Source organism: Glycine max, chromosome 7, assembly GCF_000004515.6.
Source record: "Glycine max cultivar Williams 82 chromosome 7, Glycine_max_v4.0, whole genome shotgun sequence".
Classification (NCBI taxonomy): domain Eukaryota; kingdom Viridiplantae; phylum Streptophyta; class Magnoliopsida; order Fabales; family Fabaceae; genus Glycine; species Glycine max.
Genome location: NC_038243.2, coordinates 9,675,399 through 9,789,848, shown reverse-complemented (window position 1 = coordinate 9,789,848; position 114,450 = coordinate 9,675,399). Strand labels below are relative to the sequence as shown.

The following is a 114,450-nucleotide window of genomic DNA, read 5'->3' as shown; positions in this document are numbered from 1 at the left end:
AAAAAATATTATATGTTAAGCATTACATATTTTAGAAGGAAAGTGATCATTTTATCAAAGCATAGGTTTGCACAATAATAATACCAAGATGGAAAACAAGAGCAATAACGGTGCTTAAAAAAGTTAGTGAGTCACTGAATTTATATGAAAATAAAAAAATAAGTCAATAACATAATTGAGATAATATATATTTAAAAATAACTAAATATCGAAAATAAAAACACATATATACTAGTGAAGATAAATCGTGCAAATATGAAAAACAAGTCTATTGATATTGTTGAAACTAAGTTACATATTAAGTGTTCAGAGAATAAAAAATGAAAAAGAAAGAAAAGCAATTAATCTGAAAGTTTGTGTTAAGAAAAAAGTATCAGAAATCCTTGAAAATGTTAAAACTATAATTGACCAAAAGAGAAACAACAGATGATGGACTTTCAATTTTCGTTAAAGAAAGAACTTTTGTCCAAAATACTAAGTTAATTGAGTTAAGGTAAAAGAAACTAGGTATTAGAAATAATTAAATTTTTATTAATCATATTATTATAGAAATATATGTTTATAATTTTAAAAAACTTTGGAGGGACCATGGCTCCCCTGTCCCTGCAGTATAGCTCCGCGAATGCCAAGAAGCCAACACTTTGTTTTCTAGTCATTAAATCACACCCTTTCCCATAATAGGAGGCAATAACAGTGCAAGTGTTAGTTTACTTCTTTTACAATCTACATATCCTACTTAACATCCACCAAATTCAATTATATATTGTTTCAAAATCCTACAAATAGCAATAAATCTTTGAGTGATTAAGAAGACATTCATTAATGCTTTCTTATGATCAACCACCATATCCATTTACGGGCATTCTTAGCAAAATTAGCTGACATATAGAAGAAACTTCTATTTATATAGCACAAGAAACATAGGAGTTGTAAAAGTAGGTCTAGGTGAATTGCGTTGGTCATCACATGGGTAACCAAATTGGAAGGTTGTTATCTCTCTGTCTAAAGTGTACGTAGAAAAGCAACCTAATTGACTAGCTTTCCAACTAGAAGAGGCCCTTGAAAACAGCTAAGTTTGTGTTGATGGTCCTTGTGTGTACTGTGGTTGTGGACACTAATTAAGGTGTGATATCAAACCTTCATGAAAAGTGTACCCAAAAATCCCACCAACACTTTCCATTCTATTATATTTTGATTTTGGTTAGATTGTAGTGTAGCTAAGTTAGATTGTTTTCCTTTTTCTATTCTCATTGTTCGTTTACTTTCTAAACTTGAAGTTATTATTAATATTGTGAGATGGTAGTTTTACCAGTTGGGTGGTCCTACTCCTACATATCTATCTTTTTTATAATGACTTATCAGTTATTTACTATGTTTAAAACCTCACCAACTATGTGTGTTAACGTTTGTGCATGTATATATCTCTAATTATCAAGTGTGTCTTAATGTAAAATTTTCACTAACGTACCAAAAATATTGGGATTGAAGAAAGAATTATAACGTTACGTGGGGCTCATAAGTCACAACCAACATTAGACCAAAGTTCGTTTTTTGATGGAAAATAATTTATTAGTAAGGATTAGTGCATAAAGTATGTTGTCGTCCAACAATCCGAATTGGTGATATCAAGAGTGGGAATGTTACAATACATTGGCATCGGGCATAGCTATAACTTTTAGAAACATCAACAGAATTTTTAATGATATTCTTTGTCTTATCGGTTTGCCCATTTCGCATACCAATTCTAATAAGATGCATTGTTTCTTATCCCCAAGAGCAACTGTGTATACTGGATATATATTGTTGCGATTATACTTCTTTTTTTTTCTGGTTAAATTGTAAACTAATATATGTTGTAGTATCCCATTATTTATTATATATTTCCCCATGTATATTTTTCATCTTCCCACTATGGTTCTCTTCTATACAAATTAAACTTCGTTTTTTTTTTCATATTTGATTCTTAATTAAGATGTCGTTTTATTTATTTATTGGTTTCTTTTATGATCCGATTATGCATGTAGTGATTTTGCTTTGCATGGCCCAAAAAAGAATGAGACATGTTATGGAAATAAGTCATGATTATATTCTCTGTTATAGTATTCTTGAATGCTAAGAATGCATTTGAAACCAATGTTCGAACCAACTTTTATTTATTTTTTTTTATTTTTTTTTTTACTTTACTCAGTTCATTTTCTCTTAAAATCCCTTTTGAATGTATATATTTAAAGTAGTCTAGACTGAAAAGGCTTTTAACTTCTTCATATTTCTACTTTAGAGTTTAGACTATCTTCGTGAATATTGAGATTGGTAAATTAGTTGAGAAGTGGCCCTTGTGACTTGTGAGATTTTAATGGAAATTTGTGAATTTTTTATATGAGGAATTTTTACATAATGCGAAATGAAGTTAAATTATAATTACTTTTTAACAACTTAATTATCAACATGAATAAAAACACAGAATATATGATTTTGCTAATTATTTATGTTCTACGTTTAATTAATAGTTTATTATGTAGGAAGAATTGTTTATTTTATAACTAATTTCATAATTAATAGTGCAATTATACACACTCAAATTTGTATAATTTGTGTCTCTGTTTGTGTATCACTATATTTTTATTATTTTATTAGCAAAATTATTATTACTCCAATAAAATAATTCAACCTCTATATAAACTAATAAAGAAATTATTTCACTGTGTATTATATTTTCATTTAATTACGTATTATCATATAAATGTTTAGTTAACGTAGTGAATATAATAAATAAAAATTTAGAGAAATTTCCATTTGATCATTGTTGTGTAAGATCTTTAATTCATGTGTTTTTATTAAATTTAACCCATCAACTAATTTTACCATAATTAATAATCTCAACCTATCTAACTAATAATACACTCAGGTAACATACCAGGACAATGGCTGTTGCCTGTTGGTATGACATTATTACCTTTTGTAAATCAACGTGCACTTGTCCCTTCTTGACAGAATAAGTCAATAAACTATATTAATATTTTAATATTATAGGTCATATTGATTTACAAAATATATTATGTTGTGTTTGATAAAAATGATACTCTGACGAACGATAAACACAATACCTCATATACGAGAATACGTGGTTCAGAATTTGTATTTAGTGCCTTTTCAAAGTTATCATTTAATCACATGTTGTTATTAATGGAAAATTTTGATTCTTATAATAATTATTTTAAAAATTATAATTAACATAATTCTGGGTTAATTAATAATATTTTTTATATGGATAGTAAATAAAAATTAAACACATTATACATTTTTTATTATTTGATTTATATATATATATATATATATATATATATATATATATATATATATATATATATATATATATATATATTTCATCTAACTAAAAAAAGACAAACTTGATCCTAAGCATTAAAAAAATACTATATACACGTAGTTTTAAGAAAAACACCTGCACTCATTATTTCTAAATCTGGGAAAGATTACACTAAGAAATTTTACATAAATATATTTATTTGTATATAAAAAATAAATGATGATTATTTTCAGACGTCAAAACAGGCATCCTTATTATTTTTAAACAATGAAACTACTGACATTTATTAATTTAAAAGAAAAATTACCATGCAAACCCGATTGCCAATTTTGCTGTGAATAATAGACAGTCTTTTTGATGGAGAAATGTCCCCTCTTTTTATTTACATCTTTTTGCCCGTTATTTTAGAGGGCAGCCTCAGGATAGGTTCTCATTTTGTTCAATCTTTTGCTTTAATAAACTTAGGATGCCTTTAATTTGCATGGGATCAATAGGCGGCAAATTGATCTCACGTGGTTTCTTTTAGAAAATAATTTCTAATCAGAGTCTATTTTGAAACATTTTGCAAAGGAGGTCTATTTTGTGTGAGCATTTTACGGAGGGAAATGGCGAAACACATATTTCGCCAAGAGGAACAGCAAAATAGGTGCATATTTCGCCAACAGGAACAGCGAAATAGGTGTGGGTTAGATAATGGATTTCGCCATCCTCATTGGCGAAATAGGTGCAGCATGCAGAGTGGATTTTGTCATCCTCATTGGTGAAATAGGTGGTACTTTGTGGATTTCGCCATTTCGTCATCCTCATTGACAAAATAGGTGCAGCATGCAGAGTGGATTTTGCCATCCTCATTGGCGAAATAGGTGGTATTTTGTGGATTTCGCCATCCTCATTGGCGAGGATGGCAAAATTCACTCTGTCTGCACCTGACTTGACTTACACCTATTTCGTTGTTCCTATTGGCGAAATATGCACCTATTTCGCTTTTCCTCTTGGCGAAATATGTGTTTCGCCATTTCCCTCCGCAAAATGCTCACACAAAACAGACCCGGCCCCTTCACAAAATGTTTCAAAATAGATCCTGATTGGAAATTAATTTCTAAAAGAAACCACCTGAGATCAATTTGCCTCGATAGGCTAGAGGATGGGTTCAACATAATTAGGATATGATCATCTCCTTGATGCATTTGTCAGCATCTTTAAAGAAAAACTTAATTTAAGAGAAAAATTTAAATACCAAAAGTTTCCAATAAAAAAATTTTCAACATTAACTTTACTATACATTTACATATAGGTAGGGTTTCTTTTTGGCCGTGTATCTCCATGATTCTCTCTCTCTCTCTCTCTCTCTCTCTCTCTCTCTCTCTCTCTCTATATATATATATATATATATATATATATATATATATATATATTCAATAAATAAAATAAAAAACTCTCTTTATAAAAGAGATACAAAAAAAATACAGGTTATCCAGAACCTTTTCTCAAGAATATCTCTCACACTTACATGCAAACTTCTATATTTATACACTTTTTTTATATATTTTTTCATTTGAAACATGTAATTATATATTTAACAGGTATGGAGACCATCACATATATATAAGTACCCATAAATTTTAACAGGTATGGATACCTTAATATCAAATTACATTCATACTCAGACATGAAACAATGACGACCACGATAATCAGTGGTGGACCTACAACCATGTGAGGGTGTGCACTTGCACCCCCTCATTTTTTAAAATTCATCAAATTTATAAATAAAATCTTATATTTTTATATTTTATTTCATCTATATTTATATAATTGAACCCACTAATTTTATTTTTTATAATTTATACCCACTGACTTAGGGTCTTGCATTCGCCATTGACGATAATAATAATATCTAAATTCTAAAGAGATAGATTATACATATATTTTAATTCACCAAAAAAATATAAATTTTCTTAATTCTTAGTTGCTAAAAGATAGATTACATTCTTTAATTAAAAACATGTTTCTTACAAAGATAAATCATGTTTCTTAATTCACCAAAAAAAAATTATAATGTTCCTTATTTGCTAAAAGGTCATGATTTTTATGATTGAGAAGCATGCTTTTTTTTTTATATTAACATAATCATAATCATAAAAATTAAAATCCTATTCAATGTTTACACAATATCTTTTAATGAGATTTTAATTTAATTATTATTGTATTTTTAATCAATATTGTTTATTTTTAATTTTTCATATTAATTAAAATTAGGATAACAAGTATGAACATTTAGTTACCCTAAAAATAGTCACAAGTTACCATCTATGCAAATATTGTTTCAATGAAATATGAGGATTTTTTAAAAAGTGTGGGCATAAGGACGTATATTTAGCATCATGTCCAAATCATACTCATTGTCATAATGATAAAAAAATATTATACTCAATGTGGATATTTCTTTCAACATAAACTCAAATCTTTACTCACCGTGTTATAAGTTTATTTAATATATTAAGAAATTAATTTTGATAAATTATTAATATAAGTTTTTATATTATTGATTAATTAAAAATTATCTTAAATATAATTTTTTAATAATCTTTTTTACATATTGATTCAATATATAGGATGACTATATAAAAAATATATTTTAAATATAATTACATTAATAATCTTATCTTATATATTAATTTGATTGATTGATAATATAAAAAAATCTAATTAAATTTTAAACATAAATTAATATATTTCTAATACCCATAATATAATTCATGTTTTGAATCCTAATAAAATTTTATTTTATAGTTTTAGTTTTTATCTATATTTATTGATGATGTGTCAATCAATCATCTAATTAAAAAATGATAGTGTCTAAGGTGGACTACTTTTGTAAGTGGTCCACCAAGCACCATTATTATAAGCCTCGAGATTAATCAAGGTTCACAATTATATGATGCACCCTATCGCATCATAACTTTCTTCTCCTTTCTCTTTTATGTACTCTCCATTCCTGGCGACCTTCACGATGCCTTTGACATAGCAATGGAGAGATCCACAAGGGATTCCCACCTTCAAATCGAATAGGAACCACCGCAAGAGATCCACGTTTGACACTCCAAAATCTGCACCTCACCAGATCCACAACGTTGTCAACTTCGTTGGAGTCGCACCAAATCCACAAGTTGGTGCATTCTTTCGAACTGGAGCACCGACTTCGCCGCCTGCATGATTTGAAAAACCATCGTGAGGGGTTCGCACCACACCGCTCCGCATCACATCCATGATGTTGTCAACTTGGTTAGAGCTAGACCAGATAATTAAACAATACTAAAGCATGACGTTCTTGGTGAAGGTACCTATGGAGTCATGTATAAAGTCATTTATACCCATGCAATCCCCTAAAAATTTATTCTTCAAATTATGCGAATTTGAGACTTAAAAATCAATTTTTCCCTATTCTCTTTAATGGGTTCCTGTATTTGATTTAGGGGGTTAGGTTCAACAATTTTTTTTTGGGGTTTATTACTTTATCATCTTTGCTTCAGACAACTAAATATATTTCACTCTAAGGCCATATAAGGATATATATTTTACTCAGATTCAACAATTTTCTTTGCATCAATTGAACGTAAAGACCCAAATTCTCACAACCCATTAAAGAGAATAGGGAAAAATCTATTTTTAGTCTCGAATTCTCATAATTTGAAGAATAAAGTTTGGGGGGATTGCGTGGGTATAAATGACTTTATACATGACTCCATAGGTACCTTCACAAAGAACTTCATGCTTTAGTACTGTTTAATTAATTTAAGAATGAATCTGATTTGGCTCCGACCAAGTTGGTGGCATCATGGATCTGATGCGGAGCAGTGTGAACCCTCACGGTGGTTTTTCAAATCTCACAAGTTGCAAAGTCGGTGCTCCAGTTCGGAAGAATACAACAACTTGTGGATCCGGTGCGACTCCAGTGAAGTCAACATCGTCATGGATCTAGTGAGTTGCAAATTTTGGAGCATCAGATGTGGATCTCTTGCGGTGGTTCACGCTAGATTTGAAGGTGATAATCCCTTGCGGATCTCTCCATTGCTACATCAGAAGCACCGTCGGAGGCTACCAGAGAGGAATGAGGAGTACAAAAAAGAGAAAGGAAAAGAAAGTTACGATGGAGAAGGGTTTATATATAATTGTGAACCTTGATTAATTTGAAGACTTATAATAATGGTGTTTAGTGGACCACTTACACCTTAGATACCGTCTTAAAAAAATAGGTTTGATATTTTTTAAATAATTGAAAGACTAAAATAAATATTTTTTTAATTTAAAAGGGATATATATCCAAAGTTTATAATCTTAGAATGATTAATAAATTATTTTCAAATAAAAAAAAAAGGAAATGTCATATTTTAAAACAAAATTTTATAGAAACAAAAAATTATAATAAAAAAGGTTATATAGATTACAAGAATAAAACAAATATACTGTATTACATAAAGATTATAAATATATTTAAGGCTGTATTTTATTTTTAATAAGTTATAATACTGGTTGTTAAAGATAAAGAAAATATATTACTACCTTGATAGGTGAGCTAGCCGAAAATTGACGTGTATCGATCTATCTATCTATTCTATTCATAATAACGTGTTTCTTCTTCTTCTTACCAACTCAACTCTCTCTCTCTCTCACACTCTCTCACTCCACTTTACTACTCACTGCATCAATTCGTCATCAATCTCACAACGCAAAATCGTTGTTCCTTCCTTCCTTCCACGCTGTTTGTTTTTAATACTATCTCTTCTCTTTTCTCAAGTCTCACACACAGAGCACAAAAACAACAAAAGTAACTAGTGAGTATCATCGTGTCTCGATTCTGAAACCAAAACACATTACAATGCAACAACATTCTCAGACCCTCTTCGCCACCTTCACCATAATCTTCTTTGCCTTCTTCTTCCCTTCAACATTCTCCGACATCTCATCGGAGCGCGCGGCGCTGCTCGCCCTGCGCTCCGCCGTGCGCGGCCGCACCCTCCTCTGGAACGCCACCGCCCCCTCGCCGTGCGCCTGGCCCGGCGTCCAATGCGACGTCGCTAACGCCAGCGTCGTCGAGCTCCACCTCCCCGCCGTCGCACTCTCCGGCGAGCTCCCCGCCGGCGTGTTCCCGGCGCTCAAGAACCTCCACACGCTCAGCCTCCGCGTGAACTCCCTCTCCGGCACCCTCCCCGCCGACCTCTCCGCCTGCACCGCCCTCCGCAACCTCTTCCTCCAGCAGAACCACTTCTCCGGCGAGGTTCCGGCGTTCCTTTCCGGCATGACCGGCCTCGTCCGCCTCAATTTGGCCTCCAACAACTTTTCCGGTCCAATTCCGGCCCGGTTCGGGAACCTCACGCGGTTGAGGACCCTCTTCCTTGAGAACAACCGGTTCAACGGTTCGCTTCCAAGTTTTGAAGAACTCAATGAATTAGCTCAGTTCAATGTCTCTTACAACATGTTAAACGGTACTGTGCCCAAAAAGTTGCAAACTTTTGATGAAGATTCGTTTTTGGGGAATACCCTTTGTGGGAAACCTCTAGCAATTTGTCCCTGGGATGATGGGGGTGGTGAGAGTGGTGTAAATGGGAGTTCAAATTCAAGTGGGGTTGGAGGGGGTGAAGGGAGTGTGATTGGAGGGGAGAAGAAGAAGAAGGGAAAGCTTTCTGGGGGTGCAATTGCTGGGATTGTTGTTGGGAGTGTGGTGATTCTTTTGTTGGTTGTCTTTGCTTTGATTCTCTTGTGTAGAAGTGGGGACAAGACTAGGAGTGTTGATAATGTTAATAACATTGTGGGGTTGAAGGAGGAGCAGCAACTGCATGGAGAGGTAGGAATTGAGAGAGGCAATGTGGAGAATGGTGGTGGAGGGGGAGGTGGGAATTCGGTGGTGGCGGCAGCAACAGCGGTGGCAGCAGTGAGTGGCAGCAGGGGTGGTGGTGGTGGTGGTGGAGGAAGAGGAGATAAGAAGTTGGTGTTTTATGGTAATAAAGTGAAGGTGTTTGATTTGGAGGATTTGCTGAGGGCTTCTGCTGAGGTGTTGGGGAAAGGAACTTTTGGGACTACCTATAAGGCGGTTATGGAGGATGGGCCCGTGGTGGCTGTGAAGAGGTTGAAGGATGTGACTGTTTCGGAGAAGGAGTTTAAGGAGAAGATTGATGTGGTGGGAGTGATGGATCATGAGAATTTGGTGCCTCTCAGGGCTTACTACTATAGCAGGGATGAGAAGCTTCTTGTTCATGATTACATGCCAATGGGAAGCCTATCTGCAATTTTGCATGGTGAGTTGAGCCTCAATTTGGTTTTGGATAATAGTATCATGCTTCTTTTTTTAATTACCTGCACATGGTTTTGTTATGTCTTTATGCTTTTGTGGTTATGACTTCAGATTTTCTTTACTGGTTTTGGTATAAGTTTTTTCTATAGAATGATTGCTGCAATTTGCACTCTTTTGGATTTTTTCTATACTGTTTATTACTTTGCAATTGACAATAGATGGGGGAAGAGAGTGTTTAGCATCATTTAAGAATCATAATTTGTCTGGCATTGCATCTCCACTCACAGTTCACTTGTTTCATCTTGCATCCATTTGACTTTGTTACTTTGTTAAGATGTAATTTGGCGTCAGCTTTTTATTGTAACTTTGTAACATGAAGTAGAGTCTAGCATCTCTCATCCATTGGCAGAACAATGGTAAAATGAAGTTTATATCATGATTCTTTGTCATCACAGGAAACAAAGGAGCTGGTAGGACACCATTGAATTGGGAAATGAGATCAAGCATTGCACTAGGAGCTGCTCGCGGCATCGAGTACCTACATTCACAAGGGCCTAGTGTTTCTCATGGAAACATAAAGTCCTCCAACATCCTCCTAACCAAGTCCTATGATGCTAGGGTATCTGATTTTGGCCTCACACACCTTGTTGGCTCTTCATCCACGCCCAACAGGGTTGCCGGTTACCGTGCTCCCGAAGTAACCGATCCGCGCAAAGTTTCTCAGAAGGCTGATGTATACAGCTTTGGGGTGTTGCTCTTGGAACTTCTCACAGGAAAGGCTCCTACACATGCCCTCTTGAATGAGGAAGGAGTGGACCTTCCAAGATGGGTGCAATCAGTTGTTAGAGAAGAGTGGAGTTCTGAGGTGTTTGATATTGAACTCCTTAGGTATCAGAATTCAGAAGAGGAGATGGTTCAGTTGTTGCAACTTGCAGTGGATTGTGTAGTTCCATACCCTGATAACCGCCCTTCAATGTCTCAAGTGAGACAACGCATAGAAGAGTTACGTAGGCCTAGCATGAAAGAGGGTACTCAAGACCAAATCCAACAACCTGATTTGATCAATGATATAGATGATGTGTCTTCTAGATGAGTTTGCTATTGGTTTGTGTACAAGGATAAATTACTGCATGGTCATTGTCTAGGACAATCTCTACGTGACACATAATCACATTTATGAAAGAAAAAAAAAAGTTAATATTGTGTTACATGAAGAAGAGTCAAAATCATATGATTCCAGACCATGTAATAATTTCTCCAAACACATGAATGTTGGCTTTGTCAAGAGCCCCATCATTTGCTTCCTAAATCCTGTGGTTATGTTTTATTTTGTTTTTAAGCTTGGGCCATAATTTGCTTCAGCACCCAACTCTGAATTTTCCTTCAATCTCAATTGTACTGGTTCACATTTTTTTCTTCTGTATCAATACCTTGAGGGAGTGGATATCTACTCCATTAGTTATTGCCGGTGGATTCTGGTTGATGTAATTATTACTTTTGCTTCAACATTGACTTTTGCTTTTTGGTGACACTTTTCTCTGTAGATACTGTGATGAGAATAGTCGCTTTCATGGTTGGTTGTAATGTCCTATAGGTGGCATGTAGCATGTCTTCAATTGTTGTGAACCCCACCTTGGTAAAGACAATATGGATGATTTATACCCAGAACCAACTTCGATTAACTATTCCTTCACTAGATAGGTGAATTAAGATTTGGATGTGAAGGTGGTTCCCCGGTAGTAAAAATATCAATTTCATGTCTGACCAATTCCTTAACCATAATGTTTTTTTAGTGTCTAATCAATCTTTTACTAAACTTGAAATGCATTTTTTTTCCGTAATTTAAAGATAACTTCAGAGTATCATTATCATAAGATTTAGTACTCTTCCATCAATAAGAAATATTAGCAAAAACAACTTTTAGCACAAACTTGAGGTTGAAGCATGGATAAATTGTCAAAAAAGTGTCATATGATGAGGAAAATGCCAAGTCAAACAGGTGCGGGCATGTGTAAAAAGCTTGATATGATATGATGCCTTTAGATTTTGATATAATTCAATTATTTCAAAAACGAAGAAATGAGCCTTTAAGCATTGATGCCTAGTTTGAATAATTCAACATTTAATCTGACATGTTTTTCAACCATAGTATACTATTGTAAAGCGTAGCTTATGTTGATGTTGATTATTATAAAAAAAAAATAATGTGAACATTAGTGTACATATGGTATTGTGTGACTTACGAAGAGTTAAGCAACTGCTTTCTTATCCATAATGTAAAGATTTTAAAATTTAAACATCAAATCAAAACATGAAAATGGATGGCATTTGATACAGTTTCTTTCAGGTGAGTACAAACCGAACTGAAAAAAGTTCATGACACAAAGGTGATGTGTTTATGGATGTGATTATAATTGTAACTTTATGGTGGACCAAAAAGAGTACACACATAGAGAGGGGCAGAGAAGTTTAAAGTGAACGTTCCTGACATAGTGGTCCTACTGCTACTTCATTGTGGTTCATGGTCATTGTTTGGTGGCATCTAGTAATCTATACCCTCTTTTTGATATTTTAATTTTGGTAATAGTTGGAGACTGCATTTAAGGTTAAAATGAATGTATATAATTACCCTCTTTTTGATATTTTAATTTTGTTAATAGTTCGAGACTGCATTTAAGGTTAAAATGAATGTATATAATTGAGTTGACAATACACGTTAATTTAAATTTAATTTTTGCAACACACGTCATTGGAAAGAAAACGAGAAACTTTTAGTGTTCAAATCTGAGATCAAGAATTAGTCCTATAATTAACCTAAATGGCTAAAGTTTGTGGAAATATATCAAGATTTCACTGTAAAGTCAAAAATCATAATTGTAATAGTTAAAAACAATGAATGATAAAGTGAAGAGGAAGAAGCAAAGATTGCCATCCTACCATTTTACTACATGGGATCCTCTTGCCTCTTTGGTCATTGTTGTCTTATTCTCTGCAGTCTTATTTCAAAATTAGTGGCAGTTATAGTAAACGCACAGACATAAACATTGGACTATTGTCGCTTCCTTTCTGACAGATTGGCATTGTTGGATTATATTTGGGGCAAGCTAATTCCTCGTTGATAATGGTTGTAACATGTTTTTTACACAAGATGTCAACTCGTGAAAGTAAACACAATGTTTAAGATTAAATCTACTTTGTATAAGAGCTGAAAGATTTTGGATAGGTGAAAATATTATCTCTTGCAGAAGAAAAGTGAGTACTTTATACTTGAAAAGTGAAAAAGATTTAACTTATAATTTTGCCTAGAAAGGAGGTTGATACAAATCGGAATCAAATTTTAAAGGACAACAGTGAATTTTACTCATTGAAGTTTGGGCACAATTAAATAGGTAGGTACATATCTTAATTTGGATATTTCTATATGAATTTATCTGGGTATGATTTCGCATCTGGGTAAATATTATCCAACCTTACATCTTACTATATAGTAATATATTTTGTATAGCTAAAAAATGTGTTATTGAATTATTATATTAAAATGTAATAAAAAATCTAACGGAAGAATACTCATTTTCTGTTCTTCGTAAAAAATCATATAAATTTAACAATTTAATTTGATATAAATAAATTTGTGTAAATGCGTATTTAAGTAGTAAATTGGCATGTGAATTTAATAAAGTAACAACAATTTCATATATTATATGAATATTATTTAAGTATAAAAAATAGAAAGATTGAAAATTTATTTAAGAGAATGTTAATTTAATTGAGAGAATATATTTTACTGGTGATAAAAAAAAAGTTACGTGTAACTAACTGCAAAGCAAAATATGTAAAAGTGTTATCTTACCTTTAAGAACTTGAATTATTATTATTATTATTATTATGCTTTAGAAAGAAAAGAACAGAAAAGAAAACACAGATTAGAATGGGATGTATTTCACACCCACCCAGAGCATCATAAGTGCTCATCTCTTGGGACAAGATTTCGATATCTTATAGGCATCTTCATTAGCAAGTCAATCCACACATGAATTTGCTTTTCCGAAGGTGTGCTCCAAGGTAATGCTCCAATGCTTTGAAAACATGTTTCGGACGGTATTCACAAGGCCAGAATCTGAAAGACAAATCACCCTTCTAAGGCCTCTATAAGAACGAACTTTTTTCTTCTAGTTTCAACGTGTATTTAATGTTTTAGTACATTGAGAAGGTTAATGCTCATTATACTTGAACACTGGTTGTTTTAAAAAATTACATTCCTCTTATTTTATACTCTCTCTAAATTCATATATAAATAAAAATAACAAATTTTACACTAATTAAGAAAATTAGTTTATATCATTTAATTTTCTTAATCTCGAGTAAAAAATAAAATTATTTTTAAAATATTCTTCATTAAAATTTACTATAATGAATAAAAATGAATCACTGAAAATAAAATTAGAATTAAATAAAAGACATTTTAAAAATGATAACATTAAAATAAAATTAGATAGATTTACTTATATTTAAATCCAACGTATAAGATCACTTTTTTGTTTCTGAGTCCAAAGAGTACCATTATTCCTTTAGTTAACAAGCAATTTTATATAATTACACATACTTTTCCTACTTTTATCTACAAACTAGAGGTATTCTTAAAAATAACAATCCATGGTAAGTAGGTGCAGTTTTATAAACACGAAAAACGTAAATGTAATAACATTTACTATCCCTAATGTATGATTAAACTCTTTGACATCCACAAAAAAGGAAGAAAGGATAAACTTCCACCTCCCTTTTTTATTTACATTCTGTACTTCCATTTTTGAGATGAGCCTTTAATATAATGTAAGAAATCGAAATCGACTTGTTTTTACCTTTTGAGAAAAGGTACAGATTACAAAATGTTACTTCATAGTATTTTCTACCATTATTTCTAATACAATCGAATGAAATCAACATTTTTAGCACTAACTCGGGAAATCAAATTGCTTTTGTCCAATCAGCATTACGTTCTACACTACGCTGCCAGAAAAAAAGGAGTGGGTTAAAAGTGATGTTTCCTTAGCTAAGTTAACAAAACCAATATTTCCTATTTTCCTTAGCTAAATTAATAAAACCAAAAGAACTCACGGGGAACAAGTCAATAACATCAGCTAATATATCGTTTAGTGATCATTAAGGACGCATGGTGTTAAAAAAAATCTCGAAAAAGCTTGAAGGGATGTGTTCAGAAAAAGACTTCACAGCAGCATCTCAATTGTGCAAGTAAATAATATTACAGTGGCCTGAACAAAAAGGGATGTGTTCTCATTGCCAGAATAATAAAGAGGACACCACAGAACAATGTGAGCAACAGTGAATATGCTATTTAAAATTTACAGTTCTCAATTCATACACAATAAACCGAAGATTTAAACCCCCACTGTTGCCCTGTAACCTAACAAGCAAAGAGTACATCCTGAACCACTTTGAACCTCTAAATCTGCAATATCCAGTAATACAATTTAGGTGAGCAAGAAAACAAGTAAATAAAAAAATGACGAATTGACAAGTAACGAAGAATCATACATGTACAAGGTATACAAACCCAAAAGGTGCTTATGCCCCCAAAATTGCTTGGATCATAGGTCGAAAACCAAATTCTGGACTTTGACATAGGTTAATACATACAGCTATGCACTAGAATTCGTTGGCGGGTCATCTTTCCATCCCTTGGTGAGATCATAGTTGATTGATGCAAGCTGGGAGAGATTCTGAAAACCCAAAGGAAACATTAAGCCCAAGAAGAAAACCTTACAAAAAGTTATCAATCTAAATATCAACAGAACATATGTTGCACAGGCAGGCGAAAAATATTAGGTTACTCATGAATAATAGTAGTATAGTAATCTCAGAGAAAAAAGCCATTCTTCCTATTCAACATGTTAAAATTCGAGTGTAGGTGACAAAAAAAACATGGGCATTAGATCATGCATAAATCATTAAAGTTAATTTAAATTGTTCAGTTAAATTATAATGAAATTTAATATGATTTGAGAGAATTACCTTAAAGGAGAAATTACTAAAAGAGTAATTGACAGATGTGCCAGAATCAAACTCGGTAAGACCCCAACATTCATCTCCCTGTTAACAAGACGAAGAGTCAGCCCTTAACACTTAAAATTGATTTTAGTTAGTATTTTATGTTTAGCAATGCCTATAACTGCAATACCACTTCATCTTGTCGATTGCTCAAACAACTACTGCTGCCACTTAAGCTATCAGCATCACTAGAATCCTCATCATCACTTGCTGGATATACAAGACCATCAGAAGTATTCCACGAGTAGCGACTAGTGAAGTAACTGGTATCTAGAGCACTCTCAGAAGCAGGAACAAATGCAGCCTGCAAAACCAACAGAAGCATTATGTGGTTCAGGATATCACGAGAGTGGCAGTAAAATTAACAATAACATCCATCGCTCAAGTAAACTATTACATACTTTCTGCCTGGCAAGTGTATCCCAGTTTATGTCCTTGAAGAAAACATGTTGCTTTACCTGCATCATTAAGAGTTTATTAGTTTAACATTTGAAAGGAAGAAAATACAGAAAAAACAAATCATAAAAATGGATAACAAGGATCTGTATGATTATTAGAAACTAGATCACCTCTGACGCCCCTTTGGATCCTAGTCTTTGATTAGGATCTTCTGTCAATAATCTGAAAATTGAAAGGTCAGGCACTACATGAAAAACACTCAGCTAATAGTTTAGTACTTAAACAAGAATAATACCCAACGACAAGACTGTTATAACAAAAAGTGTTAAAAACAACATATACAAGGAATCAATATTATAAAGTATTTTGTTCAAAAAAAATATATTTTAATACATATAATAAGAACAATGATGTACAATTAGAACATAACACTATTACCGATCAATAAGATCCTGTGCTTGAGGACTCATCTCTTCAGGAACTGCTGGCCAAGGTATCTTACGATTAAGAATATTATCAAATATAGTCTACAGAGTACAAACACAAAAATAACATCATATGTCAGAGAGAACCCAACCATACAAAGGCAAAACTAACAGGAAAAAAAAACTTAAAAACCATTTATAAAATTCATCACAATGAAGCAGGGTATATAAACCTGAGGGTGCTCTGCATTGAAGGGTGGAATACCAACAAGCAACTCAAATAAAATGACCCCAACAGACCACCAATCAGCAGTAAACCCTGTAAAATTAGAACAAATGTTTTGCTTGTTGTTTCCAATAATAAATACATGAGTATTCACCATATATAAAGTCGAATCATTAAATCAGTAGGCTACAATGATCAAAACATTTCCATTTGACTTAATCATTTCACTATAAAGAATAAAGATCCTACAAGATGTTTTCAGTATTGTTAAGAATTTAATTATAAACAGAAGGAAAATCATGTTTTCTGTAATTATTTATTTAAAAAAAACTGCCCAAATGACAAAAGTCAAATCTATATTTTAAGAGATGGGAGAAAACCAGAAATCAAACCACCTTAAACATAAAAATGGGACTATACGAACCATGTCCAGTTCCCAAAAGTATCTCTGGGGCTAAGTAATCAGGTGTACCCACTGCAGAACGTTTCTTCCTCCTTTCCCTTTGATCCTCGGATGTAAATACATCAGTTTCATCTTCTTCCAGTAGTGATGTCCCATTCACAGCTGGACCAGACAGATCATCTGTGCTGTTGATGAGACCAACTTTAGAAAGCCCAAAGTCTGTTAACTGCCAAAGTAGACAAAAAAAATCAAGTTGACTAGCAGAGTATAAAACAGGATTACATGAATGTTGAAGTTGAAACTCAAATGGATGCAACGTACACCTAAGAGGTGCAAAAAAATTGGCCTGGTTTCAATGAGCTTTCAAAAACGAAATCTATTTTATGTGAGCTTTCTAGAAAATCAAAACAAAATTTATATGTTTGGATGTAATATTGAGTAGTACTTTTAAATGTTTAAATAGCTCCTCTATCACATATAACTATATAAGAAAGTCTTTTTAGAAGGATTAAAAATTAGCTAGGGGAAAAAAAAACCCCTCAAAAATAGCACAATTTTGTTTGTGCTTCAATTTGAGACCTCATCCAAATAAACTAAAATATAATAAAAGTAATATATGTATACACACAAGATTGCAGAAAGATTTTTTTACCATTTTTTCCTGAGAAAAATAAATACTCTACATTGTGATATTAAATATATGTTTGGGAGCAATTTTTTTATGAAATAATCATTTTTTCTTTCAAAAGCTCTCTCAGAAAGCTAGTAAAAAAAATTCTCTAAAATAATTGAACCAAATACATGGAATCACAACCTACAGGGATGGGATTGGTAGAGCTATTGAAAGAAGCTAATAATAGAAAAGATGTAAAACTCAATGATTCATCATATAGACAGGCCCCAAAAAAAATTCAAAATCACCACCAGACCACCCAAACAGTCTAACCCAACCAAACACCATAAAATTACTAGAACAAATTACACTCGCACTCCCTGAGTTTTTTTCAAATTACACATAACACCACTCTTTTTCAATTACTAAACTAACTTTCCTATATGTTTGAAAACATTACATTGACACTCCCTTAATGCTTGAAAATATTACATTGATGCCCCCTTATATATTACACTAACACCCCCTACAAGGGATGTTATTGCAATGGTTAAAAAAACAGGGGGTGTTTGTGTAATGTCATGAAACATCAGGAGTGGTTAGTGTAATTTACTCAAATTAATACTTAACTATTATTTTAAAATACAAAACTGTTGATATTAATCCTACGAAGAAGAAAAAAAAGACTAACCATATTGCGTTGGGATTTCCATTACAAATTTCCAAATCATGGTTTGGGCAAAAATTACAAGAGGCAACCTTTTCCCATGACCATGGTTTGGAGGTATGTAAAAAGAAACCTAAACACACTCAATAGTTTACCTTGATATGACCATCATGTGCTATCAACAAATTGTCAGGCTTCAAGTCACGATGAACCACATGCAGAGAATGCAAATACTCTAACGCAAGCACCTAACATTGGACAAACACTGTTTTAGACAAATGTAATAAAGATCATTTTTTTCAGATAACCAGAGAGAGAGACAGTAATGAGACAGAACAAATAATTACCACTTCAGCAATATATACACGGGCGACTTCCTCATCTAGGCAACCTAAATTCCTTAATAGTGAATACAGGTCACCTCCATTAAGATATTCCATGACAAGATATAAGTTCTCACGACATGTAAAAGAATAGAAGAATCGAACCTGATTAAGTTAAAGCTAACATTAGAATAAGACAGCATTTCTCAAAGCAGCATGGAATAATAAACTAGTTAGACCTGCTCACCACAAAAGGGTTGCGTACTGTAATTAAGATATCACGTTCTGCTAATATACTTTCCACAGCATTCTTCCGGATCATATCTGCCTTCTTGAGAACCTATTAGAAAATAGCTCAATAGGGTAAAGAACTAAAGTGTAAAACAAGAAATAGAAACAAATTTACAACAGAGTGAATTGAAGACATTACCACAAAGCTGTTACCAAAATCAACTGCATAACCTTGGAACCGTAGAACCATTGAAAGATGTAAATAGTACAAAGTAATAAACAATACATGGAAAGAGTTTAAAGAATAATTCAATGCAGATTTTATTTTCCAGTAAAAAAAAGAAAAGTTGTTAAAGAAAATGATAGAAATATAAGGTCAGATATTAAATTACATATGTAGCCCTCCATGGAGCATGTTGAGCTACAACAATTAGTGAAATATATAAAGATAAATAGTTATATGTGAAATTGATAGCATGTTCAGAAACAACTATTTTTGGTAAAATTATCCTTTTTTTCAGAAAGCTCTCAAGATGCTCTGTCAAAAGGGTGGCTTTTGCCCAACAAGCATTCCAAACACTCAATCGTAAGCTTCAATAAAACTCCAACACAGATCATTCAACCTTGGTAACCCAATTTTATTAAACAACTCTTCTACAAAACAAGCCACAAAAAAGAACAATCAAGCATAAAACTGTTGTGCAACCAAGAGGGATAAACACCAGGGAGATTTATACCAATGAACCATGAGCAACAACATAAGTGAACTTGACACCACACTTTTAATCCAAAACCTTAAGGCTTAGGTTTATGAGTTTTTTCTTCACTTAAATGGTGTTCAATCTTTTACATTTCTACCAAATGTGAGACTTCATCTCACACTTGTACTCCAACAGAAACAAAGACAAGGATATGAATCTTCAATTTAAGAGATATACAACAAATGACATAACCATGAAAAATGAGAAGGGGAGGAATAAGGGTTTAAACAGTAACCACTGAATCAGAAGCATAAAGTATATATACCTTTATTGCAAAAAGATCACCAGTTGTTCTCTTTTTAGCCAAGAAAACCCTTCCAAATGCCCCACGACTGATAGGTTTTATAATCTCAAAGTCATCAATGGAGGTACGATCCCTTGAAGAATGGATTGGGCTTGTTCTCAAGCTGCGAACCACATCATCTTCCAATAGATCATCATCAACAGTGCTCTCTGTATCTATCTTTTCCACATCCACCATCTCAGTGAGCTGCAGATACTTCTCTCTACCAACCCAAATTACAACTTATCAAGAATAATCACCAAATAATTACAAAAGAAAATAGCAAAGTCCATGTTATTAAACAGCATCAATTGAACTGCAATGGAGGATTGAACTTTGAAGTGGCCAGTTTTGGAGAAAAAGGCACATGAAAGGCTTGCCATTGTGATCTTGCAATCGGGGTGGGGCAGTGTTTTTTATTCCATGCTATGTTTTAGGTAAAGCCTCCTTCTTGATTCAGGTAAGGCCACTTTTAGTCCATGCTCTGTTTTCTTTCTTTTTATTATTTTATTTGAAACCTTATCCTCCTTTTTCTCACTTTATTAGTCAGGTACCTACCTCCTGTCTATCATTCTCTATTATGCTGTTTTTCCTTCATCAAAAACAGAACATTCTTTTTTCATCTCTTTATTTTATTTATTAAATCCATAGCAGCAGTTATAGAACAGAATCACCACATGCTCCTGCCTTTTTCATTCACCATAAGTTCATAACAAATTCTAGACATCAACACAACAGCAACATGCATACATAGAATCATAGACAAATTAGTGTTCCTTAGATGTGAGATTGATTATGATATGTTTGAGTTTGTCTCTTTTCTTTCCGTTGAATTGCTGTTAAATTATATTTTGTAAAGTTTGATATGCTAGAACAGTATAAAAGTTTATTGCATGATTTTTAAACCTATCAAGAGGAGAGGGCGGACTAAAGCATATGATGGAGTTGTCAAGAGGGATCTCATGGTAAATAACAACTCTGAAACTTTGGTCTTTAATTAAGCCGAATGATGTCATTTGATCCATGTAGCTGCCTGCAAACCTCACCTAGTATGATAAGGATTTGTTGTTTTTCTTGATATACTAGAACATGTTTGAATTGTTTATTATTTTAATATAATTTGATAGACTTTTATTTTTATATATCTTGCACTGGGGTACGTTAGTTTTTTTAATATATCTTGCAGATATTTTGTGGTTCTTTTAACAAGGTCACCATGTGTCCACAATTAGCCACTATGATGTCCACCGAAATTCTATCTTGGATTTTAGCTTGCCGTGATTACTAACAATGTGATCGTCACAACAAGTACAGGGAAAAAAAGGGGTATATTGTGAACTTCAATAAAAGTCTGTCTAGCCATAAAATTATAATTGGACAGATAATCAGGCGACTCCTCTAAAGAGACACGTGTAAAGTGAGAAAGTAAGAGTATATCCAACATTAAATTAAATAAGTTTATGACATACTTTAATGCAAATCAACAGATACACCCATACTTTCTCACTTTACACATTTACTCATTGTAAAGGAGTCAAATAACAGATAATTGGACACAAACGTATATGTAGAAATATTATTATGGCATATAATATTCTGGGTTCAGTTATAAACTTATGACTATCGGTAAAAAAAAAAAGTGTCTAACAAGAATTTACCCTAAAATTTATCCATTAAGAATCCATCTACTCAGGTGTTTACTTCGAGTACTTCCCATATTATGCTACATCATGTATAGCAGAAAAGTACTAACCGAATCAGCTTCTCAATACGCGTTCCAAAGGTCTCCACAGTAAGTGCATCAAATTTCCTTCTATCTACAACAACCCGCAAATCATCAAGACAAGATAATAAATATGACGTCGTGCGATCATCGTCCAAAGGAGCATTTGCCACACAGCGCGCTATGTCAGCAAGTTCATTCATCTACAATAAAACAGGAATTTTGTGACAGAAATGCCAAAGATAAGATTTTTCTGACAAGAATATTATGAAACAAGAGTATTTGATATTTCTTTATGCAAATGTAAGGCATGCCTCATTTTTAAAAAATTCAGAACAGATACAGGCATAAGCAATTTGATATTTCAGCACAAACAATTAGATATAAACTAAACATCATATTTAAACACATGGGGAGGACCATTTGATACAACATGCTGAATTTAAGTGACAATGTCAGCCATGACATAACTAGTATATAAATTAGAAATAAAAGCATCTTAGAAAGAGAATTAAAAAGTGGCATGCCTGCGGCAGATCATCATGTTCAGAATAAGCACCCTTCCCTGCCAAGAGCAAGTCAATCTGACTTGTCCGTGGTGTCATCAACGGAGACCTGGGAGTCATGCTCCCTGCAGATGATGTTGTCATACCTTGGTCAGACTTTGGACCAAAACGAGTTTTACATGACATAAGTGGTAATCCTTTTAGGTCATCCATAAAAACAGAATTGTCGGCTTCAGGGAAACAGTCTAGCATGTCCTCCGAGCCTCTGCGAGACCAATCACTAAGTTTAGGTGAAGGAACATCAGATTCTTCAGTCATACTAGAATTTGACACTTTTGCAACATCGGGACTTCCCACCATTTGTTGGGTATCCTTTTGTGTACATGATTCCATCATCTTTTCTAGTGTTTCAGCAATTCTGCCAAGACGCTCATTGACACTCAGTCCCTTCTGATCACATCTATCAGCAAGTGCACAAATCCTTGAATGATCTTCAACATGTGAAGTAGGAACATCCTCTTCACATATACGACAAATTATTGAATTCTCCTCACTATTATTATTCTGCTGATCTCCCCAGTGTCCCCAGGAAACTTTGTGCTGGTGTTTGGAAGCATGATCCAAGGAATCTTTGACAGGATGAAGCTCAGATGGCTTAGCAGTATCCACATCAGAACTGAATCTCTTATTATTTGATGCCTTTGAAGACTCAATCCTCCCATAATTTTGGTCCTTCAACTGAACAGCTTCTTTAGGGCTTCTTCCTGTTGGAGAAGGGAATTTCTTCCAAGAAGCCATTCGATTCCTGCCTGAAGAAGAGTTAAAGTGTTTTGCATTGTCATCATCAGCAGGAATAGATAGATTTTCTGGTTGCATAACATCTTTCTTCCAACCCATCATACTCTGCTCTTGACTAAAAGCTTTTTTCGATGAAGGCTTTAAGACCTTTGTAGCACTTGAACTTTTAGTATCCCTTCCCACACTAGGAGGAATACATTTTCCAGCAGAATGCAAGACTCTGGATTGACGGAGATTGAAAACAGGTTCATCCTCAGCCAAACCACTTTCCTTATGGAATTGCAATAATCGGGTACACCTTGTGAGAATGAAAAGCATTCGAGTGTGAAGCTGCTTTAACATCCCTGGAGGATGTTCTTGACGCCTGTCATCCAACTCCTGAACTATACTTTCACACTGAAGCCAAAACTCACCAGATGAAGTCATAGCACAGCTCCTGGCCAAAACTAGCAAGTCCTCAATGGTTTCTTGCCATTCAGGATGAGTATCTGCATTTTTTTCAAGAATTCCAACCAGGTCTGCCGCAAAAATAGCCAGATCAGAGTTCACATCTTCCTTTGCTTTATCAAATTTTGCCCTAATAACAACCAAAATCTCCTGCACAACAAAGTAAAGCAATTCTGATGTAATGCCTCTTATGACACAAATCATCAACACAACAATACAATGTGAAATGGAAACTAAAGTACCTCAAGGTTATTTAACCGTCGAGGCTTCGAAAATGGAAAAGGCCAGACACCTTTCGAATTCAATTCGTGGGAAAAACTTTTGATGTCCGAAGGAAACCTCTTTCTGGGTGCACTAGTGACACGTAATATAGCTTGAAAACGAGGAGATTCAGACTCCTTAGGGTTTTCAAAATCATATGCTGTCTGAAAATGAAGCAATTAAGTTTCTTTCTTCCATTATAGATGAATAAACAGAATAAACAACTAATTTAGATAAAATTTAAGTTAATCGAAGTAATAAAAAAAGATACCAAAGACCAACACACACACACCCCAAACCCAGGGGTACCTCTGGAGTACAAACATCTGCACTTTTTAAGCCTCCAGACTGAGCCCGTGATGATACCTGTTTGCCTGTTTAAAGTGATATCATAAGCAAAAGTAACATTTCAAGAAAAAAACTAACAGTTTTTTCAGATACTTCGGTATAAAATAAACACAAACAAAAAACAAATCTGTTGATCAGCGGTGGGTATATAAAACTAAACAAATAATAACATCAACCCAAAACCGACTCATAACACATCCTGATTGGAATTTGTGAGCAGGCCCCTGTCCAAGTTTGATGTGTGAGGGAGTGAACTTAGTTGATCTTGAGCTTAAGCTTGAGTGTGTCCTATTTTGAAAATTGCTTTGGCAGTTTGGCTATTTGTACTTGTCCACCTCTAACTTATACTGCCTTAAACTTTGCTTAACCCACCAATTTGGGACTATTAACAACACCCTTGCACTCATAATTTGCGCACATTACATATACAATATTTACGTCACCTATACAATCATTCCGTTAACTACAGAAACCAACAATAGATGAGCTTGCCAGGCAGAGATACAGAAAGGTGAAAACTGGTGAAATAACTATACTACAACCAGCCACTTTCACAGTGTAAAGCTGCAACCAATATGATGTAGCAGCAGTAAAGCTATAAGAAATCATAAGTTTAAAGATCCACAAACCTCAATTGTTTAGTTTAATGTGTTGGTCTGGTTAATTGTAATGTTTAGCATATGGATATGTCAGTACTCAGTACCTTAAGTAGGATTTGTGAATCAAGATAGTTAGTTGTGCATTTGTACATGCTACAGCTTTAGTTGCATATTTTCCTTCAGTAATTATTGTTATTTATATAATTATATATTTAATTATGTTTCTTAGAAGCCAGTTATCTTACTAGGGTGTTTACTACATAACTTGAATAATGAATAGTCCTAAATAAATAATGTAACCAGCTAATAATATAGACAGTGCGTGAATAAATTATTTTAGGGCAAATACTAGTCTCCCTAATTTGACATGCCTCTTTCTCCCTGGGGTGTGATGCCTAGTTCAAAATTCAAATTGATTTTCAGTTAAATATGGTCAATGCTCAGACCTCAGGGAACCAGGTAAATCCAGGAAGACTGGCCAGTTTAAATCAAGGTAGAAACTGGTATGCCCAGTTGAATTTTATCAAATCAGAAAAACTGGCTGATTTTTGTGATTTTCTTTTTTATTTTTATGCCTCACCAGTTTTTCCTAGGAGACTGGTGAATGAATCACTGAATCAATAAGGTCCCAAACATTTAGAAAGTAGTTCCAAAATTCAGTCCCAGTGGTTTCAGTTATTGTAGCTGGCCCTATCTGGTGCGAAAAGACTTCTGTTGTTGTAGTTCTAGTTTTAAAAAAATGTAATATCTTCAGTTATTGTGTGTATTTTCCCAAATACTTCACCAAGCAATGCGCCAATGCATTTAGTTAAATGAAATAATTAAATAAAAGACATAGCAATATTGTCCCCTTTGATATGATTTAAAGAAAGATTGTGATACGTAGAATATATGAAAATACTAGTTAACTTCATCAATTGAACCATGCAATTTTCTCTTTACTCAAGGAAGTCTGGTTATAATATATGGTTAATTAATCATTTTAATCTGCCAATTGAGCTATATAAAATGTCACCCAAGTATGGGGGATTATTTCAATGAATGCTAATCATATTTGAGGCTGTGTATACAAAATTCATTCATCAACATATATATAAAGAAAATTCATTCATCAACACATATATAAAATCCAGATAATCACAGTGAAGTAGGGAGGCACGCAGCCTTATTTATGATACTGCCACTGTCCCTGCTCTTTTGAAAACATTACTAATAATAGTTTTGAATTCTTAATACATATAAATTAAAATTCAATTACAATTTTATCCCTCAGTTCTTTACTCATGCCAAACACGAGAATAAAAGTTTAGTCAACTCCATTTCTGACAGTACTAAAACTGAAATAAGAACTACAATCTTTAGTTCCACTGTTGTCATCCAAACAAATCTAAAAGAACATGGAGCAACTGATCTACACCAAAAACACAAAAGGAAAATAAACAAACCACGTCCTTCCAACTCATAGAATCATAGTACCAGAACATGACCAAGCAAGATACTCACAAATAGAGATACCGATGCAATAGACATTCTCCCCAGTCCACTCAGCAGAACCCCCCATCCTCCTTCTTTATACTTCTTATTAAAACAAAATGACATCAAGCCATTCTTCTAAAGCATATAAATATAATCTAAGTATAGCACTGGCCTTATGGGCACTTAATAACACTTCTCCACCAAAATCCTAATAAAACAATCCAAACAATAATCCTTTACTTACCTAATTAGAAAACCAATCAACACCACACAATCAGAGTCATTACAAAATCCACACATGCACACAGAGTTACAGTGATACCTGCAGCTTCCGATGATGACTCTCCATTCTGCAACCGCGACCGCGGCAACACCACCGGACTCTGCTCCCTCGATGGCAAGCTCCCCGACGTTGACACATTATCGGAATTGCCCCCGTTATCGCCCCAACCTCCGGCGGCGGCACTGCCGACGGAACCCTCGTGAAATCCCACCCTGCTCTGGCTAGCCACCTCCTTCTTCTTCCCATCGCCGGCGCGGGCACTAACACCCGGCCGCGAGAGGTTGCTGCCGCCGAGCGCCGCCGTCCCTTTCTCGCCCCTGAATCCGAAGAAGCTCTCCTGCGGCAGCGGCCCCGATCTCGTCTTGATCCTGTTAAGCCCCAGCGACGACGCCAGAATCGGAGACACCGATGACGACGACGGCGATTCCCGTCCCTCCGCCGCCGTCAGCTTCTTCGCCGGAGAATCCTTCCGAGACTCCGGCGGCGGCGTTTGACTTTCCTTCCCCTTGACCGTATCCTTCTTCTTGGTTCCATCCTTGACCTGCGTCTGCCGGCACGAAGCGAGACCGCCGCCGCCGCTGCCGCCGGCGGCAGCGGCGACTAGGGTTTGACTAGCGGCGGATTTAGATTTTTTCTTGTCGGATCTGGAAGGAGAATTGGAGGAGAAAGATCGAGGACTATTGGAGGATGCATCGGGGCTAGAAGAATCGGATTTCTTGGAAGAGAAGAATCTTCCCTTGAAGACCATGTTTGGAGGATAACCAAACGAACCCTAGCACCATGCTGCTGAGAAGTGCCACATTGATTTTGAAGCTGAACTTAGAGAGAGAAAGAGTGAATAGAGAGCGTTGGGATTGTAGGGAGAGAAAGAAAAGAAAAAAGGAGGGGTTGGTGTGATAGTGGTGATGTTCAATTCAAAGGGGTTGATTGTGGACTCTGGAAAATGTGTATAACTTTTTACAGAACAAACACTAGACATTATTGAAAATTTGAAATCACCTTGCTTAACTTCATTTTTCGGATTTGAAGATTTTCTATGACCCAGACCTTAGCTTTTTTATTTTAATTTAATTTCTTTAAATGTCTTTTATTTTATTTTGTTTCTTTTGGGTTCTTTGACCAGAATAATGTATTTTCCTTAAGTGTTTGTTGAAAATAGGAAAATAGAAATCAGATAATTACCATTTTGGCACCATTTTGGTCAAGTGGGAATGTGGATTTGGTGTAGTTGAGAAATTTTGTAGGTTTTGTGGTGAATTTTTATCTTACGGTTTTGAATTGAATTGCGTTATTTTTTTTTCTTTGATGCAAAATACACGTGATTTTCATCTATAAATTGGACATATCTTAGTTTAAAGCATTGGATAAAGATCAAATGACACACAATTCAAATATATCAATGATGACAAGTTTAAATATATTATAGGGCACCAATTCAAAATTCTTTTCATAACTCGTGTATAATATTATTAGTCAACATAATGTTATTGTATTATACCATTAATGTTAACATTTAAAAAATTTGCAACTAATAAATGCGTGTCACATGGCGTGATCCTATATTTAAATTTTATTTTTCTTTTATAAGTTAGTTTGAGCAAAATACACTTAATCGGTGTAAAAGTTTATTCTAGTAGTTTTTAACAATTTTAGAAAAATCTTTAAGAAACTACTGCAAGTAGCTTTTAGTTTATAAGTTACTATTTTTCTTCTTTTTCCATTTTTATTCTCATTGATTATGCAAAACTTTTTTCTACTTTTTTATTTTAAAAATATTTTACCTACCATGTTACTTTTAGCAGTTTTGTAAAACTTGAACTAGATTGTTTATACCGGTTTAAATAGTCTTTTAATATGGGGGAATCGAATACACCATATTAAAAAATTTATAATAAAGCATATATTTTTTTAATGAATTGAATTAGATCTTTTTAACTCAATTTAACTAGTTAATCGTATCTATAATCAGTTTAGTCATTCTTTCAATTCGAAACCGTATGGGAGATGTTTTAGTTAAAAATAAATTTCTAAAGAAGGGGGGTTTAGTTTTCCAATAGCAATGTCCAAAAATGTAAGCTGGTTATATATTTGATTGGGCTCAGAATAATTGTACAAAGGCACTTCCTATATATACCCCCATTTTTTTTAAGTACATGCAAGTGTAAGATAAGCGTTTAAAAAGATAAAAATATGACTTTAAAGACTAATAAACATGAGAAGTGTAAGATAAGGATTTAAAAGGATAAATATAGTTACAAAAATATAAAAAGGGATATGTGGTGTACTTAGAAAATGGTGGCTATAGATAGCATTTGCTTTGTACAAATGGGTCAAAATTTAAAATTGCCATAACTTGAACCACACTATTCCTTGTGCAATTAGTTGTGACTTTTTTTCTTTTTTTTTATATGTAGACATTAGTTGTGGCTTTGGAGTTTAAGGATGATTTTGATAGATATGTTTCTGATCTCATGGTGTTGTTGCTCAGTCGGGCTAAAATCAAAGAAGTAAGAGGTTATTGTTTCATTGTAAATGCATTTTTCTAAATATACATTTCATTTTGAACTAATATAAACTTTTTTCGTTTTCTATAGACACTTATCCTATAGCAATCCAGAATTCAATGTATGGTTCTCAAATTTTTGTGAATACTGACATGAAAGAAATTTTGGAATTCAAGGGTCAGTTGGCCACTTCATAATACTTCCATCTATGTAGTGATTTAGTTATGAATATTTTAAAATTATTTATCAGTACATATGTTTACTTATTTCATAATTGATCCGACAAAACTAATAACGGTTCTGTGTATCCAAATAGGCAGTCAAATTTTGGGATCTTCAGTGTATTCTCTTGCAGATCGCTTTCTGCATAATGCCCAAGTGAAATGCTTTGATGAACCTAACCAATTGAAAAAGGTTTGAAATAATATTTGATACATTCGTTGGGTTTAAAATATTGTAATTCATTTTTATAATGAATCATTTTTGTTGTAGGACTGTATGCGTGTCATTGTAGCTACTATAAGCAAGTTGTTGGTAGCCAATAGGTAGATTTATGATAGGTGTCCCAAATGTAACAAAAAAATTGATGGAGAGGGTTCGTCATTTGTTGGTGTTGGGTGTGGTAATAAGAGTGCAAGTATAGTTGTAAAGTAAGTAAGTTGCATGTTGTAACATGTTCAAATAACAACTTGCAGCGATAACAATTTGACCATTCTACCTTTCTCCCTTTTTCTTACAAACCCTTCCCTACTCCTCTCTCACTTTTCCCTTCCTCTTTCACAACACACCCAATCCTTATTCTCATTTCTCCACCTCTTCTCTTCTCTCTTGTCTCCCACAAACCACCCAACTTGGTACCAATTTTTTTTTACATAACAGAATCACAATTCCATTTTTTTTTAATTTTTATAGAACACAACGAAATTGTTGTAAGCCATGCATATTGTGTTGTAAGTCATTTAATGTTTTTATTTGTAATGGAAAAATATTTAGTACTATTATTTGTATTCATTTGACACTTGGTAAAACCCTGATTAATGTTTTTATTCAGTTAATGTGGAATATAAAGTTTGCTAATTGTTGTAAGCATGCATATTGTGTTGCAAGTCATTTGATGAGATCCTTAATAATTTAATTATGACCAGTACACAAAAAATAACAATGAAAACATGTTTTCATTGTTGTTTTCTTTTTCACAAAAAAATTTACAAAATAAAAACATGTTTATGTTGTGCAGGTATATAACGGAAATGCATATCCATTTTGTAAAGTGCATTAGAAAAAGTATAACAACGGAAACATGTTTTCATTGTGAAAATAAGAGTGACAAAAAAATAGAACAACAAAAATATGTTTTCATTGTGTAACCATCAATGTTCAATCAAAACGTGTTTTGGTTTTAGAAATGGGAGTGAAAAAAATTTAATAGAAGAATCGAAATTCCATTGGACACTTATATAACTGAATGATGATTCTGTTATTAATTTTTTTTCACTCCCATTTGCAAAACTTAAAGTTTATGCCAAGGGACAATTTCAAAATACCACGAAAGGGCACTAACATGTGTAGCACCAATAGCAAATTAGGTAGTGCCCATAGCAATACCCAACTTGTAAACCTATGCGAACTTAAATGATATAGGCCCATTTATAATGTGAACTCAAGCTAATTGGTTCATGATAATTACCAAATGTATCTCATTTTATTCTTTTTGCCATTTAAATATTTTCCCCTTTCCTTTTGCTTTCACTTCTTCTTTCTTTTCTTATTCTCGGTAGTACTCTTTAAGGTTGTGCATAAAGAAACTAACTAAAAAATTAGCTGAAAATTAAAAAATTAATTGATAGTTAAAAGTTAAAAACTGAAAAAATTAATTTATTAAAGTGTAAGTGTTCAGTAAATGTAGCGATTAAAGTAACTGAAAAGTATAAAATGAAAAAAATAATTAAATTATAATTTATTTAAAAAGAATAATAAGAAAATTTAGTAAATATATTAAGAATAAAAATAAAAAAATAAAAAGTTAAAAGTGAACGTTTTAAAAAATATTATAAACTATTAAAAGATTTATTTATCTAACATTCAAATAAAATTTTTAATTAATAAAAAATTAGAAATCAAGTGAAATGTCTTCTCAAACAAAACCTAAATCTCTTATTTTGCTTTTCCTTCTCCTTCTTCAGCAACTTTCGCAAAACAAAATTGCAAGTGTTTTCTCTTTATTATGTCATGGATATGTGTTTTGAACTCAAAATAATAAGGACTGTCCATCGAAATGATATTATTATTTTAAAAAATTATATCGCAAGACAAAAGGCGAGACTCGGTGATTTATTGACTATCACAAGAATTTAACCTAATAATTAAAAAATAATGTGTGAAAAGTTACATTATTAGTATTCCAAGAAGACAAATGCTTGGTACTACAAATTCGTGTAGCACAAAATCTATATATAAAAACAACCACTTTTATTTTCCGCTTGTCAAAGTCGCTATTTTTTTTTTATATTTTTAATATTATATTTTCTAATAATACACAAACATTTGGATTTCGTAATCAGGCCGTGCAAAATACTTTCCTAACATAGCATCACTTTTCCAAAAAAAATCGAGATAACAAATACCACAAAAACATCCACACTTGAATTTTGCAAATCCCAATACATTGTAGATAAAATGAAGTGTAAAAAAGATACAATACAGAATACACATCCCAAACAAGCAACAGGATAGAGGGAAAAAGGTGTAATTTCAAAATAGAACAAATGGGTGAGTTGCATAAATATGGCTATGAAGAGATGGCTGGCTCAATTTAATTTTCCTTTTTCAGAACAACCCTTTAAAAATAGAGTTTCTCTTTGGTTTATATAACTACCATCCACCACAAAGAGAGGCTCTAGGGGGGAGCAAAACCAAAAACAAGAACAAGAACAACATCAACATCAAGTTTGGTTGGTGTTGTTTCATTTTCAAATAATCTCTCTCACCATGATGAATAACATGGCCTATCCCAACAAGGCCTTCTTCCTCTTTGTCATGTTCTTTTCTGCATCTCTTCACCTTGGCATGTTTGATACTTCTCTTGATCAGCTTCTGCCTGGCCTAGGACAAGGTGCGTTTCTACAAGATGCAAAATGCATGCAAAGGCTTCTTCCATGCCAAGAATACCTGAAATCTCCAAACAACCCTTCTCCGGCTTGTTGTGAGCCATTGAAGGAGATGCAAGAAAATAACACGCAATGTCTTTGCAATTTCGTTAACAGCACTACTCTATTTCAGTCCCTTGGTGGTTCCAAGGATGAGATCTTGAAGCTCCCCCAAGCTTGTGGCATCAATTTTGACCCTTCTAAGTGCAACAACACAGGAGGAGGAGGATCCCAAGGTAATAATAATAATAATAATAATAATAATAATAATAATAATAATAATAATAATAATTAATGATTTCTTTATTTCTTGTGCTTTGTATATGTATACTATAATTTTCATTGGTTTTAATTCTTTTTCTTCTTGCAAAAATCTATTATATAATTTGTAATGATTTGTTTGTCTGTTATTTTTCATCATGTCATGTCATGATATTTTTCTCCCTCCTCTTCTTTTCTCCATGGAGAAGAAAAGTTGTCATTTGTTGGAGATTGGAATTGGAATTGAGTTAGGTTGTCACGTTTTTTATATTTTTTGGTGAATTCAAGTTTTTCATTATTATACTTATTGTTTCGTTTTGAAATTATTCTTCCATTTTGATATTGATAGGTGATCGCTGAGTAATCCACGTCATTTTGCATGATATCCGAATAAACTTACTTATATGTGTTGCATTTTCCACATGTATACTCCTGAACAAGACAGAAGGCATGCAAAAATCTTATTAATCAAATTGATGAATCCTCCAGGGCAATAACATAAATCTCTTCTAAGCAAATATGAAATTTGTTAATATAAGTCCCCCTCACTAATAATGCATGTATCTTGGAATGTCTATTGGATTGTCTTTGTTAATGACCTATTTTTCTATAAATAAATAATAATCATCAAATATAATAGGTTTGTTGATTTTTATATTAATTATTTTAAAAATTACAAGTGATAATTTCAAATTGATAGGAGGTGCAGAATGTGCTTAATAAATTTCAATATCTTTACCTTTCCTTAAAATTTTGCATTTGAATTGCATCAATGGTCTGGTCTAACTTTAAACTTGTTTTGTTTCTTTTCATTGTAGAACAAAGCTCAACAGCAGCATCAGAAGGTAAATCATCACCAACCCATGTGTGCTAATGTTCACATAGGAGAAAAATTTTTAATTAATAAGAACTCATAAAACATTGAAAATATATTAAGAATTTCATTCAATAAGTTAAAAACGAAATTAATTCAGAATAAATTCATCTGTTAATAATAAGCTTTGAACTATTTGTTAATCAACATGCTACTTCAACCTAGAGATCGATGCAAATGGAAAAGTTTGTTATCCTAGTTATGCTTGAAGCAATATTTTTATGAACAAGTCTGAGTAATGTGATAACTAATACTATATTTACTGCTTCTAGGTGAATATGCTGTATCTGAAGAGGAAACTTCTGAATCAACAAGTTCAACAAAAATGATTACGCCACATGGAATCATTTATTTTGGTGTACCTGGTTTTGTTGCATTGTTGACAGCTCTAGTATTTTCTTCATACTAGGCCTATGTACGAGTTTGCTTACTGTTGAAATTTATGTCTTGGTTCTGCGAATTTTCATGTGATCATTACAGAATGAGTAAAGAACATGTTCCCAGAACTCTCTATAGTGCAAAGCATTTTGAATTTTAATTTTGCAGTGGCAGATATATTTAGGGTCATCATTCACCTGATTCATCAAATTCAATTTATATTGAGTAAATTCTTTTGGAAGATTTGTTCATTCCTATGTCTGTACACATATAGTTCCTTTGTTTATTTATTTATTTTTATTTCTTTGGCTCTATATCTGAGTTGGAATGGTGATAGTATATCGCTGATAATGGCGCAGCCAGTAGTGTAAATTGCCAAAGCACATCTTTTCTCTAAAGAGGGATTTTATTTAATTTGTAGAGCACTTTTTCATAAATTTACAATTAAAAGAGATAAAAAAAAGAGAAAAAGAGTAATATAATAGAGAGAATTGAAATATGCTATAAAAAAAGAGAGAGAAATATAGGGATAAAAAAATATATAAAACAACGCCATATTAATATATTTTAGTAAATATTAATCAATATTCATTTAAATCGATGATATCTCACAAAATAATATCATTCATAACTCGTTAATTGAATAAAATGTAAATTGTTTTAGATCATATTTATTTTTCATGTATAGGATAAAAATAGTAACTAGTAAGAGAATCGAGATTCTAATCACATATATAAACATAATTATCTATTAACTATACTAAAAGTTATAATTTTTTTCTTAATCCTTCCTATTGGTATTTTAATTATAATTACTGACGACATATATAGTTTCTCACGATTTTCTTAAAACGAAAGAAAAGAGTGGAGCATGTTTTAATTTCAGATGAGAAGGTTTGGAAATCATTTAATAAAAAAGAAAAGAGAAGATGTAAAATAATATTTTTGGGTAATTTCTAATAAATTTCAGTGATGCATTTCTCTAGTAAAAAATAATTCAAAAGGAATAAATTAATTATTTTTTATTTTTATTTTCAAATAAAACGTAAAGTATGCAATGCAACTTAATGTCCAGAGCTGAAGGTCCACCGAAGCTAAAGGTGCTTCCACACGCAGCAGATTTTACCTCCATAAACCCTTCGTTCTTCTTCGTCTCCCTTTGCTTCTCTCACTTCCCATGTCTGAGTGGCTTCGACGCCTTCCCTCGCCAGAATGCTAACACATCTCCGCCGCGCGGCTGCCGCATGCGGTGGTGCTACCTCCGACCACTTCCTCGCTCTCAGGCAGTTCAGCTCCGCCGTCGTCGCCGTTTCCTCCGTGTCTGATTCCGATCCAACACTTCCCTCTTCTTCCGATTCACAGAGTAAGTGCTGATTCCTGTTCCTTCGATCGATTCTCCATCTGGGTCAATCTTGGTTTTTGCAATACTTAAGTCCCTCTTCATAAAAATTCAATCTTTTATTTTATTGTCATTTATTTTATTATTTTTATTTTTTGTATTTTGTTTTGGGTATGAAAGGAAAAGCATCTAGATGGTTGCTATTTCTACCTGGGGCAATCACATTTGGCCTTGGGACTTGGCAGATTGGTAGAAGAGAAGAAAAGGTGTGTGTCTTTTTGGCATTGAATTCATAATAATTAGGAATCTGTTTTGTTTTTCTTCACATAATAATTTGTTCTCATAATCTCACTTGTAGAATTTTGAACCGTTGATTTTGATGAAATAGGGGGAGGGAATAGGAGGGAGGAAAGGAATGATGTTGATTGATACTATGTGAATGATGGAAGAGAAGATTATGTGAAACGTGAAAGTAACATCACCCTAATAATTATACTTGTATTGCTTTTGCAACAAGGTGTTTGTAAGTGAATGGGGGGTATATAACAATGTGCTTTGTGATGAGGATCAAGAAAAAGAACTACAGTCTACAAGCTTGGTGGATTGTGGTCTTAAATGTGATCTGTGGTGCTATTGTAATTTTTTTTTTTGTATATGTTACAATTTGTGAACTTTCTCTGAACTAACATGGCTTAAAACGTGTATTATTATTTGTGACTGTCAAAATTTTGAGACTTTGAATCAATTTCTGTTGACATTAGTGATCTAGGTAACTTCAAAAAATATGATGCATCTAGGTGATATAATGTTTTCTCATTTTCCTCTTCATGTTTTGAATTTAGTAATATTTCATCTGAGAATGTCACTCATTTCTTAAGTCTTAACCATTTAGGAGATTTCTAATCGAAGGCTTATTGCTTATATTGTGGAATGGATTATTGCCTTCATTTCCATCTCTATGATACATGGATGACTTGAATACACGATGTTATAAGAATTTCATTACAATCAAACATTATTAGTTTACTAATAGATGGAGTATTTTGTTGTAAAGATTTGGAAAAAAGTTTTGGGGATTGAGTTTATTTTATCTGAACTCATGCGATTCCATGTTTGGATATTTGCTGTGCATATCAGCTAATTGAAAATTTCTTCCATCTTTCAATGTTGCAGATTAAAATGTTGGAATATCGAGAGAAGAGGTTGCAAATGGAACCATTAAAATTCAGTAGTGCTTATTCATCAGATGAGGAATTAGATTCTCTGGAATTTAGGAAGGTGGTGTGCAAAGGATATTTTGATGATAAAAAATCAGTCTATGTGGGACCACGTTCAAGAAGTATTTCAGGAGTCACTGAAAATGGCTACTATATTATAACACCTCTTATGCCAGTTCCCAATTGTCCTGACAGGTAAACATAAACGTTAATAGCTTTGTCAATGAAAGTAATAGATTAAGTCATGAGAAACTTCTAGTCTCTTGCATTACCCTTTTTGTTTATTTTTAGGGCTTAAATTTCATTAAATGTGAGTGTAAAATTCTATACAGAACAAGAAAGTAGAAGGTCAAGCATCATTAATTAGAGTTGTTAAGGCTTTCATTTCAGTTATCTTCTAGATAGGTTGTGCTGCATTGTTACTTGTACTGTAAAACTATTTACGCATTCTGGATTGAAAATTTCCCTCATAATTACCTCCTGTTTTTGACACCATTTGATAAAATGATGAGTTTTCTGTTAAACTAATGTTAGTTGATATTGAAAGTGTTGCTCATTATATTCAATATTACTATTTATCAAAAGGAATTAAATCTTCATGTACGGAATGAACTTTAAGATTTTACTTTTGGTAATGATTATTAACTTATTGTTGCCCATTATGTATGTTTCATGTCGGTGTCTTTTCTTTTCATCAATATAATTATCCATGTGCAATGTGTTTACTGTGTCTGGCTAATCTTTGTTGAGCTTTTGAGGGCTTAGAATATCTTGGATTTATTTCATCGATTCATAAGCTTTAAGTCCTAATTTTTCTAAGCTATGTTGTCTATGATATTATCAAGTCAACCGTAGTTTTTTTCTTGGTCATAAGCAATCAATTGCTAGTTTTGAATACTACCCTGCCACTGGTTTAATAGATAAGTTACATTATTTGTTCTGAGTTTCTTCAATTTTTATATTGTGTATTGTTTCTTCCAGTGTAAGCATTCCAATTTTAGTCAACAGAGGGTGGGTTCCACGTAGTTGGAAAGACAAATTTTTAGAGGCTTCACAAGATGAAGATTTGGAAGATGCTCTTCCTTCCCCTTCTCACGTTGATGGAAGTAAATCTTGGTGGAGATTTTGGTCTAAAAAGCCTGTTATTGAGGTTGCCTCTCCCCCCAATCATATCCATATCCATATCCATATCTTGTTTAATGCAGAAAAAAAATTAAATTTGAACTTCTCTCGTGTAACTTACAGGATCAGGTTGCATCTGTTACACCTATAGAAGTTGTTGGCGTAGTTCGTGGAAGTGAGAAGCCAAGCATATTTGTCCCGGCGAATGACCCTGGGTCTTCCCAGTGGTTCTATGTTGATGTTCCTGGCATAGCTCGTGCTTGTGGCCTTCCAGAAAATACCATCTATTTTGAAGATACTAACGAAAATGTGAATCCAAGTAATCCTTACCCTGTGCCCAAGGATGTGAATACCTTGATTCGAAGTTCAGTCATGCCTAGGGACCACCTAAACTATACATTGACATGGTATGCAACTTAATTTTCTCTCCTCATTGGATATTGATGCATTTTTGGGTCAAATTAAAAATTGATTTATATATATTGTTATTGTATTATTGGTGCATACCAGCTTTTCTATATTTGATTGCGATATCATGGGTTTTGCAATAATGCTTAGGTTACCACTGAATGATACCACTAATAGAGTAACAGTATATGATTGAAAATCAACTAAATATTAATCAAAGCAAACCCCATCCATCCTTTCTTGATTGTAAGTGCTATTAATTATGATATTTCAGTGCTTATCTGGTGACATAAACTATTATTCTGTCATTATTTTAGAGATTCAGATAAGTTGGCCCATTCAAACTTATTTTTCTTCTCTCCCTATCACCTGTTCTGTTCATTGTTATCTGTTAAATGTCATAGTTTTTTGTATAATTGTATTCTTCTCTTTTTTGGTAGGGCCTTTTGTCTGTGTGTCTACCCACTTATAACTAGAATTTACTTGTGGAAATTAAGATTAACATAAGAAATAAGGTTTTCAATGTGAAGGCAATGAAAATATGCAGCTTTCTATTAAATTGAGCCTCTAATGATGAGGTTGAAGAATCTTTCTTACAATTTTCCATTTGTATATTGGTCAGGTATTCTCTTTCTGCAGCAGTTACATTTATGGCTTTTAAGAGACTTAGACAGAAAAATAAGCGGAGATGGCAAAGTCGGAGATAGCAAAGTCATTTTGTTGCCTGTTATAGTTGAAATTTATGGACACATACTCCCTCATTTGGCATCTTGATACATCTATCTATCTATCTCCTTGGAGCATTGTCTTCCCAATCTTTTCTTCAAATCTCAACTTTCAAGCAATTTAGTCATTCAAGTGAAGTCCTCCTTGCAAGTTATCCTCACCTCAAAAACACTTATAAAATGAATGTGGGGTGATATTTTTTGTGCAACAAAACCATGTTTAGAATTTTGATGTCAAGGGGATGAAGATGCCATTTTTTTTTTGTCTAGAAGGTCGATTTTTTTGTTGAAAAAGCAACTAGTGTTAGTAGTTATATTTGGATTGTTTGTAAGGTTCAGAAGTTGTGACTTGTGAGTATACTACAAATCTTATTGACTCATGGTTATTGGTTCCACTAGGTCCCGTTCAGAGTGGTTGTGAGTTTCCCGTTTTCAATTGTGAAATGTAATTTTAAAAACAAAATGTGTTTGAATAAAATGGGGTTGAGTTGATTTTGTGATTATTGTTTTTAGTTTTACCCTAACTCCTCACACTTTCCCTCATGGTCATCTCTCTCTTATACGTTTGTCGGTGGAAAACCTGTGGCTGAAATCGTTTGGTGTTTCTGGTATGCTATTTTTGTTTTTTTATTTTCAGTGCTTCTCCTATTTGCATTTGGCTTCACCGTCTCTATTCTCTGTTTACCTTGTTCTCCTATTTCCTGTTTTTATTTTCATACTTTCAATTAGGGCTTTGAATCGTGGTCGTTGCTGTGATCTTAACTCCTGTAAATTTCGTGACAAATAAAACAAAACCTTTTTCAATTTTGTGATTTTGACGCTACCATGGTAATTCTCGAATGCGCCGTTCCCACGGGCCCCTTTTCCTTAATAAAATAGCACTTATATTATTATAAACTCAAATAATTAATTTTCAATTAGCCCACCGTTTTCCCTTTCTGCCAAAGGTGTGCGTAAAATTTTGAGAAAGCCAATTAGGCTAAATGGATAATGCAGGGACATTTTCAGTTTTTTCTTTTTCTCGGAATGGGGGTTGCTTTGAGGATCTGGGTATGAGCTAATGCACATGGGAATATCCTATCTATTTCATTATGTCTTTGTAGTGAGTGATTTAATGTACAGGGAAATTTGGAAGGTTCATATGCAACTTGGTGCCTATTTTCTGTGGCTTACAGAGGTTGCAAGATATGTCTTCATAGTTTATGTTGAAAGATATGTTTCTAGTGTAGAAGTGCAACATAGTTAGCATTTTTTAGTCTTTGGTACACTGACTATTTCGAGTTTGATAGAAAAGTTATGTTAAAATTCAATTTGATGTCATTTCTTGGGGTGGCATTTGTGACAATACCAAGCACTTTTTGGCTTAGAGTAGTGCCACGACAATCGAGATGGTCCGCATATGGTTTTGCTTTGTGCCCAAAAATTGCTTGAAAGTCCTTGCATATCTTGTCTTCGAGTTCAAAGTTGAATGTATGCATGTTAATGTTTGTGTAAGATGCATGATAGGAACAAATATTATGTACTACTACGTGCCCTGCATGCTATTCACGTGAATTTTTTTGCTGGTTCAGAGTCACTAAATGCAAGATAGGAACAAATAAAAAAATAGTGTTTTCCTTTTGAAATCATTTGTTCTAATTCTGTCTTTTTTAAATCCTTTAACATTATTTTTTAATCCTTATGAAATCACATGTAAGCAATCTTTTTATATATTTCTTTTTATTGTATATATGTTGAAGTATCTAATAAATTTCCGATATTTCTTTCTTAAATCCTTAACATTAGTTCTACTACTTCTTACTTCTTTTTTATATTATTTTTTTATTTGTTTGTCTATTTTTTTTATATTGTACGATCTTGGAGCAAGAATATTTGACTTATTTTTATCTATTTTTAATTTTCAACAACTTTTTAAAAACTAAAAACCAAAATAAATTCAAACTGAAAACTTAACAAAAAATAATTTTGATTTTTAAAAATTTCTAGACTAAAGACGAAAAATTACTCCTAATATGACCTTAATAAAAGATAATCCGGATGGAGCTCTTGAAGAGAAACTCCACAGTAATTTGGAAGTTGTTTGGAAAGTGTTCATGTTTTTATTTTTAAAATCTATTTTATAAAAATATTTTTAAAATGAATAAACAGTCAATCTTGTATTTGAAATATTATTATTCCTTTAAAGTAGTTCTTAAAGTAAGAAAACTATTCAAATAATTTTTGGAGTACTAAATATATATCACTTTAGTCCTTAAGTTGATGTACTTGAGTAAATTTTAAGGATCAATAGTTTAAAGGATTTTTAAATATTTGGAGGATTATATATGTTTTTTGGATCAGATGCAATTGGTTGAGTTCATGGGCTATATATTGACTTTTGATCATTCCTCAAGCAGCTTAATATGGACTCTTCTATATCTATCTAATAAAAGAGAAGGCCAATGAAAAGTCAATTATGCTCATGCCTAAAATTTTGACATGTGACACATTTCCTGGTTTTTGGGGCTTTTTGCCCCTCCATTTCCCCATGTTGCTTCTCCGACGTGTCTTGCTGCCCAACGTTTTCCGATCATTGTCGTTGTGCCCGTGCACTGCGCTACGTCCCGTCTATCTTTTACTTCTTCGGTTTGGTGCTTTGTATCATGCTTTATCTCTTTCCTTTTCAGTTTGGTTCCTTCTTAAGTTCTGTTCCCTCAGTTCTTCACTTTCTCTTTGCTTCGTTCTTCACTTCAGTTACCACGAGTCAAGGTGTGAGTTTTTAAGTTTGTTATGCATATTTAGTTCTTTATTTTGTGTTTTTTGCTTCTTTGCTGACTTTCATGGTTTGTTTTTGGGTCAGTTCCCTTTGTTTTCTAGTTTGCCTTTGTTGAAGAGTTATGCATTCTTGCGTTTGGTTTCTTATTTATTGTTCACAGTTGCAACTGCATCTCTTTTTTTTGCCTGTTATGTATCTTTAGTTCTTTATTTCATGTTTTTTGCTTCTTTGCTTCATCTCTTTTTTTCGCCTGTTTAGTTCTTTATTTTGTGTTTTTTGCTTCTTTGTTGACTTTCGTGGTTTGTTTTTGGGTCAGTTCCCTTTGTTTTTCAGTTTGCCTTTGCTTTGTTGTTCACTTTGGTTACCAGGAGTCAAGGTAATACTTTTCCACTGACATTGTTGAATAGTTATGCATGCTTACGTTTGGTTTCTTACTTATTGTTCACAGTTGCAACTGCATGTCTTTTTTTCTCCTGTTATGTATCTTTGGTTCTTTATTTCATTTTTTTTCTTCTTTGCTAACTTTCCTGCTTTGTTTTTTTTTTTTCAGCTCCCTTTGTTTCCCAGTTTGCCTTTGCTTCATTGTTCACTTTGGTTACCAGGAGTCAAGGTAATACTTTTTCACTAACATTGGTGAATAGTTATGCATTCTTGCATTTGGTTTCTTACCCATTGTTCATTGTTCATACAGTTAAGGTGTTATTTTTTTCCCTGGTATACATGTGTAGTTCTTAGTTTACTTTTGCATGGACATTGGCTCATATTTATGCATGCTTGCGTTTTGTTTCTTGATCATTGTTATCACTTGCAAGTCCATGTTACACTTTTGCAGGGACATTGGCTCATATTTATGCATTTTTGCATTTTGTTACTTGCTGATTGTTAACACTTGCAACTGCATGTCTGGTTCCTAACTGATCAACTGATTTTTTGGTTTTTCGTGTTCATGCTTTCCCATTTACTAGATCATTGAGTAAGAAGCATACAATTTTATGCAGCGTTTTGTTTCTTGCTCATTGTTGTCACTTGCAAGTCCATGTTACACTTTTGCACGGACATTGGCTTATATTTATGCATGTTTGCGTTTTGTTTATTGGTCATTGTTAACACTTGCAACTGCATGTTTGGTTCCTAACTGATCAACTGACTTTTTGGTTTGTCGTGGTCATGCTTTCAAATTTACTAGATCATCGAGTAAGAAGCATATAGTTTTATGCAGAATTATGGCACGTATTCCGGATAAGATAAAGTCCATTAATGGATAAAAAAAACCCTTAAACTTGCTGTAAGGATCAATGATATTTGGTTTGTTGGGACTCCCATCAAGTCTGAACAAGCTAAAATGGTCATAATTGATTATGATGTATGGTTTTATTTTGTTTATCTGTTTGGTTATCAACCATTTAACCAATTACTTATATACTTTGGCTATTATAGGGAGATGAAATCCATGTTGTTTGTAAGCAAGATCAGCTAAAGTCTTGGAAGGCTTATTTGAAGGAAAATTGTACTTATGTCATGCATAATTTTAAAGTCGTGAAGAATGATGGTCAATTCAGAGTTTGTGACCATCAATATAAATTAGCTTTTACTAGAGTTACTGTTGTTAGGCAATTCGATTTGGATGGTCTTCCTTTTAAAAATTTCAAATTTGTTGAATTTGCCAATGTCATTGCTGGCCGCTTCCAACCTGGGCTGTTGGTTGGTAAGTTCAGCTGCAATTTGTCCAATGACTTTGTTCACAAAATTTAAGCCTTTTTAAATGACATGCCTTTATTTTCTGCTTTCTTAAGACATTATTGGCGTCGTTGATGAGGTCGTCTTTCACCAAGTGTCATAAAAAAGTACAAGGGTTGTTTTTAAACTCAAGGACTTGAGGTTATGTAGTACAATTTACCTTTTTGTTTTCTATGTATTCAATGATTATAAACTGACACTATCATCACTGTTTGTTTGCCATAGTGGCCAATTGCTATCTTGCACTCTCTGGGAAAATTATTGCTTGCAGTTCTTAGACTACTTGAATGAGGTTGAAAATGATGCCCCAATGATTGTTCTCTTGACCCACGCCAGAATTAAAGAAGGACAAGGTATAGTCTCATGTTAAATTTGTCAATTCTGGTGCTTATTAAATGGCATCTGATGTTTCTGTTTGTCACAACTACAGGATCCTATCCACCCTCAGTCAATAATTCGTTGAAGGCCTCAAAATTATTGATCAATGAATCGATGGTTGAAATTCAAGAATTCAGTTAGAGGTATTTTGGTCATGGTGCTGGTTCTGTATTTATAACCTTCCTGAATTACATATGTTGATTATTTTTTCCTACCTTTTCGTATTTATTCTATTTGTGTAGGCTTTTAGAATTAGGCATTGAAGTCTGGTCAGTTTTGACACCTCGTGGTCAAGGGAGTTCACAACTTTCAGGTTCTACTCAATTATCGTCAAAGGATGCATTTCTCTTAAAGGCTGAGGCAAAGACCATTTATAAGATTAACAACATTTCTGAGGTAATTCTGTTATTCATGTTTGCTATTTATTCAGATCAATGAAAAGTCCTGGTAACTAAAGTCTATTAACTCTAATCAAAGTCCTAGTATTTATTCCACGCCTCCACCAGTTGGTCCAAAATGTTATCACTATGTTTTTTCACCAGGAAATTGTTTGTGTTACTGTCGGCACAATTACCAGAATTGTTATGGATAATCATTCATGGTGTTATCCAGCTTGCAGTCAATGACACAAAAAAAACAGATATAGAGACAGTGCCATTCACATGTGCATGTGGCAAATATAATGATCAACCTGTGCTGAGGTAATTAGACCCCTATTCAATTAGTGTTCCCTTTATTTACCACTCTTTTTTACACTATTATATATATTGTCAGGTATAGACTTGAGGTGATGGTCAACCACAAGGAGGAAAACACAAAATTTCTGCTCTGGGACAGTGAATGTACTGAGTTGATTGAACAATCAGCTGATGAAGTCAATAGGCTGAAAATAACGGTACGTTACTGCATTATCATACAATGCTTCTTAATCTTTAAATTATCTTTTATTTGTTTGCTATCCAATATCATTACATATATTTAATTAACAAATTTATTATCTTTGCACAAGGATGGTGATGTCGATTTAAATGCTTCTCCCGAAGCAGTTGATAAGTTGTTGGGTTATGTCCTTGCATTTAAAAGGGAGTATGAATGATTACAACGACGTGTTGAGAAAGACCGTTGTAGTTATATGAAGTTACAAAGATAGGTTTATCCTTTTGACCATCTTTGAATATTCTACTTTTTAATTTCCCAAAAATATTAATATTTAATTAGCGCAGCATCCACCACATTCGCAAAAATCACACGCTCCCTTGGCCCCTCCCCTCTCTCACATCACATCCAGCGCCGCCAGCAATCCTAGGGTTCCAGTGACGATGCTCCCCTACGCTTCCATCCTGGGGGTCGCGGCGGCATTGGGCCGCAACCTCACCTTCACAGAGACCCTCTGGTTCAACTACTTCGCTGCCAAGTCCGATTACTTCCTCTAGTGCCACAAAATTCTATTCCTCTTCCTCGTCTTATCCCTCGTCCCCTTCCCCATCGTCTTCCGCGAATTCAAGCACTTCTCCAACCAAAAGTCTGCTCGTCGCTCGCCGAAAGCTTTAAGTGCTACAAAGACATCATGCGCATGTTTGTTCCCCTCATCGTCACCATCACCGCGCTCGTCGAGGGAAGAGATTTATTTATTGATTTATTAATCACTATCTTTTTTCTCGTAGAGGATTACACCAATTATTGGTTCCACATGTTTCTACACAACAATTGGGGGGACGAGAAGATTCACGGCGTCCACCACGAGTAGCATGTGCCCATTGGATTCACCACGCCCTATGCCCACTAGGTTGAGATCTTAATCCTCAGGATTCCCTCCTTTCTTGGACCTGCATGCCATGGTTCCTGGCCACATTATCACCTTCTTGCTCTAGATAGCCCTACGCCAGATTGAAGGCATTGACACGCATCCTTTTCTCACCTTTTTACTCCCTTTTTCTTTTCAAACCTTCAAAGCTTTATTCTAATTTTCTGCTAATAAAATGCTTTCCAACTGTAATAGAAATCTTTTAGCTAATGTGCTGCATTTTTTTAGGAAGAAATATGGATTCTCTGCATTCAATTATGTCCATTGCAAGGCCAAACCATTGTTCTATAGGCGACATAAAATCTTCTACAATTAGTTCAAATACATAAGAATTGAAAACATATCTAACTTGCAAGTAATTGCTAGTACTTTAAAGATAGTGAATGATCTACTCTATAATTTTTGTGCTCTTAAGTCCTGACTCCTATTATTGATAATCTCTCTTACATTAGAAGCAATTGTATCATGTTCTTGATCTGCCATTTATTGTATCTCTTTACAATCCATATTTGCAGAACTTGGTCCGTACACTCTGGATTAACTTTTACTCAGGTATGCTCAGTCCTAGTTGAGCTCTCTATGTGGGGTTTTACTTTTACTAATAAATTTCTTAATACTTTTTATGTTTCAGAACATTGTTTGATTTTTTTCTTCTCCAGGGTGATGTTCATCATGACATCTTTAAATGGTCAAGCAAGTCTGTTAGAGACATCATGTAAGTAACTTGCATTAGGAATTTTTCACATAAAGTAAATTTGTTTCCTCAACTGAAATTATTCAATTGATTAACTACAGGTATCTTTGTCCTCAAGGGGGTTGCAGAGAAATCAATGGCTATCCTAGAGATTGTTCGTAACAAAATTATTAACTCATGGTTAATGATTTGTGCCTATATATCCTTGCTTTCATCTTAGTTTTAACTGCATGTTCATTGTTCAATATGAGAAAATATTCATTCCAGGTAAAGCTGCAAGCTACATACACTCACTTGAGTTTTTTTTTTCTTGATTAATAACCAGATTTGGACAAAATAGCAGCTAGACAACGCAAAATAGTATATTTTGCTTCTTTATCGATTGTTTAGAGATGTGTGAATAGTTTTGTGACAACTGAAATATGGGCTTTTGGTCCAAAACAATTTATCTTGCTTTTGTTTTTGCTTGTCTTTTTTTAGTGCATTTTTTTGGATTGGACTCAATTGGCATGCTTTCATTTTTCTTCTTATTTTTGTTTCTTTCATGCATATGTATTTACTCATTTTAGTTACTGCATAGTATACTAATTACGCATTGGTAAAAATATTAATTGTGGGGAGCTATGCCTAACTTTCTGTGCGTATTATGACATTTAGTAGGGATGCAAGTCGAATGGCTTTGAATTGCAATGGCTTTGAATTGCTTTGGAGGTTAGAATCTTACTGTATACTACATAGTTCTCACTTACAACATATCACTTTAAGCAACACCATTATTTATGCTATTTAAATTTATTTTTATAACCATGAGATAAATTTATTTTAAGCAGTGATTAAGTTAACAAATTCTTGTGCTATTTAAATTTTTCTTTGAACCATACTCCTGTTCTTTCCCTAATTTTGCTCTCGTGGCCTTTAGGGCTGGTGGAATTCTTAGGCTTTTGTTCTATGTCTTGGCTTCCCCTATTGTTGTCCTGCTCTATTACTTCATCTTTGAGTCCGCAGACATTCAGGGACAGGTTCTCATCTTTTTCTTTTCTGTTGATGATTTTTAGATAATTTCTTTTTTCCCGTAAATACTTATTAGAGAAGAAAATTAGAAGATAAACTATATTGATTTTTTCATGATAAAATCAACTCATATAATTTTATTTTTGAAGATGCAGAAAGAATGGACAAGCCAGCATACATGACGTGCGAGCAAGGGTTCAAGCTCATGACTTACTTGTTAGTCACGTGAAGTACTCTACAGATTAATATATATATATATATATATATATATATATATATATATATATATATATATATATATATATATATATATATACATACATATTTCATATCTAGTGTTTATTTAGCTGAAATAGAAAATTTATCTTATGCTAGTTTTTAACACAAACTTTTATTAAGTGGGATATCAAAATACAATAAACATTAATTAAAAATACTTAATTACAAAATTATTTCAATGTTTTATCTAGTTTTAATTGAATTTCTCCTTTTATTATTGATCGGGATTTTTTAATTTTTGGACTTTGGATAATTTTGTTATTGTGTAGTTGGATGAGCTTAGGCAAATATACGAGGAACAACCAGAATTTTTGGAAAAGGTGACTTTTGGTGTAAATATTAATTGAGTAGAAAAATTATATATATTTTCTTCATGATACATCTTTTGCAAGTTTCATCATTGCAACTTTCTTATACATTAAGCCATGGGAGTATTATAAATACTCTGTTTTATAGAAAATTCTCCTTTTTAATTGGTATACTACCACTGGATCTTACATTTAGTTCTAATATCTCTTGCTTAGTTTGTGGAAATTTGAAATTTGCATGACATAGTTTGTTAGCTGGATAATACTTCAAGCCCTTTTCTTCACTTCACTACATGCATACCTTTTTATCTTAAATTCATATACATTGTTAATATACTAATGATTGATGAGTGTTGCTAGGTGCACCTAACATTATTGTTGGTGCACCCAGCAAAACTATTAAATGCCAAAATTGCCCCTGCTTGTTTTTCTTCTTACGGATCAAGGTGATCCGTACGTTGATCCGTAAGTGTCTTACAGATCAAGTACGGATCACCTTGATCCGTAAGAAGAAAAACAATTTATTAATTAGTTTGTTATATATAGAAATCTATTTTTTTAGTTGAGATTCTTGTAATTGAAAACGATTAGGCAATACATGAATTCAAACAGTACATTAACTTCAACATAGTTGAACGAAATTAAATTTCCATCAAATACTACAACTAACTAACTCATGCTAATTTTACGACAAGGACAACTCATCTTCCATTTGCGGTAAAGGTTTACTGAAAACAACTAAAATTTCTATTGGCCCAATCTTTTTCCAGTAGTTAGACTCAATGAGCACCTTCATCACGTCCTCGTTGGTTTTGAGTTCAATTATTTCAAATTTTATAACTTTTTCTGAATACTCATGGTGACTTGGTTTCCAAAAAAACAATCGCGTTACCATTTGTGTTTCATCAACACCATAAGGGGGAATCCCACGAGGCACAACTTGTTTGATCAAATCCTTCAGTTCATCCATGGTACATCCGGTGGGAATGTCAAAGTTTTTGGGATTTTTTCCTGTGAACGAGTAACCAACAAACTCATTTTGACATGACATGTTCCACCTCCAATTGTAATATAGTAGGGCATCATGAGTAGGGGTCATAGTAGTTTCAAGTAAGTTTAAAATACCATCTGGGGTTCTAGCAATGCTACATAATAACTCAATCGGACCAACAAACGAAAATTCATGATTACACATTAACATTGTGTTAACATCAGCATCATCTTTCAGTTGCATACATTGAAACCGAAATTGATTACCTGCATACGTTAAAGGTTGCCGGTAGTAAATTTCATCCAAAAATTGTTTGTCGGTTAGCTTAAGGGTATTGTGTATTCTGGTTTTTAACGTTTGAAAATCACACTCGTTAGGTACTCGAATGGGAATTGGAGTGGAAGCTTGGAAGGAAACACCACTGTCGTTGTAAACAATGGATCCATTTGGAAAAATAAAACCTAATGTGGAGTTCACAACTGTCTGACTGCTTATCTCTCCCAAGAATGCCATAGTTTTTTTGTAAGACTTGGGTTAATACTGAAACTTGTGCTTTCTTACAAGGTTAGGTTGTGCCATATATATAGATGAGTTTTAATATCAGTGTTGCATTTTTTAAAGATTGAAAATACGCATGCATATGCTTTTTGTATGTGTTGTCAACTACACGAATGACATGACATGCTTTAGCTTGCATCAGATCTGCATGTGTAGTCATGCTGTGCAGGGTCCTTTCACGTGCTTTATGTTAATTCAGACAACAATTTATCATACACGGTTTTCCACAATGTGTAGTCAAGTCAGACAACGATATATCATACATGCTTTTTTAGAATTAAGTAATAATTTTGTTGTGGACGTAACAAATAAATTACATATATCATCAGGCATTTATAAATTACATGTTCAATCATCATTTATGTCAACATAGTCTCTCTTGAACATCACGAAGCTCTTGTAATGCTGCATTCTGCTAATATATGGATTTGGCCATGACTTCGCCTGCGGATGACAATTGCTAGACCATAACAATGATACAGGCGGTAAGGGACAACGTTCTTTTAAATAAACCTGTTGTGTATGCGAAAAAAATGTTAACTCAATCCTACAAAACTCATTGCATAATCATAAAAAAAAAACACTTCATATCTACAATGTACCTCAACAAAATGATTGTCATACACATGACCGATACAAATTATACGATGCAATGAAGAATTTGTCAGCGATTGACTTCTAAGGGGAAAGAATGTCATGCTTTGTTGTTTAGACAAGGATACAACGGTTACGTTATACCTTGATGCAATGGCATGTCCCATGTCTGTTATATCCATCCACTTATCCGTTGTCACCTAAATAAAACAAATATACACGTCAAACTTAATTTCAAACTAAAGTCTTAAAAATTAAATCATAAATTACATACCTTGGTTAACCCATCAACAAGTAGTGACATCCTTAATTCCTCAAATCTCTCCGTGTCACCAAAGAGCTTGATATAGTCTTCTGAGAAATTGGCAAGTTCTTTAAGCAGATGGTTGGAGACCACCGACCAAGAGTCTTGACCCATACCTAATAAACCGGCAACCGACTGATATCCACAGTTACCATCACCTTTGACATCAACAATGTTATCAATGAAGTCGTGCATAAATGGCTGAAACTGGTCCAACATGGGCATCATCGTTCTTCGATTCGGTTTCTTAGAGGATGATGCAGTACGTCTCACCAAAGAATTGCTATTTTGTTGTGATTCAAAGGCATCTACATACTCTTAGTAAGATGGATCGCGCTTTGTTGACCTTGGGTTCCTACTCGTAGTTTTCTTCGGTGCCCCCTTTGTGTTAACCTTTGCTGGAGGAGGACACATCGAATTCTGATCAGGGTGTGCAATTTCCCAAAGTTTACTTCTTAGAGTAAACTTGCCATAAACATCAAGTTCTTCAAATTTTTGGTATATTATTTCCATTACATCCTTGATGCCCACCTCGGGCTCAGATAACCCTTGGTCTGAAAAACTGAGTCTCCTCCAGAACATATGAATTGAATCAAGTGGGATGAAACCACCAACATATTTGGATATCTCACAAGCACAAGGAAGACCAAGCGTGGTTCTCACCACACAACCACAACTTGAGGGATTCTTGCCAGCATAGTGAACACGCTCTAATTCAGCAGCAATCTGATTTAAAGCATACCTTGAAACCATTCCAAGTAGTCTCCTGTATAAGGTTTTTTGGAACACATGTCCAACGACATGTGTACTTGTTTCAAATGATGCTTTAATCTGTGTGTGCTGCAACGTAATCATGTTGTTCACGACATCCCACACACTGCATAAGTCTCCAATGCTATTTTGTAACAATCTTTTTAAAGACTAGTGAGCAGATTCAACCTTACATTTCAAATACACAAATAAAAATAAACATATACAATAATACAATTCCATAAATTTTTCAATGTTAATAGAAATAGTTGAAAAGTTTCATACCTATTTGTTGTTGTGTTTCCTAAGTGCATCACCTTATTAGTCCAGGCGGAAACAAATTTTTCCTTGTGTGGTATTATCCATGTTTCCTTGACATAGTCAACAAATATTGGCCAAGGTGCACAAGCTACTTCGAACTTCTTCAGGCATTCATCAAACTGCTGTTCTGAAGGACAATCAGTCAGAGATCCCCAGCAATCCATGACATAATCCCAAGCATTTTTTTGCGCAATTAGTGATTTACATTTAGCCTTTACATTCTTGTTTATGTGAAAGATGCACAACAAATTTGTGCATTCAGGGAATACATCTTTCACTGCATTCATCAATGCTTGGTCTCTATCAATGACAATAACTCCAGGGAGGGCATCACGCTTTAAAAAAAGGCCTCGGAAGCGTTGTAAAGCCCATACCAAATTATTAACGCGTTCACCCTCCACATATGCAAAACCGACAGAGAATGTCATCCCAGTCGGTGTCACCCCAACAAAATCGAGCAATGGGAGTCTATACCGGTTTGTTTTGTAGGTGATGTCTATCAAAAATACCAAATTGCTTGCGTTGACTAACTTCACTGAATCAGGGTGACACCAAAAGATATCACGAATCTCGTCTTCATCCTTTATTTTGTGTCAATAAATATATTGATCACGTTCAAGAAACTTCATCAGATGTTGCATTTCAAGATCGCTTCCTCTTATGGAAGAACGAAATGCACTTCTTGCATTGTATATCTGTTTAATAGTCGTACAGCTATTGACATTGTGTTCCTTCAGAGTTAGCAGAATGTTTCTTGGCTTCACCATGAACTTCGTCATATCAGCAATAAGTGTTTTTTCAGCTTTAGTCAATCGCCCCGCATATGGATGTCCAACTAATGACTTGGCCAATTCATGATTATGCACTCCACAAATTAAATTCACCATCCAACCTTCTCCTCCAACCACTGGCTTGCAATGAAGCTTGAAAGGACACCCACATTTCCTAGTCCCAGTGTCTCTTCTGATAAATTCTTTTTTCTCACACTTATACTCGTCACTCCTTTCATAGCCAATTAACACAAACGTACTCCTTCCTCTACTACCTGTGTTTGTGTCCGACCTTAAAATCACCGCCACAAATCCGTTTTCATGAGCCACGGATCGAGCCCACCGCAAAACATCCTCTCGACACTCAAACACCTACAAAATCCACATAATTTAAGTTTTCTACCAATATTCATTTTATTAAATATGTGACAAACATTAACATTATAACCTGAGAAGTCTTGAACGCATCCGAACAATCAACATGTGGTTCATTTGCAACACATGATTCTGCATTTTCATAATCCATATCCGCTCGTTCAGACATTATTTCATACATCCACTCATCTTCATCCATCTAACCAAATCAAACAAAAAATGACCATACTAAAAAATTAGTAATTTAAAAGAAAAAAGGAAAATAAATGGAAAAACAGATGCAAAAATGCAAAAACAGATGCAAAAACAGCAAATACCAAAAATAATACACTTACGGATCAAGTTGATCTGTAAAAAGCTTACGGATCAACTTGATCCGAAAGTCATCCGTACGTCCGCGACGAACAAACACCATCTGCGTACCTCATTTGCCGCCACCGACCACCGCAAAGCTTGACGCCAGAAACTTCACCTTCACCGCTGCGCTCAACGTTGCTACCCCCACGAACCAGAGACAATGCCGCATGAAAAAGTGAAAACGAGAAGCAAAGCTTTTTGAAAATGGAGGTAAGAAGCTTTTCCGAAAAAAAAATGACATTTTTAAGGAAGAAAGGTGATAGGGGCAATTTTGACATTTCAAAGGTTTGCTGGGTGCACCAGCAAAAATGCTGGGTGCACCTAGCAACACTCATGATTGATGACATTGTAAGCCCAAGCTAACCCTAAGTCCATAAGCCCACTTAACTTAATATTTCTAAAATAAATATCCAAGCAAGTTTTTATTTTCATTTTCCCATCTCTTTCACTGTTTTTTGTTTTCTCACCACAAACCTTTTACATTCATTCGTATATGACTAGATGCAGAATGCATATGGCATATACTCATATCACATGACTTCTCCAGTTCTCTTTTTGCCTCTGTATTATGTTTTGTTCATCTCTTTCTCTCTAATTCTTTTTTTTTCTTCTTATTTTCTATTTTAAAAATTAACATCTTTGAGTTTCTAATGTCCAGCTTCCATGAGTAAAACATATGCATGATTCTATTTGATTAAAGCTTCTTTTTTATGAATTATGACTAACAGAAACTACACAAGGCTGGAAATACCAAAGTTCTTTGTATTCTTATTGTGGTTTCACTAACAGAAACTTATTGAACCTGCAGTGCTATATTTTCCGCCAGAGTTCTTTGTATTCTTATTGTGGTTTCACATAGCGTCATTGTCTCTCCTAACTAGTGAATTACTTGATACAGGGCCTTCCAGGAGCATATACTGAGGGTGTAGTTTTGAATGCATATCCAAAATGTGAGACAGTGCCATGTGAAGACTGAGACTTCATTCAAGGTTTCATATGAAATTTGTATTCTTTTATCTTGGTTTCTTATAATAGGATATCATAATCAGTAATTATAAATACTGATTTTAATATTAGATAATAATATTTATTGATTATATATTAGCAATATTGATAATATTGTAATTATAAATACTGATTTTAATATTACATAATAATATTTATTGATTATTATCAATATTGATAATATTAAAAATATAAATTTTGATTATTAATTAACCTACATTTTAATTGCAGGTTATTTAACATTTAATATCGGTTGTGACATAAGCACGATGTTAAAACACACCCTTTTTACATCGTTTACGACTACAACTACAACACTGATGTAGAAGGTCTAATTTCTACATCGGTGGTCAGGACAGTATCGATGTAGAAGGTCTAATTTCAACAACGGTTATGACATCAACAACGATATAGAATGTCTAATTTCTACATCGATAGTCAGGACAACACCGATATAGAAAACATTGTATTTCTACAACGGTCAATTGAGGACCGATGTTAAAACTTTTAACTTTCAACGACATCATATTCAAAAACGGTTGACCACCGATGTTGAATGTCGTTTCCGACTGATGTAAAAAGTGCAATTTCTAGCATTGGTGGTTGTTTCTTTAATGGTATATTGTCCATGAGATCAAACTCTTCATTTAGAGGCACATATGGTGAAAATGGCCATTGTATCTCTTGATTTTATATTCTTATTTTTTGCTTCTATGAATGTTTTCTAGCTCTCCTTCTCTTAAATACTATTACATCAGATTATATTGCTTTGTCATGCTGTACTACATGATCATCCTAGTGAAATATCATTATCCTAAATAAAGCTCTGGTAGATCTCCAAATTATTAGTGCCACCCTTGATTTATTTGGGAAAGTTTTTCATGGAGGAAGAGATGTGCCTGTTGCTAAACATGAAGCATACCTACAACAATTTATGTTTCTTCTGTATAATTGTGTTTTAATAAGTGAAATTTTGCCCAATTGTTTTAGTGCCGGAGATATGCTGCAGACCTTATTAGGTTTTGAATTCTAAACAATTTGGATTGTTATGTATAAAATATAAACATATTGTATTGCAGTTTAAGTTTCAATGAATGTCTGGTTTGTCATTGGAGATGCCAATTGTCAGTTTATTCTTAATTTTTAATGAAATCATTAATACTGCTTTAATCTTTCTGCCAGACTCTTTTTCGCTATCTTCGAATATGCTGAATGACCAAGATCAGTTAAGGGAGTTGGGAAATGCAGCTGTCAAAGAAACTGAAGCTAAAATGAACTACAGAAAAAGGGAAGTTATTGACCTGAACCCAAAATTTGTTCTCCAATATGTTATTATTTTTGTGATCCTGTGGTGATGCTAATTCTACTTTTTTAATAACTTCGTATTCTGGTTAGCTTGTTCAAAAAATAAAGAAAATAAATTTAGATTCAACCACGAGGGTTGAAAATTTAGACACAATTTTGTGTATTGAATTGACTTTTTTTTGCTGTCAACCTGCTGGGAGATTTGTTGATTTCATTGTTCAATGTAAATGTAATGTTAGAGTACTCAACATGAACAACGATCCCTAATAATATCAATACTGGTTTAGAAGAAAAGGTGTTTTTATATATTAAAAAATTGAATAATATAATGGTTTAAGGTTTAGGATATGCATCTTTTATCAAATGGTTTTTAAATTATTTCTGCAGTTAAAGATGGATCGAAATAGAAAGATGTAATTGAAGTAGAAACATACTCATGAAGTGAGTTTTTGGACTTGACAATGATATGTTCTTAAGTAGATTTATTCAATTAAATTAAGTAATTTGTGCATGTGTATGATCTTGTATGATATATGTTCATATATTTCCACACAAAAAAATCCTGTCATAAGAAGAAAAAAAATTTCAAAACTTTTGAAGAGCTCTCAAAAGGAGTGAATCACATAAAGATTTTTTTTTTCAAACAAATGATTTAAGAAGAATAAGGTTATTAAACAAATACCTTTTTAGGGAGAAAATAATGAAAAATTACTTGTTATATTAGTACTGTTGAAGTTAGTGTCATAAATAATATTATTTTATATCATTTATTAGATTTTATATAAGTTTTTCTAATAAAGATATAATGTGATTCATTTTCTTTTAAAGATATAAAGGATATTATTATAAATAATTATAAAATTATAATTTTCATTTTTCCTTATTATCCTTCATTTACTTGTATAGACATTTTTTTTATATAAATAAAATAAAGAATTATTTTCACATTTTTCTGCTCTTTCTTTTTATTCTCTCTTTTTATTCATCTTTCAATTTTTTTTTTAATGGAATAAACCATATTGTGTGTCGTTAACACAAGCAATGAAGTAAACTTACTTGGACATTGATTTTACCAACAACCAAAATCTTTCTGAAATCCATATTCTTCTAATCATTTTTTTGCCTAAATGAAGCATATGAATATATATGATTACGACCAATCACCCCCTAATGTCTGTGTATTAATAATATGAATAATATATAATTATTACGTTTGACCACCAAAACCATAATAATTATTAAAAGAAAAACAAAAGTAGAAAAAGTGAAACGCCCAAAAAGGTAAAAGGCAAAGCTTGTGTTTTGCACGTAAGCCACAGACAAAAACATTCCTAATCTTCCAATTAGGTCACAACCAAACAATCCCCAAAAATTATTACAAAAAATCAAAATAAAGCCACAAAATTTTCCTTTCTTTAAAAAAATAAAATTAAAAAAATAAAAATTGAAAACCCTTATTATACAACACTACGCCGCGCCGCCGCTGCAAATTCCGGCAAGCGACACCGGAAACCGATTACAGAGGCTCTCCGGCGGCGGTGCTCCGTCGTCTACGTCTGCCTGCGGCGGAAGAACCCTCCCGTCGGAGAAGAGCACCCTGCTGCCGTTCCTCTGCTGGTTGCCGGCGACCATCCCCTCGAGCTCCGCCGCCGTTCCGTAGAACGCGCCGTCGCCGAACCGCCGCTCCACCTCCAGAAACTCGCCGAGAGACGCCGGCCTGGCGTCGCCGTCGCGGCAGAGCTGCCACCACCTCCGCCGTCTCTCCGCCGTCGTTGCGGCGGAATTAGCCTTTTTCTTCTTCTTGGTTGCGGCGGCAGTCCTCCTTGCTCCGCTGGCGGCCTCGGCGGCGGAATTAGGGTTCCGATGCTGCGATGGGACTCTGAATGCAATGGTGGGGAAGTTCACTCCCATTAGTGTCCCCAATGTGGTGCTTCTGTCATGGAAGAATGATCCGGTGGACTATCATTCAAAAACCCCACAAATTAAAAATTAAACTTTTGATTATTTTCTCGTGGAAAAAGGAAAATTTAGAAAAAAGAAATTCTGGGCTGTGGAAAAAATTGGAGTTTTTTTTTTTTTTGAAAATTAAAAAGGGTGAGGGGGTGTGAATGTGAATTTGATGATACCTCAGTGTCAAGATCAGAAGAGGAAATGGAAGAAATTGTGGGTGAAGATGGTGGTGGCACCAATTCAGTGGCTGGATCTAGCATTGTTGTATTGTGACTTGTGTTGTGATGAATGAGGGATTAGAGATGAAAGCAGAGGAACTCTGAGATGTTGAGGAAAAAGTAGATTGAGGCAACTAGTAATGTGTGGAGCTTTGTTGGTTTATATGCACTATGAGGAATGGATGAAAAAGCATGTTGGGGATCAAAGAAAAAGGAATGAGATGTGTTTGAAATGATTCTTGCTTTGGGTGGTTATCAGTTCATCACTATCAATGGTGGGTTAAGGTTAAATCCTTGCAAAACTTCACAGCCACAGTTTTTTTTTTTTTTTGAATTTTGACTTTTTCTTTGAAATCAACATAAAAGGATCAGGTAGTATGATTGAAATTTGGAAATTATATTGATAATGTAGGTTTTTTCTTTTAAATCTTGTGTGAACAGTGTAAATGCAGTTAATTTGACTATCCTAATTATATTTGGATAGCTGAATGTAGTTAAATGTTAACCTTTCTGCACATATTAACCATAATGAAAAAGGTAAGGAATGCCTTCTTCCTTATTTGCTTTTTTTTCGGGGGGGGACCATAGCCTTATTTGCTTTCTGTATTGAAATGCACACAATAAAAATCTTATAATTAACAAAAATACAATCTATCTGGAAACAAAAGATACAAAAGGAGTCATAGAATTTCCTAATCGATAATGGTAATGATAGATAATGGACCAAGCTAACACCTAATAGTAATACCTTTTCTGATTGCTTAATTTTCTTCTCCCTTGTCTCTCTCAACTTTCTAGATTCTTACGGGTTACATTTAATAAAAGATTGAGGGATAAGTCAAAATGCATTGGCAAGATGCCTCAATTATTGTTATTGTCTTCAGTTTTCTTCTTTTCTCTGTTCAGAACAAAATTTTCTTTGCTCCTTACTTTTTTACAGAATAGTTGAATGTAGTATATGATAGCTGTGTGAGGTACAAAGGAAAATGTTAATCATACGATTGATTTCTTTCACTTGACTCTCTAGTTTTGTTTTCTTATTTCTTAGCAGGAAGCGAGTTCCTTGATAGACTGTTTTGAGATGCTTTTTTGAGCTGAAGATGCAGACTGAAGTAGTAGTAAACTATTATTAGCTTTGTCAATAACAACGAGAAACAACACATTTTTTTTATGTGATTCCCTATAAAATAACGTTCTTCTTTTAAATAATTTAATATCCTTTAGTAATCTTAGGTGAATACAGGGGTGAAAAAACTTTAGGCATTCAACTACAGTCACATTAGTTTGAAAAGGGCTCCTACAGTTCAGCTAGAAGAATACAATCACATCATTCAAATTAAAAGGTAAAAAAAAATGAAGCATTATAATATGCTCTAGAAAATGGTTAAGGAGATTAATTTAATATTAAACTCTGAAACATTGCAACTTGTGTCCAATAAGAAATATTGATGTAATTAAAGCCTGAAAATGGGGAAGAAACAATAACTGAAAGAAAAAGATCTATTAGCATATAGTACAGTTTTCAATGGGTGCAAGGAGATAATTATTTTTGTAAGCTGTAGAAGATCAATTATAATATGGACCATTAGAACAGGCTTTAGGAAAAGGTTAAGGAGATCAATTAAATATGAAACTAAAATATTATAACTTCCGTCCACAAGAAACATTGATATAATAAAATATGTCAAGACTGATCCGGTACAATAATTAAAACATTAAGATCTATAGTTGAGTAGTGGAGAATTTGAATGGGAAAAGGTATGGTCAGATAATGACACTTGAAAGTTGTAACAAAGCTCAAGGTTATACTTGTTTAAACAGGTGGGAAATAGAAAAGTGAAAATAGAAAAAAAAATCATCTGTTGTTTGGTTGAGGAAAAAAACAACATAGTAATTAATTTTCATTTATGAAAGGAGCTAAAAATGTAAAATCTGAGTGTGCCGAACAAGCTTAGATTCATTTTCATTCGAAATTTTCTAATCATCTATTTGACATGGAATCAAACATAAAGTCTCAGTAAATTACAAGAAAATGACGCTTCAAATCTTCAATTTAAGCCAAAGCTAGCTTGAAAGGGACTATCACATGATGTAATGTCCCAACTAGTAATATAAATCTATCTATATCCCCAACTAAAAGGTGAATTAATGCTTAATGTTCTTTGCTTCTCTCACCATTATCTCAACTCCAAGCAGCGATTGGTAAGACAACCTTGGGGTTGAACTAGAATAGATTAAAAAAAAAAAAAAATCACTTGTAAAGTGGTCATAAGACATTGTGAGTTGTTTATAACTCGTTTAACATTGTGGAATTGGCAACATAGTGCATAAGAGGGTCATATGATATAGATCACAAGGGCATTGCATAAAGTGGGAAAAGGCTATGCCATCATAAATGGCGCACGAGGTTTAGCACTTCACACTCATAATTCAGACTAAACTCACGTGGAGCTTTAGTTTTCTTTAACTTTACAGTTCAATTAGGGGGTTGGGGATTCATGGGAAAAGTTTCAGGCACAAATATGGTTCATTCATTCTTGAAAGGCTTATGCCTTTTTGTAATTTGAGAACTTTTCTTCTATTTTCTATTTTTTGTTTTTATAAATAAATTTTAAAACAGAGACTTAATGTTACCTTATTTCTTACTTTTAAAAATTGTATAAGAAATAAAAATAACAAAATTTTTCACTCTTTTCCTGTTTTAATGCCACCTTAAAAAATCAAGTTAGAACTATGTTGAAATAGTATCTGTTCATGTATTCAGCTACTATCTATTCATTTATTATTTTAAAATGATTATAGACATATATCAAACTAAAAGAGATGAATAATAAAATATAGAAGTGTGGACTATGCTGTGGAGTATATTTAAGAAATTTTTTAGAGTTGTTAAATTGAAGGGGAAAAAAAACTGGATTATCTAGTGTAATAAAAATATTACTACTATGACATTAAGAAATTGAAAAATAATATAAAATAAACTTTAGCAACTCTTACGAGTTGTTGGGATGGAACGGACCTTGGCATTTTCATGTTGAAAATGTCTGAAGTACATCGCTTGCCAGAAAAATATTCACACAGAAGAAATTGAGGAATATCATAATACCTTATGGAATACTGAATCATGTGCCAAAACTCCATGACATGACAATAACATATTTAGCCTTTCAAGCTAAGTCACTTCCCTGACTATGTATGTACCTTCACTCCCAATTCCATGTCACTATGTCAGTGTATTCCTTATGGTCCCATGAACATTTGAGTATACTGTACACCAACTGTAACTATATCATTTCGGCTTCAACCATAGTATGAAATATGAATGTTGAATGTGAAGGTCTTAGCTCTCCCACACGACATCACTTGGCGACAAGAGGAAGTACAGAAAGTGAAAAACCACCTTCCAAACAATTTTATGAAATTTGGATAATAGAAGTTGGCAAATTCTAAAGATTTTCTTTAACTAAAATCTTTTTTTTTTTCTCTGAATCACTTTTGAGTTTTGTATCAACCCTTTACTGCAATAGGCAATATCCTTCTTGTATTCATCTGTAAGCAAGGATTGGAAGACTTATTGGCCACTATTGAAGCTTATAATCCATCTTATAAGAATTAAAAGCAAAAGCTTATGTGATGAGATATGATCTACATGCATACTTCTGTTTTATGAACAAAATGCCACTGTAAACTAAGGCAACATAGTCTCATATACTGTAGACCCTGAGAAAAAATCAAACCTAATCTGATCATATATATAAGCTTAACTAAAGAAATTTACATGGGGGGGAAATCATTGGATAAAATCATTCCACATTTCAGTAGCAATGGAGTCCCTTAACTGTGAAGCAAGTGCAATTTCTTCAGAATCAAAAGTATGAACTGATGGCTGTGTCTGGGTCTCAACATCCATCTTTGGTGGTACTTCCATCTCCAATGGGGGTTGTGATTCCTCCATTGGAAATGACCCTTCTTCATACATCTTGAAAAGCCAATCATCTGGCTTCTCCCTGCGAATGTAATTGTGCAATGCACATGCAGCCACCACTAACTTCACTTGTGTTTGTAATGGATAAGAAGGAGCAGACATCAATATAGGAAACCGTGCCTTTAAGATCCCAAAAGTTCGATCTATGACATGTCGTAATAATGAATGTCGTTGATTGAACAGTTCACTTGCATCTTGCGGGTGGTAATCGCTGAGAAATTCCTTGGAGTAGTAGGGAGTACTGGAATATGGAGCAACGAAACCAGGCACATTTTGGTACTTGCTGTCTACGATGTAGTATTTACCTGTATCATAAACAAGTGTTTTAATCTAATATTTGAAGCAAACGTCATGTGTATGGTAATCACAGGGAATAGTTAATCATTTGTCCCTTAAGTTTGCATCAAGTTTCATTTTTGTTGTATAAGTTTTACATGTTTCAGTTAATTCTTACATATAAAAAAGTTGGAATGTTTTCCTTTTGAGTTGCTCTATGAAAATAGGAATACATCGCCAATCACCTAAGGTGGCATTTGGCATTGTCATCTCCAAACTATCAATCTCTCACAACTACACAAAAGTCGAAATGAAAGAGAGTCCCCTTCTTTAGTTTGGTTCAAGAAAAGGGAATGAAAGAGGAGGGAAGATCCCCTTGTTTGCTTACAAGGGAGGGAAGGGAAAACAAGAATAATATATTGTAATATAATTATAAATTACTTTTCCTCTCCTCCAAATTCACCCAATTTCAGAGGGGAGACAAAAATAGAAGGGAGATTTCAGCCCTCACATTTCCGCTCCCCTCCAAATTTCTGAACCAAGAGAGGTTAAAAAAAAATCCTCCTCTCCCAGTATTTCCCCTCCAACAGAATACACCGTGCTTTTTTATTTTACAAACCAAATTAATGGAGATTTGTGGAGAGAACATAACATCCTGAAAACCCAAAAATGAGCATATGACAACTATAGGCACTGCCAATGAGTCAAAAGGATTCATTAAGCGTGTGCGAAATGGATGGAAGAAAATGAGCCAAATGGATTTGTTGAGGATGTGAACATTGGACTGAAGATGCTTCAGGGAGAAATATTTGGAATAATTGGTGAATTGAGCAGAAATATCATTAAGATTGATGACTTGACAGGATTGATGTTGTAGTATTTTCACGGTGGGGGCTTGCATCTTCATTTTTGGGGGGAGAGAGAAGAATCCAGTTCAAACAGTGCAGGAAGTTAGAGAAACAAAAAAGAGGAAAATGAATAAGTAAAGACTTTATTTTTAATTTTCTTTCAGTATGAAGTGATGAATCATACTATGCTTAATTTTATAATAATGAACCAAAAACTTTTTTCTGAGTTGGAAGTTACCTTTTCCGTATCAACAGTTAGATTCATAAGGATTGCTACATGGACAATATGCTATGAATTTTCATTAACTAGTTTTTATCCAAAAAAGAAAATTGGTAGCTAGTTGAAAGGGTCTAGAGTCTCATTTATTTTAGGACATAATTGAAGCATAACACTTTTGGTACAAGATTGAAATTTGATGTGAACTTTAGGACAAAAGGTTTAGTTCTTTCTAATCATAACTTCCTATAGCTAGAGCTTAAAAGTTGGTGCAATTCAAGATACAGAGTTCCAACAGTATTACTACCTAAATAATCATAACTTCATTTTACATATATTTACCCAAATCACAGAATATTTACCCTCGGGGACCTGCAATTTGTTCTGCCTTGTGATTGCTGAATTAAAAACTTGCAAGTCTGTAGCAGATCCTTCCCATCCAGCCAAAACATATTGAAACTTGAGGTCAAATGAGCAAGCTGCCAGAATATTCTGTGAAAGCAAACCATTCTTATTGCGGAATGGTCCTTGCTCATCTACACCTACCGTCACTGGTACATGTATACCATCAATTACTCCCACACAATCCTATGAAAGAATTTTTAAAAAGTAAGATAGAATCAATCCATACAAGATACCAATCAGAAGCTGAGCAAAAAAAAAAACTCGTTTATAGAAATCTTACTTTAAAATATGGATAGAATCTAGGATCTTCAAAGATTTCTGAAGGAACACCAGAGCCAGGAGGCTGAAAGAGATCCAGTGAAATAGACATTATAGCATTCAAAACATTGTTAAAGTGACGACTAATAGTTTCTCCAGAATAACGGAATAACTCTTGAACAGCCCTTGTCCGTAGATTATGCCCAATAATGAACATAAATATGCCCAGTTGCTCCTCAATTTTGATTCGATTTGTGTGACGCAATAAACCCTTGGCTTGCAGGATATCACATAACTTATAGAATACATGTTTATCCATGCGAAAATTCTCCAGACAGCATTCATTTTGACCATTGAGTACTTCATCTATAAATTTTGCCCCATTAGATGCTAAATGAATCAGTTCCTTAGTAGCATGATTACCAGAGACTCCATCATTTTCCTCTTCAGAACTCTCCATTAAGGAATTAGGATTGCTTCTGAGTTCTCACAGATAATGTATGTCAGTAAATAGAAATATGGAAATGAAAGTTGTACCATGAAAATGTAAATAAAATGGACAATCATTTATCCCTTTTCAACCCCTTCGTCCCTATCTCTTTTACACGTGAGACAAAAAAGATAGACAAGTAAAGTTTCACACTTTTGGCAATTAAGGCATAGTTACAAACAAAACTTAGTAGCATTTTAGTTATTCTTTAACATCAATACACACCCTCAAGAAAACCTACAATGCCACCCCCACTCCCAGCAGGTTCTGAAATAGAAGCATCATTTATTAAACCAAAAATAAAGCAGGCAAGAAACACACCGTCACAAAATGCAGAGAGAGCAAAGCAGGGAAGGCACACGAAAATGGTAATCATCTACTCAACTTCCCTCATACACCAGTTTTTGCAATTTGCATTTAGTCCCTAAGTATTCTATTGCATTTAAAGCCAGAAAATGAAACTATGAAGTTTATGCAGTTCTTCCAAAAATTTCCTTCAATAAATCTACATGGTCCAGTAATGGTCCAAGTAGATGGGAGATACTTCAGTACTGAACACACAAAGATGGGAGCGTTTATGTAAATGAACCACCTAGCATGTTTTTCCTTCTCTCATCTTCTACTCTTAATTCTCATGCTGGACTAAAATGACAGTAATTAATTACTCACATGTAGTAATCAAAACTGAAAAGAGGCTAGCAACACACTCTTTTGAATATACTCTCAACTATTGGCTGAAATTTGTCGGGACCAACCAATTTTTACAGGTCTAATTTCTAATTTAATGAACCTCACTCGTGATTCTATAATTTTAAATAAATCATAAAAAATAATAGAAAATGTATCAAAAGGAGTGTGTTGAAGGGTGTGTTACAAGCACTCCTTAGACTGAAAATTCAAGAATGCACAAACGAACCTAACCTGTTCAAATAAGATGATTTCATTTTCCCACAACCACACAGAGTCCCAGAGTAAACATCATCTATATGCACACATTACAAACAAGAATTCCTCACACTCACAGAATGTTTATAAAAGCAGTCCCCGACCGCGGTTTCGGTTTTGACCACAACATCAAGGTTTTGGGGGTGTCAGTGGCTGCATTTGTCCACAATTTCCAGCAATATCAAAAAACACAACCAAACCGCAAGCGCAATTTAAAACCTTGCTGCCCTCACACAATGGGGAAAACAACAGGTTTGTGTAATGCAGCAACTAAATGCAAAGACAGTAACATTCACATATTCTTGTTACAAACAAACAATTACCGCGAATCCACACCTTATAGAGAAATGCTTACGAAGATTGAACTCGCTCAGTTTGTACATAGGAGGAAAAAAAAAGTTAAACGAAATGGCGATTCTAAATGCAGCCACACATGAATTAGCGTCGTTTTTCGCAATCCCGGAAAGGGGAGAAAATCGAAAGGGGAAATATTTGGAAAATTTTCTCAGCAGCCAAACAGAAAAAAAAAAAAAGTTGCTTGAGAGTGGAATTGGTACCTGACCGAATAGAGAGTGAATAGTGACTACTTGACCAGAGAGACGACGTCGTCTTCGTCTTTTGGAGTCGAAGTCGAACGAATCCAAAACTTGATATACGTGCGTAACGTAACGGTGTATAAACAGACCAATAACAGAATTACACATTATATTATTTTTGTATAAATAAAAGTTGGATCAAATAGTAGTATTCTCTTCAATATATATATATATATAGAGAGAGAGAGAGAGAGAGTAGTATTCTGTAAGGAAAAAAAACTGATCTTTTCATTCCTCATTTTTTAGATACTAGTATATGATTTTTTTTCCCACAAGAAACAAATCATTTTTTATCTTTCAAATTAGGTTAAATTAATCAATTTTTATTTTACATAAATAAATATTGGGTGAATTTGTTTAAACTTAAAAAACAACTTTAAAATAAAACACTTTTGTATAAACATTTTTTAAGCATATGAATTTGTTTCTTAGAATTATTTTTTTAAGCAAAAATGGTTTTAATAAGTACTAAAAAAATATAAATTATTTATTTTATTAAAATAAGTGTTTATTTCAATAAATAAATTGACCTCAACAAAAATTAACATTACTAACGGCTAACATTTACAATGAAAAAATTAATATCAAAATCACAAAGGAAAACAAAGGAGGTTGGTCTAGTAAGTAGGGACATGATCATATTTCACAAAAAGATATAAGTTTACCCCTGTTTGTCAATAAAAAGATCTTATTATTAGATAATCTATAAATATTTCTAAACTCACCTTAACTTTTTGCTCACCAAAAAAAAAAAAGGAGAACTAAGTTTAAAATTTACAAAACTCCCGCGGTAATGTTAAACATTTTTTCTTACAAACTATTTAAAAACGTAGGACTCGTTGGAGATGGTTGTAAATTTTTTATTTTTAAATTTAAATTTTAAAACAAAATGTGTTGTTCAAAGTGGAGCCAAAATAGTATTTAATTCAATTTCAAGATATTTTTATATTCATTTTCAAAAAAAAATGAAATTTGGTTTCTACTTTTTTTTAAAAAAAATTCTTGTCATCATTAATACCACAATAACTAACATTATTACCACAATCATCATTATCAATATCATTATCACTACCATTACTATTATTATTACTACCATCATCATTGTCATTATTGTCAAACTCCTATCACCACACTACCAACATCATTAATTCCTCCACCATACATTGTCATCAATATCATTGTCGTTGTTACTACAAGCCACTATTATTGACACTCAAACTACCTGCATCAACATAAACACCACTAATAGCATTGTCCACTAATAGCATTGTCGTCACTTCTACCACTATTGTGCCTATTGCCATTATTACTAACATCGTCATTACAATTATATAATTACCATTGTCACTATTATCATCACCTCCAAAGGCATGGGGCTACATGAGCATGCCTCCTCCTAAAAGTTTTTAAACTTTCATAGTATTATGTATAAAATTATGTTATGGTCTCCTCTTTTTTTCCTCTAAATCCTCTTTAATATTTTTTTTATTAACAATGTGTCATCTAAAAGTTAAAATTCTCTTCATTTTTTACTTTCTTCTATTTGACAAATATGTTTAGTTTCTTATATACTTTTTTGGCTTCCACAAGATCACAAATTTGTTCCATTGTTGTTTTTCTTCCTACTTTGTACTATGACTTTTTTTTACTATGCTTCTAAAACAATTCATCTTGTATTTTTTTATCTTACATAAATAAAAATACAAAGAGCAATAAAATAACTATGTACCTTTTATAAAATGATTAACTTATAGAAAAACTAACTTTAAACAAATAAAAAAATTTGGTTTCTTTTATAAATTGATAAATTAAGATAATTATACATTGATAATGTAAAATAATTTTACACAATCATCATTCAATTACATGATAACTTTATTGACTTTAGAATAACCATATTAAAAGAATAGTTTCATATGGGTTTTATATTTGCAATATAAATATAGAGAGAAAAAAGGAGTATTTTAAAACTATATAAATACGGAGTACTTTAAAACTATTTTTTAAAAGGTAATATATATTTGCTCATCTTTTTTTAAAAAACACTTATTTAAAAAATACAGAGTATCTTAAAACTTTTTTTTAATATAAATATATGTTTCTAAACTATTTTATTTTATTTTTTATTTCGAAAAATTATATTTGTAAATAAATAATAGTCTCGTAAAGGACACGGTTTAAAAAAGAAAAAGAAACGTCTCATACGGATTCGGGACGACATCGAAATTATTGACTGTTAAATGACATGGAAATGACTCAGCGATAAAGACATGGCGTAGATTTGCAAGGGAGAGTTAGGGCCTTTCGTTTACATGTTAGTTGAATAGTTGCTGCCATTTTTATTTTTTATAAAAAAAATCAGCAATAGTTTTAAGATATTAAGTATAATTATTTTCTATTTAATATTTTTAATAAAGTAGTGGAATTTTTTTAGGAGTATTTATAAAATAAATATAACATAGAGCGGTGATATTTAATATTTTTGAGCATATTCCTTGGAATACTTTAGGAAATCAAAAACTAAATGTAAATAGAGAGAAAGTAAATATGTTATTTCACTGTTTTTTTTGGTTATATTTATTATTAAATATTTTATTTCCATTTTATAATAACTAAAGGAAATTTGACTCACATTTAAAAATATAATTACTAATAAAATAATGAAATATTTTAAATTTTGTGGCACATTTTAGTTCATCAATAAAGGAAATTTCTCTCTTTCTCTCTCTCTTTTTTACAAAAGAATGTCTCTCTTGATCATTTATTTTTATCTATAAAATTCAAATTGTCAACTTGCTTAATGAATCACAGTACATATTTACTTGGATCAATATATACAATGAATAATTTATAATTACTATATATATATATATAAATAAATGTTGAGGATAAAATTAAACAAGGGAAAGTAATTGACTGAATTCCAAGTATCATTATTACTCGAATAAATAACTAATTTTCCATCTGGAGCGCATTTTATATAATCCCTGGCATTACGCATTCTTCACGAGTCTCCGATTATTTGCGCATAAGAAAAAGAAGACAAGAAAACCTTATATATCAGCGAAGCGATCGGAAAAAGCGTAATTTCCTTGCTCTTTCCTTCCTTTAACTCATGCAATAATAATTTCCCCTAATTTCATCATTTCTCTTCCAATTAACTTCGATCCTCATTTTATCTCTCTATTTAATCGCAACTCTCTCTCGTAGATTTGCGCAGTGTACTGAAAATCAATCAATCGGAAGCTTCTCTGCAATGGCGTCTCGGAAAGCGATCGGTTTCGTCGGTTTGGATGAGTTGAGCTTGGAGATGGCGGCGAAGGCTATTCGCCATGGCTACGATGTGCAAGCTTTCGAGGTTCGTTTTTCTCTTCCTTTAGAAAATTCTGATTCTGATACATGCATATACGAATATACGATCTCTCTCGAATAGGAGTAATACACCACTCAGCTTCTGTTTTGCGGCTTAGATAAGGAACGTGATTGTTTGCGCGCTGTTATTTCGCATGTTCTGTGATTCGGAGAATTTTATTCGTCGGATGAAAATCCAATGGTGCAGTTTTAAATGCGTGGTTTACGAGATAAATATAATATGTCACTTTCATTTACTACATTCATGGTTCCTTTGTTTAGATGAAAAAAGAAAATTAAAATTTGAATTGATAACAAAATGAAAAAAAGATTAAAAAAATTATTTTTATTTTTAAAAGTCAATTTATTCTTTTATTTTCTTTTCAATTAAATAAAAAAAATTCATAAATCATATTTTTTTTTTTCTCTCCTATCAAAGGAATCAACGTCCTCATAAGATAAAATGCGTGGTTTACGTAGTGATCGCAGACTGCACATAATACGGATCTGATCATGTACAGTAATTACTTTTAAAAGTATCCGACCATAGAAATAGAGGAGGGAGTTTGGTGGGTATGATTTTGATAGGAAATAAGTTGGCAAATTGAGCACAGGGTCTCTCTAGAAATTTATTTTAGGGGGCTGTTTTAAAACTTTTTGTAAGGAGTCTGTTTTTTTTAAGGGAACTCGCCAATGGAATTGGTGATTTGAACACGTGACAGTATCTGGTGGACTCATTGTAAATGGCAAAATATTGTTCGTGTGACAGGTCCCGTCATCGTAACGGTGAAATGATTTTTTATGAATTTTTTTTTTAACTTCAAAGGGGTATAATTTTTCGGAATGTCCGATCCATAATATGTCAAAAATGTTCGAAATTAAATGGAGAATCCCCAGAATTTCGTGGCCCGTTTGAGGTCCATAATATGTCAAAATGCTTGAAATTGAATGAAGAATCCCCTGACAAATTCCCAAAGAGGATTTGGTCAATTCATTTTTCCAAAAAACGCCTCGCTCAAAAATAGGATTTAAGATTAAAAAAATGGGTGGTTGAATCTTAAATCCATTTTTTGGAAAAAATGAAATGACCAAATCTCAAGGGATTCTTCATTCAATTTCGAGAATTTTAACATATTATGAGCATCAAACAAACATTCCTATCAAAAGTTATACCCATTTGAAGTTAAAAAAAATTCCGCAAAAAAACATTTCGCCATTACGAATGACGGGATCCACCACGTGGACAGTGTCTCGCCATCTCCACTGGCTAGTCCAAAAAAAGTTTGGAAACAATCCCCTTTTAAGAATAAATTTATAAAAGAAGCCTGATTTGATCAATTTGTCAAATAAGTTATCAACGTGGCCTGAAACATTAAAGTTTCAATTTTATTCAAACTAAATAACTTTATATTATTCCTTCCATCATTGTTGTGTTAGAAAATGTATACCTTTATATATTATAGAATAGATTTTTTTTATAAAATTTAATTACAATATACAGATAGTGCAAAGTTTTTGCTGTGTCATGTATTATAAGATTATTTTTTATAATAATTTCTTTAAAAGTTATATTTTGAATGATTTTTAGTTAGTTAATAGTATAAAAATAAAAAAATCTATACAACGACGATATATAATTTTCATCTGAAGAAGCAAAATATACCATTAATAAAACGAAAGCCACATGGGCTGACTCTTCATAGCCAACAATATATAAAAATTAAATTCTTTTCTATAATAAATCCTTTCCAAAACTATATTTGAATTAATTTTTTTCTTTTAAAAAATATTCAAAGATAATCTTAAACTGGTATTTGAGTTTATACATTGCATACAGCAATTTTTTTATATAATTGAAATTATAATATTTTTATTTTATAAATTATATTATAATTAAATTTTATAATAAATAATTTTAGAATATATAAATTACCTTTTGAATTTATAATAAATAATTTAAATTATATTATCTTTAATTAATGATATTTTAAAAAAAATTATTGTAAATTAATTTAGAAGAAAATATAAAAATAATTTATTTTATTTATTATATTTCTTGATATCTTAAATGAATATGTTTAATTTAAATTTTAATTGGAAAAAAATAAAATACTGACAAAATCTTTTTCTAAAATTACATATTTTTAAAATATAAGAACAAAATTGCATGTTGAACAAAATAAGTACTGAAAATTGTGTTTAAGCTTTTTTTTAGTCCAACGTTAATATCCCATGGTGATACATGGCGTGGAGGCAACTATTTAAAATTTGAAGACAACTTTCTTTTGAGTAAATACTTCATAATAAATTGAAAATATAACTAATTTTTACATTTTCAATTACTAATTAGATAAGGTTTCATTACTATTTTAATTTTCTGATTTATTTTTTAGGTTGAATCTGATTTTCTTACTTAAGGTTCAATTTGGTTCTTATTTTATTTGTTAGATTCAATTTGTTCCTTTTGTTTACTTAAGGTTCAATTTGGTCCTTATTTTATTTGTTAGATTCAATTTATTCCTTTTGTTTTTAAAATTTTTAATTAAGTCTTTTATTTTTTTAAAATAGGTTTAATTTGATTCCATTTTTCTTCCATTAACTTCAAACATTTTCAAAAGATGAGTTCAAACTTAGTTTTAAACGGGAACCAAACCTGTATGCGCGCAAGGGCTATGAATGAAAGTACAATAGCATGAACCAACCTGTGGCCTTCTTTGTATACTTTACTCGATCTCGGCAGTTAATCCAACCCTCATTCTCACCAATCTAAACTTTGAGGGAAGTGATCCTTGATTTGCTTCATAAAATATTTGATGAAATGCATTTGAAAATGGAAATGTCCGTGAGAGGGAAAGAAGTGTTTGAGGTCTGTGATATTTTGAAATTTATAAAATTGAATATATAATTAAATTTTTGTTGGGTAATTAATGCTCTCACAAGTAAAACCACCACACTCACAAAATATCGTGAGAACACAATAAAAATTACGCCATAAGAAAAATAATAACAAGTACAAGAGTTTAATGTAGTTCGACACCTCTTATCTACATCCACGGAACCGTCTCAAAAAATATTTCACTATCACAAGAATGATTATAAGATTGTAATCCACTCCAAATAGTATATCACTCTACAAACCCGAATACTACACTCAATTATTACAAGCAATGATAATACTCTCACATAAAGACATTTTTTTTCCTCAACAAAATGACTTTGTTTCACAATCTCCCTTCTCACACACTTTCTCCTTATGTGTTGTTTCTCCATTAAATCTCTTCTCTATTTATAAAGAAAATTGTCACCAACTATAATAAATAAGTTCTCTTGAAAGTTGAAATAAAAATGACTTCCAATGCATTAATTCAACTAAGATTCATCTAGTAAAATGTAATCTTTCACTTTGCATTTAAGTCATATAAATCTTAGTGATAAAAATTCAATTCCCAATATGCATACATCTTAACTTTTGACTTGAAACTTTACAATTCTCCCCTTCAAGTCAAAAGAGAAATATACTTCGATCAATTTGAAAGCGAAGAAACTTCCCCTCCAACGGAAGTATCTCCCAACACTTCTACAACATTAGAAAACTTCATTTTCTTCTTCACTTTCCTATCATAGTTCCTCTTTAAGGCTTTTTCATTCAAATAGAAAAGGTTACCTTTATTTTTTTGTTCTCGCAACATAAGTGTCTCCCTTTGTACACCTTGCATTCCCTCTTTGAACCAACATATTTGTACCTTCGTGATGTCTTCTCCCCCATCTTGAACCTTTGTGTGCTCCCAGCCAGAGCTCTGATACCACTGTTGGGTAATCAACACTCTCACAACTAAAATTATCCACACTCACAAAAGATCATGAGAACACAACAAAAATTACATAGTAGGAAAAATAATAACAAATACAAGAATTTAACGTGGTTCGACACCTCTTGCCTACATCCACGGAATCGTCTCAAAAAATATTTTACTATCACAAAAATGATTACAAGATTGTAATCCACCCCAAATAGTGTATCATTCTACAAACTCAAGTACCTCACTCAGTGGTTATAAAAAATAATAACACTCTCACACAAAAATATTTTTCTCTCAACACAGTGACTTTGTTTTACAATCTTTCTTCTCACACACTCTCTCCACATTTGTTGTTTCTCCACTAAATCTCTTATTTATTTATAATGAAAATTATCAACAACTATAATAAATAAGTTCTATTAGAAGTTGAAACAAAAATAACTTCCAATGCATTTATTCAATTAAAGTTCATATAGTAAAATACAATTTTTCACTTTGCATTTGAGCTACCTAAACCTTAGTGATAAAAATTCAATTTCTAATATGCATGTATCTTATCTTTTAGCTTGAAACTCTACAATTTTGAATTGTTGTTTAAAGGATGGAAAAATTAATTTTAGGACTTTGAGTTGAACACCCAACAAGTCAACAACTAATTTGGCATAAGTGGCCAAGGTAGTAATTTAAGTTATGCTTCAATTTATGAGTCTACTTAAAATAGATCCTTGTCAACAAAAAGAAACAGTTAAATATGTTAACAGAAAAATAAGCTGCACTCACATATGTGGGATTTTCCAACAAATTATATCAACACATACGCATTTGAACGTATTATCATAAATGATAATACATTGACATTTCTTGTGCAATTTTTTTTCTTTTTGATGATTTTCTTCCCCCAGTTTTCACCAATATGCACATATCGTCTTTAAACAAACCATGATACAGAAGTATAAATTTGTCTGAATGAAAACAGATCTACAAATTAATCCCTGTTAAAAATATTCAAATACTAACTTCCATTGATTTATTGATCAGGTTAACACAAAACTTCTCTTGATTCACAGCATTAATGGGAATGCTGTCAAGAATATGTTAAAATGTGATACCACAAATGTAATTGCCATTTAGCAAAAAATGAGTTATTGTCGGGCATGAAATGTTGACATGCTAACTTGTGGCAATGAATCAGACATCCTTTATGATTATTTCCTCCCATTTGTTATTGCATCTTCTGTTATTAGGATTTTACAGCAATCTATGTTTGCTTTTAATTTGTTCAGCAACAACCAAGCCTTATGACACTAAGTGAGTTTGCTTTTAAATTGTACAATTGAAATAAATTGTTCTGTAGATAAATGATCCCGTCATTGAAGAACTCGTAAAGCTTGGAGGAGTTAAATGTCCAAGCCCTTCGGAAGCAGGGAGAGGTAAATTAATATTTCAGCTTATGGTTGACTGTTTCATAAACTATAGTTCTTTGCTCTGGTTTGTTGTAGCAACCCATAAAAATGAGTTAAAATAGATATAATATGTGATATTATTCAAAATTTAAAATTTATGTACTTTTGAAATCTTAAAATCAAACGTTGGTTGTAAGTTTTTCTTTTCTTCCCTTAACTGGAGGCATAAAGCCAAAATTACGCTAAAGGAATGCTAATAACAGAGATAACCATACATTCTTCTTCTAATATGCGCTAATACCTTATCGTGGGATACTAAAAATATTATGCACAGAACTCATACTGCTAGCTTGATGGGGAAAGCCAGTCTGCTAGCCAGTTTTCTTCATGCAGCGTATGCGTGAAGTTAAGGGTCCAAATTATATACTTTTGAAATCTTAAAATCAAACGTTGGTTATAAATTGTAGCATTAAAATTCAAAAGTATCGTTTGAGCGATTGGGCAGCACCTGTCATCAATTGCAAGCTAAAATTTTTCCACTGTAGAAAGAATATTTGATTTATGCATGGCCATAACCTACAAAAGCTGAAGCTTGTATGATGGACCAGTTGGGGAATTTCCAAGTAAACACTTGGGCAAAATGCTTAATTCCTACTTTTATAAACTTAGCAGGTATATTGAATTCAACTTGAGTATTTTGAACTTCCTTCTGATGAACATGTATCAGTAACAATCTGCTTTGCCATATTTCATGTTACTTGGAGTTCAACTTTCTTTGTTTCACATAACTTTGCAGTTAATAACAATAGGTCATATAGAGAAAGATATTTCATCAATTTATTATTAGTATTTTTAAATGTTGTTTGTCATTATTTTCTCTCAGAAAATAGGAATGGAATGATGTTGTCATTCTAACTGTTGCACCGGTGTTATCTAATACATTGACTCTACAGTTTACGTAAATTACACTGTTACATGATTTTCCTGATGCATATATTTTTCTATCTCCCTTGCAGATGTATCAGCTTTAGTTGTCCTGATATCTCACGTTGATCAAACTAATCATCTTATTTTTGGGGAGAAGGGTGCTTTGAAAGGTCTCTATGGAGCTTTTTGGCATTAAACAATATTTACTTCCAAGGATTTTGGTTCATGTAAAGAATATTCATTTTTGGGTTATGCAGATCTAAAATCAGACACAGTTCTTATTCTCCGTTCGAACATATTACCATCATTTCTCCAAAAACTGGAAAAGGATCTGGCAGGTAACAGATGCCTTGATATTTTTGGCTTTATATGATGCTTGATTCTTTGTAAAAAGGAGTTCCAAACAAATTATTTTTTATTCTCCCACTTTCAGAAGGTAGAACTAACCCCTTGATCCTAGGAGCAGTTGTAATGTAGTTGATCATTAGCGGATACGAAGCTGTCACCTTTTTCTTGTGTCATAGATGACATTATCCTAGAGAATCTTTATTATGAACAAAGTAAAATAACCTTAAAAGGTGGTCTCTGGTTTGAAATGTATGCATACAGCATGTTTACGACAGGGTAAGTACCTGTATAACAACTTCCAAATATGGTTGTTAAGCCCATGCACTGGATTATTTAATTTAAAATTTTCAGTTTGTTAAGTTATACTGAGTCCTGCGCTTGTTTTCCTCCTTTTATAATCACAGCATCCCTTAAATATGTGGTTGTGGATATCATTGGTCACTTTTAACCAAAAAAGAAAGGAAATGTCACTTTTCAGTCTAGGCAACTACTGGCATAGCAGAAAAAAAAAAGTCCCAGCAGTTTGTTGCAGGAGCACATTGCTTTAGTTGATAAATAAATCATGCAATTTTTTTATGGAAGCTCCTTATCTGTGACGGTGACTATAAGTTGACGTCGGACTCAAAAGTTATTCATACAGACTTGTAATAAGTTTCCATGTTTGTTTTTGTGGCATATTCTACCCGTCCCCTATTGCATAAGTAAGAGTGGCAACTATTATTTCATTTACTTTTGGTAATGGAGTTTTTCTTTCATCTATCAACAATATTCATTGTGTACTCGATCTACAAATATTCTAGAATGATATCTTCAAGGTTTTGTTTTGGGGGGAATTTAGTGATAGGGTTATACTGCCCAAAATTAACCATATTTGTTTATCATGTAGAAATTCACAAAATAGCTTATGTTGTTGATGCATATGTCTCTTATGGGAGATCCGATGATTTGAATGAAAAAGTCACTGTAAGTTATAGTCATCATATTATTTTATATTTATAATTTCTTGCGTAAGAAACATGTTGCATTGACTATACTTAGCTAGTATATGTTGTATTGACTATTGTTACTTAAACATTTAGATTGCATCATCAGGAAGACTAGATGCCATTGCAAGAGCACGGCCTATTCTTTCCGGTAATTATTTTAGATCTATTGAGTTACATAGTTCTTGACCATTTTTATTTAAATGTTAATTTATTGTTGCCTTTTGATGACAGCAATGTGTGAAAAGCTCTTCACTTTTGAGGGTGAAATTGGTGGTGGCAGGTTTACTCCGGTCTTGCTCTTTCGCAACCTAATTTTACCATTACATAAATTTCTTTAACTGCATCAGTTTTATTTGACCATGCCTTGCTTTTCTTTCCTTCCCACGAAATGTAAAAATACATGTTTATTAATTAAAATTATAATCGTAAGATACTTTATATTGGCCATCCCTATCAGAAGTTACAGTTTTAGGCTGCTGTGTTCTGTTGGATGTGTTAGATTTATTAAATTTATTACCCTTTTCCATTGCAGTAAGGTTAAAATGGTTACTGTGATGCTGGAAGGCATTCATTTTATTAATGCAGTGGAGGCTCTCTCTCTTGGTGCCAAAATTGGAATTCATCCATGGATAATCTATGATATAATTTCCAATGCTGCTGGAAATTCATGGTATGTGTTTAGTCAACATGAAACAGCTAAACTCTACAGTAAAAATGCCAACACATACGTACTCTTGTGGATGCTTTGGGCTACATTTATTTACTTTTTGTTTGAAAAAGAAAAATTTTACAAGGCAGGAAGGCTGCCTATAAAATATTTTCAAAATGAGGCTTACTGCTATCACAACTTTTCTTTGTTGTCTATAAACCCAAATGTTCTTTTTGTTTTGCGCTGAATTCCAACAATAAAAACGTGCTATCTACTATTCAATGTAAATATAAATGTTTTTTTATTTAAATGATGCCCCCTCCCCCTCTATAACTGGAAGGTGGAAATAATTTCATCTATTTTGTAGGGCGTTCAAGAATTATGTTCCTCTTTTGTTGAAGGGAGAAGTTAATCATCAAATTCTGAACACTTTTGTTGAGGAGTTGGTAAGATCAATAGAGATCTGAGGCAGTTATATATTTCACTGCATTTGGGCTTGTTAAATGGTTATATCAAAACAGAAGTAGTATGCCATTGTTTGATTAATTATACTTTTATTGTAGAAACCACAGTTGTGGACTTATAAAATATTTTCTTATGACCTCACAAAGAGGAAAATTTCAAATGGAAACAATCTTTTCAGATGGTTTCTTCTGGCTAAAATTGCTTTTATTTGCCTCACCAGAGGAAAATTTTCAAATGGAAACTATCCATTCAGATTTTTTCATCTGGTTAAATTCTGTTTCCTTTCAATTCAACTGATATCATGTTGATTGTAGTCTTTGCATGTTCTCATGTCAATCCTTTAAACACAATGTAGTCCTTATCAGTCGGAAGTTGTTTATTTGTTTTTTGTTGGAAAAGAGTCGATATTTATTAACATGATTCTTGTTTTCAAAATTGACATTTTTCTTGCATCATAGCAACTTTGTGCGTGTGTGCACATAAAGCACTGCTATTCTTGTTGTTTTCATTTTCGTTTATTTTATTCTTTTTCAAACACTATAATGATGATGGAATTTGCTTTGTTCAAGGAAATCATTTTGAATATGGCCAAGTCACTTACTTTTCCACTTCCAATTTTGGCTGCTACTCATCTACAACTTATTCATGGTACAGAACTTGGTAAACTATACAACACATCAAAATTCAATAAACTCATTTCAGCTTACGTAATTTAGAAAATTCTTTTTTCAGGAGTTTCACTTGTTGGTAGCGAAGATGATCTTACAGCAATAATCAAGGTTAATTGATGGACATCTGTTTGAGCAGTTTCATTCAGTAGTTGTTTTTTGTTTTAGAAGATGTAGTGTTTTTCTTTTAACACAATTTTTTCTTCATCCTTATGACAGGTTTGGGAAAAGGTTTATGGGGTTAAAATTTCAGATGCTGCAAATGCTGATGTGTATAACCCTGAGCAATTGGCATCTGAATTTACTACTGATTCCAAGAGTGGGAGAAGGGTTGGTTTTATTGGCCTTGGAGCTATGGGATTTGGCATGGCAACTCATTTACTGAGTTCAAAATTCTGCGTTGTTGGTTTTGATGTAATCTCCCCAAATCTTAAGCTATATTGCATTAAACAAATAACAAATTTGCTAGGAAATCTGATGATAGTATCTTAATAATGAGTTGGTTACATGCAGAATCGGTTGTATATCTGTGTATGGTCTAGAATGTGGATGTTAGTTTGTTCCAGCAAAGCTCAAACTATTACTTGAATATCATGGTAGGAAGTTGAAATGTATAACCATCTTTTCATTTTTTTTTTGTTTCTAGGTGTATAAACCAACTCTAACGCGATTTTCAAATGCTGGTGGCTTGATTGGAAATTCTCCAGCTGAAGTGAGTAAAGGTAAATTGATATGTACTATGTACCCATAAATATATTGATACTTACATATTGTATTCAATGCTATACAGAATATAAATGTACTCATATTTAGTCTGATTAGTCAAACAATTCCCTCAATTTCTATAATACAGTTGATATAAGCTGCCCACATTAAAAATAATGGAGAAACAGATAAGGAATATGATAAAACAAAACTTCAACAGTTTAGGTATTAGAACTAAGCAATTATGCAAGGTCTTAGAAAAATGAAGGGATTTTAATGGAGGGGATGGATTTTGATTAGATATTATGTTTGGTTGAGAGGAGGGAAGGGGAGGTGGTCATTTTCTTGTAGGGGAGTAAAAATTAGACGATGAGGGAATTTCCTCCCCTCCTAAAAATTGAACCAAACAACCAAAGTTTTAAAAAATCCCTGCCCTCCTCTCCATTTCCCTCCAACCAAACACTACGTGAATGATCCTTTCTGGTGTAATCAGTTGGGCACATGAGCAGAAGAGCAGCCCTGCCTTCTATATTGAACCCATTTACTTCATATTCTCTTTATATGCTATGTTTTTTTTTATATATATATAAGATTACTTGCTAGATTCCTACATCAAGAAATCATTCACATATTATTGCTTCCAGATGCTGATGTTCTCATAATTATGGTCACGAATGAAGCTCAAGCAGAAAGTGTGCTATATGGAGAATATGGTGCAGTTTCAGGTGTATATAATGTCTTAATTACCCATATTATAATGTGTCTTTTTAACTGTACTGATCCTTTTTTTCTGCACCATGTAGCTCTTCCACCAGGAGCAACTATTATTCTCTCTTCTACTGTTTCTCCTGCATATGTGAGTCAGCTGGAGCACAGATTGCACAGTATGTTACTCCTCCAGTGAGATGGTTATCTGATCTGTATTTAGTATCTGAATTTCTTTCTTCCTTTCCTTTTTTATGGAAGTGCAAATTGAACTTTGGGCTTGTCAATTTGCTACTTTTGTAATGTGACTTAAATTTTAACAAGTGAATTATGTGCCAAACAAATACAAGGAAAACTAGATCACAAAGATGATTAGCCTAGTTATAAATTCTACAAATAGTTAACTTAAGGCAAACTTGCATATTTTATTAATTGGGTAAAAGTTTCTGGCCAAGCAAGAGAATTACAGCATGTTATGTTTTAAAAATCTTCAAGAGATAAAAGCCATCTTCTATGTTACTGGTGTCATGCAAAATGGATAAATGCACACAATTAGATAAATATAAAGTTCATTTTGCTTCCATTTTTCTAAAATAAGAAAACAACTTTTTGTCCTGTTTGGCCTTCTAGATCTTAAGGAAATATTTTTGTGCCTGAAGAGTTTATGGATATACTTTCCTAGTTATGATCTTAATCTGAAATTTGAATACTTAACAATCAAGTTAGCTTGATGAATTTTTAGTAAATGACTAATGTCAACTCCCATAGTCCCACTTGTGCATGCCCTGATGAGCCATTCAATATAAAAATGAACAGCAATAGACTGCTTCAATCATCCCAGTATGACACACAAATTAATTTTGTTATATAAATCATAAATTAAAACTTCAGCATTGGACAATTCTCTTACCTAAAACACGATTTACTGAATTTCTGTGTTGTGTCTATATTTTTGCATGATTTTATGTACTTGACTAGGAATTTATTGCTAACTCTTAAAGCTCTTTAGGCAATTAGTTTGAGTGTCACAAATGTGGTACTTTTTCTCCCATCAGATATCTTTATTTTTAAGAGCTGGTCAGATATAATATTAGTTTAAATGTGCAAAATCCTTTTTGTTTTAGGATTATGGATGGTAAAAGGTTTCAATTCAAACATTTACATGAAATTGAATGGAAAAATTTCATAATCAAAACCATAAAATTCATTCATTCAACTCATTTAAACTATTTCATACACGAAGAATGCCTGCTTACTAATTTCAGAAAACCACCTCAGACTGATGTGAAGACCATAAATCTTGATCACATATTGTGTATTTGCCTATACCTTCACTTTGCCATCATTCAGCAGCACAGCCCAGATCACTCATAGGAACTATCATGAGAAGTGTGTTTCCTCTGTAAAAGTTTGCACATGATATAAATTTTATATTTATAGAATGACTAAGAATTCAACATGGTATAGTTGATATGTTAATGTAATACTGAACCTTGGCCATGGTTTCCATTATGATGTTTGTAATGAATATTTTTTCTTCATCTTCAATGCTTTTTGGAGTTTATTCCACAGCATGCTTTTGAAGGATGTAGTTTGTAACCATTGACATGATAATAATGCAGATGAGGGTAAGAATTTGAAGTTGGTGGATGCCCCGGTTTCTGGTGGTGTTGTGAGGGCCTCAATGGGAACGCTTACGGTGTGAAATACATCTCTGGCTTTTATTGAAACTGCTTTTTAGATTTTGTGGACTGAGACACTGATGTAATGAATAATTCTCAGATAATGGCTTCAGGAACTGATGATGCTCTTAAGAGTGCTGGTTTAGTCTTAGCAGGTAATAAGTACTTATCATAGAAGTGAAAGATGTTAATTCTAATTTGAATTTACATTAGTTTCAGAAATAACTTTCTAGTTAATTTTCTTTGTAATCAGCCTTGAGTGAGAAACTTTATATTATCAAAGGTGGTTGTGGTGCTGGAAGGTATTTATTAATTTAAATCAATCAATGTTAATTCATTTTGTTCCTTTGACCAATACTGATATTTGTTCTTTATGCATGAAACAGGTAATGCAATGCTAATTCTGATTGAAAGTGACACTGAAATTGAGTGAATGTAGTAACATCAGTTCAAAAGAATGTATAATAACATCAATTCAATATTTATGTAGTGGTGTAAAGATGATTAACCAATTGCTTGCTGGAGTTCAGATTGCCTCAGCTGCTGAGGCAATTGCATTTGCAGCACGTTTGGGTCTGAATACAAGACTGCTGTTTGATTTTATTGCAACTAGTGGGGGAACTTCCTGGTATGTCTCTTCTATGAAGTGATCACTCTGCTCTTTCCTAAATTATGAGGTCACTTTTCTTTTTGTTTAACTTTTTGATCAATTTGTGGCGTTTGTAATCCATATTTTGAGGTTATGATTCTAGTGCTGTGTTTATGGCTATTTCAAAGGAATTTCCAACACAGATTGCTGTCTTTTTTTTGGAGGATTTTTTTATCCTCCTCCAGTTGTATTTTCTCTTCTTGCCTTCTTCTTTTATAAAACACATTCATAGATTTGAATAGAAAATGTTACTGCTAACCTTAAGAGAGGTCTTATGTTTTAGGATGTTTGAAAATCGTGGCCAACACATGATAGACAATGATTACACACCTTGTTCAGCACTAGATATCTTTGTGAAGGACTTGGTAAGAAATAGTCTATTCCCAGCCCTCTTCCCCCGGCTATTCAGCTGGGACATTGGGGGACACTTTATTTAAATGACGTTATAATATTAATTGATTAATTTTATTAATATCTATTTTCATGTACAGGGAATTGTTACTCGTGAATCATCTTCGTGGAAAGTTCCACTTCAGCTATCAACTATTGCTCACCAACTATATCTGGCAGGTGCTGTATATTACTTTGAATCTTAATGACGTATACAATCTTATGTTTCTCTTCACTTCAACCAGGCCATTACTATTGCTGATTTTAATTGAAAGAAGTGAAAAAAGATATTTGAATAAAACTCATTCTACTTTGGGGAAGGAATAGGAAGCCTTATATACTAATCTTAAAGAAGAAATGAAATGGGGGGGGGGGCTGGGGCTGGATGAACTTGTCCATTTGATGGACAAAGGATGGTGCATGTAGGATCTTTTATTCATGATCTTATTTTCGAATGACCGTCTTATTACTTAAACTGAGATCCTGGTAGCACAAATGGTTGGACAACTTGCGGAGGTCTTTCTGCATATGATCCATCTCAGTATGTCAAATGATACATCTTTTCCAACATGTAAATACTGCAATTAATTTGAGTTGTTTGTAGGATGTCTTGAGTTCAAATGATCATGTTGTTATGGTGCCACAAAATAGAAAAATTAAATAGTAGGAGTTAACTATATATATTTTTCAGCAAATGATACATAATAAAAATATGAAAAAAGGGCTTTGTTGGGATAATTGTTTGCTCAAACTTGTTGCTGTACAGGTTCTGCTGCTGGTTGGGGACGGATTGATGATGCTGGTGTGGTCAAGGTATGAACAACTAATGTCAGTTCATAGAACCTCAAGATTTTAATTTTTTTCTGATATCATGAAATCCAATTAGAATGCAATTAACACAATAAAATAACAAATTTAGGCTTTGCCATCTTAACAAGCTTCTTGAAAGTAATGCACGTCCACCTATCTGGGGCTGAAATTTAACTTATTAGAAAAATGGGAATGACAAGGATGAACTTTAGCTCAAGGGGAGAGGATTATCCAAGTTATATTGGTTATTAGGAGTATTTTGACCATACTCCTAGCTAATGGGGGACATCTTAATACTATGTTATGATCTAAACATTATTTGCTTGTGGCGCATGTTTGGTGGTTTTGAGAAAACATTTTTGGATAACATAATAGATGTTAAACATATGCTTCTGTTAGGAACCCAGAATTGAAATGATGAAGAAAAGAATTTTTTTTACTGAATAATATGAAAAGAACAGAAAATAGGAGAGAAAACTCTCCTCCAAGGGTTTTCTCTTCAAAAAGGATTTCTTCCTTCACAAAAAGCTAATGCTCAATCTACAAATGATAAGATCCCCCTCTCTCCTATCCTTCTTCCCCTATTTATATCTAATAAACCCCTTAACTAATAATCAATATCCTAACTGTAGTAATTAACTCCCCCTTCCTCATAGTCCTAACAGCTTATTTGGCAACACAGAAAACTGGACACTTCTTTGGGTTTGATCTTTACAATTTTCCGATCCAACACCTTTTCTTTCCTTTGGTCTTTTATCTTTGACCTCCTTTCTCTTTGTTATCCATTGACCCTGGAAGTTGGAGGGCAGTTCTCCCTTTACCAGCTCTCAATTTTCCATGTAGCAGCCTATATATAGGAATAGGAAGCTCTAGTTACTACTAAACATTAAACTATATAAGGTTTAAGTTTGGGTTCATGGTATTAGTAATAATATGAGTACTCTGCAGAACTTGCTGGTAGAAGGATATCATTATATTCTAATGTTGTTTGTCTATTTGGTGATACCTTATTTTCCCCCTCCTTTGCTTGTTTAACTCCCATTCACTAATCATCAGCAATGACAGTCATCAGTTATAAATGTTGGAAGTCTCACATAGCCTGCCTCAACTCTTGAGGTGCAACTTGTATATCTGTTGGACAACTTCACTAATGTCAATTGGTTTTAAGATAAAATCTAACAACTATTTTGTGTTCCTACTCTAAACATTAAAATCTGAAATTTCATAATTTAGTCAAGAAAATAAAAACATTAGAATATACTCTTCTCCTCCTTATCTCAAGATTCTAGAATCCTTATTTACATATGATCAAAATTTGTTCAATGATAAACACAATGACTGGACTGGAAATACTTAGGAGGCTGTATCAACTTTTGCACAGGTTTATGAGATGCTAACTGGCGTTAGAGTTGAGGGAAAACTCCAGGCTCAAAGGAAAGATGTCATGTTACAATCTCTTCCACCCGAGTGGCCCCAAGATCATGTTCTTGATATACAAACCCTAAAAGAAAGCAATTCAAAAATTTTAGTTGTTTTGGATGACGATCCGACAGGAACACAAACTGTTCATGATATTGAGGTATTAACAGAATGGTAAGTTTATTTCATTTTCTTTGATTATTTCTAATTTCTCGGCAGAATCAATGCAAATCATGTTTCATACAGTACTATCTCAAACCAAAGTACCAAAGCACTGGTTTTTCTTTTAATTAGTGCTATTTTTAGTCAATTTCTCATTTAATAATAATTTTTCATCATGAGATTGGAATTGAAAGCAAGATCTTCCTGAAGAAAATCTCAAGTTACATGTTTCCCTGCAGGACCATTGAGTCGCTGATTGAGCAGTTTAGAAAAAGTCCAAAATGCTTTTTCATTTTAACAAATTCCAGGTCACTGAGTTCTGGCAAGGTAAAAATCTTAACCCACATGCACCAACGAATCCAGGAATTTTTATCCAGTTAAACAGGAAAATACACTGCTATTTTGTAAGAAATCCAATTATAACCATGGATGAAATTTTGAATAACTCGATTTAAAGGTAAAGTAGGCCACAAGTGTATGAGTTACAAATAGGAGGGGGGTCAAATTTTATTTATTTTATTTGTAATATTTTTAAAGAAAAAGTTAATATCTTTTAATTAATTACTTTAATGATATTCTTTGTTTGGCCACTACAATTAAATTAAATTAATTACTTTAATGATGCTATTTGTATTTGGCCACAACAATTAAATCAACCTAGCTCCACCATTTGTCCCATTGTTGCCCTGCAAATGGAAAAGCAAGCTATTGAAGTACAAAGAAAAAGTGTCTTCATTAGTGACATGCAATATTTGAGCTGGATAAAGTTTTGAACTGTAATAGAGGCAGCACTTTAATTATAAGTACCATACCATAAATCACCTAACAAACTGGAGTTCAAGCTACTGGATATTTCATCAAATTCTATCAAGTTCATAAGTTTACGGTTGATCTTTGGCAGGCCAGTGCATTGATAAAAGAGATTTGCAGAAATCTGGACGCTGCAGCAAAATCAGTTGACAACATTGACTATACTGTAGTTTTGAGGGGAGATTCAACTTTACGTGGCCATTTTCCTGAGGCAAGGATGATGTTTTAGCACAATAAGCATATTTTGATCAACAATATTGACACTCTTCAATTTTCTAAGTGACACTAAATTTTTGTGTACAGGAAGCAGATGCTGTTGTTTCAGTATTGGGTGAAATGGATGCATGGATACTTTGTCCCTTTTTCCTTCAAGGAGGTCGTTACACTATTGAAGACATACACTATGTTGATGATTCTGATACGTATGTCTTTACACTCATGATCTAGCTATAAGGAATTATGAATGGATACAAAATTAGAGTCTTGTGTGTTTAACTTTTTGTCTGCAGGCTTGTTCCTGCAGGGGACACTGAGTTTGCCAAAGATGCTTCCTTTGGCTACAAATCTTCAAACCTGCGTGATGTAAAACTTCTAATCCCTTTATTGCCTAAATCAATGTAATTTTTTATTTTTCATAATTTGGACAAATTGTTAATTTTGAGATGCTTTTTATCCAAATATAGTGGGTAGAGGAAAAAACAGATGGCCAAATACTTGGAAGTAGTGTTGCATCTATTTCTATCCAACTTTTGAGGAAAGGTGGTCCAGATGCAGTTTGTCAGCATCTATGCAGTTTGCAGAAGGTATACAAATAAGAGATATAGTTAATGCATCTTAGTTTGTACATTTTTAAGTTCTAAGAAGAGAACATGTGGCTTTACTTTATCTAGGTAAGAAATTACAAATACGAAGGTATATTCAATCCACTCACCATGATTGTGTCTATTATATTAAGCAGGGGTCAATATGCATAGTTAATGCAGCTAGTGAAAGAGACATGACTGTATTTTCACTTGGAATGATCAAGGCAAAACTTTCTTCTCCTTCATGCTTTTTTTGTCCCTTTTTGCTTGTTTGTTACTAATGCAAATGTTCTTGGACTGTTTTGTCTTATTAACAGGCAGAATTGATGGGAAAACGTTTCTTGTGTCGCACTGCTGCTAGTTTTGTTTCTGCCCTTATGGGAATCATCTCTAAGCCTCCAATATTGCCAAATGATATTGGAATAGCTAGAGAAAGGAATGGTGGTTTGATAGTTGTGGGATCATATGTTCCAAAAACAACAAAGCAGGTGAGAAATGAAATTAAGATTGAAATCTAATCTCTCAAGCATGCCCATTTTCTCATTTAGGCTTATGCTTGTAAGTTGTAATCCACAGGTTGAAGAGCTCAAATTACAGTGTGGTCAGTTCTTAAAAAGCATTGAGGTGATCAACATTCCAAATTTCTTTACAACATTTTTCATTGTTAATTGTTAATTCTCTCATGAAAAGAATGATAAAGAAAGTTTGTTTAGCAAAGAGATTCAGTTTTTTGCCTAATACAATTTTTTTTCTTCAAATTTCATTTCATTTGCTAGTCTAATAGCGTTTTTTTTTTTTTTGGAATAGGTATCAGTTGAAAAACTTGCAATGAGTCCTATTGAGGAGATGGAGGAGGAAATCAGTAGAGCAGCTGAATTAGCAGATGTATATCTTAAAGCTCATAAAGATACTCTAATAATGACCAGCCGAAATCTCATAACTGGAAAAAGTTTGTCTTTCTCCTTTTGCTTGTTTTTCTTTTCTTTCCATCTCTTGCTAAGTTAGAGAGTAGAACTGTTTTAGCATTGAACATCAACTCATTGAAGTTCAAAGCGAAGTATATTGCATTTAAATGGGAGAAATATAATTTTATGTCCCTCAATCTAATCTTGCTATATTTATTTTCAAATGTGCAGCTGCCGCTGAGAGTTTGGACATTAACTTTAAAGTGAGCTCTGCTTTGGTGGAAATAGTGAAAAGAATAACTACAAAACCTCGCTATATAATTGCAAAGGTACTCCATGTTTAAAGGACCCAGTGAATGTGCACTTTGTTAGGATATGGGACGTGGTTATGTCTTTTTTCTATGGAAGGATATGGTAGAAATGTATGATAGAAATGATGGGAGTAGGAAGAGGATGAGTTTTCAGAAAATTGCCACCTTAACTTGAATTGTGCTTATTAGCTTCTTTTCTTACATTCCATGGCTTGCTACAACTTATGCCTTTATATAGGTTACATAGGTGATTTCTACACACTTCTATACTACTTAGTCCTAGAGTCTTCTAGACCCATCTATCATCTACCATCCATCTCTATAATGTTATAGGTGTTTTTATAAGATATTTTTCTACATCCATCACGAAGTTTCTACACACTACAACATCTCCATAGGTGTAGAACTCTCTAGATAATGGACCATCAATTATACATCTTCACTTTTCTAGATTAATCTTCAACACATTTTGATATGAAAAATGTGATATTTCCTTTGTTCTATTGTCCTTTCATTCATTTTATTTTTTTACAACTCACTACTTTATATGGGGTCAATATTGCATATATTACCATTTACCAACAAAGTCACATTGATCATAGCTTTTGGGGCTGATCATCCAGGCACTCCAGGGACACCTTTATCGACATCAATTTTTTAGCTATGTTTTATCATAATGTTGATTGACATGCGATATGTATTGTTAAGGAATAAGTTCATTAAAAAAATTTAGAGGCTGAGAAGTACAATTTGACACTTAGGTTTCAAAAACATTTTTTCTGTTTAATTTGTTACTAGAGATTTTATCGGAGGTAATATTTAAAAACTCTTTATTATGTATAAAAAAACTTCATTGCATTTTTCCTTCTCCATTTTACAAGTTAAATAAAAATAGTTTCGTGCAAATCATAGCCAAAAAACCCAGCCTCATATTCTTCCTTTTTGATTGTGTCCTGAGTTCTTAATCATACACTGAAAAATATAGTACCTTTTTTAGGGTGGTATTACGTCTTCAGATCTTGCTACAAAAGCCCTTGGTGCAAGATGTGCGAAAATAGTTGGTCAAGCACTTGCTGGTATTCCCTTGTGGCAATTAGGCCCTGAAAGTAGACACCCTGGAGTTCCTTACATTGTCTTCCCAGGTAATATTTTTGTAATTTTCAATTTTTCTTTTTCTTAATTACAGTTTCTAACCATATCTGAGTATCTGGTGCTGTAAAATCTATATCTTCCTTTATTCTTCAATATATTTCATCTTATCAAAGATATTTTGTTTCTGGTAGGTAATGTTGGTAACAGCACAGCATTGGCAGAAGTTGTAAAGTCCTGGACTAGTCCAATCAGACTTACATCAACAAAAGAAATTCTTAATGTAAGGATCATTTGGTTCATGGCTGTGCAACTGATTCTCTTTTAAATTTTAATACTGTTTTTCTTTGGCACAAAGAATGCAGAAAAGGGTGGATATGCTGTTGGAGCATTTAATGTATATAATTTGGAAGGAGTTGAGGCTGTTGTATCTGCTGCAGAGGAAGAACAAAGTCCTGCTATATTACAGGTCAGGAACAGTCAGGTCAAAATATTGATTTGTATGTATCCCTTTTCTTTATTGTGATAGCACAAAAACGAGGGGAGAAAAGTGGTTGTTGGAAAGCCGCCTTAATCGAGGACCCTCTAGCCCACCTTAATTGCAGCCTCAAGGATGGTTGTTTAGTCCAACATCGCCCAGAGATATGGCTTAAAAAGAGTTTATAAAGCTTGGGCAGTCGTCACTGTACAAGCCAGTTTTGTAGGATTGAGTTAAGTCCAAACTCACATTTTAAGAATGTCACAAAGCTCATCCTATATTGGGCTCACCTGTATGCCATGCTCCAGGCTGGAAGTCCTAAGCCTGTTGATGAGATTGGTGTAGAATCATAGTCCTAGAGTACTCCTCTAACTAGGGTCTCACATCCTCTCAAAGAAAAGGAAATTTTAATATTTTATAATTGCTCAAAAAGGTTTGAATAAGGCACCTAAAGTGTATTTATAAAAAAAGAATCTTTGATAAATCTTAAATAAATATAAAATCCTAGATAAATTCTAAATAAAGATAAAATGGTAATGCAATCAAAAATATTTTCCTAAAATATGAAATCCTAATTGTATAAAATTAAATTAGAAATCTCAAAATGATAGTATTTTTCTCTAAGAAAGTTTAACATATAAAGGCAAAATCCCTAAAAATAATGAAAGGTCTCTTTAATAAGAGGAAATGTAAATTTTCTAAAAATAGTTTAATAACCTAGTACAGTATTTCTTAAATATGCTTCTTCGTTTTGCATCAAAGAATTAAGAATCTACCAGACTGACAAACCTAGTTGCTAGAGGCTAAGATGGCCTGGCCTGGATGTCTATAACTGCAGAGTCTGAGAAAGCAATTTGATAGTGTGGCTGTTGGGATATGGGTCTAAAGGGATGGCTTCTGTTCCGTTTTCCTTACAATTTATCTGCTGCTTGCTGAGCACTAGTGACTAAAAGACTCTTCAAATCAAGATAGTCAAAGATATTTCTGTAATGCTGCTAGGCAAATCACATGATATACTGTTTAAGTTTTTTCACAATTTTCTCGAGTCTCTACTAATGCTTAGATTCTGTCCATTTTGCCTACAGATGCCTTATTGTGTTTTTTAGACTATCTTTTTCCTTTAGTTGCCTGTTTTTCTTATTTTTTGTGTGTTGTCTTCCCATCCTAGAAATTTGCATTGTAATATAAATTGAAAACAGGAATTTTAAAATTTTCGTTTGGTTCTCTAGCTGATATGTTGAAACTTGTTAAATTCATTTTCTCAGCCTTTCATTGTATAACTCCTCTAATCTCCATGATTAAACCAGTTTCAGAAAATAGTGGAAACCCGACTAATATTATTCACTATAACCAAAGTCCTTTGATTCATATTTTCTTATTTCATGAAGAGTTTTGGATTATTTGTAAAGCCATTATGCTACGTCTTGTTCTTGATTAATTGTTTCATATTACTTCCCTGTATATATGCATCATATTAAAAATGACTTTTTGAACGACTCAAAAGTCTATTATTTTGTATAAAAACTTTGCTTCCTCTAAAATTCTTATGATCTATCTTTACAATTTCAGATCCATCCAGGTGCCTTGAAGCAAGGAGGAATTCCCTTGGTTGCTTGTTGCATTTCTGCTGCAGAGCAAGCCAGTGTAAGTGGCATTATATTTTTAGAATTTAATGGAGATCTACAAAAAACAAAAATGCAAAATTCTCTGTCAATCTGGAACAAGATGTTTGATGACAATTAACAAAGTTAAGTTGTGAAATGATATAAATGATTTTTAATCTTGAAAACCTTAAAAAATTGTGACTTTGTGTTTACAATGTAACCAAAAGAAACTAGTATCGGTTAATAAAGAGGGTGTTGTATTGGAGCAATAGCTATTATCATAACATTAATAGCATGTTTTAGGTAAAAGGAAAGTTTGTTTTTTAAAGAATTGTTTTAGACTTTTAGTAACCCCCGGTGAATACTTACAATCAATACTTATGGGTGTGGAGAGCATAGAGGCCTGTATTTAGGTTTAATAACCAATTAACCACTAGTTAGAGTCTTTAGATTTCACTGCCTAAGCATTCATGTTTCATATGTGACAGGTTCCCATTACTGTTCACTTTGATCATGGAACTTCAAAGCAGGATCTTGTGGAAGCTCTTGACCTGGTAATTTGCATTTCAATCTCAAAAATGATGCAGCATCCATTTGTGGTTAGTTATTTCTCTGTTATCTCAGCTGCTATCTGAATGTAATGATTTCAGGGATTCAGTTCTGTGATGGTTGATGGCTCACATCTTTCTTTCAATGAAAATGCTGCATACACAAAATTCATAACATTACTGGCTCACCCAAAAAATATGTTGGTTGAAGCTGAGCTAGGAAGATTGTCAGGGACAGAAGATGATTTGACTGTAGAAGAATATGAAGCCAGACTAACAGATGTTACTATGGTTGCTATCTCTCCTCTGCACTACTCAAAATTTTCTTCTGTGCTTGTGCTAAATTCATTTATGCTTGTTGCATTAATTTCAGGCATCAAAATTCATTGATGAGACTGGCATAGATGCTTTGGCAGTGTGTATTGGTAACGTGCATGGAAAGTACCCTGCAAGTGGTCCAAATCTGAGATTTGATCTGCTTAAGGTGATAATACATTTCTGTTTGTATTCTTTATGCTTTTATTGGTAAATTCTTTCCCAAAAAAACAAAAATGAAAAGTCCAGACCTTAGCTGATTTTTGTGAATATAGCAAAAACCAGACTTTTAGGTTGAGTATTTCCAATTTAAGAACAACTAGTTAAAAATATTTGAAGATTGGTGTTCAGGAATATGGTGTAACCACTTATTTGTGTATATTTTCAGCATGTTTCTCACAATATTTGTGTGTGCTATTGTAAACACTTTTAAGGTTTGCATTGCGGTTGCATGTTCTAAATTTTGAGACATAAGCATTTTGAGAGTACTTATTTTGCATGGTCCTTTCAATATTCTTCAGCGGTTGCAGATAATATTTTAATTTAACCCATACTTAGGTTTTCTTTTCCATTGTGTAATTTCGACATTCTACCATGTTTAGGAGCTGCATGCTTTGAGCCTGAAGAAAGGAATTTTTCTGGTGCTTCATGGTGCATCTGGTTTGAGCAAAGAACTTGTTAAGGTACAGTTGTATAAATAATAGATTTTGGGAGTTGACTTTAAGTTTTTCTCCGTCAAAGTAACACAAACCTGTTATGAGCATTGAGCTCAAGGTACAGTTGTAATGCGTCTCAGATTTTCCAAGTTATCTTTTATATTCAACTTTTGATCCCTCAAAATAATATTTATTTGTGACCTGCAATGAATTCTTGTAGTTTTTGCACTTTATATTGCTAACCTCATAAGAGCTTCTTGATTCCTGACAGACGTGCATACATCTTGGTGTTAGAAAGTTCAATGTCAACACCGAGGTAAGAAAAGCATACATGGACTCCCTTGTTACCCCCAAGAACGATCTAGTTCATGTTATGGCCTCTGCAAAGGAAGCCATGAAAGTTGTGGTTGCAGAAAAGATGCATCTCTTTGGTTCAGCAGGAAGGGCATAATTCCTACAAATTTACTAGCTAGGATTATTGGTGACTATCAACTTCTTATTATTTTGCTATTATGTTGTCTTGTAGTAAGGAATATCACTGCCTCATGAATTCATTATTTCCTTCAGTTCAATAGATGGTTTCTGAATTTCTTATTTACTTGCCTTGTCCTTGAGGGCAAAGGTTTCCAACGGTAATTTTTATTTTGTAGAATCCCAAAATCCCCGTTACAGTTTTATGATCATTTTTTGAATAGATCCAATGAGTGTTTTTTTTAAAAAAAAAAATTTACCAAGGAGAGATGTGTGGAGATTAGAAAGATGAACTGATGAATGCAAACTGCCCCCTCCGTAATCGTCATTTCTACCAATGGTGGTTAAATCGCCATTTTTGTAAAATAATAAATCAATTTTAAGGTTTGACCTATGGTATATGAATTATAAAATAAATGCAGGAATCTCTTGACATTTTTTCATAATAAAAGTTTTGAATTAATTTTACTATAATTTTAAAGAAAATTTCAATAATGTGCCAAAACAATGTTACAACTTTACCATCTGTAACTAATTTTATGATTAAAAAAAGAAATGGTAAAATTCATTTCAACAATGTTTTTATTTGTAACAAATAAAATAATATGCGAAAACAAGTTACAACTTTACCATACGTAACAAATAAAAAAATTACTAACGTTATTTTTTATAAATTTTATCACTTGAATTTTATTGAAATGAAATTACAACATTGTGAATTGGTAAAAGGTGCAAAAAAAATTAAGAAAAACTCAGAAAAAACCTAAGTAATAAAATTCACAAAATAAAGATAGTTAAGTGATAAAATATATAATTAAGTCTATTTTTTTAAAAAATATCAATTGTATAAAAATAATTAATTATGTACAAGAATATTAATATAAATTGTATAATTAACATATACACAACCTAAAATGTTGGCTCACTTTTAAAATATCATACTTAAATAAAAGTAATTTTCTTAGCATTACAAGATTTAGAAGTGATGTCAAAAAAGAATTAGAAGTAAAACAACAACAATAATAATAATTGGTCATCTATTTGTATTTTAGGTGATTATTTATGTGTGAGAGTCATCTTATATCTAATCAAAAGAGTAATGCAATGAATAATCTAAGATGAGAATATTTCATGGTAATTATTTTATACGATGAAAAGAGGGTTGGATTTGATAAGTGCGGGTGGAGGAACTATAATTGGAGGAGGGAATTGTAGATTAGATGGAGCCAAAATGCATATGGAGAAGTAAAGAGTGAGTGGAGTTGGTGAGACTTTGGAGATAATGGGAAGAAGTAGGAAACTTATTTGAATAGGTTCTCAATTATTATAAGCAATAAAATTGATCTCTAATCTAAGCAATGATATATGTACTTTTGAGATAAAAGTATTTTAAATAATTATTTAATTATAAATTATTATATCATATATAATATTTGTTGATTTTTATATCTATCACAATTTTTTATTATTTCATTTGTTGGACTGTCTTGTCACCATCCCGCAAAAAGTGAATTAATCTGTTTCGCTCCGCATTTTAGTATGGGTTAAAATTGACAATCCATTTCATTTTTTTATCAGGTTGTGAAGTTGGCCCGCCAAAATCAAAATATGAAGAAAAAATAAATAATAAATATATTTTAATTAATTTTATCTTTTTATTAATATTAAATAATAAATGCTTACTAAAACATTGAATGCATTATCTTAAATTTTGAATAATAATTTATTTAGTCAAAAAATAAATTAAGGTGACGATTTATTTGAATGTTTTCTGTTTTTATTTTCAAAGAAAAAAATAAGAGTGAAAATATGTTTGTTTAATATTTAGAAAATATTTTCTCTAAAAATATTTTCAAAAACAAACCAAAACTGAAAATAACAAATAAATGTTTTCAGCCTTTTATGAAGAAATGAAAACATGGTGACACCTTAAAGTACTTTTTTCTCCATACATGTTTTTTAAATCTTGGAAATTTGAATGTGAAAATAGAAAATAAATACTCAGACTAAGCGTCTCCTAATTAAAAATAAAAAATATATGTATAGAATATGAAAATAAATATTCTTTTTTAATAAAAGGATAGGTTGACGGGTTGGGTGTTCCACTTTTCTCTCAATCCATATTTTGGATGGGATAATCGGAATGGGTTGAAGTTGATTGGTGGTTTGAAACTCCCAACCTAGCCCGCCAAAATGAGTTGGCCCAATGGGTCCAAGCCGTTTTGTCCCAGCTTTGAGTGAGACTATTTTGTACTAATATCATGGTTTAAAAAAATTAAATTTTTTTAAAGGATCATAATTTTTTATTGAGTAACAATTTTCAAACTTATACTTACAAATTAAACTCAATAGTAGCATGGAGTATAATTTCATTAATTTGTTCTTATATTACATTGATCTCTCTCAATTTCCATATTAATAAAATAGATTGAAGAGGTGCGTTCATAGAAAGATTTAACAATATTAAGGGTAAATAGTCATTTTAATATATAATTTGTTGACAAATACGTCCTTCAAAGATGAAAATACAAAATTTAGTCTTAGAAGTGTAAAAAGTAAAATAAATATATCCATCTGTTAACTTTCGTCTGTTACCGTTAATAAGATAGTCTACGTGACACGGAAAAACAAATTTGTCAGTGAAATGATTAACAACATGGTCATCTATAATTGTCAACATTTGTCATATAATATTTTCTTGACTTTTCGTTTTTTCACTAGGAATATGAACGGGTAAATAGGTTATCTTTGTCTTTGAATGTGTAATTCGCTGACAAATGCGACCCTAAAAGATGAAAATATAAAATTTAGTCCTTGAAGACAAATATGTTCGGTCGTTAACTTTCGTCCGCCACGATTAATAATAAAATAATTAAGAATTGAAGAAATGAAATATGAGATATATTTATCTTTTATTTATAATAAATTGTGACTAATTATTATAATTTGAAAAAATTTGTAATGATTGATACACTATTACAATATTTATTTTGGTAAACCAATATTAACATTTTCATTCAACAAAAAAATGACTGATTTGCATCTAATCTCACTAGTATCGTCACGTTGACAATCATTTTAATGATAAATTTATCACTATATGTCACATGAACTATCTTTATTAATGATAGTTAACCATCGAATATATTTTTCATACTTTTTATAATTTTAAAGGTTAAATTTTATATTTTCATTTTACATATTTACGAATTACGATAAATAAAAAATTGACTATTTAGTGATATTAAGATCAGATAGCAATAATCTAGTTAGAGTGAGTCACAGCTGGGTGAAGACGTGGATATAATAACCTTAGTATCACTCTCTATCCACACAGGAGGGAGGTGAGGGACTGATGACTGAGATAGCGGTGATTCAATTGCATCATCACAATCACAACATTGCTTATTGACATTCATATCCTCTCATTCTCTCTCTTTTTCTTTCTCTTCAATTCCAAACCTATGGCGGATCAGAGCCCCAAACCAGAGACCTTCGAACTCAACAATGGCAGCATGCAAGTCCTCCTCAGCAATCTCGGCTGCACCATCATCTCCTTATCCGTACCCGGAAAAGATGGTCCTTTTCCGTTTCATTTTCATTTCCATTCAGTGCTATTTGCTGATTTATGACATGCTCTCCCTGTTTTTTCAAGGATTGTTATCCGACATCGTTCTTGGCCTAGAATCTGTTGAATCCTATCAGGTCCCATTCTTGCAATTCTTTTTGTAAAATTCGGGCGTTAATCGTAACGGGTAGTTTTGTTATTGCTTGGATAGGCTTAATTGGTTGATGGGCATCAAATTTCACTTTTCAACATTCTACCTTTCATGTTGAAAAAATGGAATGATGGATGGCCTCTGAGAAACTATGGAAGTGATCTGTTGTGACTCCAATGTGTCTATTGTTATTCTTATTTTGTCAAATTTTATCATTTTTTATAATATTAGTTTGGTCAATGAAGAAGATTTTGCATTAAATTATTCAAATGAGAGTGACAATATACATTACCGATCTCAAACATGTAAAAAAGTTGGAGTTTAATTTCCATACACTTTCATTAAAGTAAATTTTTTTACATTCATTGTCAACCAATAAAAAATCTTCTTGTTGGAGATGTTTGGGCCAAAATAGTGCATGTAAGTAGGGGCAACCCTCACTTCATAGCCTATCCTAGTGGCTGTTTGGGCCTATTGAGTCCCCGTTATCGAATTATCCGCAGATGTTTAGTCTTGTAAATTTCACACTTGAGATGTCCAGAGTGAGGATGTGTGCTCGAAATCCCACATTTCAGGTTGACATCTCAGATATGACTATTAAAGTAGTAGTTCTTATAAAAAAATCTTTATGCGGTCAGTGTACTCCAATCTAATTCAAAAAAAATCATCAGGATTATGTAATCTTAACTGTCCATGAATGGTTGGATGATCAAGATTAGCTTTCCTTGCTTCGTGTATTATGTTTATACTTTTCAGTTTTCTTCTGATGGTTGATTTACTGAATTTTTGTTGCTTGCAAGCAGAAAGGTCTCGCTCCTTATTTTGGTTGCATTGTGGGCAGGGTTGCAAACCGAATTAAGGATGGCAAGTTTACACTTGACGGGATTCAATACTCTTTGCCAATCAACAAACCCCCAAACAGTCTCCATGGTATCAATTCTATGTTTGCTTAGTCTTCATTGTGTTGTATGTTGGCCAGGAGGTTAAATTGGTCAATTGTGGATTGTGTAGTTAAACTAATCCTTTCAGCTTTCCCAGTCCATCTATGATGATATAAATCTAAAAAAAAAAAGTTTTTTTGCCATCTGAAGTACTTGATCATGAAATTGAAATGCTTGTATTGAAATATATGTATTCGATCAGGGGGTCTGACTATAATGATTATGAAAATATAAGCTATTATTTGAACATGTCTATCTGACCATTTCTTCCATTCTGTTGAAAATTAACTTCGAAAATAAAGGCAATGCACGAATGGATTTGTCATGGACTTGACCAATACAACATTATCTGTTATTCTCAATAATTGTGGACTACCAAATGATAATGGATAGATGTTATTGTGTGCTGTTTTTGCTAATAATATGATTCTGAAATGGAGTTTGAAATAACATCTCAAATGTTTTCTAAAGAAAGCAAGCAAATCACACTCTTACAGTAATCTATGAATTTTGTTTGCTGTTTTCCTGATCTCCTATCCCCTGTCCAAATTTCAGGTGGAAATGTTGGGTTTGATAAGAAGGTATGGGAGGTAGTTGAATATAAAAAAGGAAATACCCCCTCAATCACTTTTAGGTGCCACAGTCATGATGGAGAGGAAGGTAGTGTCTATTCTTTATTTCTCCCTCACTTTTAAGTATCATCATGTTCTTCCTTTAACATTCCTGAAACTTTGGTTTTAACCGTGTCAAGTGGTGACGTATGCATGTAGCCGACCTCACCTAATAAGATAAGACTTTGTTGTTGTTGTTGTATGCTCTTCCTTTCCCTTTATTTGGACTTTTGTTTTCTGTTATATAAGGTTATCCTGGGGATGTCACCGTTACTGCAACTTACACGCTCACCTCAAGCACAACTCTGAGGCTTGACATGGAAGGTGTGCCGAAGGACAAGCCCACCATAGTTAACTTAGCTCAGCATACCTACTGGAACTTAGCTGGTCACAACTCAGGGAATATACTTGACCATTCAATTCAGCTATGGGCTAATCATATCACTCCTGTCGACGAGAATACAGTGCCAACCGGTAAAATCATGCCAGTGAAGGGTACCCCTTTTGATTTTACGTCTGAGAATAGAATAGGCAACACCATTAGTCAGGTTGGACTGGGATATGACCACAATTATGTGCTTGATTGTGGGGAAGAGAAAGAGGGTTTGAGACACGCTGCAAAAGTGAGGGATCCATCAAGTTCAAGAGTACTTAACTTGTGGACAAATGCTCCTGGTGTCCAATTTTACACTGCAAACTATGTTAATGGTGTTCAAGGAAAAGGAGGTGCTATATATGGAAAGCATGCCGGGTTATGTCTGGAGACACAAGGATTCCCTAATGCCATAAACCAGCCAAATTTTCCATCTGTTGTGGTTCGTCCGGGTGAGAAGTATCAACATACCATGTTGTTTGAGTTTTCCCTTGAGTGATGTTTGTTGGAGTGGCATAACAATGGGGTAGACATCTTGTTGTGCATATTATGTTTGCGTTCAAATAATTGAATGACCATTTCATTGTCCAAGTCGTGTTGTTTTATCACTCCTGAATGTTGACATTATATTGCAAAATGAATCCATCTTTCTAAGAATCAGCAACATCCATCTCTTTAACTATAGATTTGAGTCTTGTTAAACGGAAAATTTGTGTTTCTTACAATTCAATGTATACCACATGAACTATTAGCCAGTTTGAGTTAGATTATTACTTCCACCACAACCGCATCTGCTATAAGGGGCTAAGGACTTCTTTTAATTGGAGGTTGAAAACGTGTACAAGAGTACAGAGCATTCTTACTAGACCCCATAACATTCCATCAACGTTGCTGGATTGTAAGATAAGTACAAGCATAATATTTTAACAAATTATAATTTCAATTTTCTTAAAATATAAAATGTTTTACTTGAGTTCAATGTTTTTCTCCATTACCTTTTTTTGTTTTCATTTATTCTTATCGATGATATATATAACATGAGAATAATTTTAAATCCTCCAATAACAACTTAATTTTTTTTTTATTAACTGAAGAAATTATTGAATACTTAAGACTCGTTCGTTGATAAGTCTTAATAAATATTGGAAACACCAAACAAGTTACAATGTTTTCAAAGTTTTTTATGTTTCTAAAATATTAAATACTTACTTTTTCATTTAATTTTTACTTAGGAGGTTATATGTACTTTTTTTACGGTAAGGAAGTTACATGTTTATTATTTTATGTTTTTAAATTTGAGAGACTTGTTTGGCAAAATTCATCTTTGATCCCTTGAGTTTAGAATTGAATTTTTTTTATCTTAATTTTTCGATTCATCCGAAAAAAAGAATTATGACCAATCCAGAATTTGATGGGAAGTTAAATAAAGTCGGAAAAAAAATTATTTTTACAAAAAATTAATAGAATTGAACTTGTCATCCATATTACTTGACCCATTTTCATTTTAAGTTAGGCTAACTCCTAACATAGTTAACAAATTGAGATATTATCATTCATTACTTGATGTTTTTGTTCCATGTAGCCTAATGGTAAAACATTATAAAGACTAAAATTAAATTTTTACATCCATTCTGTAAAAGAAAGAAAAAACCCTAAACCTTTCCATATTTAGAGGGATAAAGATCAAGACTTTTACATGTTTTGAAGGACAGAAAATACTTTATCAATATGTAAAAATAAATACTTTTTATATATCTGAGTCTTCATCTTTCATTTTGTGAGAATGGATTCTCTCAATATATTCTCAATTTCAATGCATTATGTCTATGTGACTTTCCCTAAACAAGGTATTTTATATTCTCTCATTTTTTTATAAAAAGAATTGCCAAAATTTAGTCAATTCTGATTTATCTAGTTATCGATAATTAAAACTTTCCACATCTAAAACTTTAGATTTCAATTGTATGAGTGTGTTCTAAAAAATATTTTACCTAATTTCTAATCTTTTTTTATTGGTTAAAAAACTTGTTTGATTGTTTCATAAATGAACTTTTTTTAATAACTTCTAGTATTTTGTTGGACACTACCTGAAATAACATTTTTTAAAATGCTAACTTCTAACTTTTTATATTTATTCTTTTCTGTTCCTGAATATTTATTAAATTTTCTTTTTAATCTTTTCTATTTAAAATAAACTTTTATTATTTTTATTATTTATGTAATTTTATATTTTTCAACATATAATTCTATCAAACACTTTTGATTAAATAAAATAATTTTTTAATTTTCAGTTAACTTTTCAATTTCTAACTAGTTTTTCAGTTAGTTTTCCAACACAGCCATATATCTAACTAACAAGTTTTTTATGCATTGTACAATTATTTTTAATTTTAAATAAAAATAATTTAAAGAGAATAATAAACATTTCCGTTATTAATAATAAATATTCTATTGTATTAAATAGAAACAAATCAAAGAGATAAGATTTTTAAAACAACAAAAAGTTACTACATAAAGTTTTAAAATCAAGAATTATCTTTATTAATATAGTACATTGAAATTTAAAAACTGAATTGAAATCATAATTAATTAAGATAACAATAATCTTAAATTTTAGTAGTATAAAAAGAAAGATATCTTCAATTTAATATATAATAATGTATTAAAGTTTAAAATTTAAATTAAAATAAAAAATAGTACTTGCCACCTCTCTCACTAGTGTTCTAGATCCACCCGTGATAATTTTTAAAATAACTACCATTTTCTATCAGAGTGAATCGCTTAGTTTGGATCCAGAGATTAAGAAATGTTTCTCAATGCAATGCTGCAGTAAAAGATTGAGCTACATTACATGAAACTTGAGAAGTCAAATACCCAATTTACTCAAACCTATCTAAAATGTTGCATGAGTAAAGCCATGTTCCATATTTATCCACATATTCATATTTTGATAAACCACACAATTAAATCATCTTACTTTGTCCGAACCAACTCAAGCAGTAATGTTTCCATTGCCAGCTGAAAGTTCACATAAAGAAAACTGCTAGTCAGAAACACGTCTTTGCCAGCTTAAAACAAAACGATACTTCAAAGTGAAGATTAATAAATGATCACAAATCTAACAATGGACCTGAACCTACCCATAGTCTCGGAGTTTTGGCGTCAGATTTTTTGTGCAGTTTACTTAGCTCTGACTGAAAGCTTATAACGATGGCAACTTTGAACTCAACTGAGAAGGGACTGCATGAAAAAAATAGCATTAACATCAAACTTAGTCGATTCAGTATGCAATAAGTTTTACATGCACAAAGTAATTCATGAAAAGATATTGATGAAATTATAAGTGCTAAACTCAAAAAAGTTTTAGTGGTGTGGTTCTCCCAAGGTTCTTTAATATAGAATCAACATGTACAATAAGTCTGTGTGTGTGTATGTTCAGTTTTGGATGTACCACAACTCTTAGGAAAATTGAAATACATTGGAGGAGAATTCATCGTGGAAAGGACATACCCAGCTAAGGTTGTTGGACAGGTCAAAAGGCGTGGTAGTATTACATAAATAGGCAGCGTCAAATTATGGCACACATCTCCATCTGCTATCTGCTAAATAAAAAGAGAATTAACAGCTTATTTTGAATTGACATGTATGATTTAATACAAATACACCATCACTTGCCTGTGTTGTTTGGACCAGAGAGGTTTCGGTCACAATTTTCTCCCCAAGAAGAACGGACTCAACTCGAAACAACTGAATGTCAATAGAATGAATTGGAACTGCAGATGTTTCTACAGTTAACTCACCACTAATAGGACCAGACAAAGAACATTGAGTAGAGATTTTTCCTGTCACCCGAAATCCACCTATTCAAGAATATCTTTGTTGCATGAGCCACATGACCTTTTCTCATTGATGGGTTTAGTGTTTACATAACACAATTCAACTTTTCAAGTGCACAACTAATGCATTTTTCCTATGATGTAACCACAGCAAGTTTAATACAACCACAGCGAACATGTTTACCTATTGAACTATTGAAGGTAAATCAAAGTACCAGATTTTAATTCAGGAAGTAGAGGATGCCTTTGAGTGTCTTGGGTAATGTAAAAGATTGCCATCTCTGGAGAAAGTGGTTGTTGTTGAAGATCAGCTGAATTTTCTACAAAAAAAAAGACTAGTAGTTTAGTACTTCATTGATTCACATATAAAAATAAAGAATAAAGATTTGGACCTAACACAATCATACCTTTATCACTTTCAACAATGAACTCCATTGTTGCTGATAATGATTTATGCAAGTATCCACGAGATATATCTACAGTTGCCAAATACTATAGAGGCTATCAATCACCAACCTTCTAAATTATGGAAAAATTAAAAAAAAAAATGAAGAGAAATAAGCTTGCAAAAATATTTAATTGTGATACTTTGGCAATGTAACTATGGCCTCACCAAACCTTGTTACCAAAATATTGTGGCAATTTCATGTTCAGTGTGTAAAAATAATTTATATTGGCAGCAGATCAATTTTAAACTCTTCAGTAAAAGAAGAGACGAAGAACAATACTAGGACTGTAGAACAATTATAACTCCATCATAAAGATCAGTTGCCCAACAAAGCACTTTCTAAGAAGATTTTACCTGGATACTAATATTTGCACCATGGAAAGTCTCATAAAATCTTTCTAAATTTTCATCCCGCTGTCTAAGATTCACTGAGAATGGTATCTGCCACAATGATTGCAAAACTTACAATGAATATTAACAAAGAAAAGAACTCAGACATAGCTTACATAAACAAATTTTGATGTGCTATTTCAAACTGTGAGACAGAGATTCCAATTAGATTAGCAAAACTCTGAAATCATATCAAAAGTATTCTAAACCACTTAATAGCATATGCACACATATAAATGAGAACAGACAGAAAATGTAAAGAATGACGCAGCCAGTTTCTAAATAATGAAATAATCGAAAAGGTATGATACTTTAGTGCTTAAACCCTCTTCAACTTTAAATTTCATTGCTTTTACCTAAATGAATTTAGATGAGAAAAGACACATTTGATGGGTAAATTCACATACCAGAAAGAGCTACCAAATATAATGTATTAAACAAATATTAAAGCATCAATTGAAATCTTATGGCTTACAGTTGGATGCCTGTCCAGAAATCAGATAATGATATTGAAGAGAATTTCACCATAATTATGTGATCCTCTATGAGAATCACATGCCAGTTAAGCCTATTTGTTTTTAAACTTGTTTTCTTATTTAGATGCTTTAATGACATAAAGTTAACAAAACACCAAAAATAAAAATTTAATAAAATAAAACTCTCATCTGAGTAGCTCAATCTTTTTTTCAGGAGACTGCAGATAATAGAATATTTTGTAAGCGTGTAAGATTTATCTCGACAAACACCAGAAAAGAATTCTACTCAAGTAACTACACAAAATAAAACTGCTTTAAATAGACAATATTTGGTTCATTTGCTATTGATACACTACCTCCGATGTACCCGAACCAATCTTTCCAGAAGATTTAACCTCAATGGTCCTATTCCTGTTACAAGCCAATCACAAGAATCATGTATACTTGTCCTAATGTGAGCCAAAGAATTTACAAATATCATGAAGCAATAATTTCAGATTTTTTTCTCTAACACCAGTAATTTCCTTACAAGCTAAAGTTAGCTATAGAGCATCCAGAATGAAAGTGATGGATAAAAGGTACAATTAAAACTTCCACCATGAAAAGAAAATGATATAGAGCATACATTCATGAAGGTTTACCCACTTCAGATAAAATGACATGTACTATAAGTGGATTATAGCCAGGGTAGGAAGAGCAGATGAAATCCCATTACAAAATTCAGATTGATCTGACAAAAATGCAGATTGATCTGAAAAAAATGCAGAGTTATCTACAAAATATGTAGTTATAACTTATAAGGATAACTGCCATGGTTTACTTATCCAAAGAGACCATATGTTTGGTCAATTGAATACGGTAGAAAACATTGTCAATCATTTAGATATGCCTCTAGGCCAAATTTTTAAAATAAAAGAAAACAATAACAGTGAACAGTTACAGTATACCACTAAATAGGATCTCCAACATCACAATACTGAATTAATAATATGGTCTTTTTGAGGCAACATTGCATTATCTTTGTATAACTAAAACATATCCTACTCTGCTCGTCACTTACACACAAAAGTTTATATAAAAAAAAAACGCACAATTAGTAATTTCCCCATGTATACACATCAGTTATTTTGAAAAGTTATTTGTTCATCGATTCCAAGTAAACTTACACAATTGGGATGGGCTTAATAACACCATAGAATGACTCAACAACCCCAGCTGATCCTCCACGAACCTTCAACATGGCATCAAAACAAGTTTCAAAATAAAAACTCAAAACAACTGACATGATTAAAACTAAAAACCCAATAAGATTTCCCATTTAGCTTTAAAAAAAAAAAGGGAGTGATTTCGAGCACAAAATTTGCATCTTTCCATCATTTTCTGAACAATGAAACAAGAGGGTACCTGCAAGTTAACGGATCCTTTGACAGTAAGGCGAATTCCATAGTGGGAAATTGAAGACTGAGTTTTGACAATGATTTTGCCTTCCAGAGCTTCCTGGAAATTCAAATCATCAACAATGTTTACAGAGAGAGAGATGTGGGTAAGGCAAGGTAAGGTTTTACCGAAGGGCGATAGATACGATTGGAACGAGAGAGCTTGAGTTCAACGGACATGGCTGGCAACTCCCTACTCAGTACTCACTAAGTTTAACAGTTTTTGTCAGGAGAATCATTTCATTCTCATTAACATATTTTGCTTTCTCTTCTTCTCTCAGATTTATTCTGAGATGTATTTGGAGATTAGGTTAAAATTTATTTTACTTCCTATATTTTAAAAAGGTTTACAATTAGTAGACTTTTTTTATTTTTTATTGTTTTGAGAATTTTTAATTAATTTTTTAAACTATTAAAATTTGTAGTTGAATCATTTTTCATATAAAAAAGATTGTAATTGGATATTAATATTTACAATTAGTTTATGAAGGTTTGAAACTTGTGGAAAAATAACAATCAGTTTTACAAACTCTAAGGATTGAATGCAAAAAAATATAAAAGAAAAAAAAACTCAATTATAACTTTTTAGTTTAAGAAACTAATTAAAAATTCTCAAAAACTCCATCGACATAATAATTTAATAATCCTTTAAAAACAATGGCTGAAATATAGTAAACATTTTAATCACTCATTTAGTATTCATAGTTAGACAAACTTTATTATTTAGTCTTTGCATTTGAAAACTTTTTTTTCAGACTTACACTTGAGAACTTGTTGCATCGTTTCGCTTTGATATTCATGCCATGTAATTTCATTAACTATAGGTTCTCTTACATTACCACAAAATAGAGATTGACAATCTAAAACTGCCAAAAAATTTCTAATGATCGTTAAGCTACTAGAAATTTGAAAAAGAAAATGTTTACATGACACATTGCCTTCAGAGGTAATTTTTGAAGGTGGTGTTGGTGGAAGCATTACTTGATCTAGAAAATGAAGTAAAGGGACAACTTTTATGTTTCTAAACATGTTACACAACAAGATTAAAACATGATATAAGTTTATGCTAATACAAGAATTGTTAACACAAATCGCTACTCGTAAGCTACCTCATATTGTCTATGATGCATGTTTAAACCTTGAGATTCTCCATTTTGAGTCAATGATAATTAGTTTAAGAGAATTTAAAATAAACGGAACCACCAAATAAAAGGAAAGAGGAAAAATAAAAGAAGAAAACAGTCGAGGAAAGGAGAAGAACGAGGAGTAAGAAACGAGAAAGGTGTTGATAGGGATTAAAACAAAACAAAAATATTGTATGGGAACAGAAATCATTACTTTTATGTTAGAACGCACGTCAAAGTCACTTCATCCACTATCAACAACATTAAGTTTTTTGTCATTGCATGGACCAAAATAGAATTTAAAGTGTTTGTATAAGGTTTAAAATAAATTATTTTTAAGTGTAAGGACTAAAAGATAAAATTTGTGCAATTATATAAAAACTAAACGCTAAGATAGTACAAGTATAAAGACTTAAACGTTAAGTGCAATACACGTTAATGCCACATCATAGTTTGTTAACAACAATGTCTAGCTATTTTTAACGACATAGACCAAAACAGTACTAAAAAGTGCTTGTATAAATACTAAAATGAATAGTTTTCAAGTATAAAAAAAGTAAATTTATGTAATTATAGAAAATAAATGAGTAATTAAATATGTAAAAAAATTTATTTTTGATATTATACTTTATTATGATTTGACCTTAGAACAAAACTTGTTACATTTAAAAGTTCAAGGATAAGTTATTTTGACTAAATCTTGAGGAACTTAAAATACATTTTACCATTTATTTCTTTTATCTTGTTGGCGATTTTTTTTATTTTTTTATATTTTAATTTGATCTTTTATCTTTATTTTTGTATCAAAATAATTTATTATATTTATAAATATTTTTAATTTAAAATATACTTATGTTTATTTTGATCCTTAATAAACTATTGTTTGTGGTTAATGAGAGAAATAGGAACAGAGAGACAAAATGAGATGAGATAAATAATGTGATAAAGAGAGATAAAAAAAATTAAAAAAAATGAATAATATTACTCAGAAGATTTTGATAAGACATATAAATAATGTGTTACAGCCTTAAAAGAAGGAGTACCATGTTGATGGTTAAATTTTTCAGATAGTGAAATGCACTTGTTACTTCAATTGTTTCAGAGCTAAAACCAAGCTGGTGTAAGTGTTTAACCTTTCAGTTTCTACTTTTCAAACGTCACTAGATCGTTATATACACAAAACGTCACTAGGGTGGCCTAATTGTCTGGGCAACCAAATCTATTTTGAGCATGGAAGCCATAATTAGTAAACATCACATTCAAATAGAAGAGAACGGATAGAAGTTTTGATTATCTTTTGCTAGAACGCAGAAACATTTTGCTCAGAAGATATAAATAACAACAAAATAGTTATCCAAACTATCATTTGGAAAACTGTTCACACTGAACTAAATATAGGCAAAGTAAGACATATCATGAGAAGAAGAATTATTATTTCTTGGCAATGAACAAGCTCCATATTTGTTCACCATCTGCCCCCCGCATCTGCTTGGCCTTCCATCTTTCAGTAATTTCATTGTAGTCTTCCTGAAAGCAATGATTCCACCAGTGAATGCTTTGAAATTAAAACTGACAAGTGACTAAAAGATTTCTACTAACAATAGACTCTCTAATGTTCTCTTTTCAACACTATTTTTTATTGATTAAAATTTCTCTTATTAATTAAAATTTATGAGAATCTCACTAATTTGAGAACTGGACCCCTCATATGGGAGCAACATGATTTCCACCAAATAAGGGTACGTCTGTAAGAAACTAAGTGTGTTGCTAACATTCTTCTGATTTTGTAATATTCAATAAATTTTAACCAATAATAAAGTATGTGTTGGAGAATGTTACTAACATTGATCTAGTTAACAAAGTTAATGTCCCTAACTAAATTAATCAGCTTTCTTAATGAGTTTGAATTAGTTAAAATAGAGCCTTATGTATAAGGCGTTGTTGTTGTTGTTGTAGAGCCTTATGTATAGAAATGGGATAATAACATAGTATGTTAAAAAGATACAAAATGTTCCACCTCCGAGAAGTCATCAATGAAATCATCCTTCTTGCTGTGAAGGGCATTTAACTCCTGTTGTAGTGTTTTCATGAACTGGGACACACAAGTAGTCACGTAATAATTTTGTTAGTACTCCATAAGGACAGTAAAATATAATTTGTCAAAAAAGCAATCTAAAAGCATTATCATGGGTTCTAACATACCAAATTAGTTCGATCCTCGGCAACAACATCATCAAATCCAGCATTCTCGAGCATCTGTGCATGATTTAGAATACAAGAAGCATGTCATGTAAAAGAGTTGTAACAGGAAATAATTTCAAGTGTGATAGAGAAGCCAAAAATGATGACACTAATAATATTTGCTACCATACCCGACAATATGTTTTCATGTCATGAATATAATATCCCCCTTTCTTTATATACTCAGCATATCCTAATGATAGACTTCCTTCACTTTTGCAGTAATCAGTAATCAGAAGTGTACCTCCACGCTTCAACCATTTGTAAAATGATCTGAATAGTGATGGCTTATCCTGTATAAATCCACAAAAAAATTGCAGAAAACAGAAGTTAGAAATATGAAATGAATTGAAAAGCGTGTAACAATGTGTGGCATTAACCAACCAAAAATTAAGACAGATGGTTCCTTACTTTGATGTGTAACAATGTGTCACGGGAATAGATTACATCAAATGTATTCACAGGAAATGTTTTTTTAGTGCAATCGGCACACTCAAATTCTACACAGCATTTGAGTCCAATAGCACGTTCAATGGCAAGAGAAATTATGTTTATGGAGAGGTCAATGCCAACAACCTCAACATCAAAATTTTCTGCCATGTAAATGTCACCTCCCCCAGTACCACAACCAACATCCAGTACTTTCTGGCCAGGTTTTAGTCCCAACTTTGCCACGAATTCCTTGGTTGTTTCTGTACAAGGAATGAGCACTTGCACTTTAGAAACACATGAAATCTACTATGACTGATTCCAAAAATAAACAAATGGCACCTTCTAGATTTTAATTAGCACCATACACATGGAACTTTTCAGAAAAAAAGAATATTACAAAATATAATATAGTATATCAAATCATCCATCAGTCTAAGAATGAGAGATATAATCAAAATGAGAACAATATAAATAAAAAAAAAATCAGAATAAAAGGCTGGAAATACAGGATTTCTTATTTCTTTATTTCAAATCTGTTTATTGCACAGACAACCTTTATTCTTTTATGAATCCAAAACATGATGTTCCTAAAGGCAAAGGAAGTGTCATAAAACCTTGTACCAAGGCATTATTAATATTTGACTGCACCTAATCTTTATAATGATTTGGTGTTACTTTTAGAAAGCACTTATCAAACCTTTCATCCATCCCATGGCTCAGGTAAGATTATAAGAGGGCATCATTGAGAAAGATCATTCTTCCATACATCCCTACCTTAATGAAAGGAAAATTCTCCATCACATAACAAAGCATAAGAGAGAAAGGAAAATGACAACATACCAAGTCCTCCTGTGCTCACAAAACCTTGACCAAAAACACTCTCATAAAGTAAAATATCCTTATGATTATACTCAACACTATCTAAGAACCTCTGGAACCCCCTATCATCCTGTGATCTAACTTTTTTCCATATCCAGCAAATCTGCATGACAGGGTTACTATTTTAATCATATATTGTCAATCAATTGAATAAACTAAAATAAGATATAATAATTAAAAGAAATAGAAACCATGTTTTGTTACCTGATTTTGATTCTTCTTATTTCGGACATAAGCTCCAATACATTTACATCCAACAAGGGAAAGTTCAAAGGAATTCCGGGTATCATCACTCGTATGGCACTCTTTAAATACCTACTTAACATGAGAAAGATAATCAAAACCAAGCATGTTTAGAAATTAGAATGATAGTAGAATATGAGTATAGAAAATTAGGTGTATCAATAATAACATTAGCTTACAAGCCTAAATGTATTTTTTTTTTACCGATAAAAAAACATTTAGGCTTGAAGTGTTAATGTGTTTTTACATATCAAAAATCATGTTTAATATGACTTTTAAGATAATTATTATAAAAATTGATAAATTTATTATATATAATAATTTATGATTCAATGACATGGTAAAAAAATCTTTACAATGTCACTGCATATATTGTTTATTGTTTGTAAAATTAATGAACATAGGCACATCTTTGGTCTTTATCATCACAAACTCAACCATTTTCTGTTGAATAACTCCGACTAATTGTTGTACTTTAATATGATCTTAAAAGTTTTATCTCCATAAAGTGTAAGTAAAGAGCATTCCATATAAAGTTGCTGTCAACCTCATTTTATTCATGCAATTGTTTGAAAGGGACAAAGAGGGAATAGTAATTACACTCGAAACAAACCTTAGTGTAAAATCTAGGCTCCCTATAGTGAGTCGGGTTGTATTTTCTCTTGGAATCTCCAGATTGGTGGAAACATGATTCTCTGAAGAATACATATCCACCAACTTTTAACCATTTGATCATCCTTGCAGCTAAATTCTCAACCTGAAACGAATCAAGGGAAATAATAAAAGCCTTAACTATAAGGAGGAAGAGGGAAAGAAAAAAAAAAAGTAGTGACAAGGAAGCAATGTCACTATTTCTCACAGTGATGAAAAACCTCAAGGGGGCAAAAATGGAAAAAATTCATCTTCTTTTATTTATTTCCAATACTTTGACATGAGCATCAACTACTTTCAAATTCACCAATAGACGATAGCTAGAAACATCAATACATCATTGTCATTGATTGCAAAAGGAAAAGGACAGAACCAACAAAGACCAAAAGAAGCCTTTAAACACAATGTAAATTTAAAACGAACGCTATTTCACATCACCAAATTTAATATCAAAATTATACAACCTGGTCATTATCACTTGGAAGTTAATTGGGACCATAACGGATTATGTCATACATCATGTTATCTTCAGATTGTCTAAACTGATAACAAAACCAAGAAATTTTCTATGCTTCAATTTTTCTACAAAACAAAAAAAGAAAAAAAACTCACCTCTTTATCTGAAAGATACATGAGTAACCAATTGGAGAACATCAGATCAACTGATCCTTCAGAAATATGCAAGTTTGGAGAAGTGACATCAGCACACATGAACTTGACATTCTTGTGGTGTCCATTAATGCTTTCATTCTGCAGAAAGATTATGTGAGATGAGAAACCAATTAAGGTCATTATATTAGTCATTACATTATATCACAATATGGGTGGGACCAATTTTTTTATAAAAAAAATAGACAAACATAATTATTAATTAGTGTTCAAAGTGTGGTAAGAAATTGGTATTACCTTCTTTATAGCACTCTCAATGAAATCCACAGCAAGCAACTGGCCAGCTTTCTTGGCCAATTCACCTGTGAATCTTCCAATACCTGCTCCAAGTTCTACAACTGATTTTCCTTCATATGCTGGTAGTAGGGACAAAACCTATGTGACAAAAAAATAGATGAATCACAAAATCACTTGCTCGGAAAAGAAAAGAAAAACAAAGGGATACTGATAAAAAGGTACAAGAAGAAATTTTCTAGCCTCTCATCTTGCTTCTTATATTAGAAAGGGAAGTTGGCCAATAATTTAGTACTTCAAACTAACAATCATAAGGGAAAGTATACATTCACGTATAAAGTATATACAGAATCTCATGTATCACTTTTCTGAACTTTTCACTTCAACCAAAAAGACACTGAAAAGATAAACAATCTTACTGTAATTATTTTTTTAATATCTATATGTTATTATTTAAGAATTTAATAATATAATAACCTATTCAAATTATGTCCCTATCAGAATTAAGGGTCACCGTCCTCTAACTAACGTCCAAATTACTATCATGCGCATAATAACAGAAAAGGCGATGACCCCTAAAACAAAGAATCCAAACGAGATAGAATGAAAACATTTCTCTTTTAGAGAAAGCAATTTATTTGGAGTCTTATAATCATTCATTGCATGTCATAACAATGTCAGCATAAACTATGAATAAAATACGGATAATTTTAATTGTTACATGATAAAAAATTTAGAAATAAAATATTTATTATATTAAAATATAAATAATTTAAAACATTTAACGTGATATATTTAATTTTGAGTTTAATTTAATATACTGTTAATTTATTTAGACATTTTCACCATCAATTTGTTATAAATCATTCTAAAAATTACATTTAGAGTATTTTTTATTTTACAAAAGTTAACAATTTTACTCTACATGATAATTTATATTTTAATGATTCAGTGAACTATATTTTAATTAATTTCTTTAATTCTATCAATATTCTTAAAAGTTAACACTTAATAACAAAGAACATATTAGAAAATACCATTCCTCGCATAATAGAGAGCATATAAAAAAATAATATTAAAATTCTATAAAAATAAAAAATATATATATACTAGCATTAATATTATGTGATGCAAGAAAGTATATTAGAATTGAGTTCTTGACTCTCTTTTTGTGTGTTCTTTTGTCGTATAAAATATTTTGTTGATTAGAATTTAAATTCTGAACTATTTGATTAAGGAGCATAAATCGTATCAATTGTTGTTGGTGGTCAAGAATATTCATTAATTTTTACTCTTGTTAGAATTCAAGCACTATAACTGAATTTTAGTGAGTCTAAAATAATATTTACAGAAAAAAAATATGATAAATGAGTACAGTAATAGAAATGCTAATAATAGATGAAGGTTATTAACTTATTATAAGCATGAATGAAGTATGGAGAGGAAAAGGATCGGAAAGGCACGCACTTCGGGTCTTTCTTCCTTGTCGAGATCAGAGGCGTTGGAATCGAGCATCATTGACTCTACGGACAAATCTGTGGTATGTTCAATCCAGTAGCTTCTCTGAACGCAACGTTCATCTACAACATCAACATTAATAAATTAATTTCCTCACGAACATATATTCTTAGTATCGATCTCATTCACGTAATTATATAATTAATTCATATAGAAAAGAATAAGCAACAATTATCATAGCCAGTATAAGTGTACATAGAAAATTAACTAATAAAGGATGAGGAACGTATATGAATAATATGATTATGAAGTAATGATGATCACCTTGCACCGTCGCCAAGGAAGCCATATATGGCTGACAGAATGAAGAAAACAGAAACAAATTAAGACCAAATGGATTGTTATGAGCTCTATACCCTTCGTCTTCTATTCTTTGCTTTGCAACTTCGTTCGTTCTTACCTCCATTTATAGCTTTCCCGTCATTTTTTTCTTTGACGGGATGAGCCTTGGCCCCTCTTTTTTTACTATGTAAGCGCACTTCCTTACATATATAATACACACCCACCTTCACATGTTACTACGTATTGTTTTTTACGCTATTCATTCATTCAATCATTTTTTTTGTTAGTAAAGAGGAGAGAAATAATATAGAAGAGAAATTTTATATTTATTTTATCTATATCTTTTATATTCTACTTTAATTCAGTTTTTTTATTATTTTCATCCTTTAAACCAAAGACATTGTCTTGCCCATTAATAAGCACACCATGTTTTTTTTCATATTTCCCAATTTTTAAAAATAATATATATATATATATATATATATATATATATATATATATATAATATTATACATAATATTCTAATTATAGGAATATTTTTTATTTAAGTAAAAACTATAGTTAAGTAGATTGAATTGAGAGAGAAAGAAAAACCAAAGAGAATTAATTTATTAATATAGATAACTGTGATTTGAGACAAAAATAATAATATAATTTTTTTAAAAAAAATTAAGATTAAAATGTGAAATTTTTAAGTAATTTTTTTAAAATAAATAAATATCAAAATGAAAATAAATTTAAAAAACCACTAATTTATTTTTTAAAAAAGAATAAAAATAAATCTTAGAGAAATATAAAATTAGTTTTACAATAAAAAGAATATAACAAAAGAAGTCCTTACTATGTGACATACTTATAGTTTCTTACCCCCAAAACTAATTTATCTTATATAATCATCGCTGCAAAATATTGCAGTCAATATAACACTATAGTCCTCACTAACAACGAAAGTTTACTATAAAAAAAGAAAAAAAGATAACCCCCAAGTAGATCGATCAGCTAAACTGTAAAATCTTGCTACTTTGCAACCTGCAAATCTAAAGGAATTGAGAATTATATATAGGGCAAGTAATATCAATAAAGGCGAAATAAACAAAGTGAAAGGGGAAAAATGTAACTTACATGACTTTTTTCAGAAAGTAGCATGACTTGCACATAAGATATAACTGGAGAAATTAAACTTATAGCAAATCAAATCACAAATAAAAAGTTTTTTTCCCGAAGAGACTTGCTTATAATTGTGAAAATAGTATAAATTAAGATTTATTTACAATAACCAAAAGTGATCTATATGGGAAGCTAGGGAGTAATATCAACCTCTTCAAGTCAAGAACCTAGCTATCCTACCCAACATCAACTCATGGTTAAGGAGTGCCCATCCTATACAACCATGTAATTAAAAGCATTTAAAACTAAGGGCCATGTCTCATTAGTAGCAATTAGCAAATCGTGGATAAGATTTGTTCTCCCTACAACCACATAAAATTTATCCCAAATCAGCTGTTGATTAAGCCATGGTTAGTGACCTTCACCTTGTAATCTCAAAAAGATGGTACATGTGAGAATTTCTAAGGTGTCCCAATAATTTTAGGAATTTTGATATTGATAGTTTCTTAATCAATTAAATTATATGTCATTTTTTATTAATTATTTTTTGTTTTTTAAAATTAGTCCTTCATTATTATTTTTTAAAATTGTAACTTTTTTAAATTAGAAAATATGATTAAAGATAATTTTAGACATCTGAACCTAAAATTTTTAGTTACTTTCAACACCTTTTATATAAAAATATTTTGGGATTTAGGGATTAAAAATTTCTTATTATTGTTTCCTAAGCATAGATTTTATAAAAAGTGTTGAAAGTAACTAAAAAGATTTTAGGGATCAGAAATTATAAAGTTATCTTCAATCATATTTTCTAATTTA

General features: G+C 32.5%; 10 protein-coding genes and 1 pseudogene across 18 annotated transcripts; 6 read left to right on the top strand and 5 right to left on the bottom strand.

Moving 5' to 3' along the window:
• The first annotated feature begins 7,948 nt into the window (after positions 1 to 7,948).
• Positions 7,949 to 11,147, top strand: LOC100781597 (probable inactive receptor kinase At1g48480). Its single transcript, XM_003530016.5, has 2 exons — positions 7,949 to 9,620; positions 10,072 to 11,147. Exons 1-2 carry the CDS (start codon positions 8,204 to 8,206, stop codon positions 10,707 to 10,709), a joined length of 2,055 nt encoding a protein of 684 aa, XP_003530064.1. The 5' UTR covers positions 7,949 to 8,203; the 3' UTR covers positions 10,710 to 11,147.
• Positions 11,148 to 14,887: 3,740 nt separating this feature from the next.
• On the bottom strand, positions 14,888 to 27,475 carry LOC100816852 (probable serine/threonine protein kinase IREH1). The gene is made up of 18 exons (XM_006583404.4): positions 26,494 to 27,475; positions 24,058 to 24,122; positions 23,730 to 23,912; positions 22,264 to 23,637; positions 21,767 to 21,939; positions 19,996 to 20,236; positions 18,986 to 19,078; positions 18,763 to 18,903; positions 18,571 to 18,663; positions 17,157 to 17,361; positions 16,740 to 16,825; positions 16,520 to 16,608; positions 16,252 to 16,303; positions 16,084 to 16,140; positions 15,813 to 15,986; positions 15,647 to 15,724; positions 15,170 to 15,354; positions 14,888 to 15,083 (listed from the first exon to the last, which is right to left on the bottom strand). Exons 1-17 carry the CDS (start codon positions 27,200 to 27,202, stop codon positions 15,274 to 15,276), a joined length of 3,894 nt encoding a protein of 1,297 aa, XP_006583467.1. The 5' UTR covers positions 27,203 to 27,475; the 3' UTR covers positions 14,888 to 15,083; positions 15,170 to 15,273.
• Positions 27,476 to 31,856: 4,381 nt separating this feature from the next.
• Positions 31,857 to 33,791, top strand: LOC100305582 (uncharacterized). Its single transcript, NM_001250499.2, is given in 3 exon segments — positions 31,857 to 32,340; positions 33,184 to 33,210; positions 33,512 to 33,791. Coding segments are annotated over 3 exon segments (558 nt in total). The 5' UTR covers positions 31,857 to 31,946; the 3' UTR covers positions 33,649 to 33,791.
• A 900-nt stretch (positions 33,792 to 34,691) lies between these two features.
• LOC100776773 (surfeit locus protein 1) lies at positions 34,692 to 38,928 on the top strand. Its single transcript, XM_003528934.4, has 6 exons — positions 34,692 to 34,980; positions 35,137 to 35,222; positions 36,130 to 36,368; positions 37,155 to 37,323; positions 37,419 to 37,702; positions 38,326 to 38,928. Exons 1-6 carry the CDS (start codon positions 34,830 to 34,832, stop codon positions 38,408 to 38,410), a joined length of 1,014 nt encoding a protein of 337 aa, XP_003528982.1. The 5' UTR covers positions 34,692 to 34,829; the 3' UTR covers positions 38,411 to 38,928.
• A 5,689-nt stretch (positions 38,929 to 44,617) lies between these two features.
• On the top strand, positions 44,618 to 45,262 carry LOC113002139 (methylsterol monooxygenase 1-1-like; annotated as a pseudogene).
• A 10,780-nt stretch (positions 45,263 to 56,042) lies between these two features.
• Positions 56,043 to 57,499, bottom strand: LOC100780511 (uncharacterized protein At3g17950). The gene is made up of 2 exons (XM_003530014.5): positions 56,851 to 57,499; positions 56,043 to 56,683 (listed from the first exon to the last, which is right to left on the bottom strand). Exons 1-2 carry the CDS (start codon positions 56,932 to 56,934, stop codon positions 56,192 to 56,194), a joined length of 576 nt encoding a protein of 191 aa, XP_003530062.1. The 5' UTR covers positions 56,935 to 57,499; the 3' UTR covers positions 56,043 to 56,191.
• A 2,996-nt stretch (positions 57,500 to 60,495) lies between these two features.
• Positions 60,496 to 64,982, bottom strand: LOC100778909 (putative nuclease HARBI1). Of its 5 annotated transcripts, none has more exons than XM_003528938.4 (4): positions 64,874 to 64,982; positions 62,904 to 63,360; positions 62,581 to 62,806; positions 60,496 to 61,182 (listed from the first exon to the last, which is right to left on the bottom strand). In XM_003528938.4, exons 2-4 carry the CDS (start codon positions 63,339 to 63,341, stop codon positions 60,683 to 60,685), a joined length of 1,164 nt encoding a protein of 387 aa, XP_003528986.1. In that variant the 5' UTR covers positions 63,342 to 63,360; positions 64,874 to 64,982; the 3' UTR covers positions 60,496 to 60,682. The 5 variants fall into 5 exon arrangements, with proteins under 5 accessions (XP_003528986.1, XP_006583463.1, XP_006583461.1 ...); XM_006583400.3 differs by having other exon boundaries at positions 62,904 to 63,367; positions 64,874 to 64,957; XM_006583398.4 differs by lacking the exon at positions 64,874 to 64,982 and adding an exon at positions 64,653 to 64,863.
• Positions 64,983 to 67,837: 2,855 nt separating this feature from the next.
• On the top strand, positions 67,838 to 92,199 carry LOC100779987 (uncharacterized). 3 transcript variants are annotated; one of them, XM_006583397.3, is made up of 43 exons: positions 67,838 to 67,995; positions 68,123 to 68,270; positions 73,418 to 73,493; positions 74,483 to 74,563; positions 74,651 to 74,731; positions 75,628 to 75,704; positions 75,821 to 75,875; positions 75,959 to 76,007; positions 76,260 to 76,397; positions 76,744 to 76,822; positions 77,411 to 77,489; positions 77,574 to 77,620; positions 77,729 to 77,923; positions 78,156 to 78,231; positions 78,859 to 78,939; positions 79,018 to 79,098; positions 80,542 to 80,618; positions 80,702 to 80,756; positions 80,855 to 80,903; positions 81,092 to 81,229; positions 81,534 to 81,615; positions 81,742 to 81,820; positions 82,407 to 82,453; positions 83,832 to 84,043; positions 84,271 to 84,358; positions 84,933 to 85,052; positions 85,145 to 85,263; positions 85,351 to 85,423; positions 85,525 to 85,644; positions 85,800 to 85,868; positions 85,962 to 86,132; positions 86,221 to 86,268; positions 86,452 to 86,593; positions 86,781 to 86,878; positions 87,858 to 88,002; positions 88,144 to 88,232; positions 88,308 to 88,418; positions 89,997 to 90,071; positions 90,520 to 90,585; positions 90,682 to 90,870; positions 90,953 to 91,063; positions 91,497 to 91,577; positions 91,822 to 92,199. In XM_006583397.3, the coding sequence occupies exons 2-43, from the start codon at positions 68,169 to 68,171 to the stop codon at positions 91,999 to 92,001; spliced, it is 4,131 nt and encodes a 1,376-aa protein (XP_006583460.1). In that variant the 5' UTR covers positions 67,838 to 67,995; positions 68,123 to 68,168; the 3' UTR covers positions 92,002 to 92,199. The 3 variants fall into 3 exon arrangements, with proteins under 3 accessions (XP_006583460.1, XP_003530061.1, XP_014633392.1); XM_003530013.4 differs by having other exon boundaries at positions 67,840 to 67,995; positions 68,133 to 68,270; XM_014777906.2 differs by lacking the exons at positions 67,838 to 67,995; positions 68,123 to 68,270; positions 73,418 to 73,493; positions 74,483 to 74,563 and having other exon boundaries at positions 74,666 to 74,731; positions 75,959 to 76,017.
• Positions 92,200 to 95,301: 3,102 nt separating this feature from the next.
• On the top strand, positions 95,302 to 98,322 carry LOC100776238 (aldose 1-epimerase-like). 2 transcript variants are annotated; one of them, NM_001255125.2, is given in 5 exon segments: positions 95,355 to 95,600; positions 95,677 to 95,726; positions 96,544 to 96,670; positions 97,237 to 97,341; positions 97,542 to 98,256. In NM_001255125.2, coding segments are annotated over 5 exon segments (1,020 nt in total). In that variant the 5' UTR covers positions 95,355 to 95,485; the 3' UTR covers positions 98,165 to 98,256.
• Positions 98,323 to 100,490: 2,168 nt separating this feature from the next.
• On the bottom strand, positions 100,491 to 104,561 carry LOC100820593 (vacuolar protein sorting-associated protein 26C). 2 transcript variants are annotated; one of them, XM_014777905.2, is made up of 11 exons: positions 104,381 to 104,561; positions 104,220 to 104,312; positions 103,982 to 104,046; positions 103,172 to 103,226; positions 102,304 to 102,390; positions 101,909 to 101,977; positions 101,746 to 101,821; positions 101,341 to 101,525; positions 101,176 to 101,264; positions 100,806 to 100,905; positions 100,491 to 100,683 (listed from the first exon to the last, which is right to left on the bottom strand). In XM_014777905.2, the coding sequence occupies exons 1-11, from the start codon at positions 104,429 to 104,431 to the stop codon at positions 100,639 to 100,641; spliced, it is 915 nt and encodes a 304-aa protein (XP_014633391.1). In that variant the 5' UTR covers positions 104,432 to 104,561; the 3' UTR covers positions 100,491 to 100,638. The 2 variants fall into 2 exon arrangements, with proteins under 2 accessions (XP_014633391.1, XP_006583459.1); XM_006583396.3 differs by having other exon boundaries at positions 101,717 to 101,821; positions 101,909 to 101,993; positions 104,381 to 104,557.
• Positions 104,562 to 106,636: 2,075 nt separating this feature from the next.
• LOC100818466 (phosphoethanolamine N-methyltransferase) lies at positions 106,637 to 112,698 on the bottom strand. Its single transcript, XM_026129207.2, has 12 exons — positions 112,507 to 112,698; positions 112,192 to 112,304; positions 110,728 to 110,865; positions 110,434 to 110,571; positions 109,784 to 109,927; positions 109,132 to 109,242; positions 108,889 to 109,030; positions 108,028 to 108,308; positions 107,748 to 107,909; positions 107,578 to 107,631; positions 107,393 to 107,467; positions 106,637 to 106,902 (listed from the first exon to the last, which is right to left on the bottom strand). The coding sequence occupies exons 1-12, from the start codon at positions 112,646 to 112,648 to the stop codon at positions 106,807 to 106,809; spliced, it is 1,596 nt and encodes a 531-aa protein (XP_025984992.1). The 5' UTR covers positions 112,649 to 112,698; the 3' UTR covers positions 106,637 to 106,806.
• Positions 112,699 to 114,450: the final 1,752 nt, after the last annotated feature.

What these genes read in the sequence shown, in the direction of transcription:
- LOC100776773 (XM_003528934.4), top strand. Translation starts at nt 34,830, where the DNA reads ATGCTAACACATCTCCGCCGCGCGGCTGCCGCATGCGGTGGTGCTACC. An exon ending in CTCTTCTTCCGATTCACAGA is followed by an intron (nt 34,981 to 35,136) that starts GTAAGTGCTGAT and finishes TGGGTATGAAAG; the next exon opens with GAAAAGCATCTAGATGGTTG. An exon ending in GTTCCCAATTGTCCTGACAG is followed by an intron (nt 36,369 to 37,154) that starts GTAAACATAAAC and finishes TGTTTCTTCCAG; the next exon opens with TGTAAGCATTCCAATTTTAG.
- LOC100781597 (XM_003530016.5), top strand. Translation starts at nt 8,204, where the DNA reads ATGCAACAACATTCTCAGACCCTCTTCGCCACCTTCACCATAATCTTC. An exon ending in CCTATCTGCAATTTTGCATG is followed by an intron (nt 9,621 to 10,071) that starts GTGAGTTGAGCC and finishes TTGTCATCACAG; the next exon opens with GAAACAAAGGAGCTGGTAGG.
- LOC100818466 (XM_026129207.2), bottom strand. Translation starts at nt 112,648, where the DNA reads ATGGAGGTAAGAACGAACGAAGTTGCAAAGCAAAGAATAGAAGACGAA. An exon ending in TGTGAGCACAGGAGGACTTG is followed by an intron (nt 108,309 to 108,888) that starts GTATGTTGTCAT and finishes TTCCTTGTACAG; the next exon opens with AAACAACCAAGGAATTCGTG. An exon ending in CCGAGGATCGAACTAATTTG is followed by an intron (nt 107,468 to 107,577) that starts GTATGTTAGAAC and finishes TGTGTGTCCCAG; the next exon opens with TTCATGAAAACACTACAACA.
- LOC100779987 (XM_006583397.3), top strand. Translation starts at nt 68,169, where the DNA reads ATGGCGTCTCGGAAAGCGATCGGTTTCGTCGGTTTGGATGAGTTGAGC. An exon ending in TTCCAAAAACAACAAAGCAG is followed by an intron (nt 86,133 to 86,220) that starts GTGAGAAATGAA and finishes TGTAATCCACAG; the next exon opens with GTTGAAGAGCTCAAATTACA. An exon ending in TTGTGGAAGCTCTTGACCTG is followed by an intron (nt 90,586 to 90,681) that starts GTAATTTGCATT and finishes TAATGATTTCAG; the next exon opens with GGATTCAGTTCTGTGATGGT.
- LOC100778909 (XM_006583398.4), bottom strand. Translation starts at nt 64,699, where the DNA reads ATGTACAAACTGAGCGAGTTCAATCTTCGTAAGCATTTCTCTATAAG. An exon ending in CGTAAGCATTTCTCTATAAG is followed by an intron (nt 63,361 to 64,652) that starts GTGTGGATTCGC and finishes GTGAGAACTCAG; the next exon opens with AAGCAATCCTAATTCCTTAA. An exon ending in CAAATTGCAGGTCCCCGAGG is followed by an intron (nt 61,183 to 62,580) that starts GTAAATATTCTG and finishes TTTATGATACAG; the next exon opens with GTAAATACTACATCGTAGAC.
- LOC100776238 (XM_006582819.3), top strand. Translation starts at nt 95,529, where the DNA reads ATGGCAGCATGCAAGTCCTCCTCAGCAATCTCGGCTGCACCATCATCT. An exon ending in AATCTGTTGAATCCTATCAG is followed by an intron (nt 95,727 to 96,543) that starts GTCCCATTCTTG and finishes GCTTGCAAGCAG; the next exon opens with AAAGGTCTCGCTCCTTATTT. An exon ending in ACCCCCAAACAGTCTCCATG is followed by an intron (nt 96,671 to 97,236) that starts GTATCAATTCTA and finishes TCCAAATTTCAG; the next exon opens with GTGGAAATGTTGGGTTTGAT.
- LOC100780511 (XM_003530014.5), bottom strand. Translation starts at nt 56,934, where the DNA reads ATGCTAGATCCAGCCACTGAATTGGTGCCACCACCATCTTCACCCACA. An exon ending in CTTCTGATCTTGACACTGAG is followed by an intron (nt 56,684 to 56,850) that starts GTATCATCAAAT and finishes TTTGAATGATAG; the next exon opens with TCCACCGGATCATTCTTCCA.
- LOC100816852 (XM_006583404.4), bottom strand. Translation starts at nt 27,202, where the DNA reads ATGGTCTTCAAGGGAAGATTCTTCTCTTCCAAGAAATCCGATTCTTCT. An exon ending in CAGATGTTTGTACTCCAGAG is followed by an intron (nt 23,913 to 24,057) that starts GTACCCCTGGGT and finishes CTTCATTTTCAG; the next exon opens with ACAGCATATGATTTTGAAAA. An exon ending in GCAATCGACAAGATGAAGTG is followed by an intron (nt 15,725 to 15,812) that starts GTATTGCAGTTA and finishes TCTTGTTAACAG; the next exon opens with GGAGATGAATGTTGGGGTCT.
- LOC100820593 (XM_006583396.3), bottom strand. Translation starts at nt 104,431, where the DNA reads ATGTCCGTTGAACTCAAGCTCTCTCGTTCCAATCGTATCTATCGCCCT. An exon ending in ATTAAGCCCATCCCAATTGT is followed by an intron (nt 103,227 to 103,981) that starts GTAAGTTTACTT and finishes GGCTTGTAACAG; the next exon opens with GAATAGGACCATTGAGGTTA. An exon ending in CTCTGGTCCAAACAACACAG is followed by an intron (nt 101,265 to 101,340) that starts GCAAGTGATGGT and finishes TTTATTTAGCAG; the next exon opens with ATAGCAGATGGAGATGTGTG.